Raw genomic sequence first — 144,179 nt, 5'->3', positions numbered from 1 at the left:
GGAAAAAGGAAAGAAAGGAAGAGAGAGAGAGAAAGAAAGAGGAAAGAAAGAAAGAAAGAGAGAAAAAGAGAAAAGGAGAGAAATAGAGAGAGAGAGAAAAGAAGAGAAAGAGAGAGAGGGAGAGAGAGAGAGAAAGAGAGAGAGAGAGCGCCCCAGCCTTGGAGCCTTGGAGCCTTGGAGCCAGACTCCCTCTGTTCAAATCCCCGCTCTGCCACTTACCGCTGCATGACCTTATGAAGCGCCTTCGTTGTCTGGGGTAAATGCCTGAGGTTTGTCGTCTCACGTCAAGGAAATCGAGGACATGGACACACAAGAAGTGAGTTTAAGAGAAGAGGTTTAATAGAGAGAAAGAGAAAAGCTCTCTCTCCTGCGAAGAGAAGGGGCACCCAAGTGGGTCTTTTGGTTTTGCGGTGACGTGCATGTGGGGGGAGGGGAGGGTTTATAGACTGCCTTGAGGAGGTGTTGTCTAATTTACATAGGGCCCAAAGATTGGTGGACCAGGTGTGATGTTTACATAGTGCGCAAAGAAGCTGGCCACCCCATCCTAATCTTCCATTATGAAAATGGCTTCCCTACCTGGCCGGTGTGATGCTGTCTGTTCCTTACTATGCACATGCTTAACAAAGAAAAGGGAAGATGGAGCCTCCATGTTGAACATGCCTGGCCACCAGGTAGCCTTTTCCTATTGGCACAGCTGCCAACATTCACCCGTGCAAGCTTCCAGCTTGCTTATCTATGTCTGCAGCTTGATTTTACAGGCTGCTCTTTGTTAGAAAATAAATGATTTGGGGGCTGCTTTTTGTTAAAAGGGAAACCTAGCTGAGGACTTCCTTACCCTCACTATCTGCCTTAATCATTTCTTTTTATAGCGCCTGTATCACTTAGACCAACAGGGAGTAACTTTCTCCAAGCTCCTCAAAAGAAACTTAGAGGGTGGTGGTTAAAGTTGAGTCTTCGCTTCACTCTTACCTGGGGTCTATGTCACATCATCTGAAAGACAATTCAGGGACCTTTGTTAGGGTGTTATCTTCAGTTTCTGTAGGGAAAGCAAGTATCTCCTGACTCTAACTTCCTTGGCTATTGTTTCAGGATGATTGTCTTTCTTGTTTAAGAAGTTAGTTATGGCCGGGCACAGTGGCTCAAGCCTGTAATCCCAGCATTTTGGGAGGCTGAGACGGGCGGATCACGAGGTCAGGATTTCGAGACCATCCTGGCTAACACGGTGAAACCCCATCTCTCCTAAAAAATACAAAAAGCTAGCCGGGCGAGGTGGCGGGCGCCTGTAGTCCCAGCCACTCGGGAGGCTGAGGCAGGAGAATGGCCTAAACCCGGGAGGCGGAGCTTGCAGTGAGCTGAGATCCGGCCACTGCACTCCAGCCCGGGCGACAGAGCGAGACTCCGTCTCAAAAAAAAAAAAAAAAGAAGTTAGTTATTTAGGGCCGGGCGCACTGGCTCATGCCTGTAATCCCAGCACTTTGGGAGGCCGAAGTGGGCCGATCAAGAGGTAGAGAGATGGAGACCATCCTGGCCAACATAGTGAAACCCTATCTCTACTAAAAATACAAAAATTAGCTGGATGTCATGGTACACACCTGTAGTCCCAGCTACTCATGAGGTTGAGGCAGGAGAATCGCTTGAACCCAGGAGGCAGAGGTTGCAGTGAGCTGAGAACACGCCACTGCACTCCAGCCTGGCCACAGAGTGAGACAGTCTCAAAAAAAAAAAAAAAAGTTATTTATTTAGTTCTCAGGGCTAGCTAGGTGCCTGGAATTGCCCTTAAAGGAACTCAGAATTTTTCTTTATTTCCATTCTTAGGATCCACAGGCCCCTACAAAAGGGGGCCCTCCCCCTGTCTCAGTTTCACATCATGCAGTACGTCAGATGGACCTCAAGCATTGATCGGGGCATACGCATGAGCATGGCTTCTCTGGGTTTTTTGTTTTCACTTTTTTATTTTTTGAGACAGAGTCTCACTCTGTCATCCAGGCTGGAGTGCAGTGATGTGACCTAAGCTCACTGCAGCCTGGAAGTCCTGCACTCAAGTGATCCTCCTGCCTCAGCCTCCCAAGTGATCTCCCTGCCTCAGCCTCAGCCATGCACCACCATGCCTGGATAATTTTTTCATTTTTTTGTAGAGATGGGGGAGAGTCTCACGATGTTGCCCAGGCTGCTCTTTAACTCAAGCAGTCTCCCACCTCGGCCTCCCAAAGCACTGGGATTACAGGAGTGAGCCACCACACCTGCCCCTGATTCGACTTTCCAGCCCTGCTAGAAAGTACCACACTTCCCTTAATAGAATAGCCTAGGCCTGGCTCCATGGTGGCAGCTGCACCACTCCAGGGATGCACCATGCAACTGTACTCAATTGCATGCTTCAGACTGTGCTCTGTGAGCACCATTGACCTGGACTGCAACCTGAATGATGCTCCGTAGAGTTATGCAGTGCGGCAGTCCTGTGTTCCCTGGGGACCCTCAAGCCTCCTGGATCAATGCTCACTGCCTTTCTCTGCCATCAGCATTTGTTGTTCAGTGACCCAAGTGGTATATGGCAGTGGTTCTCAAACGTTGGTATGCATTGGAATTACGACAGACTGTGAGGCACCATCCCCAGAGTTTCTGATTCAGTAAGGTCTGGAGGAAGGCCCAAGACTTTGCATTTCGTAGCACATTCCCAGGGGAAGCTGATGCTGCTGGCCCAGGGGTCACACTTTGAGAACCACTGGTGTAGTGAGTGCTGCTGGTGCCTCACAGGACCCTCCTCCCAGCTAGTGCATCCATCCCTAGATGCCCGGAGCACACTGGCTGCTAATGGCTCACAGCTGTTTCCTCTCTAGAGCACTGCCTGGTATAGGTTGAGTTAATTGTATGCCCCTAAAATTCCAGCGTTAAAGTACTAACCCTCAATATCTTAGAATGTGACCTTATTTGGAAAGAGGGCCTCTAAAGAGGTAATTAACTTAAATGACATCACTAGGTCTTTAGGGCCCTGATCCAACAAAACCACTGATAGAGTTTGGATATTTGTCTCCTCCAAATCTCATGTTGAAATGTGATCCCCAGTGTTGGAGGTGGGGCCTAGTGGGAGGTATTTGAGTCATGGGGGCGGATCCTTCACGAATGACTTGGTGCCATCCTCCCAGTAATAAACTGAGAAGTGATTGTTACAAAGAGCCCAGCACCTCCCTCCCTCTTTTGCTTCCTCTCTCACCATGTAGTCTCTGCACGCACCAGCTCCCCCTTGGTCTTCTGCCATGAATGGAAGCATCCTGAGCTCTCAGCAGAAGCAGATGCTAACGCCATGCTCCCTGTACAGCCTGCAGAACTGTGAGCCAAATTAATCTCTTTTCTTTTCTTTATAAATTACCCAACCTTGGGTATTCCTTTATAAAATACCCAACCTTGGGTATTCCTTTATCGTAATGCAAACAGTCTAGGGCCACCACTGTCCTTATAAAAAGGGGATATTTGGACACAGACAGATAGACAGACAGACAGACAGACACACACACACACAATGCTAAGTAAAAATGAAGGCATAGGGCCAGGTGCCGTGGCTCACATCTGTAATCCCAGTACTTTGGGAGGCCAAGATGGGGGGAATCACTTGAGCTCAGAAGTTCGAGACCAGCCTGGGCAACATAGTGAAACCCTGTCTCTACCAAAAATACAAAAAAACTAGCTGGGCATGGTGGCACATGCCTGTAGTCCCAGCTACTCGAGAGGCTGAGGCAGGAGGATCGCTTGAGCCTGGGAGGTGGAGGTTGCAGTGAGCCATGATTGCACCACTGCACTCCAACCTGGGTGACAGAACAAGACCCTGCCTCAAAAAAGGAGACAGAGATTGAAGTGGTGCTTCTACAAGCCAAGCAAAACCAAAGATTGCCAGCAGACCACCGGAGGCTGAGGGAAAGGCATGGAACAGATTCTCCCTCGTGGCCTTCAGAAAGGACCAACCCTGCTGGCACCTTGACCTTGGACTTCCAGCCTCCAGAACTATGAGAGAATAAATGTCTGGGTTTTAAGCCATCCAGGTGGTGGTACTTTGTTTCGGCAGCCTTCCAAACTAATACACAGCCCTTGGCCAGAAAGGAACCACTAGGAGATGATGGCCCCCACACCTGCTGGGATCAGATGTTGGATGACAACCCCGGGAATGGGGCCAGCCCCTTGGCCTTAAGTGGGGACCAGCTCTGTGTTGTTATTTTGCTTCCTACGGCATTAGTGAGCTTTCTGTAGTGTTTTATCCTGCTTCCTCACTCATCTCCTCCTGAGAATTCTTGGTTTCCATCTTAGGATCTGCTACTAGGGAACCCATCTCAAGTCAAGGGGTGAAAATTTGCATTCCCTATTACCCCATAGGCAAGAAATGATTCCCTTCTCTCCTCCCAATCTCCACCTCACCATCAAAGAAAGATGGGTGGCAGCCTAAACCTTGTGGGTATTTTTTGTTTTGTTTTTGTTTTCTGTTTGCTTGATTTTGGGGTGGTTTTGTTTTGTTTTGTTTTGTTTGAGATAGCCTGGCTTTTTTACCCAGGCTGGAGTGCAGTAGCATGATCTTGGCTCACTGAAACCTCTGCCTCCTGGGTTCAAATGATTCTTTTGCCTCAGCCTCCCCAGCAGCTGAGACTACAAGCGTACACCATCGTGCCCAGCTAATTTTTGTATTTTTAGTAGAGACAGGGTTTTACCATGTTCCCCAGGCTGGTGTTTTTTATTTTTTAAGAGATGGGGTCTCCCTGTGTTGCCCAGACTAGACTCGACCTCCTGGGCTCAAACAATCCTCCCACCTCAGCCTCCTGATGGCTGAGACTACAGGTGCCCACCACCATGCCTAGTCTGCGTTGGCTATGGTCTGTGTTGAAGGCTCCCTCACTTTGAGTGAAAAAGAACCGGCTCTTAGGTCTACCTTTGGGATAAGAAATTGTGCTTGGCTCACCAAGGCCAGGGTGGTGGAATTACGGAACGGAAGTGCCCTCAGCTGGCAAGCTGGAATTAGACACGCCCAGCTCAATTTCTCCTGTGGAGAAGGAACAGCAGGGGAGCACCAGCCCTCTACACCCTTCCTTCCTCCACACACGCACTGCTACCCATGCTTTCAAAAATACTAAGAATTAGCCGAGCATGATGGTGCACACCTGTCATCTCAGCTACTCCAGAGGCTGAGGCGGGAGGATCTCTGTGTCTGAGAGTTTGAGGCTGCAATGAGCTATGATCATGCCACTGCACTCCAGCCTGGGCAACACAGCAGGAGGTGGTGATGTGGTTTGGGTCTGTGTTCCCGCCCATATCTCATGTCGAATTGTAAACCCCAGTGTTGGAGGTTGGGCCTGGTGGGAGGTGATTGGATCATGGGAGGGGATTTCCCCTTGGGTTCTGTTCTCATGATAGTGAGTTACCACCAGGTCTGCTCATTTAAAATTGTGTAGCACCTCTTCCCCCACTTCCTCCTGCTCCAACCATGTAAGAGGAAACTGCTTCCCCTTCGCCTTCCACCATGATTGTAAGTTTCCTGAAGCCTCCCTAGCCATGCTTCCTGTAGAGCCTGCAGAACCATGAGCCAATTAAGCTGTTTTTCTTTATGAATTACCCAGTCTCAGTTATTTCTTTACAGCAGTGTGAGAACAGACTGATACACCTGATCTCTAAATCGAAAAAAAAAAATTAAATACTAGGAAGTGATTTGCAGAGCTTGTAGGGGTAAAGCTGGGTCTAGAGAGGGCTCAGAAGTACTGCTTCCTCACATTCACCAGTTCAAAGGGTGCCTGGCCTCGATCATAGACTAGGGCAGAGCTAGCCTCCAGCATCTGTCCAAGAAAGTGACCCAGACCTCCTGCACCAGAACCTCCTAAGGGCAAGAACAGGCCTTTGGGACTCTGCCTCCCTCACCCTCACCACCATGACCCTCTGTTTCTTGTTTTATTCCTTACTATCCAGATAGCCCAGGGTAGGAAGGCTTGCAGGGACAGAGTGTGGAATAGATATGCACATACTGCAGCTCTGTGTCTGTGTGTGCATGCAGGGCCACATATGTGGGAAAGATGCAAGAAATGTATCCCTAGGAGGGGAACACCTGCACAGTGGTTGAGAACATGTTATTGTGAAAAGGTACCTTGGAAAGCACAGTATCCATCAGCCTCATTGAGCAGATAAGGAAAATGAGGTCCAGAGAGAAGAACAGGCCTGCCCGAGGTTGGTCATGCTGGGACTTAACCCCAAGAAAAGAGAAGCACGCATGATGTGTATATTAGGTTGTGCACATGTGTGCTTGCCAAAAGAAAAAAAGATTTAAACACACACACACACCTCCTCCCCCACTTCTTCCTGCTCCAACCATATAAGAGGAAACTGGAGTTTTTGTTTTGCTTTGTTTTGTTTTGTTTCGTGTTGTTTTGAGTCAGGGTCTCCTCTGCCACCCAGGTTGGAGTGCAGTGGTACCACCTTGGCTCACTACAGCCTCAACCTCTTGGGCTCAAGCCATCCTCCCACCTCAGCCTCTCAGGTAGCTGGGACCACAGGTGCATGCCACCATGCCTGGATAATTTTTTATTTTTTTACTTTTTGTAGAGATAGTGTCCTACTATGTTGTCCAGGCTGGTCTCGAATTCCTGGACTCAAGTGATCCTTCCTCCTCAGCCTCCCAAAGTGATGGGATTACAGGCATGACCCACCATATTCAACCCCAGGAGTCTTGATTCATGCTCCTGACATGGTTTGGGTCCATGTCCCCACCCAAATCTCATGTCAGATCGTAATCCCCAATATTGGAGGTAGGGCCTGGTGGGAGGTGATTGGATCATGGGGCTGGATATCCCCCTTGGTGCTGCTCATGAGTGCTCATGAGATCTAGTTGCTTATTTTTGTTTGTTTTGTTTTGTTTTGTTGAGACGGAGTCTTGCTCTATCATCCAGGCTAGAGTGCAGTGGCATGATCTCAGCTCACTCCAACCTCTGCCTCCTGGGTTCAAGCGATTCTCTTGCCTCAGCCTCCTGAGTAGCAGGGATTATAGGCATCCACCACCACATCCAGCTAATCTTTTGTGTGTGTGTCTGTATTTTTATAGAGACAGCATTTCACTATGTTGGCCAGGCTGGTCTTGAACTCCTGACTTCAGGTGATCCACCTGCCTTGGCCTCCCAAAGTGCTGGGATTATAGGTGTGAGCCACCATGCTCAGCATGAGATCTGGTTGTTTAAAGTGTATCACCTCCCACATCTCTCTCCTCCTCCTACTCCAGCCATGTAAGATGTGCCTGCTTCCCCTTCTTCCACGACTGTAAGTTTCCTGAGGTCTCCCCAGACATGCTTCTTGTAGAGCCTGCAGAACCATGAAACAATTAAAACTCTTTTCTTTATAAATTACTCAATTTCAGGTAATTTTTTATGGCAGTGCGATAATGGACTAATACAGCACCTGATCTCAGTCTGGAGAATCAGAGAAGAGCATGGCATGGCCACAGCGAGTTCCATTTCTCTCTCTTTTTTTTTTCTTTTTTTTTTTTGAGATGGAGTCTCTGTCACCCAGGCTAGAGTACAGTGGCACAATCTCAGTTCACTGCAAGCTCCGCCTCCCAGGTTCATGCCATTCTCCTGCCTCAGCCTCCCAAGTAGCTGGGACTACAGGCGCCCGCCACCACTCCTGGCTAATTTTTTGTATTTTTAGTAGAGAGAGGGTTTCACCATGTTAGCCAGGATGGTCTCGATCTCTTGACCTCGTGTTCCACCCACCTTGGCCTCCCAAAGTGCTGGGATTACAGGCGTGAACTACCGCACCTGGCCCAGTGAGTTCCACTTCTAACTAGGCAAGGATCAAATACAGAGAAAACGCACATGGACGTTGGGGCCAGCCAAGGATGGGACTGTTGAGGCTGGAACTCCATAATGGCCAGCTTGTCTCGTGTTGGACTTGAAGCTCTTGAGAGCAGGCTCCTACCCTTTTATTTATTTATTTATTTTTTTAGACGGAGTTTAGCTCTGTCACCCAGGCTGGAGTACAGCGGTACCATCTTGGCTCACTGCAACCTCTACCTCCCAGGTTCAAGCTCTTCTCCTGCCTCAGCCTCCCAAATAGCTGAGATTACAGGTGTGCACCACCACGCCCAGCTAATTTTTGTATTTTTAGTAGAGACAGGGTTTTGCCATGTTGCCAGGCTGATCTGGAACTCCTGACCTCAAGTGATCCACCTGCTTCATCCTCCCAACGTGCTGGGATTACAGGTGTGAGCCACCACGCCCAGCCCCTAATGCACAAGTGTTCAGGAATAAATGCATGCCTCCATGAATGAATGGCTGCTTGACAGTCATTAGCAAATGATTGAAGTCCTGCACTTTCAATGGGAATATAGAAGGGGGAACACTTACACTTTAACAGACGTTCAGTGGGAAGCATCAGGCAGCCATCAGCATTTATTTCTTTAGCATCTAATATATGCCAGGCTATTCCGGACACTAGAAATTACTTTCCTTACCCAAAGGATTATAAATCACGCTGCTATAAAGACACATGCACACGTATGTTTATTGTGGCACTATTTACAATAGCAAAGACTAGGAACCAACCCAAATGTCCATCAATGATAGACTGGATTAAGAAAACATGGCACATATACACCATGGAATACTATGCAGCCATAAAAAAGGATGAATTCGTGTCCTTTGTAGGGACATGGATGCAGCTGGAAACCATCATTCTCTATCGCAAGAACAGAAAACCAAACACCGCATGTTCTCACTCATAGGTGGGAACCGAACAATGAGAACACTTGGACACAGGAAGGGGAGTATCACACACCGGGGACTATTGTGGGGTGCGGGGAGCAGGGAGGGATAGCATTAGGAGATATACCTAATGTAAATGACGAGTTAATGGGTGCAGCACACCAACATGGCACATGTATACATATGTAACAAACCTGCATGTACCCTAGAACATAAAGTGTAATAAAAATAAATTACTTTCCTTCCTTCTTTCCTTCCTTCCTCCCTCCCTCCCTCCCTCCCTCCCTTCCTTCCTTCCTTCCTTCCTTCTCTCCTTCCTTTCTTTCTAGACAGAGTCTCCCAGGCTGGAGTGCAGTGGCGCAATCATAACTTACTGTAGCCTCAAACTCCTGGGCTCAGTCAGCCTCCTGCCTCAGCCTCCTGAGTAGCTGGGACTACATGTGCATGCCACCACATATGGCTAATTTTTTAATTTTTGCAGATACAGGGCCTCACTATGTTGCCCAGGCTGGTCTCGAACTCCTGGGGTCAAGTGATCCTCCCACCTCAGCCTTCCAAAGTGCTAGGATGACAGGCGTGAGCCACTGTGCCTGGCCAAGAGGGAAACTTTCCTCCAGGAACTCACATTCCAGAGGAGACAGAAGAGGAGTCAGAGAGATTGGAGAGCGGCCTGTGAGAAAAATTTTACATTTTACAGTAGAGGAAACTGCTGCTCAGTAAAGTACATACTTACCCAGGCCTCATGGCTGGCAAACAGCAGTGCTAAGATTTGAACCCATGTTTGTGTGACCTCCAAAGAGCCACAGACAGAGATAAACGAAGGAGGGAGGAGGAGAGTTTTCTCCCTGGTTCAACGAACACAAAAGATGTGTCTCAAAGACCAAAAACATCCGCACCTGGGGGCTGGGCACGGTGGCTCACGTCTGTAATCCCAGCACTTTGGGAGGCCGAGGCGGGCAGATCACCTGAGGGCAGGACTTCAACACCAGCCTGTCCAACATGGCAAAATCTTGTCTCTACTAAAAACACAAAAATTAGCCGGACATGGTTGCACATACCTGTGATCCTAGCTACTCAGGAGGCTGAGGCAGGAGAATGACCTGAACCCGGGAAGTGGAGGTTACAGCGAGTCAAGAGCACTCCACTGCACTCCAGCCTGGGCAACGGAGTGAGACTCCATCTCAAAACAACAAACAACAACAACAACAACAAAAATATCTGCACCTGGGAAATGCTCAAAGCCTTTTGTATTTCATAGATCCTAGACCTGAAATAAATCAGCCAGTTCCTAATGGCAGTCAGGCTCTTGCTAATCTCAGCGTCACACCGTGATTAAGAGCCCAGTGCTACATCCTCATGCTGGCTTTTCATCTGTAACGTGAAACTAATTATACCTACCCCACAGTGTTACAATCATGAAATCAGTTAATAAGTGTAAAATTATTTAAGTTCCCAATACATCAATACTCAGAAATTGTTATTATTACCTCCAGTTTTCCCTTTCTTTTGTGTCCTTTGTTCCCTGATGATTTCTCAGAAGTAACTCAATAAATTTGCCCTCAATAGCAATCTCCATTCTCTTAGTCTAGTGATAAAATCCGAGGATTGGTTGAGAAGGGCAGAGAGCAGCCTTGGAAAATGTGTGTGTATGACCAGCGCGGTTTCACGGGTTAAGTCATCTTCCCCTCCCGACACTGTTTTCAGGCTGGGTCTCGCTCTGTTTCCCAGGCTGGAGTGAAGCAGCACAATCGCGGCTCACTGCAGCCAGCCTCAACCTCCAGGGCTCAAGCAATTCTCCCAGTTCAGCCTCGCAGCTCAGCCTCTCAAGTAGCTGGGACAATAGGCCCTCGCCACAACTGCTGGCTAATTTTTTCGTATTTTGGGGGTCTCACTTTGTTGCTCAGGCTGGTCTGGAACTCCTGGGCTCCAGTGATCTTCCCACTTCAGCCTCCCGAAGTGCTGAGATTACAGGCGTGAGCCCCCGCGCTCTGCTTGGACACTTTAGAAATGGTGTTTCGGACTGGGTTTAGGAGCTTTGAACTTTGGGGTTAGCCTGACCTCTAGTGGGCAAACAGAAAACAGTACAAAGCTGGCGGGAGATGCACAAGTGTGGCAAAGTGAAGTTCCCACCCTGGCAGAACGCTTTATTGGGTAGCTTTTATTGAGAACTTACTAGATGCTGAATTTAAGCACCTCATTGAAGTCCACACAGACTGTAAGTGGCAGGGTTGGGGTCTCAACCCAACCCTGTCTGGCCTCAGAGTCTTCTTGTTTATCCATAAGGCACAGTGCCTGGCTGGAGAAAACCATCATGTTGCATCCAGACAGGTAACCCAGTGGATAAAGCCCTTCCCTTACATCATTGAAACAACACACACATCATGCAACACAAGTTATTACACCCACTTCTCACACCTAGAAGCTGCGGTACTAAACAGCCTAACCCAAAATCATACTCCGTCCTTCATTCAGTGCTAATTTATCACTCAGTCGTCAGCACGGTGCTAGACACTGGAAATAAATGTAAAGCAAAACACACAAGATTCCTACCCTGCCCCCAAAAGGCTTGGCGATTAATCAGTTGCTGCCAGAACTGAGGTCCCTGTTGCCCAGGCAAATGCTCTTTTTACTGTGACACTAGGAATGCCAACTCATTTTCTGGGTGACTGGTTTTTGGTTTTTTGTTTGTTTGTTTGTTGTTGTTGTTTTTGAGACAGACTCTTGCTGTGCCACCCAGGCTTGAGTGCTGTGGCATGATCTCAGCTCATTGCAACCTCTGCCTCCTGGGTTCAAGCGATTCTCATGCCTCAAACTTCCAAGTAGCTGGGACTACAGGCATCCACCACCATGCCCGGCTAATTTTTGTATTTTTACTACAGACAGGATTTCACTATGTTGGAGGCTGGTCTCAATCTCCTGACCTCAAGTGATCCACCTGCCTCAGGTCTCCCAAAGTGCTGGGATTACAGTTGTGAATCTGGTCTTCTAACCTGGACTAGAAATTCAGCAAAGATGAGGATACTAAGGCTTAATTTTCTTTTACTCCATCCACAGATCCAGAGCCTAAGTCCAGTTCTGCCTAACACCTTTCACCATTTTTTTTTCCTTTTCTCATTTCTTTTCTTTTCTTTTTTTTTTTTAAATGAGACAAGGTCTTGCTCTGTCATCCAAGCTGGAGTGCAATGGCATGATTATGACTCACTGCAGTCTCAATCTTCCAGGCTCAAGCGATCCACCCACCTCAGTCTTCCAAGAAGTTGAGACTATAGGCGCACACCACCATGCCTGGCTAGTTTTTTTTATTTTTCATTTTTTTTCAATGTTTTGTAAAGATGGGGTTTCACTGTGTTGCCCAGGCTGGTCTTGAACTCCTGGGCTCAAACAACCCTCCCATCTTGGCCTTCCAAAGTGCTGGGATCACAGGCATGAGTCACTGAGCCCTGTTTTCTTTTTTTCTAATTTTTTTTTTTTTTAGATGAAGTCATTCTGTCACCCAGGCTGTAGTGCAGTGGCATGATCTCAGTTCCCTGCAACCTCTGCCTCCCAGGTTCAAGGGATTCTCCTGCCTCAGCCTCCTGAGTAGCTGGGGCTACACGCATGTGCCACCACATCAAGCTGCATTTTGTAATTTTAGTAGAGACGGGGTTTCACCATCTTGGTCAGGCTGCTCTTGAACTCCTGACCTCAGGTGATCTGCCCACCTTGGCCCCCCAAAGTGCTGGGATTACAGGTGTGAGCTCCCTTGTGCCTGGCCCCTGAGATAAGGATTTAAGTGCAAGTCATTTATCTGATAATTGAACCCAGGAAGCACTGTGGGGGAATGGGGAAGTATATTAGCCTGCTAAAGCTGCCAAAATAAAATGCATAGACTGGGTGGCTTAAACAACAGGAATATACTTTCTCACAATTCTGTAGGCTGGAAGTTCAAGATCAAAGTGCCAGCAGGGTTGGTTTCCTCAGAGGCCTCTCTCCTTGACTGCAGGTGGCTGACCTCCTGCTGCCTTTTCACATGGTTGTCCATCTGTGCACGCGCATGCCTGGTGTCTCTCTATGTCCTAATCTCCTCTGTTAAGTACCACAGCTGGGCTGGATTAGGGCCCACCCTTACAGCCTCATTTTAGTTTAATCACCTCTTGAAAAGCCCTATTTCCAAATGCAGTCACATTCTGAAGCACTGGGGGTTGGGACTTCAACATGTGAATTAGGAGGGGAGCACACAGTTCAGTCCCTAACCAGAAGTAAGACACGGGAGAGAAAGACACAAATAAAGGGCACTTGACTAAGTAGGTTACTGCTGTGGGGAACTGGGGCTGATCCCACTGGGTACATCTGAGACAGTTTAAAACACTCTCTCATGCCTGTAATCCCAGCACTTCGGGAGGCCGAGGCGGACGGATCACAAGGTCAGGAGTTTGAGACCAGCCTGGTCAACATAGTGAAACCCCGTCTCTACTAAAAATACAAAAATTTAGCCAGGCGTAGTGGCGAGCACCTGTAGTCCCAGCTACTTGGGAGGCTGAGGCAGGAGAATCACTTGAACCTGGGAGACAGAGGTTGCAGTGAGCAGAGATGGCACCACTACACTCTAGCCCAGGCAACAGTGCAAGACTCTCTCAAAAACAAACAAACAAACAAAAACAAAAAAAAAATTCTCAAGCTAAGCATGATGGCTCACGCCCGTAATTCCAGCACTTGGGGAGGCCTAAACGGGTGGATCCCTTGAGTCCAGAAGTTCAAGTCCAGCTTGGGCAACATAGAGAGCCCTCATCTCTACCAAAAAAAAAAAAGAAAAAAGAAGAAGAAGAAGAAATAAGGCTGGTGTATTGGCACACACCTGTAGTCCCATCTACTCTAGAGGCTGAGGTGGGAGGATCACTTGAGCCCAGGAGGTCAAGATTGCAGTGAGCTGTGATTGCACCACTATACTCCAGCCTGGGCCACAGAACAAGACCTTGTCTAAAAAATAAATAAAAATAAAATAAACCCTCTCAGGGTGATCCTTCCCTGCTGAGGAACAAGGAGTGGGGTGTTTATCTTTCAGTTTCCCTCCATGTTGTCAATGGCTGCTTCCAGGACATTAGCTCCCCAGCACTCATAGTCTAAGAGAAGATACTCAGACAGATGCAGCTGCTCACAGCAGGATGCAGTCAGCAGGAAAGGGGACAGTGAGTGCGTGAGGATTTGGGTGGGGTACTGACTACCTTGCTATGACACCCCATATACCCCCTATATACCCCTAAGTCCATCAGATTCTTTTCTTTTTTCTTTTCTTTTTTTTTTTTTTTTTTGAAACAGGATCTTGCCCTATCACCCAGGCTGGAGTGCAGTGGCACAATTATAGCTCACTGCAGCCTTGACCTCCTGGGCTCAAGTGATTCTCCCACCTCAGCCTCCCAAGTAGCTGAGCATTTGTGCATCACCATGCCTCACTAACTTATTTAAATTATTTTTTGTAGAGATAGGACCTCATGATGTTGCCCAGGCTGGTCTCGAACCCCTGGCCTCAAGTGATCCTCCGGTCTTGGCCTCTCAAAGTGCTGGGATTACAGGCATGTGCCACCATGCTCAGCCTACCTGATTCTTATGTTATGGTACCTGGCTCTGAGCCAAGTCTAGTTTGTTTCAACAGCAGATCTTTAAGTGATTTTTCTACCAATTGTATGTGCCAACAAATTGCCAAGTCAAGTCAGAGCATTTCCATTACAGCCTGCTTGGCTTCCTGTTTTTGCTACTCTTTCCATCCCAGAGCGGGAGCAATTTCACTGTCTCATATTCCACCTCAAGTTTATAAGAGTCAAGACTCTTTGGACCCAGTGCGGTGGCTCACGCCTATAATCCCAGCACTTTAGAAGGCTGAGGCGGGCAGGTCACCTGAGGTCAGGAGTTTGAGACCAGCCTGGCCAACATGGTGAAACTCCATCTCTACTAAAAATACAAAAATCAGCCAGGCGTGGTAGTGCGTTTCTGTGGTCCCAGCTCCTCAGGAGGCTGAGGCAGGAGAATCGCTTGAACCTGGGAGGCGGAGGTTGAAGCGAGCTGAGACTGTGCCATTGCACTCCAACCTGGGTGACAGAGCAAAACTCCATCTCAGAAAAGGAGAAAGAGAGAGAGAGAGAGGAGAGAGAGAGAGAGAGAGAGGGAGGGAGGGAGGGAGGGAGGGAGGGAGGAAGGAAGGAAGGAAGGAAGGAAGGAGAGAGGGAAGGGAGGGAGGAAGGAAGGAAGGAAGGAAGAAGGAAGGAAGGAAGGAAGGAAGGAAGAAGGAAGGAAGGAAGGAAGGCAGAAAAGGAAAGGAAAAAAAAGAAAAGAAAAGAAATCAGGAGTCCTTGATTCCAAGTTGCAGAACCTCAGTACAAATTAGCTTAAAAGTAGAGAGGGTAGGTTTACAGGCTCAAGCGACTGAATATGCCAGGCACTATTGGATCAGGTGTCCAAAAAAGTAGCTTTGGGGATGTGTCCTTGTAAATCCCTTAGTTCGATTTTTCTGTGCTGGCTTCTGTGGAAGGCAGGCTGTCCCTACTAAGTGGCACAGATGACCCCAAGCAGCCCCAGTTCTACATACTATGGGTACCTCTACCAGTTAAGATGCTTTTTGGAGACTCATAACCAAAAAGCTGACACAACAAGACAGACAGCACCCAGAGACAGAGTCCGGAGGTGGGCTGGGCTTTCAGCTCAGTTGATTCATCTGCACCAAGGTGAATCTTCATTCTGTCTCTTTCCTCTGCCCATTCACAGCACCAGCTTCATCCTCAGTCTGGCTTAAATGTATTAAAGCATCGTTTTCAGAAGCTCCTAGCAAGACTTTCTTTGTACCTCTTGGCCCAAATTGATTTTAACTTGTCCACCCTTGAACTAGCCACTGCCAAGAAACTGGATTATTATGATTAACTTAAGATAATTATCTGGGAGTAATGAATTTTAAAGAGTCAGCCACTATGTCCACCAAAAGATGTGTCTTGTGTCTTTCAAATCATTTCCATTGCAACTCAACCTATGATGTCATTTACATCATGACTCAGTATACATTCATATAAATATAAATTTCCGGAAACAATATTTATCCTTACTATATATGATGCACCCTGTTAGTTCTACTCTATACTGCATTGTTTGTTAAATGTTGATTTTTTAATTTTATTTATTCATTTATTTATTTATTTTTTTTTTGAGACAGGGTCTCACACTCTTTCACCCAGGCTGGAGTGCATGGGCACAATCTTGGCTCACTGCAACCTCTGCCTCCCAGGTTCAAGCGATAATCCCACCTCAGCCTCCCAAGTAGCTGGGATTTCAGGTGCTCACCACCACGTCCAGCTAAATTTTGTAGTTTTTAGTAGAGAGGGAGTTTCACCATGTTGGCCAGGCTGGTCTCGAATTCCTGACCTTAAGTGATCCATCCGCTTCAGCCTCCTAAAGTGCTGGGATTACAGGCATGAGCCGCCGCACTTGGCCAAATGTTGATTATAATTACTAAATTGTATAACAACCCATTAATGGGTCACAACTCACAATCTGAAATATGCTATACAGCCTATTCTGGGCACACTGCCTATGGGGTAGCCCTCCTCTGCAAGGAGCAGTACAAAAAAAATGAAATATGCTGTACATACTTCCTGCTGACAGGTCTAAAAAAAAGAAAAAGAAAAATGCTGTACTGAAATAACTGGCTTAGAAAGGGGACTTGTGTCCAATGATTCCAGCAAAAATTTCGCATCTGACTCTTCTTCTTCTGGTTCACATTCTCTCATGACACGCCTGACTCTTATGGGTTCCAGTGGAGTCGGGGTCTATCCATGAACCACGGCAGTGACTCTGACTGGCCAGGATTGGGTCCCACTCCTAACCCTGGCACCAGGGGACTGTGCTCAGCACCACTAAAGCTGCATGGACTGAGAGTCAATGAGGAGTAGCTCTTCAAAGAAAAAGAAAACTTCTTAAAGCAGAAAAAAAAAAATGAAAACAGGTGCTGCTCAAGGAAAAATAACAAGTTTCCACTATTATCCCACTCCGTTTGAGGGAACAATAACGACTTTAGATAGCTTTAGATAAGTGGAGATCAGGAGGTTGGAACCCAGCAGTGTGAGGCTCTGCATTGAGTAATTCAGGCTTCTAGTCAACTCCTAGCCTTGGACTTCAGGTTTATTAGATTGCTGCAAAAGTAGTTAAGGTTTTTGCCATTACTTTTAAAGTTGGACTTTTGCCTCCTCTGTCTGCCTAAATTCAAGGCTGGGCCACCTGCATACACCTAGAATCTTGTCTAGCTTAATATTCCCTCTCTGTATCTCAGGGATTAGAATCTCACGCTTGGACCCCAGCCTGGATGCCTGGGGCCATATCACCTCTGACAACCTATTTACCCATCTACCTACATGCTAGGGTCTCCAAATGTCACCTCCTGAATTCCCCAATGACCTGCTCCACCTGCCTGAGTGACCTGGCAGAGAGGGCCGTCTTTTGATGGGAAACAAGACATTAGTATGGTCTTGGTGGTAAAGACAAGATGTTGGTAAACAAGACATTTATAATAACGCAGACAATTCCTCCTTCCATTGGAAGATAGCCTGGCTCCATGGGGTTACTGGGACATGACAAGGTACGTTTAGCACTACTGTGTTTTGTTTCCTGGTTCTCAGGCTGTGGCAGAGATTCTTCAGGTTCTTACCCAACCCACTTCTTCTTCTTCCTGAGCACACAACTGGACTATATTTCCCAGACTCCTTTGCAGTTAGGAGTAGTCATGTGACTGAGTCTGGCCAATAAACTGAGCATAAGCGAGGCATCCCTTCCAGGACTGACCCAGTGAAACCTCCTACATGCTGTCTTCCATTCTTTTTCCCCATCTCCCAGTTGATTAGAAAAATTCAAGGTCTTAAATGGGATCTGTACTAGTCAACTCAGGTTGCCATAACAAAACACCATCAACTAGGTGGCTTCAACAACAGAGATTTATTTTCTCACAGTCCTGGAAGTTGAAAGTATGAGATCAGAATATGGTGGCTCACGCCTATAATTTCAGCACTTTGGGAGGTCAAAGCGGATGGATCACCTGAGGTCAGGATTTCGAGACCAGCCTGGCCAACATGGTGAGACCCCATCTCCAATTAAAAATACAAAAAGTAGACGGCATGGTGATGGGTGCTTGTAATCCCAGTTACTCAGGAGGCTGAAGCAGGAAAATTGCTTGAATCCAGGAGACAGAGGCTGCAGTGAGCCGAGATGGCACCACTGCACTCCAGCCTGGGTGACAGAGTGAGACTCTGTCTCAATTAAAAAAAAAAAAAAGAAAGTATGAGATCAGGGGGTCAGCGTGTCAGGTTCTGGGGAGGGCCCTCTTCCTGGCTGGCTGACAGCCACCTTCTCACTATGTCCTCACATTGGCAGAGAGAGAGAGAGCGAGCACTGGTGCCTGCTCTAGCGTCTTTTCTTATAAGAACACTACTCCCATCATGAAGATGCCACCATGGTGACTTCCTCTAAATCTAATTAGCTCCCAAAGGCCCCATCTCTAAATTCCATCACATTGTCAGGGCTTCAACATATGAATTGGGGCGAGAAGAGCACAATTCGGTTCATAGCAGTGGTCCCTGAATGACCTGCATTCTATTACATTGTAAGAAATACATTTTTGTTGTGTCGAACACCGAGCTTTGGGGAAACCACTCGTTACAACAGCTCATGTTATTCACCTTAACGGATGCATCAGATCAATCCTAGCTCCTATTCCCTCACCTTAGTGAACAGAGCTAAGCCCACCAGGCCAACGACTCCAAATGCACACGTGTGTGTGTGTGTGTGTGTGTATTTGTGTGTGTGTGTATGTGTCTGTGTGTGTGTTTTCAGAGCCTCACGCTCTGCCAGCCAAGCTAGCTGAGTGCAAATATGAGAAGAACATAAAATATGAGGTCTTACTGCATCTATTCTTGCCCTCTTCTCCAATCTCTTCCCTACACAGAATCCCAAGTGGCCCTTTACAATGCAAATGTAATTATATCACTCCCCTAATCAAAATCTTCAGCATCTGCCTCTTGCTCTTTGGAACTCTTCACCAGGGCAAATCAACACAGTCCCTGAACTGAGCAAGCAGCTGTTGATCTGGTGGACGAGTTCTATTCTTTTTTTAAAAATTCTTTTTTGAGACAAGGTCTGGTTTTGTCAGCAAGGCTGGAGTACAGTGGCATGATCACGACTCACTGCAGCCTCAGCCTCCCAGGCTCAAGTGATTCTCCCACCGTAGCATCCTGAGTAGCTGGGACTACAGGCACACACCACCACGTGTGGCTAATCTTTTTATTTCATTTTATTTTGTAGAGATGGGGTCTTGCCATGTTGCCCAGGCTGGTCTCACACTCTTGCCCTCAAGCAATATTCCCACCTCAGCCTCCAAAAGTTCTAGGATTACAGGCATAAGCCGGTATGCCCAGCCAGATGAGTTCTTTTCAATCTCCATCAGATAGGCAAATCTCGAGCAGTTCAATTCACTTGGGACTGACAGTTGTACACATCTGAGGTCTAGCACAGAGCTATAGTAACTCTCCTCCTGTCTGGCACAACGTAGTCCCAAGGGGCCTTGATCTTCTGGGCCTCCCACAGAACATCCCTCAGGTCCACTATATTGATGACACCATGTCAATCAGACCTGGTGAGCAGGAAGTGGAAGATATCTGAACATTCTGGTGTGCCACAGGATGGTAGATAAATCCTACAAAGATCCAGGAATCTGTCACGTTGGTGAAGTTTTCCTTGCAGCCTAGCGGTCTGGGGTATAGAAAGACATCCCCTCCAAGAGAGAGGAAAGAATATTGGACCGTGCACTTACTTTTTTTTTTTTTTTTTTTTTTTTTTACAGAGTCTCAGCTCACCACAACCTCTGCCTCCCTAGTTCAAGTGATTCTCCTGCCTCAGCAACCTGAGTAGCTGGAATCACAGGTGCACACCACTGCGCCCAGCTAATTTTGTATTTTTAGTAGAGACAGGGTTTCACCATGTTGGCCAAGCTGGTCTCACCTAACCTCAGGTGATCTGCCCACCTCGGCCTCCCGAAGTGCTGGGATTACAGGCGTGAGCCACTGCGCCTGGACTGCACCACGCACTTACTATCACTAAGAAAAACCTCGCGTGTGTTGGGCGCGGTGGCTCACACCTGTAATCCCAGCACTTCGGGAAGCCAAGGCAGGCGGATCACAAGGTCAAGAGATCGAGACCAGCCTGGCCAATACGGAGAAACCCTGTCTCTACCAAAAATACAAAAATTAGCTAGGCATGGTGGCACACGCCTGTAGTCTCAGCTTCGGGAGGCTGAGGCAGGAGAATTGCTTGAGCCAGGGAGGCGGAAGTTGCAGTCAGCCAAGATCCCACCACGGCACTCCAGTCTGGTGAGAGAACAAGACTGTCTCAGAAGAAAAACCTAGCATTAGCAAGGTCTTTGGTGTTTTAGAGACAGTTCATACCATCCTTTGGGCTCCTGCTTCTTGCTAACTCAGAAAAAAAATACATTGGTTTTTAAGTAGACATAGAGCCATATAGAGCTTTGTAGTAGGTTTCAGCTGCAATACAAATGGTTCTGCAACTTGGGCCATGCAGCACGGCAAGTCCCATGGCATAGAGGTATCTGTGGTGGAAAATGACACCACGTGGAATCTCTGGCAAGCCCCACTAGAGAGTTACAACACATAACCATAGGGTTCTGGAGCAAGGCCACACCATCTGTACCAGAGAACTCTTCAACGTCGGAAAAAGCAGTTCCTGGCATGCTACTGGGCCCTAGTAGAGATGGAGTACTTAACCATGGGGCACCTATTGTGAGCCAGTAATTGTCAGACCCACCAAGTCTTTAGCTTGAAAAGTACAGCAGAAATCCGTAGTACAGTGGAAACAGCACCTTCAGGGTCAGTCCTGTGCAGGTCCAAAGTTCAATTAAGTTATAGAAAGATGTGACCCAGACTACATGTTCCCTGCCTTGTTGTTCTGACGCTCTTCCTCAGCTCATATTTACATCCTGATGAAGGGTTTCTTATGTACAGTTGATGGAGGAGAGACCCCAAGCCAAGTTTATGCATGGGATGTCTCCTCTACTGGTGAGAGCTGAAAATGTCCTGTGCTACACTAGATTCCCAGGCAGGGGCAGCTTAGGAAGGCTGGACAAGCTTTGGATGGTATACCCGGCCATCGACTTTGTGAGAAGAGAGAAGCTGCCTGACATGACCATGTATGCAGACTTCTTGGCAGTGGTGAATAGCTTAAGTGGTTGGCAGGGAGCCTTGAAGGACTGAGATTGGGAGACAGGAGAACTTGAGGCAGAAGTATGTAGACTGATTTGTGCGAGAGGTGCCAAGCATGTGGATCTTCAAGTCTCATGTCAACGCCCACCAGAGGTTATCTGCCAAAAGAGAGCATTAAACAAGTGGGCAGACAGGCTGACTTGTCCAGTGGAGACCAGCCAGATTGTGTACCCAGCTGTAACCATGTTGGCACAGTGGGTACTTGAATAGACTAACCGTGGTGGCACAGACGGAGGCTTGCTAAGAGCTCAACAACATGGGTCCGTTTCACCAAGACTAATCTGCTGGCCGGGTGCAGTGGCTCATGCCTGTAATCCCAGCCCTTTGGGAGGCTGAGAAGGGCAGATTGCTTGAGCTCAGAAGCTCAAGACCAGCCTAGGCAACACAGCAAGATCCTGTCTCTAGTAAAAATAAAAATCAACTGGGCATGGTGACACATGACTGTAGTCCCAGCTACTCAGGAGGCTGAAGTAGGAGGATCGCTTGAGCCCAGGAAATCGAGGCTATAGTAAGCTGTGATTGCACCACTGCACTCCAGCCTGGATGACAGAGAGATACCCTGTCTCAGAAAAAAAAAAAAAAAAAGGCCATGCATGGTGGCTCACGCCTGTAATCCCAGCACTTTGGAAGGCCAAGGCGGGCAGATCTCCTGAGGTCAGGAGTTTGAGACCAGCCTGGCCAACATGGTGAAACCCAGTCTCTACCAAAAATACAAAAATAAGCTGGGTATGGTGGCGCATGCCTGTAAACCCAGCTATTCAGGAGGCTGAGGCAGGAGAATCAGTTGAACCTGGGAGGTGGAGGTTGCAGTGAGCCAAGATTGCACCACTGCACTCCAGCCTGGACTGGAGAAAGATGGAGCAAGCCTCCATTTAAAAAAAAAAAAAAGATACTGATTCAGCTACTGTTGCTGCTGCACACTTGGCTGGTCAGCATTAAGTATTGACACTAACTCCTCAACATGATGTCATTCCTGTAGCAAACAAACCAGCCCACTGGTGCCTAGTTGATTGCATTGAACCTGGAACGGGCAGTAATTTGTCCCTATAAGGACTGGTGTGGATTCCAGGTGTGGGCTAGTTTCCCTTTCCTGTCCACAGTCCCCTGGCCAGGATCACTCTCTGAAGACTCACAAAGTACCTGATTTCCATCATACAATCTTCCATTACAGTCTTCAGCCAAGGGACTCACTTTATGGTGGAAGGGAGGTAGCCATGGACATGGTATTCCACATCACTCAGAAGCCACTTGTCTGATAGAAGAAAACTGAAATGCTGTCTTAAAGGCATGGTTAAGACACCAGCTTGGTGATGACATATTGCATGTCTTTCTAGATGTATAGACTTTGAACTAACAGTCATTATATAATAGTGTATCACTGATCGATTTGGGGGCATTTTTTAATGTTCTGTTTTGTTTGAGACTGAGTCTCACTCTGTCACTCAGGCTGGAGTGCAGTGGCGTAATCTCAGCTCATTGTACCCTCCACCTCCTGGGTTCAATCAATTCTCCTGCCTCAGCCTCTCGAGTAACTGGGATTATAGGCACGTGCCACCATGCCCAGCTATTTTTTGTGTTTTTAGTAGAGACGGGGGTCTCACCATGCTGGTCAGGCTGGTCTCAAACTCCTGACCTCAAGTGTCCTGCCTGCCTTGGCCTCCCAAAGTGCTGGGATTACTGGCATGAGCCACTGCACCTGGTCTGTTTTGTTTTAGAGATGGAGCTTGCTCTGTCACCCAGGCTGGAATGCAGTGGCATGATCATAGCTCACTGGAGCCTCAAACTCCTGAGCAAAAGCAATCCTCGCACCTCAGCCTCCTGAGTATTTGGGACTATAGGCATGTGCCACCACACCCTGCTTGTGTCCCTAATAGTTAGAATACGTGGATCTGAGAACCAAGGGATAGCAGTGGCCTTTCCCCCATCACTCCCAGTGTCCCACTTTAGGAATCTGTTTCCTCTCCCTGAAACATTAAGCTCTGATGAACTTAAGGCCTTGGTTCCTAGAGGAGAGATGCTCCTACCAGGACCATTCCTGGTTACTTCTGCAGTAACCATTCCACCAGCCTAAAGCTAGGCTGCCCCCTGGTCATTTTGAACTCCTTGTGCCAGTAGCACAGCAGGCAAAAAAAAAAAAAAAAAAAAGGAGTTGCGTTACTGTTAGCAGAGTTAATGACTCTAATTATCATAAAGACATAGGACTGCCACTCCCTAACAAAGACACCCAGACGATGTCTGAAATGCAAGAGGGTTTACTGGGGATGCCTCTTGGTGCTTCCATGTCCAGTTTTAACTGTGAAGAGGCAATGACATCCACCCCAGCCAGCCTCAGGCATGAAAATCAGGGACTCAGAGGCCTCAGGGATGAAGATCTAGGTTAAAACACCAGACAAGCAAAATTACTCACCAAAATAAGCACATGAAAAGATGCTCAACATCATCAGTGATTAGTGAAACGCAAATCAACATCACAATGAGGCCAGGCACAATGGCTCACACCTGTAATCCCAGCACTTTGGGAGACCAAGGCGGGTGGACCACCTGACATCAGGAGTTCAAGACCAGCCTGACCAACATGGTGAAATCTCATCTCTATTAAAAATATAAAAATTAGCCAGGTATGGCCATGTGTGCCTGTAGTCCCAGCCACTGGGGAGGCTAAGGCAGGAGAATTGCTTGAACCTGGGAGGCAGAAGTTGCAGTGAGCCGAGATCACACCGCTGTACTCCAGCTTGGGTGACAGAGAGAGACTGTCTCAAAAAAAAAAAAAATCACAATGAGATACCACTTCACTTGTCATCTTTGGCATAGTCATCACCAAAAAGGACACGTGCCAGTAAGAATGTGAAGAATTGGAATAGGATGAGAGGAGGGTAAGAGATTAAAAAAAACTCATATTGGGTACAATGTACACTATTCAGGTAGCAGGTACATCAAAATCACAGATTTCACTATGCAATTCATCCATGCAACAAAAAACCACTTGCACCCCTAAAGCCTATTGAAATAAAAATTTAAAAAGAAACTGGGATAGAACCCCCATACATTGTTGGTGTGAATGTAAAATGGTGTACCTTTTTTTGGAAAACAGTTTGGCAGTTTCTCAAAAAGTTAAACATAGGCAGGGCCTGGTGGCTCACGCCTGTAATCTCAGCATTTTGGGAGGCCAAAGCAGGAGGATTGCTTGAGCCCAGGAGTTTGAGACCAGCCTGGGCAACATAGGGAAATTCCATCTCTACAAAAAAATTTAGAAAGTTAGCCGGGCATGGTGGCGCACAGCTATAGTCGCAGCTACCTGGGAGGCTGAATCGGGAGAACTAACTGCTTGAAGTCCAAAAGTAGAGGCTGCAGTGAGCTGAGACTGCACTCCAGCCTGGGTGACAGAGCAAGACCGTGCCTCAAAAAAAAGGGTTAAACATATGACCAGCAATTCCATTCCTAGGTATGTACCCAAGAGAAATGAAAATGTATGTCTCCACAAAAACTTGTACATGAATATTCATAGCAGTCAAGTGACTATTGTTGGCTGGGTGCAGTGGCTCACACCTGTAATTCCAGCACTTTGGGAGGCCGAGACAGGTGGATCACTTGAGGCTAAGAGTTTGAGACCAGCCTGTCAACATGGTGAAACCCTGTCTCTACCAAAAATACAAAAACTAGCTGGGCGTGGTGGCACATGCCTGTAGTCCCAGCTACTTGGGAGGCTGAGGCATGAGACTCACTTGAACCCGGGGGCAGAGGTTGCAGTGAGCCGAGATCACACCACCACACTTCAGCCTGGGCAACAAGAGTGAAATTCCGTCTCAAAAAAGTAAATTAAATTAAATTAAATTAATATAAATATAAATAAAACAAATAAAACAAAACTGAAAATGCAGCTTTTTTTTTTTTTTTTAACAGGGTCTACTCTGTCACTGAGGCTGGAGTGCAGTGGTCTAATTATGACTCACCGCAGACTCAAATTCCTGGGCTCAATGGATCCTCCCACCTCAGCCTCATGAGTAATTCAGACTACAGGCACTCCCCACCATTCCTGGCTAATTTCTTTTGTTTTCAGTAGAGATGAGGTCTCACTATGTTGTCCAAGCTGGTCTCTAACTCCTGAGCTCAAATCATCCTCCCACCACAGCCTCCCAAAGTGCTGGGATTACAAGCATGAGCCACAGCACCCAACCAACATGAAGTTATTTAAATTTCAACATAAGTTAATTAAAATTAAATGAAATTTAGGCTGGGCGCGGTGGCTCATGCCTGTAATCCCAGCACTTTGGGAGACCAAGGCGGGTGGATTGCTTGAGGTCAGGAGTTCAGGACCTGCCTGACGAACATGGTGAAACTCCGTCTCTATGAAAATACAAAAATTATCCAGGCATGGTGGTGGCACCTGTAATCCCAGCTGCTAGGGAGGATAAGGCAGGAGAATCACTTGAATCCAGGAGATGCAGGTTGCAGTGAGCTGAGATGTTGCCACTGCACTCCAGCCTAGGTGACAGAGTAAGACTCCATTTCAAAAAAAAAAAAATTAAAAAATTAAATGAAATTTAAAATGTTATGCCTCAACCACATTAGCTATATTTCAAATACTCAATAGCCACATGTGTCTAGTGGCTGCCATATTGGAGAGTGTAGATATAGACTGTCTCTATAATTACAGAAAGTTCTATTGGGCAATCCTGTTCTAGCTGCTAATATAGGCAAGGGAGTGCTCCTGGAATAGAGATAAAAGGAATGGTCTATGCAGACATCTTCCCTTGGGTGAAATGCCAAGTGACAGCACTCTTTGTATTAGTCCTTAGCTCACCCTCAGGGTCCTACTTGGCCTTCCTGAGCAATCTCATATTTATTTTCCTATCTGCTGGTGGATTGATGCTATTGACAGTTTGGAAAAGTAGTTATGATTAAAACAGAAGTTAATATGCTTTTATTCTGTACACTATGTATATCCAGTAGAACAGTGCCTCATGCCTAATAACCCCTCAATAATCATGTCAAATAAATGATTAATAATAATAGTGTCAATATATCAAAAAGATACCTACACTCATATGTTTATCGCAGCACTATTTGCAAAAGCAAAGATACGGACCAAAGTGTTCATCAGTGGATGAATGGATAAAGAAAATGTGATACTTATACTCAATGGAATACTATTCATTGTTTAAAGAATGAAATCATAAAATTATGAAATCTTGTCCTTTGGCAGCAACATGGACGGAACAGGGGGATCATTATTTTACGTGAAACAAGCCAGACACAGAAAGTCAAATATCATGTGTTCTCACTCATAATTGGGCTCTAAAAACATGTATTCGGGGCTGGGCACAGTGTCTCACGCCTATAATCCCAGCACTTTGGGAGGTCAAGGTCAGAAGTTTGAGACCAACCTGGACAGCATGGTGAAACCCTGTCTCTGCTAAAAATACAAAAAATTAGCCAGGTGTGGTGGCGCATGCCTGTAATCCCAGATACTCGGAAGTCTGAGGCAGGAGAATCACTTGAACCTGGGAGGCAGAGGTTTCAGTGAGCCGAGATCATGCCATTGCACTCCAGCCTGGGCAACAAAAGCGAAACTCCATCTCAAAAAAAAAAAAAAAAGTGTCCACATGGGCATAGAGAATGGAATGAAAGACAATGGAGACACGGAAGGGAGATGGGGTGGAAGGGGGTGGATGATAAGAAACTACTTAATGGACAACGTATATTATACAGGTGACTTGACCCTGACTTGACCTCTTAACCACTATGCAATCTATGCATGTAATAAAACTGCACTTGTACCCTATACAATTTATTTTATTTTATTTTGAGATGGAGTCTTGCTCTGTCGCCCAGGCTGGAGTGCAGTGGCACGATCTCAGCTCACTGCAAGCCTCACCTCCCGGGTTCACGCCATTCTCCTGCCTTAGCCTCCCGAGTAGCTAGGACTACAAGCGCCCGCCACCACACCCAGCAAATTTTCTGTACTTTTAGTAGAGACAGGGTTTCACCGTGTGAACCAGGATGGTCTCGATCTCCTGACCTCGTGATCCACCCGCCTTGGCCTCCCAAAGTGTTGGGATTACAGGCATGAGCCACCACACCCGGCCTTGTACCCTATACATTTATACAAATAATAATAACAGAGAACATTTATCAAGTACATACTGTGTGCCAGGTACTGTGCCAACGCCATGCAGCAACACTGTAAGGTGAAAATCACTTCAGCTTTCAGATGAAGAAACTGAGACAGAGAGGTTAAGAAACACCACAGTTGGCTGGGTGTGGTGGCTCATGCCTGTAATCTCAGCAGCGCTTTGGGAGGCCAGGGAGGGAGAATCACTTGAATCCAGGAGTTCAAGACCAGCCTGGGCAATATAGGAAGACCTCATCTCTACAAAAAAAAAATTAAAAATTAGCCAGGCCGTAGTGGCACGAGCCTGTAGTTCCAGCTACTCAGGCAATTAAGGTGGGAGGATTCCTTGACCTCAGGAGTTTGAGGCTGCAGTGAGGTATTTTCATGCCACTGCACTCCAGCCTGGGCAGCAGACCAAAGACTCTATCTCTATTTTTCTTTACCTTTCCTTTTTCTTTTTTTTTTTTTGAGACGGAGTTTCACTCTTGTTGCCCAGGCTGGATGGCAGTGGCACAATCTCGGCTCACTGCAACCTCCCCCTCTCAGAGACCCTATCTGTGTGTAAATATATATAGAAAAGAAAAAGTACTACAGTTTTTTTATTCGTTTGTTTGTTTTGAGATGGAGTCTTGCTCTGTCACCCAGGCTGGAGTGCAAGGACAATCTTGCAATCTTGGCTCACTGCAGCCTCCACCTACCAGGTTCAAGCCATCCTCCTGCCTCAGCCTCCTCCCAAGTAGCTGGGAATACAGGCATGTGCCACCACGCCCAGCTAATTTTTGTATTTTTAGAAGAGATATGGTTTCATCATGTTGGTCAGGCTGATCTCGAACTTCTGACCTCAGGTGATCCTCCTGCCTCAGCCTCCCAAAGTGCTGGGATTATAGACGTGAGCCACCGTGCCCGGCCAAGCACTACAGTTTTTAAGTAGAGGAGGCAGAATTGAAATTCAGAGTCTTATTCCAGATCTGTAGTTCTTAACTAGGACAATATGCACAATGTAAAGGGAAGTGTTTTAAGTGGAGAAACAAAATCAATCATTGCAAGCTCCCCCAGAAGTCTAGGTTTATGATGCCATCAACAGCATCCACTTGCTAAAGTCGCTTCAAACCATCTGGGATGTAGGGGTCAGGGGGAGCAGGAAGCTGTCTCAGATAGAGGCTGCTTTGAGGCTATGCAGGTCTCAGTAGACACAGGGGCCACAGTTTTTTCTTTCTTGAGAGGCTGGGGAATGGGGGCATGAACAACATCTCTGCAGGGAAGGGAGTACTTGATAAGCCAACCCTAATCTGTTGGGCAGGGTTTTGTGGCCCTGTAAGTCAAGGGTTAATTAGATTCAGGCCTGGGCTGTTGCAAGCCTACATGGGAATTACCCCAAGTCTCCGAATTCTCACAGTGCAGTTTTATTGGAAAACAAAGAGTTAGGATGCATGCAGAATGTTGTGACAGCTTCTTCCTCTGTGTGGGAATGCACCTGTACTGGAAGTTCCCTGAATCTGCACGTGGGCTTCAGGCCCCCATAACTAATATGGCAGAAATGATTGACGATAAATCAAGGCTGACTCTTCTCTGCATAACGGTGATTTACACATACCTTGACTCTTCTCAGGGTGGCTGTAACTGCCCTGCGTGGGTGACGGGCAGGAGAAAGTGTATACCTGGGCACCGCTGGTCCTCCTGATGACATGAAGAAGCTGTGCAAACCATATCTCTTGCTTGTATTCCTCTGTAACAACTGTGAGTGCAGTGGCTCACGCCTGTCATTCCAGCACTTTGGGAGGCCGAGGCAGGCAGACCACTTGAGGTCAGAAGTTTAAGACCAGCCTGACCAACATGGTGAAACCCCTTCTCTACTAAAAATACAAAATTAGCCGGGTATCGTAGCACATGCCTGTAATCCCAGTTACTTGGGAGGCTGAGGCAGGAGAATCGCTTGAATCCGGGAGGTGGAGGTTGCAGTGAGCCAAGATTCTGCCACTGCACTCCAGCCTAGGTGATAGAGTGAGACTCTGTCTCAAAAAAAAAAAAAAAAAATGGGGGCAACTTGGCCCCCCAAGGGACCATAGGCAATGTGTGGAGATACTTTTGGTTGTCAAAATGGGGGAAGGGATGCTACTGGTACCCAGTGTGTAAAGACCCAAGCATGTAGTTAAACATCCTACAATGCAAAGGACAGCCTCCTACAACAAAAGATTGTCCAGCCTCAGGGTTGAAGAACTATTAGATTAAAGCTTGTTGTGCCTTTTCTCTTTTTTGACAGAGTTTTGCTTTTGTCGCCCAGGCTGGAGTACAATGGTGAGATCTCAGCTACTGCAACTTCCACCTCCTGGGTTCAAGCGATTCTCCTGCCTCAGCCTCCTGAGTAGCTGGGATTACAGGCATCCACCACCACACCGGGCTAATTTTTTTGTATTTTTACTAGAGACAGGATTTCACCATGTTAGTCAGGCTGATCTTGCACTCCTGACCTCAGGTGATCCACCAGCCTCAGCCTCCCAAAATGCTGGGATTACAGGCATAAGCCACTGCTCCTGGTTTTTGTTTTTTTTATTTTATTTTATTTTATTTTATTTTATTTTAGCTCTCTCACCCAGGCTGGAGTGCAGTGGCCGGATCTCAGCTCACTGCAAGCTCCGCCTCCCGGGTTCCCGCCATTCTCCTGCGTCAGCCTCCGAGTAGCTGGGACTACAGGCGCCTGCCACCTCGCCCGGCTGGTTTTTTTTTTTTTTTTTTTTTTTTTTTTGTATTTTTTAGTAGAGACGGGGTTTCACCGTGTTAGCCAGGATGGTCTCGATCTCCTGACCTCGTGATCCGCCCGTCTCGGCCTCCCAAAGTGCTGGGATTACAGGCTTGAGCCACCGCGCCCGGCCCGGTTTTTGTTTTTGTTTTTAAGACAGAGACTCGCTCTGTCACCCAGGCTGGAGTGCAGTGGTGTGATCATAGCTCACTGCAACCTTGACCTGCTGGACTCAAGCAATCTTCCCACCTTAGCCTCCTGAGTAGCTGGGACTACAGGCACACGCCACTATCCCTGGCTAATTTTTTGTTTTTTGTAGAGATGAGTCTCGCTGTGTTGCTCAGGATAGTCTCGAACTTCTTGGCACAAGTGATCTTGCTGCTTCGGCCTCCCAGTGTGCTGGGATTACAGGCGTGAGCCACTCGACCTGGTCCTGTCGTGCTTCTCTGATGGCCCGTCCAGCCTTATAGTCATAGCTGTGATACTGAAGGCAGATCTTCATCTTGTTCCCCGAGTGTGCGTCCATGCTGCGGGGATAAGAATGTCACTTCTCTACACTCTTGCCACACCAGAGAAGAAATTCGTTTACCCTCTGCTGGAGGCCAGGTGCTGGTATCCAGCAGAGGTCCTCCCGCAAAAAAAAAGCAGACCATGAAAACACAATCTCATGGGAGTCCACTAGGGGGCAGCCATCAACAGCATCTACTTGCTACAGTCGCTTCAAATCGAATGAAAATAAAGCTGGAAATCCACAGGCAGAAGGAAAACAGACCGTTATCTCACCCCTTATGCAAGAATGAACTCAAACTGGATTAAACATTTAAACATAATATCTGAAACTGCAAAACCAGTATGAGAAAACATAAGAGATAGAAAGGAACAAAATAGGCCTGGTGCTGTAATCCCAGCACTTTGGGAGGCCGAGGAGGGTGGATCACTGAAGGTCAGCAGTTTGAGGCCAGCCTGGCCAACATGGTAAAACCCCTCTCTACTAAAAATGCAAAAATTAACTGAACATGCCAAGGCGCATGCCTATAGTCACAGCTACTCGAAAGGCTGAGGTGGAAGGATCACTTGAACCCAAGAGATCAAGGCTGCAGTAAGCCGAGATCACCCCACTGCACTCCAGCCTGGGCAACGAGCCAGACCCTGTCTCAAAAAAATAAACAAAACATAATTTATATACACTTGACCCTTGAACAACATGAAGGTTTGGGGCACCAACCCTCCATTCAGTTGAAAATGCAAATATTAAATTTGACTTCCCAAAAACTTAACTGTAAATACTAATAGCCCACTGTTGACTGGAAATCTTATCAATAGCATAGACAGTTGATGAATACATATTTTATATGGTAAATGTATCATATATTCTATTTTTACAATATAGTAAGCTAGGAAAAATATTAAGAAAATCAAAAGAAAGAGAAAAATTATTTACTATTCATTAAGTGTAAGTAGATTATCATAAAGATCTCCATCCTTCCAAAAGTCTTAAAAAAAGAAAAGAAAAAAAATTGTCTCAGGTCTAGGAGTCTTGAAAAAGAATAATTTATTTAAGAAAAAGATCTTCATGCTGAGTAGACTGAAGAGGACGAGGAAAAGGAGGAGTTGGTCTTACTGTTTCAAGGGTATTTTATGATAGTAAATGACAAAATAGCCTACCATCTACATAGATTTTATGCATTCATGACATACCTATTTTTTAATTTTTTTTGATATTTCTAGGCTATGCAGTTTGTCTGCAAATTTCTTTTTTTGTTTTTCTTTATCTTTTACTTTTTTTTTCTTTTCTTTTTTTTTTTTTTGGAGGCAGGATCTCACTCTGTCACCCAGCCTGGAGTGCAGTGGTGTGATCTCGGCTCATTACAACCTTCACCTCCTGGGCTCACTTGATCCTCCCACCTCAGCCTCCCAGGTAGCTGGGACTACAGGCACACGCCACCACGCCCAGCTAATTTTTTTAATTTTTTGTAGAGACAGGGTCTCAATTTGTTGCCCAGGCCGGTCTTGAACTCCCAGCCTCAAGCAATTCTCCCACCTTGGCCTCCCAACGTGTTGGGATTACAGACATGAGCCACTACACCTAGCCTAAGTTTTTTCAAATTATTGCAAATCTCCTAAACATGTTCCAATATATTTATTGAAAAAAATCCATGTAGAAAAAAATCCATGGACTCAAGCAGTTGAAACCCATGTTGTTCAAGAGCCAACTACAGATAGATAGATAGATAGATAGATAGATAGATAGATAGATAGATGATGGATAGATAGATAGATAGATAGATAGATAGAAAGAATTTTGGTAGCATATTACACATTGGTCTTTACTGTGCTTTTCACTTATCTATATATATTGGACACCTTTCCACAACAGTGAATAGTATGCCATCTAATTCCTTTTTCTTTTTTTTTTTTTTTTTTGAGACAGAGTTTCGCTCTTGTTGCCCAGGCTAGAGTGCAGTGGCGCAATCTCACCTCACTGCAACCTCCAATTTCTGAGTTCCTGCCATTCTCCCACCTCAGCCTCTCGAGTTACTGGGATTACAGGCGTGTGCCATCACGCTTGGCTGATTTTTGTATTTTTAATGGAGACAAGGTTTCACCATGTTGGCCAGGCTGGTCTTAAACTCCTGACCTCAAGTGATACACCTGCCTCAGCCTTCCCAAAGTGCTGGGATTACAGGCATGAGGCACCGTCCCTGGCCCATATATAGAACTGGGGTCTCCCCTTCCCCTGATCTCTCTTTTCCAGGATTCCCTCGCCTTGATCTCCAGAGACTGTGTTTGTGCATACCCTGCCCTCTGGTTTTTCCACATAAAACCAGGTTTTCTAGCAGGGTTTAAGCTACTCCCAGACCTTGGCACAGACTTACCCTGCCCTCAAAAACAAGGCACTTACCCAGGCTTGCCCCAAGTGGCAGCATCACTCTAGCACCTGCCTGCTTGTGCTCACTCCTCAGTGCCTTCAGGTTTTCACATTTTTTCCAGAGTTTACGGTTGTTATCTGCACAGGGTTGATTCAGGATGAGAGTGAATTTTTGCCTCACTCTTTTTTTTTTTTTTTTTTTTTTTTTTACGAATAGGGTCTTGCTATGTTGCCCAAGCTGGTCTCCAACTCCTGGGCTCAAACAATCCTCCCACCTTGGCCTCCCAAAGCACTGGGATTACAGATGTGAGCCACCGCACCCAGCTTGCCTCACTCTTTAACTGCCACATTTCACCTTCAGAAATATCACAACCCCGCTGGGCATGGTGGCTCACACCTGTAATCCCCTACTTGGGAGGCTGAAGCAGGAGAATCGTTTGAACCCAGAAGGTGGACGTTGCAATGAATTGAGACTGTGCCACTGCACTTCAGCCTAGGCGATAAGAACAAAACTCCATCAAAAAAAAAAAAACAAAGAAGGAAGGAAGGAAGGAAGGAAGGAAGGAAGGAGGAAGGAAGGAAGGAAGGGAGAAAGAAAGAGAGAAAGAGGAAGAAAGGAAGAAAAGAAAGAAAGAAAGAAAGGAAGGAAGGAAGGAAGGAAGAAGGAAGGAAGGAAAGAAAGAAAGAGGGAAGGAAGGGAGGGAGGGAGGGAAAGATCACAGCTCTGCGACCCTCCTGTCTTCAGAGCAACGGGTAGTATGGGCCATCAGATCCCAGACCATTTGAGCAATTTGGGATGGAGCGTGGTTTTGGTTTGTGTGTGTGGACAAAACACTGTCAGCAAATCACTGACCTTGGAAGTGTTGCTTCACCTCAGTTCTCATGTAGAAAGCTGAATGGCAATGAGTCTTCCCTTGCAGGCTTGTGCAGAAGTTCAATGAGGTAGCACAGTGATGGTCGATGTTTTTGTGGCACTTACAATGTACACGTACTGCTGCTCAGGTACTTTATTCCCTGCCACAGCCCATCAATGAGGTCCTGTGATTATCGGCTCCATTTGATGGTGAGGACATGAAGGCACAGTGAGTTTACATGATTTGCTCAGTATCCTTCATGGAGTACGTGGTGGAGCTGGGATTTGAACCAAGGGCATGTGGTGCCTGCATCTGTGCACCTAATCATGTGGAAGCTATAATGTGGGGTTTGTTTTTGTTTTGTTTTGTTTTGTTTTGAAGAGTCAGTGTCAGGCCAGATGCAGTGGTTCATGCCTGTAATCCCAACACTTTAGAAGGCCAAGGAGGGCCAATAGTTCGAGCTCAGGAGCTTGAGACCAGCCTGGGCAACATTAGTGGGACCACCTCTCTACTAAAAATACAAAAATACAGCTGGGCATGGTGGTGCACACCTGTGGTCTCAGCTACTTGGGAGGCTGAGGCAGGAGGATCACCTGAACCCAAGAGGTGGAGGTTGTGGTAAGCTGAGATCACACCTTTGCACTCCAGTCTGGGTGACAGAGCAAGACCCTGTCTCAAAAAAAAAAAAATTGCAACAAGCCAGTGTCTCACTCTGTTGACCAGACTAGAGTGCTGTGGTGCAATCATAGCTCACCGCAGCCTCAAACTCCTGGGCTGAAGCGATCCTCCCGCCTCAGCCTCCCAAGTAACTGGGACTACAGTCACGTGTGCTACCACGCCCAGCCGAATGTGGTGCTTCTTCATCCTGGGTCTGCATCAGAATCACCTGGGCTTCCCTCAAAGACCTGCTGAATCAGAATCTCCAACCTCTGTATTTGGAAAAATCTCCACGCCTTGGCATTGAGTCAGTGCTGAAATATGAACGTCCGTACCTCCTGGTCTCCCTTTTCCTGATTCACAGGGGAGGACTGCTGCTGCCAGCCTCTTCTTGGCTGTCAACCAAGCTGCAGGACTGGATTATTAGGGTAGCCTCTGACCCATTCCTGATGGATCTATGTCACCAGCCTGAGCAACAGGTGGAACAGGCTCCAGGAGCTTTGGCAAGAAACAGTTGCCCCTTGGATCATCCTTACCCACCTGGCTGAAGCTGTAACTCTGGTCATATGGCCTCTGGCAAAGATGCTATGAGCCACGGTGTATGTCACCCAATCTCTGTCTTCTAAATAAACCACACCTGGCAACCCCACGCTCTCCTGAGCCCCTGCAAGTTCCTGAAACCTCCCAGGATGCTCTTGATGATAATTACAGTTCAGTTGTAACTTGAAGGACTTAGGAACCCATGGTAACAACCATACTGAGAATCCTGAACATTAAAATGGGAATGTCTTCAGTTCTCATACCCTTCTAGAACATTCCCTTCTCAAATCTAAATTCATTCACACGGGTTTTATGATCCTACACTATCTGACCCCTGCTCATCTGTCAGGCCTAAACCCTACTGCTCCCCACAACCCCAACCCCAGTAACCACACTTCATTCAGCCACATTGGCCTTTTGACTCTCCCCTCCCCGTCCCCTTTTTTTAGAAGCAGAGTCTTAGTCTGTCACCCAGGCTGGAATGCAGTGGCATGATCAAAGCTCATCGCAGCCTCGACCCCCCACCTCAGCTTCCCAAGTAACTGGGACTATAGGCAAGCACTAATATGCTCAGCTAATTTTTTAGTTTTTTTTTTTTTTTTGAGATGAAGTCTCGCTCTGTCACCCAAGCTGGAGTGCAGTGGCACAATCTCAGCTCACTGCAAGCTCCACCTCCCAGGTTCATGCCATTCTCCTGCCTCAGCCTCCCAAGTAGCTGAGACTACAGGCGCCTGCCACCATGCCCCGCTAAATTTTTTTGTATTTTTAGTAGAGGCAGGTTTCACTGTGTTAGCCAGGATGGTCTCAATCTCCTGACCTCATGATCTGCCCGCCTCGGCCTCCCAAAGTGCTGGGATTACAAGCATGAGCCACCGTGCTCAGCCAGTTTTTATTTTATAGAGATGGGGTCTCACTGTGTTGCCCAGGCTGGCCTCAAACTCCTGAGCTCAAGTGATCCTTCCACCTCAGTCTCCCAAAGTGCTGGGATTACAGGTGTGAGCCACTGTGCCTGCCTAAGTTTCTTTTGATCAAACCTCAGGGCCTCAGCACTTGCTGTTCACCCAAGAAAGTTTTTTCCCTAGAACTTCCCACGGCTCTTTCTTTTCAATCAAATGTCAAGTCAAATGTCACCTCTTCACGGAGGCCTTTTCTGACCACCTAATGTTAAGTCACCCTCGCTCTCTGCCTCCCCATCACTCTCCATCTCACTACCCTGCTTTATTGTCTTCCCAGCACTTACTGCATCCTAAAGCTGCTGTTGACCAGGAACAGTGGCTCACGCCTATAATCCCAGCACTTCGGAGGCCGAGGTGGGCGGATCGCCTGAGGTCAGGAGTTCCAGACCAGCCTGGCCAACATGGTGAAACCCAGTCTCTACTAAAAATACAAAAATTAGCCGGGCGTGGTGGTGTGTGCCGTAATCCCAGCTATTCCGGAGGCTAAGGCAGGAGAATCGCTTGAACCTGGGAAGCGGAGGCTGCAGTGAGCTCAGATCACGCCACTGCACTCCAGCCTGGGCAACAGAGGGAGACTCCATCTCAAAAAGTAAAAAAAAAAAAAAAAAAAAAAAAGAGGGTCCTTGAATGATACATTGTTTTATTCAACATAGGTGGTTTCACCATAACTCAATTGCTAGCTAGGGCCACTAGCTGGAATTCGCACATTCTGCCTGTATCTGCATGGGTTACCTCACTAGGTTTCCTCTGACATTGCAAAGCTGTGCTTGTTCGGGGAATGGGGGCATCTACATCCCAGTGTGAGTGAGTGTGTCTGTGAGTGTGCCTCGTGATGGACTGTGTCTTGCCGGGATGGGGTCGCATCGCGCACCCTGGGCTGCCAGTACAGGCTCAGGCCACCCGAGACCCTGAACTGGAATAAACAGGAAAATAACAATCTTACATGTTTTTCTTAATCTTTCTTAAAAGTACGTATAGCTCACATTCATTTCAATGTTTAATATGAGACATGTGTTGGTCTTTATTTAGAAGTTTGGTGATGTTTTTGTGACCAGAAATATGCCATAGGAATGTAACTCTTGTTAATATCAGTAAACCTATGGTAAAATTGGTTTTGTTATATGTTGTTTTGCTTAAAGTCACAATTTCCAATAACCTGTTAATGACATTCAGTGAGGACTTACTGTGCCTGAGATGGGCGCTGGTGTGACAGACACCACTGGGAGCACCTAACAGGGAGGGCGAGCTGACTCCCTGAGTTTGAACCCTGACTCCATCACGATTAGTGGGGGCCCTGGACCCACCTTTGAGGTGTATAACCTGAGGCTTTCTTCTGTGAGCCCTGGGTTTCTTTCTCTGTAAAACAGGGAGAAGAATCAGGCCTCCTCCACCAGGTCATCATAAGGATAAGTGAGATCGTACCTGTTAAGCCTATAGTACAGCACCAGGCCTATAGGACCAGCAACCCCGGTTGCAGAGTCGGGAAGAGGAGGGCGGGGCAGATGTTTGCCGGCAGCATCACTCACAAAGTCTGAGAGATGACCCAGGTAAGCAAAGGCTTCCCCATGTGCGCTTCTTCCAGGGAGGCTCAGCAGCGCGAGGGGAGGTTCCAGGCCAGCACTCTGCTTTAATCTATCAAGCTCGTCACTGCTGCAGAAGCCAGACAGAACCACTTATCAAGAGTCATTCTGGGGCCTCGCAAATAATTCCCCAACCCCTGCCACGAGCTTAGGGAAGACACAGGTGAGGCAGGCAAGGTCTGCGCCCTCTGGGAATTTATGTCAGAGCAGAGACAAGATAGAAACAAAGATAATAGGAGACTCGCTGTCGCAAGGGGATATGTTGGTCTGTTTACAGAGGGCCAGCTCTGCTCCTGGTAGCTGGGGACAACGGGTCCCTTCTCCACGGGAAATGTTAGCCACATGGAGTAAAATGGAGTCAGTGGAGTGGGGGAGGCACTGCTCTCCCGGGCAAGACACATCCCGTTTGCTTGGAAGTTTTGATGTTGTTTTGTTTGTTTGTTTGTTTGTTTGTTTGTTTTAGACAGAGTCTCACTCTGTCACCCAGGCTAGAGTGCAGTGGCGAGATAGCTTATTGTAACCTCCACCTCCTGGGCTCAAGCGATCCTCCCACCTCAGCCTCCCAAGTAGCTGGGACTACAGACATGCACCAACCCATCCAGCTAAGTTTTATATTTTTTTGTAGGAACGGGGTCTCACTGTTGCCCAGGCTGGTCTCAAACTCCTGGGCTCAAGCACTTTGGCTTCCCAAAGTGCTAGGATTACAGGTGTGAGCCACTGTGCCTGGCCTCCAGTTTACTTTTTTACTTTTTTTTTTTTTTTTTGGAGAGACAGCATCCCACCTTATTGCCCAGACTGGTCTTGAACTGGTGTCAAAGAATCTCCCGACCTCAGCATCCCAAAGCACTGGTATTACAGGCATGAGCCACCATGTCCAGCTCACATCCCTTTTAAATGATGGCTCCTGTGTGACTTCAAGCACGTGACCTCAACTCTCTGAACTTCATTGTCTCATCTATAACATGGGGATACTATTGGGATGGATTCACAGTGTTGTTGGGAGGATTTAAGAATTCAATGCAGTAAAAAGTGTTTGGCTTGGGGTATGGTGAATAGAAAATGCATGGTAAATGCAAGCAGTTGTTGTTTTGTTGGTGTCAAGTTTACCAAGTTGGAAGCACTTCAGAGAAACATACCACGTGAATTTATTTCCCAAACAACACCTAAGTAGTGCTTGTATACCAGGCACGGTCATTAAATTGCCTTAACAACTCTATGAGGAACTGCGCATGGTGGCTCATGTCTGTAATCCCAGCACAGGTGGGAGGATAGCTTGAACTCAGGAGTTTGAAACCAGTGTGGGTAACATAGTGAGATCCCATCTCTACTAAAAAAAAAAAAAAAAATTACCTGGGTATGGTGGCATGAGCCTGTAGTCCCAGCTACTTGGGAGGCTGAGGTGGGAAGATCACTTGAGCCCAGGAGGTCAAGACTGCAGTGAGCTGTGGTTGTACCACAGTACTCCAGCCTGGGTGACAGAATGAGATCTTGTCTCAAAAGCAAAACAAAACCAAACAAAAACAGCTGTATGAAGAAGGTATTTTTGTTATCTTTCATACCATTTTTTTTACTCATAACATAAAACTTATTCTCGCAACCATTTTTAAGTGCACAGTTCGGTAGTATTAAGTATATTCACATTGTTGTGCAGCAGATCTCTAGGACTTTTTTGTCTTGTGAAACTGAAACTCTGTATTTTTTGAACACCATTTCCCCATTTCGTTCTTCCCCACCCCTCACTGCCAGTCTCTGGCAACCAACATTCTACTTTGTTTCTAGGAAGGGACTATTTCTAGAAACTAGGGACTATTCTACTTTACTTCTAGGAAGGAACTAATTTAGGCCTGTTTCACAAATCAAGAAACCAAGACCAACTACATAATTTGAGAGACTCAGAGTAAAATAGAAACGTGTTTAATTTTTTTTTTTTTTTTCTGAGACAGAGTCTCTCTCTGTCACCCAGACTGGAATGCAGTGGTGCACTCTCAGCTCACTGCAACCTCCACCTCCCAGGTTCACGTGATTCTCCTGTCTCAGCCTCCTGAGTAGTTGGGATTACAGGCATACGCCACCACGCCCGGCTAATTTTTATATTTTTAGTAGAGATGGGGGTTTCGCCATGTTGATCAGGCTGGTCTTGAACTCCAGACCTCAGGTGATCCGCCCGCTTTGGCCTCCCAAAGCGCTGAGATTACAGGCGTGAGCCACTGTACCCGGCCTCCAGTGTTTAAACTGCTCTAAAGAAGGTCAAGACAGTGACAGCAGAACTTTAACCGAAGCACAGAGTCCTTCTGAATAGTCACACAGGGCCAATGAAACCAACCCTGGAGAAAACCACGGGCCAGAGAAGGTATATAACTTTCCCAAGGTCACACAGCAAGTGTTGGAGCCAGGATTCAAGCCCAGTCTCTAAAATGACTCGACTCCCTTTACTTATTGAAAACCCCCTACAGGCAGGGGCTTCGATTTGATCACCACAAATTGCCTGGTTTCCTCTCAGGGCTTGTCACACAATGGCACTCGTGACATATTTCATATTTGGAGGAACGAATGAGTAGATCACATTCATCCAAGAGCCAAGCAGCTTCTCGGAGGTTCTTTTGCTTTGCCTTGGCTCTGGCACAAGTAACACTCCCATTTCTGCCCCTCCTTCATGTTTACTTAAAGCCTTGAATTCCTAGAAAAAGCAAGCCTGGCGTGCCTGTCTACATGTTATGGCCACACGCCGGACGCTTTTATTAGGCTCCACCTCTCCAGAGCATTCCTGGTCTCTGAGTCCCACTTTGATGGGGTGGAGTGAAGCTAGGAGACATGAGTTAATGGAAGGTCACCGATGGCATACCTCACTCCAGGCCCCCACGTCACGTGAAGTCTGATGACCAAGTCCCTGGTCTGATCCCAACCCAAGGAAACTAGAACCAACTTATTAAAGTAGAAGCAAAAAATTAGTTTTATTTATGGGTATGGCATTAAGTGAAAAAAACAGCTAATGCTGCCAGGCGCAGTGGCTCAGGCCTGGAATCCCAGCACGTTGGGAGGGAGAGGCAGGAGGATCGCTTGAGCCCAGGAGTTTGAGACCAGCCTGGGCAATATAGTGAGACCCCATCCCTACAAAAAATTTAAAAATTAGCCAGGAGTGGTGGCATGTGCCTGTGGTCCCAGCTATACAGGAAGCTGAAGCAGGAGGATTGCTTGAGCTGAGGAGGTTGAGGCCACAGAAAGCTGTGGTTGTGCCACTGTACTCCATCCTGGGCAACACAGCAAGACCCTGTCTCAAAACACACACACACACACACACACACACACACACACCACCAGCTAATGCCATAACCGTACATAACTAGATTAGTCAAGATTAATTAATCTAGATTAATCTAATTAGACTAATCTAATCTTAACTAGATTTAGGGAGCTAGCCTAATTCTTGTTTCTTTGAAAGGAACTACATTTCTCTGTCTGAATGTTTACAAGATGCTTCGCTGCCAGTTGGGACAGTGGGGAGAGAGAAGGAAACTCAGGAAAATATAAATAAATGAATCATAATCCTAATGTCATAACACCTCATCATCATTGCCCTAGGCATGACTCTCTGTTAGTTTAATTATTTTTTCTTTATTTACTTATGGTAAAATAAGGAACACTTGTGAACCCACTCACCCAAGAACAACATCATTAGCCAAGGCAAAGCAACATCATTACCGACAACTCACATCTCTGGGAGGGGACGTGGAGGGGGCGGGTGGCTTCCTATCTCATCTTTCCATCTCAGAGGTAATCGCTGTCCTGAATTTTGATTTTTTTTTTTTGGTGTTTTTTTTTTTTTTGTTTGTTTGTTTGTTTTTGAGATATAGTTTCACTCTCGTTGCCCAGGCTGGAGTGCAGTGGCACGATCTCAACTCACCACAACCTCCACCTCCCGGGCTCAAGTGATTCTCCATGTTGGTCAGGCTGGTCTTGAACTCCCGACCTCAGGTGATCTGCCCGCTTCGGCTTCCCAAAGTGCTAGGATTACAGGCATGAGCCACGGCGCCCAGCCTTTTGTTATTGTTGTTGTTGTTGATACAGAGTCTCACTCTGTCACCCAGGCTGGAGCACAGTAGTGCAATCTCAGCTCACTGTAACCTCCGCCTCCCAGGTTCAAGTGATTCTCCTCTGCCTCAGTCTCCGGAGTAGCTGGGATTACAGGCAAGTGCCACCACACCCCGATAATTTTTGTATTTTCATTAGAGACAGGGTTTCACTATATTGGCCAGGCTGGTCTCAAACTCCTGACCTCTAGAGATTCGCCTGCCTCAGCCTCCCAAAGTGCTGGGATTACAGGTGTGAGCCACCGTGCCCAGTCCCTGAATTTTGTGTTGTTTAGTCACCCTTTTAAAGAAGTATTAAGGTCTAAGTGCCATGGCTCTTGCTTGTAATCCCCGCACTTCCAGAAGCCAAGCCAGGAGGATCCCCTGAGACCAGGAGTTCAAGACCATTCTGGGCAACATAGTGAGCCCCCTGTCTTAAAAAAAAAAAAATTAATTAATTAACTGAGTGTGGTCCTAGCTACTCAGGAGGCTGAGTCAGGAAGATTGTTTGAATCCAGGGCAACAGAGCGAGACTCTGTCTCTAAAAAAATATAAAAATTGGCCGGGCGCGGTGGCTCAAGCCTGTAATCCCAGCACTTTGGGAGGCCGAGGCGGGTGGATCACAAGGTCAGGAGATCGAGACCATCCTGGCTAACATGGTGAAACCCTGTCTCTACTAAAAAAATACAAAAAAAAAACTAGCCAGGTGAGGTGGTGGGCACCTGTAGTCCCAGCTACTCAGGAGGCTGAGGCAGGAGAATGGCGTAAACCCGGGAGGCGGAGCTTGCAGTGAGCTGAGATCCGGCCACTGCACTCCAGCCCGGGTGACAGAGCGAGACTCCATCTCAAAAAAAAAAAAAAAAAAAAATATATATATATATATATATATATAAATTAAATTAAAAAGATTTATGCCTAGCTAAATAATGTATTGTTCAGTTTTATGTGTCTTTGAAATTCATTAGAAAGTTATGTCATCTTTGGATACTTGCTTTGTTGACCCAGAAGAGCTAAAAAGATTTCACCATCATGTTACTACATGCAGCTATATTTCATTTCTTTCACTGCTGTATGATACTCCATTATCTGGAGAGACCACAATCTTTTCTTGTTGATGGGTGTTTCGGTTGTTTCCAGCTGTTTTTTCGTTTTGTTTTTGTTTTTTTTGAGACAAGGTATCACTCTGGCACCAGACTAGAGTGCAGTGGCATTATCATAGTTCACTGCACCTTCAGTCTTCTGGGCTCAAGCAATCATCCCACTTCAGCCTCCCAAGTAGCTGGGACTACAGGCATACACCATCACGCCTGGCTAATTTTTGTCTTTTTTGTAGAGATGGGATTTCACCATATTGCCCAGACTAATGTCGAACTCCTGAGCTCAAGTAATCCTCCTCCTGCCTTGGCATCCCAAAATGCTGGGATTACAATTACACTTTGGGATGAGACAGGCACAAGCTGCTGTGTCTCGCCTTTTTTTGTTTGTTTTATTTTTTTGTTTTTTTGTTTTGTTTTGTTTTGTTTTGAGACAGGGTCACACTCTGGGCACCTAGGCTGGAGTGCAGTGGTGACCTCCTGGGCTCACGCAATCCTCCTACATCAGCCTTCTGAGTAGCTGGGATGATAAGTACGTGTCACCACGACCAGCTTTCCAGATTTTCCTCTTAAAAAGATAGTTTCCATGAATTCTTGTTCAAGTACAGTTAAATTTTACCTCCGGTATAGAACCAAGAATAGAATTACTGATTCATAGGGTAAAGGAATGCGTAAAGTTGCTAGAGTTAAATTTTACCATGGATGTATAAGCAAGAATGAAATTACATAGAGTATAGGAGTGTTCAAATTTGCTAGACAATGCCAAATTGTTTCCCAAAGTGATAGTTCCAATATACATCCCATCATTGGGATACATCTCCCACCAATGATGGGATGTATATTGGAATAATCACTTTGGGAAACAATTGGTCTGGTCTCCAACTCTCACACACAGTATTGTCAAACTTTTAAATTTTGCAAATTGAATGAGTTTTGAATTAAATGAACACTGGGAAAACAATGGATTTTTCACATCAATTTTCAGAAAATCTATTCATATGATGACTTAATTTATTACATTTCTACAAATTGATTTTTTTTTTTTCTTTTAGGAGACAGGGTCTCATTTAGGCCTGGCACAGTGACTCACGCCTGTAATCCCAGCACTTTGGGAGGCCAAGCAGGCAGATCACTTGAGGTCAGGAGTTCGAGACCAGCCTGGCTAACATGGTGAAACTGCATGTCTACTAAAAATACAAAAATTAGCTGGGCGTGGTGGCTCATGCATGTAATCCCAGCTACTCAGGAGGCTGAGGCAGGAGAATCGCTTGAACCTGGGAGGCAGAGGTTGCAGTGAGCGAACATCACGCCACTGCACTCCAGCCTGGGCAACAAAGGGAAACTCTGTCTGAAAACAAAACAAAACAAAACAAGGTCTTGCTCTGTCTCCCAGGCTGGAGTGGAGTGGCAAGATCATAGCTCATGGCAACCTCAACTTCCTGGGCTCAAGTGATCCTCTCACCTTGACCTCCCAAGTAGCTGTGACTGCAGGTGCACACCACCATGCCCTGCTGATTTTTAAATTTTTGGTAGAAATGGGGGTGTCCCTATGTTGCCGAGGCTGGTCTTGAACTCCTGAGCTCAAGCGATCCTCTCTCCTCATATTCCCAAAGTGCTAGGATGACAGGCTTGAGTCATCATACTTGCTGAACATTCTTTAAAAGACTGCTGAGAAGGCAAAGCAAAAAGCCATCAACTATAATATTGTAAAAATCTTCTAAAAACAAAATCATCCCATCTGATTAAACCATCATAAAATATAGTTTAAAAAATCACAAACTTTTGGTAAATGTTCAGCTAGTCATTTATCAAACTGGAATGGCTGAAAAAATAATTTAGAGAAAGGGTCAGTAAACTTTTTCTGTAAAGGGCTAAATAGGAAATATTTCACATTCCATGAACTATTCTTCTTTGCTTTTTTTTTTTTAACCCCTTTAAAATTTTAAGAAGTGCCAGGAGTGGTGGCTCAAGCTTGTAATCCCAGCACTTTGGGAGGCTGAAGTTGGGGGATTGCTTGAGCCTAGGAGTTCAAGATCAACCTAGGCAACATAGCAAGACCCCTGTTGCTAAAAATAAAAATAAAAAAAATAAAAATTAGCCAGGCATATTGGCACACGCCTGTAGTCCCAGCTACTAGGAAGGCTAAGGTAAGAGAATTGCCTGAGCCCAGTAGTTCGAATTTACAGTGAGCTATGGTCAAACCACTGCACTCTACCCTGGATGGCAGAGAGAAGCTCTCACAAAAAGCAAACAAAAAATAACAAACAAACAAACAAAAAAAACCCAGGAAATTGAAAAATCGATGCTATTGGCAGAATAGTACAGGTTACTTTTGGGGGAAATTATTTTCAGTGAATTATTATACTTTTTTATTATTATTATTTGGGACAGAGTCTTGCTCTGTGGCCTAGGCTGGAGTACAGTGGTGTGATCTCGGCTCAGTGCAAACTCTGCCTCCAGGGTTCAAGCAATTCTCATTCTTCAGCCTCCTAAGTAGCTGGAATTACAGGTGTGCACCACCATGCCTGGCTAATTTTTGTATTTTTAGTGGAAACAGGTTTTGCCATGCTGCCCAGGCTGGACTCAAACTCCTGGCCTCAAGTGATCCACCTGCCTCAGCCTCCCAAAGTGCTGGAATTACAGGCATGAGCCACCATACCCAGCTGAATTATTATACTTTTAATCCAAAAAAAAACAGTTGACTATTTGGAGAAAAAAAAAAAAAAGTTAATCCATGAGAAAAAAAGCAGACTTATCAAATGACAGGTGCTGAGACATTTGGATATCCATATGTGGAAAGTAAAATGAAACAGAACCCGCAGTTCATGCCATAAACAAAACTCAACTCAGCTAGACAAAAGAATTAAATATGAATGGCAAACTTAAAATCTTTTAGAATAGACTAAATGCATTGCCTATAAAGGAACATCTTTTAAATTTGACATTATACTTAAACATTTCTATTCATCAAAGTATATCTAAACTAACAACTAAAAAATTAAAAAGGAAAGAAGGACTTAGAAAAATCACCGTTCTGCAACTGCCATAATAATCATTGTTCAGGGAGGACTCTTCAATGAATGAATATTAGACTAATGGGTGAAAAGTTGATGAGGAACAAGGTCTTTAAATAGTCTCAAAATATCTCCCCACAGATTACTTATTAATTCCAAAGGGGTAATATCTGTATAGTGGATAAAACCAGCAAAACAACCTTATTTAAAAATCAAAAATAGGTTGGGTGTGGTGGCTTATGCTTCACGCAAACGTAATGATCCAATTGCAATGCGTCGTCCAGGATTAGATCAAAAGCCAGAAAAAAAAAGAGATAAATTATATTAGTGGGTGGCAAAATTCAAATCTGAACTGTGAATTGGATAATAGTTCTGTATCAATGTTACATCTCTGAATTTTGATAAATGTAATGTGTAAGAGAAAATGTCTTTGTTCTCAAAATCCCAAGTTTTGAGAGGCCTAGGCAGGAGAATTGCATGAGTCTATGAGTTTGAAGTTGCAGTGAGCTACGATTGTGCCAGCCTGGGCAACAAAAGGAGACTGTGTCTCTGAAAATAAAAAAACAAAAAGAAAAATAACATCATCAATAATGAGTAGCCATCATGGACACCCTGCTGCAATGATTCCCTAAGTAGGACACATCAATTCTGTGGTTTTTCTGCCAGATATTCAAACCCTAAATCCAACTATGAGGAAACATTAAACGAAATCAAGAGACATCAATGTAAATGAATTATCCCGTACTCTTAAAAAATATCAAGACTACCAGGTGCAGTGGCTCACACCTGTAATCCCAACACTGTGGGAGGCTGAAAATGGAGGACTGCTTGAGGCCAAGGGTCCAAGACCAGTCTTGGCAACACAGCGAGACTCTTTGTCTCTACAAAGAAATTAAAAATTAGCCAGGTGTGCTGGCACATGCCTTAGTCCCAGCTACTCAGGAGGCTAAGGAAGGAGAATCACTTGAGCCAGGGAGTTTGAGGCTGCAGTGATCAAGCCACTGCACTCCAGCCTGGGTGACAGAGCAAGCCTCTGTCTCGGAAAAAAAAAAAAAAATTCAAAAGACAAAGGCTAAGAAAATGTTTCAGAATAAAGGAGATTTGAGAGAGATGGCAACTAATTGCAATGTGTGATTGAGGAATGGCTCAAAGACCAGAAAAAAAAAAAAAAAGAGATAAATTACATTAGTGGGTGGCAAAATTCGAATCTGAACTGTGGATTGGATAATAGTTCTGTATCAATGTTACACCTCTGGATTTTGATAAATGTAATGTGTAAGATAAATGCCTTTGTTCTCAAGAAATATACATGGATGTTTTCAGGGATAAAGAGGCATGGTGTCTGCAAAATCCTTTCAGAGAGATCCAGATATACCTATATGAAGAAGGGCAGGGGACAAATGGTTAATTAAAAAAAAAAAAAATGGGGCCAGGCACGGTGGCTCATGCCTATAATCCCAACACTTTGGGAGGCCGAGGGGTGGGAGGTGGGGGCACAGATCACTTGAGGTTAGGAGTTCAAGACCAGCCTGGCCAACATGGCAAAATCCCGTTTCTACTAGAAATACAAAAAAAAAAAAAAAAAAAAAACTGGACATGGTGGCTCGTACCTGTAGTCCCAGCTACTTGGAAGGCTGAGACATGAAAATCGCTTGAACCTGGGAGGCGGAGGTTGCAGTGAGCCGAGATGGCGCCATTGCACTGCAGCCTAAGTGACAGAGTGAGAATCTGTCTCAAAAACAAACAAACAAAAGGAATAGGACAAGATGGGGCACGGTGGCTCATGCCTGTAATCCTAGCACTTTTGGAGGCTGATGGGGGAGGATCACTTGAGCCCAGGAGTTTGAAACCAGCCTGGGCTACATAGTGAGATCCCATCTCTACAAAAAAAAAAGTACCTGGGTGTGGTAGCTGGAGCCTGTAGTACCAGCTGCTTGAGAGGCTGAAGTGGGAGGATTGCTTGAGCCCAGAAGGTCAAGACTGCAGAGAGCTATGATTGCGCCATTGCACTCCAGCCTGGATGACAGAGCGAGATCCCGCCTCTAAAAAAAAAGAAAAACAAAAAGAAAAAAAAAAAATGAAATGAGACAAAATGCAAACAATTGCTGAATCTGAGTAAAGGCTAAACAGGGGTTTCTTATGTTCTTGCTACTTATCCATAAGTGTGAAATACTCCAATTCAAAAGGTTGTATGATTTCACCTATGATTCCAACTATATGACATTCTAGAAAAGGCAAAACTATGGAGACAGTAAAGAAATCAATGATTGCTTGGGGTTTGGGGTGGAAGGGAGGGTTGGGGAAACAGTAGCATAGGAGAGCCAGGGTTAACACCTTATTGATTGATTGATTGATTGATTGATTGAAACAGAGTTTCACCCTTGTCATATGGGCTGGAGTGCAATGGCACAATCCCAGTTCACTGCAACCTCTGCCTCCCAGATTCAAGTGATTCTCCTGCTTCAGCTTCCTGAGTAGCTGGGATTGCAGGTCCACGCCGCCATGCTTGGCTAAGCTTTGTATTTTTCATAGAGATGGAGTTTCACCATGTTGGCCAGGCTGGTCTCAAACTTCTGACCTCGGCTGATCCACTCGCCTCGGCCTCCCAACGTGCTGCAATTACAGGCATGAGCCACTGCACCCGGCTGGTGTCACCATTTTAAAACAGACTCCGTCTTAAAACTATCAAGACACATTCCTTGCAGGTCGTGGCTCATGGTCACATGATGTTTACAACTGAAGAAACAGCTTAGTAATGCCTGCAAGGACAAACTCCTCCAACAACAAAATGTCCAGATGTCCCAGTCTCACATAACAATATATGCTTTTACGATCATTATAGTCATGCTTTTTGATATACTTATGCACTAAAATGCCAAGGATGAATTTCTTTAAATCAACAAGGTAATAAATTTTGTTATGCTGTCAGCCCAGTAGCACGTAGACATAGCTTAGCTTTTACATAGATAAGACCCCCTATATTAGAAGAGGTTAAAATAAAGACAGTGCGTGCCTCCTCTTGCTTTCTGAGGATGCCCTACTCTGTAACGGAGTAGCTTTCAATACACTGTCTCTTCTCACTGTACTCTGAGACTCACCCTGAATTCTTTCCTGTGCCAGATCCAAGAACCCTCTCTTGAGGTCTGGATGAGGACCCCTTTGTCCAGCAACAGGACGGAGGGTTGACTAGGAAGGACACAGGGGAATTTTAGGGCTTTAACGGTGGACATATGTCACTGTACATTTGCCAAAATCCATAGAAATGTACAACACAAAGGGTGACTCCTAATATGAAATGTGGACTTTAGTTAATAATGTATCAATACTGACTCATCAATCATAACAAATATATGACATCAATGCAAAATGTTAATAATAGTGGAAGCTGTATGAGGGGAAAGGGGCATATGGGAACCCTATACTTTCCACTCAATTTTTCTGTGAACCTGAAACTGCTCTAAAAAAGAGTATATTGTGTACCAACAAAAATTAAACATTAAAAAAATTAAAATAAGGCTGGGCACGGTGGTTCACACCTGTAATTCCAGCACTTTGGGAGGCCAAGGTGGGCAGATCACTTGAGGTTTGGCGTTTAAGACCAGCCTAGTCAACATGGTGAAACCCCGTCTCTACTAAAAATACAAAAATTAGCCCAGTGTGGTGTTGGACTGTAATTCCAGCGACTCGGGAGGCTGAGGCAAGAGAATCGCTTGAACCCGGGAGGCGGAGGTTGCAGTGAGTCGAGATTGTGCCACTGCACTCCAGCGTGGACAAAGAGTGAGATATATTTTGTCCTTTATTTATTTTATTTATTTGTTTATTTATTTATTTTTGATACAGGGTCTCACTCTGTCACCCAGGCTGGAGTGCAGTGAGACAATCACAGCTCACTGTAGCTTCAACCTCTCAGGCTCAAGCAATCCTCCCACCTCCGTCTCCTGAGTAGCTGGGACTATAGGCATGTGACACTACGTGTGGTTATTACTTTTTTGTAGAGATGGGTTTTTACCATACTGCCCAGGCTAGTCTCAAACTCCTGGGCTCAAGTGATCCTCCCAACTTGGCCTCCCAAAGTGCTAAGATTACAGGTGTGAGGCACCACTCTTGGACTCTTCATTAACAATATATTTCACAGTGAGCCGGGCGCGGTGGCTCAAGCCTGTAATCCCAGCACTTTGGGAGGCCGAGGCGGGTGGATCACGAGGTCAGGAGATCAAGACCATCCTGGCTAACATGGTGAAACCCCATCTCTACTAAAAATACAAAAAACTAGCCAGGCGTGGTGGCGGGCGCCTGTAGTCCCAGCTACTCAGAGGCTGAGGCAGGAGAATGGCGTGAACCCAGGAGGCAGAGCTTGCAGTGAGCCGAGATCGTGCCACTGCACTCCAGCCTGTGCGACACAGCAAGACTCCGTCTCAAAAAAAAAAAATATATATATATATATATTTCACAGTGAAAAAGGGAATACAATGATCTTCGTTCTATATTATACCCTGTACACCAAAAAAAATCAAATAGATTACGGAGTTTAAAATCATGAAGCTATACATAAACTAGAAGGAAATATAGCAAAAAAAAAAAAAATCTAAGATGAGTGCTGAGTGGGCTACAAGCCATTTCTCCAAGCAAAAAAAAAAAAACATAAAGCGAGAAAGGTCAATGGACTTTGTTTGGAGACAGATTCTCCCTTTGTTGCTTAGGCTGGAGTGCAGTGGCACGATCATAGCTCATCGCTGCCTCAAACTCCCCAGCTCAAACTATCCTCCCACCTCAGCCTCCCAAAGTGCTGGTATTACAGACGTGAGTCACAGCACCCTGCGGATTGATAGACTGTATTACATAAACTGAAAAAAAAAAAAAAATACCCCAACAACTGGAGGCTGAAATATTAAATAAAATAGAGAGGCAACATGAAAGCAATCAACTCTCTGGAGAAAATACAGTGTGATGTAAGGGACGTATCTACCTTCTGTAAATTGGACTGAGAACACAGAGGCTTAGAACCTGATGATGGGCCGGGCGCGGTGGCTCAAGCCTGTAATCCCAGCACTTTGGGAGGCCGAGACGGGCGGATCACGAGGTCAGGATATCGAGACCATCCTGGCTAACACGGTGAAACCCCGTCTCTACTAAAAATACAAAAACTAGCCGGGCGAGGTGGCGGGCGCCTGTAGTCTCAGCTACTCGGGAGGCTGAGGCAGGAGAATGGCGTGAACCCGGGAGGCGGAGCTTGCAGTGAGCTGAGATCTGGCCACTGCACTCCAGTCCCTGCGACAGAGCCAGACTCCGCCTCAAAAGAAAAAAAAAAAACAAAAAACAAAAAGAACCTGATGATGGTTCTGCTGTTGGTGCTTTTTTTTTTTTTTTTTTTTGAGACAGAGTCTCACTCTGTCACCCAGGCTGGAGTGCAGTGGTGCGATCTCGGCTCACTGCAACCTCTGCCGCCTGTGTTCAAGTGATTCTCCTGCCTCAGCCTCCTGAGTAGCTGGGACTGCAGGCGCCTGCCAATGCGCCCAGCTAATTTTTGTATTTTGAATAGAGATGGTGTTTCACCGTGTTAACCAGGAAGGTCTCGATCTCCTGACCTCGTGATCCACACACCTCGGCCTCCCAAGGTGCTGAGATTACAGGTGTGAGCCACCGCGCCCGGCTTTTTTTTTTTTTTTTTGAGATGGAATCTCGCTCTATGGCCCAGGCTGGAGTGCAGTGGCAAGATCTTGGCTCACCACAACCTCCGCCTCCCGGGTTCGAGTGATTCTCCTGCCTCAGCCTCCCCAGTAGCTGGGATTACAGGTGAGTGCCAATGCACCGGGATGATTTTTGTATTTTCAGTAGAGACGGGGTTTCACCATGTTGGCCAGGCTGGTCTTGAATGCCTGACCTAAGGTGATCCGCCCGCCTCAGCCTCCCAAGGTAATGGGATTACAGGCATGAGCCACTGCACCTGGCCTTGTTGGTGCATTTTTAAGATTAAATTCAATATATAAGCATAGAACAGCTTCCCTGGGACCAGCCACAAGCTCAGGCCTGTAACCCCAGCACTTTGGGAGGCCAAGGCGGGAGGAGTGCTTGAGGTCATGAGTTTTAGATCAGCGTGGCAGCATAGTGAGGCTCTGACACCACCGAAAAAACTAAAAAATTAGCCGAGCATGTTGGCACAAGCCTGTAGTCCCAGCTACTCAGGAGCCTGAAGCAGGAGGATTGCTTGATCCCAGGAGTTTAAAGTCACAGTGAACTATGATTGCACTGCTGCCCTCCAGTCTGGGTGACAGAGCAAGACCCAGACTCCAAAATAATACTACTAATAATTAAACAAACAAAAAGAGAACAGCCTCCATGAAATAGACCTCATTCCAACTTCCTGAGCTTGAGTAGTTCACTAGAGACAGCAGGCAGGCAGAGCTCCTTGGATCTCCCAATTCCTCTTACTGGAACTGAACTTTTGACATAAGAAAATAAGTTAAAGGGTCTACTAACTGTCTATGGTCAGTGATATGAGGCTATATTTACTGGGTTTGAGAATGACAAAGGTTTGAAATCCTGGGACATGGGAGCTCCAGAATTGTAACATTATGGGAAGATTAGACAGGAATGCTTCATTCACTATAGGATAATACAAAAGGCCTTTTCAGGGCTTACAAAACTATTGGTAGGAGAGAGAAGTGGCAGGGAGAACAGCTCCATATTACCCAAGGAAAAGGGCAAAATTTACAGTTCAGCTCACTGAAGAAAAAAGAAAATAAATAAAAAGATTTTGTTTAAAAAAAAGAAAACTGCAAAATGAAGATTAGTAAAGGAATTTAGTGAAATGGACCAAATGTAGCATTGTGTCAATTAGTCAGGCAACTCAAGTTAATGCATTTAATTGCATTGGTTAATGCATTTTGACCTGTTTGATGTGGTATGAAGTGAGGCCTCTGTAAGTGAGAATATCAAAGTTGAACAAAGCTGTTGGCAGATTAGAACAGTTGAACCAATTGACAACATTCTTTCCAAGGACACTCCCCCTCTGATTAGGTTAGGATCCACTCTATCCTATCCTGAGGCTGTGGCCCCCTTTGAGATCCATGACGCACCAGGCTGATTAAATTAGGTATTCAGTATATAAAGCAGTCGGCCAAAGACAGGCGAAGGGAATAGATTCACCGTTTCAGAGTGAATGCCATGACGGTTTGCAATTTTCTGGTCGAGTTTTTCTTTCACTAGAGATAGCCCTCGCCCTTTCATTCACACAGAGGCTTTTAAGAAAAAGCAACCAACCTAAAGAGGACATGACAGCAATAAATTTTTGGTGAATTAACAAAGAGGTAAAAGTGGAAGAAACGTGTTATATATGAAAAGTACTGATGTGTGTGGTTGAGTTAAATTGTATTGGTGTCTCTAGAGCTGCCCCATGACTGTGGCCAAAATTTTATTGCCACGATATCTCTATGGATCACGTAAAAATGTATCCAGTAATTCAGCACGTATTTATTGAGCACCTACTATGTTCTAAGATCTGAGGATACAGCAAAAACAAAGATAAAGATAAGATCCCTATTGTCAGCTGAAGGTAGAGGTTGGGGGAGACAGATAATTAAAAAGTAAATATATAACTGTCAACTATCTGTAAGTGCCAGGAAGAAAAGACTAAAGGGATAGAGAAAGATCGCCATCTTATTCAAAAAAGATGGCCTTAGGAAGGCTTTTCTGACAGGATGATGATTAATTTTAAATCAAGTTCAGTAAGAATTTGGAGTGTGCTTTCAGGAAGTCCCTGGGAAACTCTGCTACTTCTTGGCTATAGGATCTTATTCTCAGTTGCCTAAATTAATTGAGCCTCGCCTGTAAAATTCAAACTGGATGAGGAACATGGATTGTAAACGATAGTTATTATCGTTTATGAATGTAATTTTATTATATTATGATTTTTTCTGAATGTAATAACGTCCCCATGCCTGAAGGAAAAAAATTCCAATCTACTGAGGGGGGTTCTTGTCACTGTTCCTGGCATTTGCGCTTAGGAATGGAATTGGGACCCCGCCACTGAGTAGGCATCCCCTTCTGCAAATTCAGAAAGTATATGATTGCTAGCTTCAGTTCCATCATCTGTAAATCGGAAATAATGGTCATGTTGACCACGTAGGGGTTTTGTTGTTAAATTGACATTTATTGAGCCACAGCTATTAATATTTCGGTGCACTAAGCCATGTCAATGCACCGGCATGGTCTTAGACTATGGATTTATTTAATCCATAACAAACAAGTAAACAAAGTACTATTTTTAATGGCATTTTACAGCCCAGGAGACCCAGGCACAGAGGGGTTAAATCTAGAGCCCCACAGGTAGGGATCCAACCCAGACAACGTGGCTGCTGAGCCTGGCAATGTTATTATGCGATCAGCCCTGTGCCTAGCACATAGTAAGAGCTCAATAAATCTGTATGGTGCTAGTGGCTGTTGTCAGTTCTTGGCAGCGGCTGCTCCACGATTTCCACTTGTGAAGAGTATAGGGTAGCCAGTTTATTAGGGAAGCAGCAGCTAGGGAGCGCTTGCATAGCAACCATAGTTTTCTGCTTAGCAACCATAATGCTCACTTAAATTGGGAGGCTTAGGGGAGCTGACAGGACCTGTGGGGAAGGGGGAGTTAGCTGGCCACCCCTAGGCAAGCCACTTTGCAGCGGAAACTGCACGCAGCCCCGGCAAGGCGAGCTCTCCCCACCGAGCCTCCCTGTGAGCCGCTCCTCGACGCGACAACCCCCCTCCCTTTTGAAGCAGTTGGTTCCTCCCGTTGTCTCGGCTCGTTCAGTTTCCGCGCTCTGGAGTCACAAAGCGCGGGGTCACGTGGGCGGACCGTGCGCTTTGTGACGTCACAGCCCCGCCCCTTGGCCCGCCTATCGGCGCACGCCAGCCCCGCCTCGCGCGCGCCGCCCGTGCAATCCCTGCTTAAGAGACCCCGGAGTGGGGCGCTCGTCCGAAGCCAGGCCGCGTCCGCCATAGTGCCTGGCTTGGAAGTGTCGCCGCCGCTCGGTGAGGGCCCCCGAGCGGCAGGGGGGCAACACAAAAAGGGAGCCGGAGAAGCCCTGGCCGCTGCCCGGCAGCTTGCGGGCGTGTTCTCCCGGTTCCAGGCCTCAAGGCGACGGAAACGAAAGGCGAGCGAAGCGCGGAGGATCCGGCGAGAGGAAGCGTCAGGGAGCCTCGGCGGTGTCCCCGGGGTCCGCCGAAGCCACCCGACCGCCGGCTGGGGCCCGGGGTGGTGAGGAAGTGCTCCGAGGCCTCGCGGAGGCCTTGTGCCGGCTTTGTGTCCGAGGCGGCGGCGGCGGCGGGGGGAGGCGGAGCCGGGGGCGGCCTGCGGGAAGGCCTCTCCTCCGCCGACCGCGCGTTTTCGGCCTAGGCCGCGGGGCCGCTCGTGGCCTCCGGGGAGCAGGCGCCAGGGGTTTGTGTGCGGTGGGGGCCTGGGCCTGGGGAAGCTGACGCCGGTCGTCCGGAAGCCAGGAGGAGGCGTGAGGCCGCTCGTGGACTCCGGGCCTAGGCCCTCTCCCCTCAACCTTCTCCCGGGGCCTGGGTCACCCCAATCCACGGAGAGAGAGACCCGCCGGGAGGTGCGGCCGCGCTATGGACCCCTGACCCCGTGGGGTCGCTCGGACTCTTAACGTGTGAACTGACCGCTACTGACTGCACCGTCTATTCCCCCGTCTCTGCCGGCCCCTTAGCATGAGCGAGGGGGACCCAGCCGGGTGACATTGTGCCCGTTGGCGGATTCTCGATTTCCCCTCTTACCCGTCCTCGTCCTCCTCCTCCCCCATGAAGTGATTCTGAGTATCGGGGGGGGCTCTGGATGATTGTTCTGACGAACCCCTGCTTGTGGTTGGGGGGTATTTAATCTGAGGCCTTAGGGTCCTTCGGTGTCTTTTAAGTGTTTTGTGTGTACATATTTTGCTCTTAAAGTTTATAAATATACATATATTGAGAGTGTCCACGTCTCCTCGCTGAACCTTAGGAATCCCTTGGCACCATGTCCTGTGTGCATTATAAATTTTCCTCTAAACTCAACTATGATACCGTCACCTTTGATGGGCTCCACATCTCCCTCTGCGACTTAAAGAAGCAGATTATGGGGAGAGAGAAGCTGAAAGCTGCCGACTGCGACCTGCAGATCACCAATGCGCAGACGAAAGAAGGTAAGGGCAGCATGGTCTTAAGATATTTGCTGGCTGGAGAGAGATACTAGTTAGAAGGTGCCTGGCAGGAAGCTAACCGCCATTATGTCTCTAGTGGGACTGTTCGTTCTAGTACTTTGGATACAGCTTTCATTGATAGCCAAGGGTTGCAGCAGCTGGCCTTGGAGTTTCTCTGGTTTATTTTATTTCTGCATACTTGGGTCATCTGTAACAGGCTAACCCAAAACATGGAAGCCTGAGTATTCTTTTCGCTGTTTTTTTAAAGTGAGGGAGGGAGGAGAGGGGGATAGCTATCTAGACTCTTTGGGTGCTTGTCTTAGGGCGTTTTCTAACTTACTTTCCATCAAGAGGGAAGGAGAGCCTGTGCAAGACTTGTTTGTTCAGTCAGCCAAAAAAAAAATAAAAAAGAATTCTCCAACCTAACAACATTGTGGAGTTTGATGGCAAATTTTACGTCTTGCCTTCCTCCCTCCCCACATTTATTTATTTGGAGTTGCTTGCCTGTGTTGTGGAGAAGGGATCTGAACTTTAGTATTTTTGAGGATTTAATCAGCGTTGGAATTGCTTTTGGATCTTGAAATGTTCTGATGTCATCGCTCTTGTGTGTCAGCTTCAGAATTAGTGACTACTCTTAAGATTTATCAATTAGATGAAGATCAAAAGTACTGATTTTTTTTTTTAAGTGGTAGTTGCTAGATTTTACGTGACTGTTGATACTAAGGTATGAAAAATAGGCGGCTACCATAGAGTACAAATAAGCCACTGATAAGAATCGTCAGTTTCTTTCTCCTTTTCAAAAGTATTTGATAATATTGGGAACTTAACAGTAGATGAATGTGACAGGCAGTCTTTCCTGACTCTGAACTTGTTTTGGTTTCTTTTTCTCAAATCAGTAATGCTGATGTGTGTTTTTTAGCAGTTCGGTGTTCTAAAAGTTACTGATGGGATGAGAAGTGAAGTTGACAATTAGGGTATTTTTTTAGTCACTGAATTTTTATCACACTTAAGGTGTGACATGGATTCTTTTAGTTGAAATGGGAGGTCCCCCACTTCCAGCCTGTAGTTTAGGTAGAGTAAATCTTGTCATGTAGACCAGTTTTCCATTTACAATGCAGACCTAAGTATAATTGTATTAGGTTAAGGAACAGCGGTGCTGGCGTATCATGACTCAAAAATATTAAGGAAGAATTTTATTTGCTCAAATGATATTATGTGAAAATACTGTCTGCCTCCCCACCTTTTAAAAACAAGTATCATACCATTTGATAATTGGAGCTATGTGTAATCATCTGACTAAGGAGAGGAAAAACTGATGGTGGTCATGAACAGTTGAGAAATAGCTTTATATTTAAGTGTCTCACAAGCATCCCTTAACTATAACAGTCACATTTCACAGAACAGATGGGTTTATAAGAAGTTTGGGCCATCTTGATATATTGAGTATTTATGAATGAGAGGAGAGACAATATGAATGGAATTAAAGGATATTAAGATATTAATTTTTATCGTCATATATTCAAGTTTCATATTTTACTGGAGTATTACACAATTGAATCATTAGGGCTAGGCGTTATCCGTCTTTTCGACTGAACAATTGAATGCAACTTTTTTTTTGTTTGTTTGTTTGCTGTAACAAGAGTCTCACTCTGTCACCCAGGCTGGAGTGCAGTGCCACCATTTCAGCTCACTGCAACCTCCACCTCCCTGGTTTGAGCTATTCTCATGCCTCAGCCTCCCAAGTAGCTGGGACTACAGGCGTGCGCCACTACACCCAGCTAATTTTTGTATTTTTAGTAGAGATGGGGTTTTGCCTTGCTGGCCAGGCTGGTCTCGAACTCTTGGCCTCAAGTGATCCACCCACCTCAGTCTCCCAAAGTTCTGGGATTACAGGCATGTGAATGCAACTTTAGACTAGGTAAGTTATAGTTGAAAGAATCCTGTCCAGAAATTTAAGAGTTTTGTGACTTTGTGTAACCAATTTTTTTTTCCTAGTCAAGGAAATAAATGCTACGTAATTCAAACCCAGAAAGCCAGGGAAGTGATTGCCCAGCACATTTTCTTTTTTATATTTATGTGAGCTGCCCTTTATTGGAGAAAGCTTTGATGTTAGGTTTGTTAAGAAAAGGGAGCTTTGAGGGAGAAAATTTGTTTTTTATGCAGTCCTCAAATTAAGAGAGAAAGAGATATTGATGGTAGCTACTTAACTAGTTTTATGGGAAATAGTATCCAATGTCACAAGGCAGTTGAGTAGAACGCCACTTGATTTTCGCACTGATACTCAACATATTTACTAAAGAAAACTATAGTAATCTTTTTACCATAGTTAAGGTCCAGTTTCTTGATTCCATTCTTATAATTTTAAAATCCCTAATCTACCATGTTTCTATAAAACATTTCCTTACAATTTTGGAATTCTGTCCATGTTTAGGTCCCTTACTTTTTTTTTTTTTTTTTTTTTTGAGGGAGACAGATCCTCACTCTGTTGCCCAGGCTAGAGTATAATGACACAATTTCGGCTCACTGCAGCCTCAACCTACCAGACTCAGGTGATCCTCCCACCTCAGCCTCCCAAGTAGCTGGGACTACAGTCACACACCACCATGTCCAGCTACTTTATTGTGTTTTTTTTTGGTAGAGATGGAGGTTTTGCCATGTTGCCCAGGCTGGTCTCCTGAGCCCAAGTGATCCTCCTGCCTTGGCCTCCCAAAGTGCTGGGATTATAGGCTTGAGCCACTGTGCCTGGCCTAGGACCCTGAAATCTTGATAAGACTAAAATGCTTGGGTCAGAATTCCATGTGTTTTAGACAAGAATCCTGCTTGTTTCTAGACTATATTTCAAAATGAATCTCAAGTAATCTTTGTTATATATGAGAAACGTTTCTACTTTTCTGCACACCGACCCCTAAAAAACAAAACATCCTTCATTCTGAAATTAAAGTGTGAGAGGTTTGGAAGCTGAATATGAAGAGTTTATAAACGACTCTTATTATATTTCTAACTCTCCGTTTCTCAGATTCATCTTGTTTTTCATTTCATCCATGCCTTTCATGTCTGGGGTCAAAAAAACTGGCAAGCACAAAGGGTCTTTTGAAGCCAACAGACTACTTGTTAAGGAGGTATTTTAAATGAAATAACCTCCTAAGTGTCTTTAATACCCCTAGAAAGATACCTTGAGGGGTAAGAAATCATCATTGTAATTCAGGTATTTAAAAAGTCAGTTAGAACATCTGTTTTGAAGGGCATTGAGGCACCTTTTAGTTTGACACAGTACTGTGCTAATCAAATTAATAATCTGTCTTGGAAAGCTCTTGTGAGTGCATTGAGTTGTTACCTATTCAGAAACTTCCTGTCAGGTGTTTGACACTGTTTTGTTTCTAGAATTAACTTTAAAAAAATGTAGTCAGGCCGGGCGCGGTGGCTCAAGCCTGTAATCCCAGCACTTTGGGAGGCCGAGATGGGCGGATCACGAGGTCAGGAGATCGAGACCATCCTGGCTAACACAGTGAAACCCCATTTCTACTAAAAAATACAAAAAACTAGCCGGGCGAGGTGGCGGGCGCCTGTAGTCCCAGCTACTCGGGAGGCTGAGGCAGGAGAATGGCGTGAACCCAGGAGGTGGAGCTTGCAGTGAGCTGAGATTCGGCCACTGCACTCCAGCCTGGGCGACAGAGCAAGACTCCGTCTCAGAAAAATAAAAAAAAAGTGTAGTCACCCCATACTCTCAGTTTTTCTGAATCAAAGCTTTCTTGGAATTTGGGACTATCATGAACTATCCAAGATAATGATTATAGTCCTACATTGGCATGCCTAAATCTAGGAAATTGCCTACCTCTTACTGAATACCTGTGAGATACCACCTTCTATTTGAAGTATATAGAAAATAACCCTTGCCTGAACAATTTCATTAATAACAAGGAGTACTATTAGCATTATGACTAAAAATAATTAATATACATTAAAAGTCGGATACGCCTACATATGTGGTAAGCATAGTAATCGGAAGAACAGAGATAGTCACTTTGTGCAGAGTAACTTTAAGTGAAGCAAGTAAACTTAATGACAATAAAAAGGCCTGGTTGGGTGATTAAAGGAGATGGATACATTTTTGCATCTTCAAGATAATTTTTCTTTTTGGTAATTTTACAGATTCACCACAGTTAAGGTCCAGTTTCTTAATTTCATTCTTATAAAAGTATTGCAAATAGCCCAAGGAGTATAAAAATAGGATCCATTCATCTCCCTCTTGGTTTTCCCAGAAGGTGACATCACTGTTTATCCAGTGGCTGTAGCCAGGAACCCAGGGATTCCTCTGGCCTGATTCCTCTTTCTCCTTCATCTCCCCAATATTCGGTCCATCAGCAAGCTTTGTCAATCCTACCCGAAAACATTCTGTCTTATTTTCTCTCTGTCACATCCTAACATAGGTCATCATTATCTCTACCTGGATTGTTTAACAGCCTCATTATTAGTTCCCTGGTTTCTACTCTTGTTCTCCTACAAGCAGTCTTTTTTTCTTTAACAAAAAGCAAATAATCACTTTGCTTAAAATCCTTCAGTGTCTTCCTGTTGCACTTTAAAACAAAATATAAATCAGTGTGTGGTCTATACCTTTCTGTCATTCTTCTCTTTTATTTTCTTAGGCTCTTCAAGCTGTTTCGTGTCATTTTCCCACATGCTTTTCTTATCCTCTGCCTGAAATAGTCCTCAACCAGTTTTTTCCCCGTATCTGGCTGGGTTCTCAGTCCTTAAGGATCCAGTAGAAGTTCCTCCAAGAGACTCTCTTGGAATCATCATGCTATCTGAAGTTGTATTCCATTATTCATTCCTTGTTAGAAAACCATTTTCTCTTTATTCATAATGTCATAATTTAATTTTTAGTCTTATCTTCCTCAGTAATAATTTCTGTGAGTGCAGGGATTGTAATACTCAACTAATGTTTAGGGACTAGGAGAGACAGAATATCTTCATTCTAAATAGCAGCTTTTTCTCCGCTCACATGTTCAGCATTTCTGACTAAACTAAAGAATGACAGTGTTACTGAGATTTGGAGTTCCACAAAAGTAGAGGTGCCAGAGCCAAGAACCTGCTGATGATATTTGTTGTCCTTTGAAAAGAAGCCCTCTTACAGCTTTGGATGTTTGTTCTGACAATATCAGTAATCTAGTTGCAAGGAACTTTTAGTTATTATATTTAAATTTCCCATGAAATTTGTATTTGAAGTTTTCTTATTCTTGGGTACTCACCCAAATCCCCAAATGGAAATTCGATTCTGTCTTTTTATTTACAGAATATACTGATGATAATGCTCTGATTCCTAAGAATTCGTCTGTAATTGTTAGAAGAATTCCTATTGGAGGTGTTAAATCTACAAGCAAGACATATGTTATGTAAGTATCAAATCTCGTATATTTCTCAAAATAGACTTTTTTTAGTTTGTTTTTTAATTTTGTGAGAGAAAACTGTATTTTAGAACTGAACTCATTACTTTAACCTTAATGAATACATTTTCTCAAGACTGTGAGGATAGTGGGTTTCTTTGTTCGTTTGTTTTTTACTTCCTCCCCCAGTTAAATTGTCTTAGCCTGTGGTGAGAATGGCCATTATTAGGAAAAATTTTTTCTCCATATGGGCAGTGCAAAGTAATGTAAATGTCTTGTCATTTACAAAGACAAGAAAGTGATATTCAGATTATTTCTGTGCCTTCCTTTGACTGCTTTTTTTTGAGCGTGTTCCTTCAGTTTTCTTCATCACAAAAATTTAGGGTGGTAGACATTGGTCCTCAATATTTTGACAGCATCAAGAGTATTCAGCAATGCTAACATGGCCGGGCGCGGTGGCTCAAGCCTGTAATCCCAGCACTTTGGGAGGCCGAGACGGGCGGATCACGAGGTCAGGAGATCGAGACCATCCTGGCTAATGCGGTGAAACCCCGTCTCTACTAAAAATATGAAGAAAAACTAGCCGGGCGAGGTGGCGGGCGCCTGTAGTCCCAGCTACACGGGAGGCTGAGGCAGGAGAATGGCGTGAACCCGGGAAGCGGAGCTTGCAGTGAGCTGAGATCCGGCCACTGCACTCCAGCCTGGGCGACAGAGCGAGACTCCGTCTCAAAAAAAAAAAAAAAAAAAAAAAAAAAAAAAGCTAACATTTACTCTTTATCAATAAGGGGCTTTGGCTGAGAGGCATAAAGTATATAGGATTTATAATCATAGGCACTGAAATCAGGCTTAGATCTGACTCCATTTACTGCTTCATACCAGTTGTGTGACTTTGGACCTTGGGTAAGTCTCTGTGCCTCAGATTCCTCAAAAATAAAATAGGGATGTGAGTACTTAACCCTAGAGGGTTGTAAGAATTAAATAGTGTCTGGCACATGGTAAATGCACATTATTGGAGTAGGAAGAGAGCAGTCTCACAGCTAGTCCAGAGCTGATGGTCACTAACCTGGGACAGGACTAAAACCTTATATCCTTAACTTTCTCTGTTTTCTTGTCGTTTCAGTAGTGATAGCAGAACTATAATATGTGAAAAGGGCAGCAACATAGGTTATTTAAAGAGTAGTGATTTTCACTTAGGATTAGGTAGTTTTGTTTGAAATGGAATAAATTGTTTTGAGTCAATGAAAAATTCTAGAATTTGCCAGTGCTAGGAAATGGAAAGTGTTCTTGAAATTAAGGTAAAAATAAAGTCATTTATTGGAGCTTTACCTCATGTGGGCAAGTATTCTAAGATTTTTCTCATTAATTTGTGGTAAAGTTACATTCCATATCTTAACACTTAGAAGTCCTTTTGTGCAGTATCTTCTGTATAGTAACAGCTTTAAAAAGCTGAATACTCTCCTTGTTATAATTGCCAAGTGAACTTTTAATGGTGTGTGTTCTTATCTTTAAATGATTCTAAGAACTATAGAAGAATTATATTACGTTTTTTTTGTTGTTGTTGTTGTTTTCCCTGAGAGGGAGTCTCACTCTGTTGCCCAGGCTGGAGTGCAGTGGCGCAATCTTGGCTCACCGTAGCCTCCAGGCTCAAGCAATTCTCCTGCCTCAGCCTCCCAAGTAGCCAGGATTACAGGTGTCCACCACCAAGCCCGGCTAATTTTTGTGTTTTTAGTAGAGACTAGGTTTCACCATGTTGGCCCGGCTGGTTTCAAACTCCTGACTTCAGATGATATACTGGCCTTGGCCTCCCAAAGTACTAGGATTACAGGTGTGAGCCACTGCACCCAGCCTAAGAATTACAAATTTATGGGGATAATTAATTCCTACAATCTAGTGTGAAGTTTTACATTAATTTACCAAGTGCTTTTTAAAAAATGGCAAACATCATTTCTGTAGATTTTTTGATAGAAACTCTTAAGAAAAGAATTACTTGAAGTACATGGCAAAATAAGTTGCCTCTTACACAGAATACTATGTTAATTTACAATATATAGGATTCTGTTTGTAATAAATTTGCCTCATAAAATGCATCTGGTTTTTTTTTTTTTTTTTGAGCAAATAACTAGAAAATCAAAGCTCAGCTTTTTTTTTTCTCAAATTCCAAATTATACACAAACCTATAAACTCCTGTTAGATGCTAAAATTTCTGTATAGTCAAGATACGTTAAACTTGAAGCATTAAAAGGTATATCTAGCAATTCAACTCCTTCCCCGTTCCTGTGTGGATTAAAGTAATTTCTTTTGGGGTTTACGTGTGTGTTTTTTAAACACCAAATTTTCCAGTTCTACACAGCCATTTAAGTCAGTTCTTTTAACTAAAATATGTGTTTTTCTGGGAGTGAGAATTTTTGTTCAGTTTTTTTTTTTTCTTTTTTTAAGAGATGGGGTTACTATGTTACAGCCCAGGCTAGTCTCAAACTCCTGGGCTCAAGTGATCCTGTTACCTTGACCTCTTGTTCAATTCTTGATCGTTGTTTCAAGGCATTTGAAAAATGAAAATAGGTATCAGCCTGGCCTTCCAGATTGGAAAATTAGTTTTGGGAGCACAGCAATTTCTCAGGGATCCAAATTACAAATGTTAACAACAGTGGTCTTCCTGATATGTGAAAATTTACGTATTCAGAAACTGGGAAATTATGTATTTTAATTTTTCAGTGTATTAAGAATAAACCACATTTCTTTTTTTTTATTTTTTATTTATTTTATTTATTTTATTTTATTTTATTTTTATACTTTAAGTTCTAGGGTACATGTGCATAATGTGCAGGTTTGTTACATATGTATACTTATGCCATGTTGGTGTGCTGCACCCATCAACTCGTCAGCACCCATCAATTCATCATTTATATCACGTATAACTCCCCAATGCAATCCCTCCCTCCTCCCCCCACCCCATGATAGGCCCCAGTGTGTGATGTTCCCCTTCCCGAGTCCAAGTGATCTCACTGTTCAGTTCCCACCTATGAGTGAGAACATGCGGTGTTTGGTTTTCTGTTCTTGTGATAGTTTGCTAAGAATGATGGTTTCCAGCTGCATCCATGTCCCTACAAAGGACGCAAACTCATCCTTTTTTATGGCTGCATAGTATTCCGTGGTGTATATGTGCCACATTTTCTTAATCCAGTCTGTCACAGATGGACATTTGGGTTGATTCCAAGTCTTTGCTATTGTGAATAGTGCCGCAATAAACATACGTGTGCATGTGTCTTTGTAGTAGAATAATTTATAATCCTTTGGGTATATACCCAGTAGTGGGATGGCTGGGTCATATGGTACATGTATTTCCACATCCTTGAGGAATTGCCATACTGTTTTCCATAATGGTTGAACTAGTTTACAATCCCACCAACAGTGTAAAAGTGTTCCTATTTCTCCACATCCTCTCCAACACCTGTTGTTTCCTGACTTCTTAATGATTGCCATTCTAACTGGTGTGAGATGGTATCTCATTGTGGTTTTGATTTGCATTTCTCTGATGGCGAGTGATGATGAGCATTTTTTCATGTGTCTGTTGGCTGTATGAATGTCTTCTTTTGAGAAATGTCTGTTCATATCCTTTGCCCACTTTTTGATGGGGTTGTTTGTTTTTTTCTTGTATATTTGTTTGAGTTTTTTGTAGATTCTGGATATTAGCCTTTTGTCAGATGAGTAGGTTGCAAAAATTTTCTCCCATTCTGTAGGTTGCCTGTTCACTCTGATGGTAGTTTCTTTTGCTGTGCAGAAGCTCTTTAGTTTAATTAGATCCCATTTGTCAATTTTTGCTTTTGCTGCCGTTGCTTTTGGTGTTTTAGACATGAAGTCCTTGCCCATGCCTATGTCCTGAATGGTACTACCTAGATTTTCTTCTAGGGAAGAATAAACCACATTTCTAAACCTAAAATCCCTATACTACCTTTCAGAAAACATTTGTTTTAAGTGGCACGGTACACCTATTTTCGTATTCCCTAGTATGTAATTGTTTTCCAAACCTCAAATCTATCTTAAAACTGTTCAAAGGTGGTAAAGATTAATCAGAGTAATTCATTCAGAAATTGTCTGTTGTTAAATATTTATACCAAAGGAAAATTATGTTCCTAAAAATGTATTATTGAAGATAATGTGTTAAAATTTATTAGCACAAAAATTCATAAATAGCTAATGTTAATTTTGGTTTTTATTTTGTTTTTTAGAAGTCGAACTGAACCAGCGATGGCAACTACAAAAGCAGTATGTAAAAACACAATCTCACACTTTTTCTACACATTGCTTTTACCTTTATAATGTAGCAGTGAAGTAAATCATTTTAGAACTTAATATCCAACTGATCATAGTACATATTGTAAATAAAATGTATTTTGATGACAGCTCAGTTGAATATGGATATATGTGGCATCATTTGCACACTTATTTTGTAGAAATGGGTGATTTGTGCCCGTAACACTGTTTCATATTAAATATGATAGCATTCTCCCTGTATGACACTGTGTTGTACAGTTAATGTATGATCCTTTTTAGATCGTTTAGGTTTTACACTAATGAACATGATGACATGTTCTACATTTGTCTGTCTATAGTTAGTATTTTGTATGTATGTACAGGCTGTTGTGTGCTTTTTGTTTCTTGCAATAAAAAATGTTTGGAGTGTATATTTTGCCATTTTCACGTTGTATCACTTAGTTTTTGTTAGTTTTTTTTTTTTCCTGCCTGATTTATGGCTTCCAAAAATGCATTAGCAACATGCAAAGCTTATATTGAAGTTTGATGCTTTCTCCAAGTTCAAACACATCATAGAAAAGAGCTTTCCAGAGACCATTGATGCAGCTTTATTATTTAGTCGTGCTTTATTTGGCATTTTGAGCTCCTTCTTTTGTTTACATCTGTACTATAAAGTGATACCTGAAACTGGGGCCCCCTATGAATATATAAATGTCTTAGTGATTTTCAGTTTATATAAATTTATTATATTGTTTTCAAAGTTTAATGAGATCTTCTACTTCTATCTAGTTAGTGCAGATGTCCAAATTAAAATATTTCCCTCTTTTTCATGAGATACTAAAATGCTGCGTTAATCGTAGGCTATTGAAAGCTGTAGCTTATCAGAGGTAACTCCCCTTAACCAGGATAACTGGTTTGAAGAAAGTTAAGCTTAATTTTTGTAATCACAGATTAACTTAATTTGTGATATCATTTTAACTTTGAGCTCTTAAGTAAAAAGTAGCAGCATTCCTAAGTTGTGGGGTGAAACATCTGTTTCATAACACAGGTCTATCATAATTGGGTTCTGTAAATGTAATGGTTCTCTAAACATTTTAATGCCCAGGCTTGATATTGTACACAATGCAAGATGTCTAAAATCTTCATTTAGAATTCAAGGGTATTGCTTGCTATTTCACATTATATACTTTTTAAATACTATTGCTCTTTGTGTATGAGGCATTTCACTAATCTTGGATCATTGGATCTTAAACATGATAAAATAGAATATCTGAACATTGGACTTGTTCTTTAGAGTTATATGGCCTTTAGTTCTTGTGGAACTAAATACAGTGATTCTAAGGTCAAAAGTCTTAGTGTTTGGGGTTTTTTTCCTCTTTTTGGATATGGGTTTTTTTTGTTTTTTTTGTTTTTGTTTTTTTGTTTTTGTTTTTGTTTTTGTTTTTAAGCATAATGCTGTAAAAACTGTCCAAGCTTATGTTTTGCTGGTGATTGGTTTAAAACTGATTTTTATGTATCCAAATGCTAGCATAAATTAGATTGACTATCCTGGTGACTGTAGTAGTTAATGTAACACATTTTGTATAAAGTACAGTTTATATAGTATTTAAACTAATTCAGATGAAGTTTTATTTCTTGAAAACAGTTATTTCCTTTTTGTTTATTAGCATGTGTATAAACACAAATCACATGTTCATAAATAAAGTTAACATTCTTTTAGCCTTGTGTGTTCCGGCATGTCTGTATTACATTTATAAGAAGCAGTTTATTTAAGCTTATTTAGGTTTCTCTTTTCTTTTCTTTCCTTTTTTTTTAATACTTTAAAAGTGGCTTTAATTTTTAGGTAGAATTATTGAAATAGAGATATTAGATACCCTGTTGTCCCCATCATTTATTTGCTTGGGGTGCATTTGCTGGCATTTAGGATGAGAATATATTCATCAAGCATAATTAGTGCCCATCTTAGGAGATTTAGAATCACGTGGATTGTACACATTCACAAAAGCAAAGTAAATAGAGGCGCTAAGCCAAATTTTTCTTATCCTGATTAGTAAAGTGAATATATAGTTTTGGTAATGGAAGCGAACACTAATCACGGATGGATGACTGTTTCCATATTCCCCAGTCTTGTTTTTAGTCATCCGTCCATGTTGATACCCCAAAGCTGGATGTTCTTCTTGCTAACTAAATATCAGAGTTGCATTTCATAGGATCCTTTAACTTCAAAAAGCAAGTATAATTAGCATAAAAGATTTTAGATCCTTGCTCCCCAAAACAAGACCCCTAATTAGGTACAGGGAGGTGGGTTAATTTTAATGTCAACAATCTGCATCAGTCAGTTTTGTGAGGACTTTAAAGTCCTCACAGATTTTTTTTTTTTTACCATTAGTATCTTACCAAGAGTCACTATTTTTATTGATGTTTAGTAATACAGATTCCTAATCATTTTTAAACCATTCTTTGTCAACATTTTTTGCTCGTTTCTTAATACCTTGCTATATATAGAAAACATTTGTTTGCTTTTCTAAATTTGAGGTAAACTTGACTTTTTTGTGGACTATAAGGTATTTAGGGGCAATAGTGATTATTTGGTAAAAAGATGATTTAAGTGCAGTTGCATATCTAAAACCACTTCAAAGTCAATTAATATATAATACTAAGTTGGCAGAAAGCTTAAAAGCACACAAAAGCCCAGCATAAAAACAAAAAGGATACTGTATCTTAAGTGTTAGGAGTGGGAAGACTTTTTTTTTGTTAAGTTTTTTAGTTCCAGTGGTAAGAAAGTTAATATAATTGTTTTCTTTCCAAGGAAATCATCAGTATTTGTATTCTATTCTAGATAGTAATGGGCTATTTTCAAAGGCTGTTTATTTTATTGGTGAGAAATGTAGTATAGATGATGGTTGACAGCAATTTGTCTAGTCCTTGTTACTTAAAATCAAGTAATTCCTGGTTGGTATAAAATCTTTAAAATAGATTGAGTAGGTCAGAACTTGCTTTAGATAAAAAGAAAGTATGTATTATTTAGAGTTTTTTTTTCTACTTACCACTTGAGATTAGTTATTAAAGGAAAAAAATACTTTAAAGCTGGACAAAAATGATAACCCATTGGCAAATTATGTTAAAATGCATTAGGATGTGGGATTAATGCATCATGAACTCTTTTATAGTCAGTTCCTTAATGTGGAGCAAAGAAGCTTTTGTCTGAATAAACATCCCAGTAATAGCCATCAAACTAACTTTTAAAACCCTAAGATATTTGTGAGATATATCTTATGTTTAGCCAACATTATTTTTTATTTACATTTATTTGCTGTGTGGGCATTGGCTAAGAACTTCATATTGAGACTGGTTACATTTCTCTTTGGGGCTCTTCAGTCATGTTGCTTTTATTTTAAAACTTTTAGTTCTCTGGAACATAGAATACCTGATGAAGACTTTTTTCTTTGATCCAGACATCTTGTTACATTCTCCATTTTAAATGAAGAGTTCTGACCTTACAACATGTTAAATAAGCAACCCACTTACTACATAGGAAGCTGTAGGGAAAGCATATCTTCAGGATTGTTTACTAAGGATTCTTTTAAAAACTAATATTAAAATCATTTCAGAGGATCAAATGAACAAAAATTAGTGTTTAATTTAAAATACACTTTAATTTTTATTTTATTTTGAAAGATAAATGTTTTATTCCTCTTTGCACACAACAGTTTATGAAGGTGGCTCTCTCCTGACTCCATACATCTTTTACACAAAGATGCTTCTTCAAATATGCCCAGTTATCTCCCCCACTTCAGTGTTGGAGAATTGGCAGTTAGTGAGTGGAGCAGAATGCTTAAGACTCATTAAAATACATTTTTTAAAGCCTTCTTATATCCTTTATATGTACACTTGCTCTGTGTGATTAAATTAACTTTCTTCAAATAATAGAGTCCACCATAATAAGTGATAGCTTTGTTGGCCTTCTCCACAGGGTGCTTTTGTTTTCCCTTTTTTTGACTTAACATCTTTGCCCTTATAAAGTTGTGGTTTCTTTGACAAGAAGCTATTCTTACTCTCTGTATGAGAGAATAAACAAGCTTCACTCAGACTGAAGTGTATGTTTTCAAAAATTAAAGAAGTAGCAATTATATGGGAGCTGTTATTTATTAAAGCAATTACCTAAGCCCTTAAAGAGCTGTTTGTTTTTACAATGTTGTATAATGGCCTTGCAGGAAAATTAGATTTCTTATTCTCTCTTCCAGTGTACATTGTCTTGAGTATTGTCAAATTTAGAGACCATAGAGAGACACGGGGCTTAACACTCTGAACAGATTTTCTGTGTGATATATTTTTTTCCCCATTTTTTCATTTTAATTGAGCCCCTTTTTCCTCCCTTCCAACTGCTAGCCTTTTATAACTGTGTGAAATATCTAGAGAAGAATGAAGCAGGCTGAGCTACATTTTCAAGCTTAACATTCTTTAGAAAACTAAGAAAATGCCCAATATTTCAACATTAAGTGTCAATAGGGGCTAAATGATCACTTTAAGATGTTTTCAGTTTGGAACTTGAATGTGTGTTTAATTTTTTGTGAACAGATTGATGACTCTTCCGCGTCTATTTCTCTGGCCCAGCTTACAAAGGTATATATATATTCTTGAAAATATAAGTTTTTTTCTAACATCATATTTTTTTATGTGGAACGGTTTTTTAAGAGGGGTTGGGGGAGGATATATTTTGCAAAAGCATTGTACATATTATTACTATCCTGTAAAGAGTAGTTGCTGTTTTGAGAAGATAGGGGAATACTTTGTCAGCCTCAGCGTATTGGAGTATTGTTCATCTTCAAGACAGAAGAAACACTTGAAGCTACACTTAATTTTTTTTTCCCTCATACGTTTTGTTTAATTATACATTGGAAACTAACAAGGTTCTGGAGGAATTTCCTGCTTTTGGCTATAAATTATGTGGACCTTTTTTAAGCAGCCAAAACAGAAGATTTCCTTTACACGGACGATTGCATGGTTATTTCTTGAATATTTGACTTGATCCCATGAAGGTCAATATTTTAAATGTGATACAGTTGTTTCTTTATGCTATAGACTTGTAGTCTGTCTGCATTAGAAAAAGTTTTGAACAACCTAATTTGTTTGAACACAGACTACATGAATTGTGTAAGTGTGTAAAGCTGTTTGCAGGAATATACCAATGTGTATGTTTGGCAGAGGGGCAAATTGTTACCTCCTGAATCACTGTATATGCAATGTTTTGCGATAAGATTGCTTGCATTTTCTGCTCAACAATGTGTATCTTCTGTTTGGGAAAGCACTAGTGATGGATTACTTTTTAAAGCAATACATTTAGCTTGCAAATTGTGCCTTTAAAAAAAAAAATAGGCAGACTTTTGAGGGCCAAGAAGGAAGCTGTCCAGTTTTCCAAAAATCCTTTTTCCCTGCTATCAGAAATGTGAAACCAAATTTAGCAACCAAGATTAATGAAAAGATGGGTTTTCCATTAGTGCTGTCCCTATCTTGTCCTTGGCTTTGTTATGTCCTTTCCCCTAGACTGTATCCCGACAAAATGTCCTAGTAACAAATTGCTTTTTAAGCTCCTGTCTGGGAAAAGTAAGCGTTAAAATTGATTATTCTAAAACATAAAGTGGACTAAAGCCATCCTATTTTATAATTTTCTAATGCAAAGTGGTTTAGTATAGAGTTAACACTTAGAAGTTTATAGTTTACTGTTTTTATTCTTATGTACTGTAAGGACCATATTTGAGTTTTTGGTCTATTCCTACCATTGTTTCTTTGCGGGGAGGAGTTGGGGAGGTTTGGGGGATTGGGTTTTTTTTTGTTTTGTTTTGTTTTTTTAAACTACAGGTATTTGTAAAACAGTGTTTGGGTTCAAACAAATTAGTTGTTAAACATCTGTAATCCAGTTTTCTGTAAATGTTGCTGCTGTTCTAAGCTCTGTTAATGTTAAGCATTCTTTGTATATAAAATTACAATAAAATGTTAAAACTGGTTGCTTGTTTTGTGGATGAATGTAAAGACAACCCCCAATGAATGGCTGATATGAGTGCTAAATGCCTGAAGATTCAACTTACTAGAAATCACTCCCTTAGACCCTGCTTATATCTAGACCTTGTATATCATACCTCAAAGATGAAATTCATAAAACTTACCTGAAGAGTTTAATTTAAAATTATAATGCTCAATGCACATCTTTTGCACTTGATTTGAAACTAACATCACTACCTAAAGAGCCTTCTTCTAATACCTGCTGCATAATATGTTCAGTCATTCTACCCCCATCCCTACCTCCACATTGTAAGTATAAATTATAGTCTTAATGCTCTGACACTTGAATTATTTTTAAAACATCAAGTGTTTCTATTCTAACAATATCAGTCTTTAACTTGTAGAAAATTAGTATGCAAGTCTTAATGTAAGGTACAAACAGGGTCTAAGGTTTGAGTGCCCCCAGAATGACTTTCTTCAGCCTTGCGGACACCCAAACATCATGTAATTACCTAAGGAATTCCCAAGTGCCTCTTCCAGGTTATACGTGTAAATAGCTGTTTTTATGCAAGGTTAGTTAGATACTGCTCTTTACAGGATGAGTGGTGTTGTCTTTGGCTGTGTGGTCTTAAATGTGTTTCTAATGTGTGTGTCAAATAATTACCTGTTAAACAGACTGCCAATCTGGCTGAAGCCAATGCTTCTGAAGAAGATAAAATTAAAGCAATGATGTCGCAATCTGGCCATGAATACGACCCAATCAAGTAAGTTTCCTAAATATTTTATACTAATAGGAACTTTTGGGGTGGGTTTTCCCCCCCAATCAAAAGCACTATTTTGCAAAGTCCTCGTATACATGTAATTTTTTCCCCCTTTTAGTTACATGAAGAAACCTCTAGGCCCACCACCTCCATCTTACACGTGTTTCCGCTGTGGTAAACCTGGACATTATATTAAGAATTGCCCAACAAATGGGGTAAGTTCAAAGCAGAAACTATGGTATATCTTACCTTTTTTCCTTTGGAATTGTTTCTTAGCTATCTTATTTTTCTTGGTTAATACTGCCTTCTGTAGACAATGGCAAATGAGCATGGTCTCTGGAGCCAAATTTGCCAGGCTTCACATCTTGGTTCTGCCACTTAGCTGAGTGAGTTTGGGCAAGTTACTTGATCTCTATAAGCCTGTTTTTTCTTCTCTAAAATGAAGATAAAATAGTACTTACCTCACATAGCAGTTACGAGGATTAAATGAGATCACATATGTAAAGCACTACAAGTAATAGAGTAATAAGCACTGTATAACATTAGCTAATTTATTAAATAAAGGTAACTGCTTTTTCTCTACCTCCTCTTCCTTTTTCCTCTGAATAGGATAAAAACTTTGAATCTGGTCCTAGGATTAAAAAGAGCACTGGAATTCCCAGAAGTTTCATGATGGAAGTGAAAGATCCTAACATGAAAGGTGCAATGCTAACCAACACTGGAAAATATGCAATACCAACTATAGATGCGTAAGTATGCAAATTAGGTATGACCTTTGGAGACTCCAGTCCCAGGGTATAGTGTTTTAATCTTGGGCTTGTAACTTGGCTACTTGGATTCCTTGAGAACTTTGTATACCAAGGTCATTAGTCTCTACACCTTGCATTTCTGTGAGGCTGCAGTCTGCTCCATTTAAAGCAAATTTAAAATGGATTTGGGGATTTTTGTTATCAGTGAGTGCCACTTCCCTTGTAGTCTTCTAATTTTTTCTTTTTCTGTCATTCCCTGCTTTCTTCCTCATTCACATACATACTCCCACATACTCTTATTATATATGCTACTTGCATTTTTAAGTGAACAAAACAGATTGTAATCATTTTGAGAAACAGGAGGCTTAAGAATAAAAGCTCTGCATGATGTTGAGGCAAATTTAAGTGTCAGGCGTAAATGAAATACTGAAGTAGCTTGAATAAGTTTGGATATGCCATGTGAGTCTTAAGATTCTCAAGTAAGGTTTATTTTATAAACCATTAGTTCTGATAAACTATAGCTCTATAAAACACCTTAATGCCTTTTTTTTTTTTTTGAGACTAAATCTCACTGTGTCCCCCAGGCTGAAGTGCAGTGGCGCTATCTTGACTCACTGCAAGCTCCTCCAGGTTCACACCATTCTCCTGCCCCAGCCTCCCGAGTAGCTGGGACTACAGGCGCCCGCCTCCACACCCAGCTAATTTTTTGTATTTTTTTAGTAGCGGCAGAGTTTCACCGTGTTAGCCAGGATGTGTTAGGAGTTTCACCATGTTAGCCTGACCTCGTGATCCGCCCGCCTCAGCCTCCCAAAGTGCTGGGATTACAGGTGTGAGCCACCGTGCCTGGCCCTTAATGCGCATTTTTAATGTCTATTCAGATTTATATTATGAACCAGTTTTTAATGAAATGGACAGACATGAAAATTTAGTGTCAGGGTTCAACTAGATAACTTCCCATTTTATCTGCTTTTATTAATGTAGTCAGTTACTTTTTGGATTACCTTCAACAGTTGTTAATTCACATGCTATACAACACAATAGTGAGTGTTCTTTGGACTGTCGTTTTCTAACTTTGTTGAGCATAAGAATCTCCTGAAAAAATATGTTAAAAGACTGGCCAGGTAGAGTGACCTTGGGCAAAAAAAAAAAAAAAAAAAATCCTGGTTGCCCTGCCCCCGATTTTGATTTAGAAGTTATGTAATAAGACCCTGATTCTACATTTTTAACAGGTTGTCCAGGAGATTGTGAAGTTAGGGAATCCTCAGGGCATCAATTTACAGAATAGGTGTTCTTGTTCTCAGTGACAAAAAATATATATATATGTGTGTGTGTGTATATATATATATATAAGAATAGTTTTCCTCGGCTTCATGCTATAAATATTGTTGAAGTGTAGTGTAGTGAGCAGGTGGGGATGATGATGAAAATAGCTATGCCGTAGAATGGTATTGAAAAGATCTTGTGTTTTTGAATATGTACTTTAGTAAATAGTGTTTTCGTTCACAGATAAGAATGTTTTCCTTAACTCCCAACCCTGCTCACTTCCTCAACTTCACCCCCATCTATTTTTTATCAGTCACCATCCTGTGTTTTTGTGGTTCATCATTGAACAGTCTGTTGTTATGCTGTTTCTAATTCAGAGACATTTCATAGGTGTTTCCAAACAACTTTAGCTTGAAATTGATGATTTTTACAGACACAAGAGCAGACCGCTTCATCTTTATTATGTAAACTTTTTAAATAAAAATTTGTGTCGGAAAAATGAATATCACCTGTAAACCCTAACTAATAATTAACTTCATTGCTTTTGAATGCTGAGATACAAATGCCCAATTGTGCCAGACACACAGCAAATACTGGGGAAAGATGGGAATCCAAATATTTTAAATGAAACTTTCACCCTCTTCACTAACACCACTGATAAGCAACTCAGACTCTTCTTCTGTTTCTTTTTCTATCCTCTGTTCTCCTCTTTTTTTTCTTTTTTTTTTTTTCTTTTTTTCTCTCTTTTGGGCAGTGGGAGACTCCTCTTTCACAAATTGGGAACAATGGGGCATAAGCAAATTGATACTTATTTCTGGAATCGTGGTGATGTCTATGGAGCAACTGCAACACAAATAACACACCTAAGGTACCCTACTCTGTACAGCCGAGATTCTTTCATTTTCAGCATTGAGATAAACACACTCTGTTCCTGAATGAAATAGAAAGGGTTTCTCTAGGGATACCTGTGTTTTGCAAATTTGCCTGATTACAGAGAAGATGGGGGCGTAGAAGCAATGGTGACAAGTCTGAGAATAGCTATTTTTATTTTTTTAATACTATATTTAATGCCCAACATTTCTGCAAAATGCATTTCTACAAAAAACTGGACCTAGAATGTCTAATGAGGTGTTACTTTACAATTTTGTAACACATATTTTGATCATTTAAGTCACTAATGCTTCTTAATTGACTATAAATTGATTAACCTCTTTTAAAATACTTAAAATACTAATAAGTAGATCATGGGTTTTGGTATCTCATTTTATTAATTATTTGTTTGGCAATGACATAATATTTCCCTTGAACTATCGTTCCTTAATTGTATAATGTCAGTACTAATTTTAATTTCCCATCTTGTGGCATTTACTCCAATACCTTCACAGGTTTGAGGGACTTGGGATGTGGAGAAGGGGAGATTTTTTGGGATTTTTAATTTTAATTTTAATTTTTTTCAAGAAACTTGATAGAGTAGGAAAAATTGTGATTATGGTGTTGTCTAAATTCAAGTCTTGTCTTTGTCACTTAAATAGAAGTTTATGGCACAGAACATGTTGCCTTATTTCTGGCCCTCAGTTCTTAGAGTTATGGGTTCTAAGATCCTTTTATTGTTTTTATAGCATTTCCTTGCTTCTTTTTGTTATACTTGTTTAGACTTTTGTGTCTTTGTTTAGGGTGAGGTTGTACATAATTACTCCCTTATTTTAGAAGATACGGTGCTTGTCTAAACTAATTTAGCATTGTGCTAAATTATGTGTTCCGATCATGTAATAGTAGAACATGTAGGATGAATACTCTGCCTTCTTAACAATGGTAAAACACTAAAACCTTCTTTTACAGAGAAGCATATGCAATTGGGAAAAAAGAGAAACCTCCCTTCTTGCCAGAGGAGCCATCTTCTTCCTCCGAAGAAGATGATCCTATCCCAGATGAATTGTTGTGTCTCATCTGCAAGGATATTATGACTGATGCTGTTGTGATTCCCTGCTGTGGAAACAGTTACTGTGATGAATGTAAGAAATGCTGTATCTTGGAAGATGTGTATTTTAGAATATTTGTATTTACTTGGAATGGCTCTTCCCAACCTCATATATTTTAATAATAAAATTAATAATGTTGATGACAAGTGTTGATCAATGAGCATTTAGTAGTGAGAAGTCTGTTTTTGTTGCTGTATCTTTGTTAAACAATAACCTCTTTGTCCTTTTAAATACTAGAATTGAACACTTTCTCTACCTTCATCAGGGTGACTATACTGAGGTGTTTTTCTTAATACAGACTTTGTTTTCTATATGTTTTAAGTGGTATCCAGAATTTTAAAACCTTTTTGGGCCTTAGATAATTCTGGAAATGTTTTTAAGTGGTATCTAAATCCTCTTCCTGGATTGTGAATAGCTTATCCTAATATTTCTAAGTGTATTAAGACCTGCTTCTCACTGTCTCCCAGGTTGGAGTGCAGTGGCGTGATCTCAGCTCACTGCAAGGTCTGCCTCCCAGGTTCATGCCATTCTCCTGCCTCAGCCTCCCAAGTAGCTGGGACTACAGGCTCCCGCCACCACACCTAGCTAATTTTTTGTATTTTTAGTAGAGATGGGGTTTCATCATGTTAGCCAGGATGGTCTCGATCTCCTGACCTCGTGAGCCACCCGCCTTGGCCTCCCAAAAGTGCTGGGATTACAGGTGTGAGCCACCGCCTGGCGTCTGTAGACGTATTTATTACCCAGCATTTACCATGCAGTTGTGACTTTTTAAATCACTTATATTAGCACTTAGTTTTTTCCTGCCTCTTATCCTAAGTTTGTGCCTTCTTACACAGAAGAAATCAGTGTTAACCTGAGAATTTGCTCAAGCCTGCTCTGACCTTTTTCATTTTTGAAGGTAGTTTTGAAATATATAGTCCTCATACACATGGTTCTGCATCTGCAGATTCAGCCAACCACGGATCATAAATATTTGGGGGGAAGGAAACAGTAAAAAATAATACAATAGTAAAGACTAATACAGATTTTAAAATAAGAGTATTAACAATTATTTACATAGTATTTATATTGCAGCAGGTATTACAAGCAATCTAGAATATTTAAGTATACTAGAGGATGTACATAGTAGTTACATGCAAATACTATGCCTTTGGGGCAGTTGAGGGACTTGAGCATCTACAGATTTTATCTTCAGAGGGCCATGGTTTGGATACCTGTAAATCTTTATTTTTTGACCTCTTCAGTGAAGACCAAAATCAAGAAGAGGTTGCTAAAGACTTGTTTCAGAGTATATCTTAAGATTTAACAAACCACTTGATATTACTGGAGTTTTACTACATTGAAGCATAATCTTCATATCTGTAATTTAGTGTTGCTGCCGTGTACTGTGCTGTAGGTATCTCATTTCCTGGCTAGAATAAAAACCCCAAGTTAGCCATGTAAAATTTTTGTCTTTCTAGACTATCTCATACGTCTCTTTTGTTTTCTGCAATATTCCAATTACTAGCTAAACAAAGAATAGTCTTCAAGAAAGAGTGCTTTTGCTCTCAATTCAGACATTTGTTTAAATGTGTCCTTAAAAAAAAAAAAAAAGATGAGGTGGGGGATCCTTCCTATTTTGCCCCAGGCTGACCTTGAATTTTTGGGCTCAAGTGATTCTCCTGTCTCAGCCTCTCCAGGAGCTGGGATTACAGGCACATGCCAGTACACCCAGCTATGACTTCTCTTTTTAGAGTAGCATAGGTCATATAGAAAAAAGCAGAGGGGTACTTAAGATGGGAGATTTTACTTAAGTTTCTAATCTAAGAAATGATTAGCACAACATGCTTGGAAAACAGTAATGTAACTGAACAAATGTTCAGTTTTAATTCATTTCGTAAACACTGAGGTCCTACTATGCTTTTATTAATATTTGAAATCTTATACATAGGTATAAGAACAGCACTCCTGGAATCAGATGAGCATACATGTCCAACGTGTCATCAAAATGATGTTTCTCCTGATGCTTTAATTGCCAATAAATTTTTACGACAGGTAAATCTTTGTATCCATTTTATGAAAAAATTCTTTTTACTCTTTAACTGATTTAACTGTACTTCAGTGAATACTGCATAACATTTTTCTGCATTATTATGCTTGGTATCTGTAGGCTGTTAATAACTTCAAAAATGAAACTGGTTATACAAAAAGACTACGAAAACAGTTACCTCCTCCACCGCCCCCAATACCACCTCCAAGACCACTGATTCAGAGGAACCTACAGCCTCTGATGAGATCTCCAATATCAAGACAACAAGATCCTCTTATGATTCCAGTGACATCTTCATCAACTCACCCAACTCCCTCTATATCTTCATTAACTTCTAATCAGTCTTCCTTGGCCCCTCCTGTGTCTGGAAATCCATCTTCTGCTCCAGCTCCTGTACCTGATATAACTGCAACAGTATCAATATCAGTTCATTCAGAAAAATCAGATGGACCTTTTCGGTAAGCCTATGTATTTTTCACTGTTAGAAACCAAATGAGGTCAATGATGTAGTGTTTTGTTGTTGAGTATCACTTTAACAGCTTTCTTAGTGGACCACTGTGCTTAGTAATGTGGGATGACTTGTAAGAAATGACTTAGTCTTATTGGGGGAAGAGGAAAACAAAGGAGATTCATTTGGCAAATGAGGATTAAGCATCCCGAGGTCAAATACTACACAGGTTGCAACCAGCTCCTGTTAAACGTTGAATGTGCCATATACCATAACAGCTCTGAACTTAACAGAGGTGGGAGAATTCACTCGTGGTCATAATGATAGTTTTGGATAGGAGTAGTTTTGAGTAAGAACAATTTGGATAGGTAGAGAAGTCAGAAATAGTGATTGTTGTGGAGCATCGTTATGATGTAGGATAATAGTGAAGACTCATAGCCTGCCACTTCAGAAATGAGACTTTTGTCCATGTAATGTCTCATAAATTCTTAAAAAAAAAAAAAAAAGTAGGTGTCAGAGGCCGATTTCAGACATATTGAAGCAAAATCTTTAGGATGAAACCTTTACATTTACATTTAAGAAATTCCACTGATCTGGTGAAATGTATCTGGTTGATAGTGGGAATAGGCCCAGAGAGTTCTATGGCTGGCCCAAGATTATCCTTTTAGTTTAGTGGTAGAGCTAGAGCTAAAACTTAACTCCTAATCCTAGGGGGATTTTTGTCTTCATAGGCCACACTTTGATTTTCTTTAAGTTTTACTTTTCTTGCAACTGATTTCTGTCATAAGTATCATATCTTCTTGAGAGTCCTTCATTTTACTTTTCCACTTAGATATAGAGAACTCTTCAAAGTTTCAGCCTTCTGTCCTGTTTCTCAAAAGTATTCATCATCTTTCACGTAACTGATCTTACTGCAGGTGATGGGTAAACAGCAGCAAATTTTTTACTCGTAATTGTCCATTTCTGATGATTTTTAATGTATTATAATTTATATTTTTTTAAGGGATTCTGATAATAAAATATTGCCAGCTGCAGCTCTTGCATCAGAGCACTCAAAGGGAACCTCCTCAATTGCAATTACTGCTCTTATGGAAGAGAAGGTAAATATTACTGATGCTTTAATTTGGGATTTTTTTTACAGTAGGGTTTTGTTGTTCTGATTTTGTTTTTACCTCCTTTTTTTTTTTTTTTTTTTAAACTATTTCTGTTTATTTGTGGTTGTTTCCAAAGGGTTACCAGGTGCCTGTTCTTGGAACCCCATCTTTGCTTGGACAGTCCTTATTGCACGGACAGTTGATCCCCACAACTGGTGAGTAAAATGACTTTGGTTTAGACTTTTTTCCCTTTAAAAAATAATTTTAGCTTGATTTAATGTGCAATTTTATATTTACCTACTGTTTTTATTTTTTTGCTTCTAGGTCCAGTAAGAATAAATACTGCTCGTCCAGGTGGTGGTCGACCAGGCTGGGAACAGTGAGTAGATGTTTACAATAATCTTCTGATGATTGCCTGCAAACTAGATGATGGAAGGTCCAAACTAGGCAGTCGGTCGCTGCTCTTTATTGTAAACTTTCATGTGCCAGATTAACTTTTTTTTTGTAAAATGTCAAAAATCAAGCTTATATGAGGGTTTTTTAAAAAAATGAGTAAATCTTTTCTAAAATACAGAATTTTAAAAGTTTTTTTCTACTTTCATGTCCAACAAATGGGGATCTTGACAGGACTTCAGTTAATGAGTAGATAAGATTACTTGAAAAGTTATTTTAAATATGGTGTCAGTTATTTTCTAGTAGGTTTAACTTTTTCTATCCTTAGATTGGATGATCAAAGTTTGATTTGAGTACATACATAATAAGATTAACATCTACCAAACAAAATTTTTTTGTCTGAAATGAAGTCTTTTATTCTACAGGATATGTTTTTTCCACCCTAAAATACAAAGAACTTTGATTTTCTCTGTGGGATGTTTTATGGCATTGAAAATCAGCAGACTTACTTAATGTATTTTTATTTATATAATTATTTCTGTTTATATAATCCAATTGAAAACTGATATATTCTTAAAAGTATGAGTTACTAGTAGGATAAATCAGTAGAAGGAGCATAGGATTTAGAAACAGGTAGACTTGGATTTGAATCCCATCTCCTTCATTTCCTAGCTGTATGACAGTGGTCCTGTGGTTTTACTCCCTAACATCCATTTCCTCGTTTGGGTTTGAAATGACACTACCTACCTTAACATGTAAAATGACTTCATTGTGCCCAGCAGACAAAAGGGCTCTTTTCCTTCTATATAACAATAAATTCACAGAGTAATTTATAGAATGCTAATTAAAATATAATATTACATAAAGTGATCTCTTTTGAAGTCTAGTTATTCTTATGATACAGTTAATTGGTGGCGGAAAGTTAGTTTTAAGTAAATATAATATTTATTCAACTCTATCCGAAACAAGTTTAAGAATTGGGGAGTAGGAAAAAGTTTTCAGAGCAGTTAAAATTGGTGTCTTAACATCTATGCATGGAAAGGTCATGTATTATACCCATGGAGAAATACTTGAGCCTTTTTTTTTTTTTCTCCCACACAGTTCCAACAAACTCGGCTATCTGGTTTCTCCACCACAACAAATTAGAAGAGGGGAGAGGAGCTGCTACAGGTAGGCATACTAAAAATCTTGGAAAATAATCATCTTATTTTATATATATGTGTGTGTGTGTGTGTGTGGTGTGTGTGTGTGTGTGTGTATGTATCACCAAAGGAAAATATAATACCAAAGAAATAAAAGCACAGCAGTGGCAGGAGGGAAGGGGGTCATTTGTTTGTATTGTGCTTATCCCTCTTAAGTCTTGGGTAGTTGTCTTTAAAGAGGGCTAGAAAATAATAAATTATATATAGTACCTTAAATGATGGTTTTTAAGACATTTTTAATATTCCTTCCCAGTGATTACTTTCTCCCAGAATATTGGCTTGCATTTACCCTCTTGGAAGTAGAAGAAAGTCATTAAGGCTCAGACAATATTTAAGATACCAATTTAAGATGAAAGCTAACAAGCTCAGCTCCCAACTGTGAATAAGAATTGCATTTATTTCTTTTCTATACTCCACTGTCCCAATCATCTCCCACCCTCTCTTTTCCAAAAGAAGAGACAGGAGATTGTTAGAGGCTTCTGCCCTGGTGGGCAGGTACAAGCAATATTAATCTGAGAAGTAAGAATCTTACTGTCTAGGTCAGGGGTCCCCAACCGTGGGCCACAGACCACTACCCATCCTTGGCCTGTTAGGAACTGGGCAACACAGCAGGAGGTGAACAGCAGGTGAGCAAGCATTACCACCTGAGCTCCACTCCTGTCAGTTCAGTGGTGGCATTAAGATTCTCATAGAAGCATGGAACCCTGTTGTGAACTGCGCATGTGAAGGATCTGGGTTGCACGCTCCTTATGAGAATGTAATGCCTGGCCCTGTAAGGTGGAACAGTTTCATCCCGAAACCCCCCTCTCCCCCGTCCATGGAAAAATTGTCTTCCACAAAACAGCTCCCTGGTGCCAAAAAGTTGAGAACTGCTAGTCTAGTTCATAATCACCACCAGGATAAAGGGGTCTCCAAAACTTTATAAAAAGAGTTTTGGCCAGGCATAATGGCTCATGCTGGTAATTTTAGAGCTGTGGGAGGCTGATGGGGAAGGATTGCTTGAGGCCTGAAGTTCAAAATTAGCCTGGTTAACATAGCAAGACTCTGTCTCTACCAAGAAAAAAAAATTAAAAATTAGCCAGACATGGTGGCATGCACCTGTGGTCCCAGCTACCTGGGAGGCTAAGGCAGGAGGATCACTTGAGCTTAGGAGGTCAAGGCTGCAGTGAGCTATAACCACATCAGTGTACTTTAGCCTGGGGGACAGAGCGAGACCCTGTCTGTCTCCAAAAAAAGGAGAATGCTTTCTCTTTGAGAGAAAGCCTTGATATTTTCATTGTTAATTATAGAAGTTAAAACTAGAGTTTATTCTGCTTTGTATGATCTTCACCTGCTTCCTCCCTCAAAAAAGAAGTTACAGTAGGCGGTTTTCCTTCATTTAAACTTTTGGGGCCAGGTGCGGTGGCTCTCACCTGTAATCCCAGCACTTTGGGCATATCACCTGAGGTCAGGAGTTTGAGACCAGCCTGCCCAATACAGTGAAACCCTGTCTCTACTAAAAATACAAAAATTAGCTGGACATGGTGGCAGGCATCTGTAGTCCCAGCTACTTGTGAGGCTGAGGCAGGAGAATTCGCTTGAACCCAGGAGGTGGAGGTTGCAGTGTGCCAAGACTGCACCACTGTAGTCCAGCCTGGACCACAGAGTGAGACTCTGTCTCAAAAATAAATAAGTAAACTTTTGGGGAGAACTAGGTCACAGCAGCATTAATCTGTCAGTTCCTTCAAAAGACAGTTTAGGAAGTAACAGGTAGTAATTAGTGGAGTGATAATCAATCTGAACTTCATAAAAGAGAACTTTTGAATACAATATTTCCATGTAGAGAAGGTCCTATAAACTTGCATCATCTCAGTCAATACATGGCCTTAAAAATTACGTTATGTTGTAGAGTTATTTTTACAAATAAATTGTACTGTTTCTATACTAGTTGAATAGTTGGTTCTATTCCAGTGTTTTTAAGTTTGAAAATAATTATGGATAGCAAAGATAAGCTTACTTGTCTCAGATGACTTTAGTTTGAAGAAGTAATATCTTGGAATTTATTTCTCCAGAAGTATAAACCGTGGGCGACACCACAGCGAAAGATCACAGAGGACTCAAGGCCCGTCACTACCAGCAACTCCAGTCTTTGTACCTGTTCCACCACCTCCTTTGTATCCGCCTCCTCCCCATACACTTCCTCTCCCTACGGGTGTTCCTCCTCCACAGTTTTCTCCTCAGTTTCCTCCTGGCCAGCCACCACCCGCTGGGTATAGTGTCCCTCCTCCAGGGTTTCCTCCAGCTCCTACCAATTTATCAACACCTTGGGTATCATCAGGAGTGCAGACAGCTCATTCAAATACCATCCCAACAACACAAGCACCACCTTTGTCCAGGGAAGAATTCTATAGAGAGCAGCGACGACTAAAAGAAGAGTATGTATTCTAATTTGAAATTATTATACACTTTTTTCATTTTCTGATAATAACATTAAATAGGTGTCTGGAAACGTTTTCCAGTGTTTCCAGTTAGTATGAGAAATTCACCTAAAATTTAAACCAAAGCCATACAAGCAACTTCCTCAGGGATTCCTAGTTTATAGTTTTAAAGTGGAAAACTAATGGCAATTTCATTCATTTCATTCATGATCTAATTACATTTGTCTTGTTAGTTTTCTTAAATGGTTTTTGTTAACTTTCACTCTTTAACTTTATTTTACTAGGGAAAAGAAAAAGTCCAAGCTAGATGAGTTTACAAATGATTTTGCTAAGGAATTGATGGAATACAAAAAGATTCAAAAGGAGCGTAGGCGCTCATTTTCCAGGTTAGTGTTTTGCAAGCCTTCACAACAGAATTACAAATGGGACTTTGAATATCCAGGGATTAGCTATGGATATAAAGAACATTGCACTTACGAATTTTTCTGATTCGGTCTAGGTGTGTAGAAGTGAAGATGTAGCTTATTTCCCAATATCTGTTCATTGAAATAATGTCTCAGTGTAAATTCTATTGTGTAGAACTAACAGTTGTGGGGATTAAATTGCCCTTGTCCCTTGAAGTTATAGTATCAAATAATTGGGAAATGTTTTTGGAAGGAAAGAAATAGGGGAATAGCCAAAGAACAGTTCTCAGGACCCTTTTACCATAAGGCTACAGCTTCTTGCTGGAACATTAACCTGTGTAATTATGAAGTAGTAATAGAACACGAATTGCTTTATTGATAGAAAAAGTGAATTATAAAAATTCCCTGGAAGTTTGTTTAAAAGACTTTATTTTTTATCCTTACACTTGAAATGTTTCTTTTAAACTAGGCTGTTGGCCAGTATAGGACAAAAAACAGACTCCTACTTCAATATTCAGATAGGAAGTGAAATTTAAAATTAATTGACATTTTGTTTAATGTTAGTTAGCTCATATAACTCACGGTACATTAATGCACTTCACTCTTAATTGTTAAGACTTCACTTTTGTTTTGTAACAAGTGATTGCTCTGATTTGTGTACTTTATTCCATTCCAGTAGAGGTCACTATACCTCTTTAATCATCTAAGATGAAATTTGATATAAAGACAGATGAAGCCGTGAGGAAAGAATGCTAGAATCTGAGAGTCTGTGTTTTATTTTGTATGTATTTCTCAACTATCAACTATTGTTTTGTTTTGTTTTTAGGTCTAAATCTCCCTATAGTGGTTCTTCGTATTCAAGAAGTTCATATACTTATTCTAAATCAAGATCTGGTTCAACACGTTCACGCTCTTATTCTCGATCATTCAGCCGCTCACATTCTCGTTCCTATTCACGGTCACCTCCATACCCCAGAAGAGGCAGAGGCAAGAGCCGCAATTACCGCTCACGGTCTAGATCTCATGGATATCATCGATCTAGGTCAAGGTCACCCCCTTATAGACGCTATCATTCACGATCAAGATCTCCTCAAGCGTTTAGGGGACAGTCTCCTAATAAACGTAACGTGCCTCAAGGGGAAACGGAACGTGAATATTTTAATAGATACAGAGAAGTTCCACCACCATATGACATGAAAGCCTATTATGGGAGGAGTGTTGACTTTAGAGACCCATTTGAAAAAGAACGCTATCGAGAATGGGAGAGAAAATACAGAGAGTGGTATGAAAAATATTATAAAGGTTTTGCTGCTGGAGCACAGCCTAGACCCTCAGCAAATAGAGAGAACTTTTCTCCAGAGAGATTTTTACCACTTAACATCAGGAATTCTCCCTTCACAAGAGGCCGCAGAGAAGATTATGTTGGTGGGCAAAGTCATAGAAGTCGAAACATAGGTAGCAACTATCCAGAAAAGCTTTCAGCAAGAGATGGACACAATCAGAAGGATAATACAAAGTCAAAAGAGAAGGAGAGTGAAAACGCTCCAGGAGATGGTAAAGGAAATAAGCATAAGAAACACAGAAAAAGAAGAAAAGGGGAAGAAGGTGAGGGTTTTCTAAACCCAGAGTTATTAGAGACTTCTAGGAAATCAAGAGAACCCACAGGTGTTGAAGAAAATAAAACAGACTCATTGTTTGTTCTCCCAAGTAGAGATGATGCCACACCTGTTAGAGATGAACCAATGGATGCAGAATCCATCACTTTTAAATCAGTGTCTGAAAAAGACAAGAGAGAAAGGGATAAACCAAAAACAAAGGGTGATAAAACCAAACGGAAGAATGATGGATCTGCTGTGTCCAAAAAAGAAAATATTGTAAAACCTGCTAAAGGACCCCAAGAAAAAGTAGATGGAGAACGTGAGAAATCTCCTCGATCTGAACCTCCACTTAAAAAAGCCAAAGAGGAGACCCCAAAGACTGACAATGCTAAATCATCATCTTCCTCTCAGAAGGATGAAAAAATCACTGGAACGCCCAGGAAAGCTCACTCTAAATCAGCAAAAGAACACCAAGAAACAAAACCAGTCAAAGAGGAAAAAGTGAAGAAGGACTATTCCAAAGATGTCAAATCAGAAAAGCTAACAACTAAGGAAGAAAAGACCAAGAAGCCTAATGAGAAAAACAAACCACTTGATAATAAGGGAGAAAAAAGAAAAAGAAAAACTGAGGAAAAAGGTGTAGATAAGGATTTTGAGTCTTCTTCAATGAAAATCTCGAAACTGGAAGTGACTGAAATAGTGAAACCATCACCAAAGCGCAAAATGGAACCTGATATTGAAAAAATGGATAGGACCCCTGAAAAGGACAAAATTTCTTCAACTGCTCCAGCCAAAAAAATCAAACTCAACAGAGAAACTGGGAAGAAAATTGGAAGTGCAGAAAATATATCTAACACAAAAGAACCCTGTGAAAAGTTGGAGTCAACATCTAGCAAAGTTAAACAAGAAAAAGTCAAAGCAAAGGTCAGACGAAAAGTGACTGGAACTGAAGGATCCAGCTCAACTCTAGTGGATTATACCAGGTATCAGAATGTAGGGGGTGGGTGTGGAAGTTTTTTGGGGGAAGGATTTTCTTCAGTTTTACCCATGCTTGTGCTTTCTATATTAATTATGAATGTGCTGATCTAGGGAAGTAGGCTGGTTTTATTTAGTCTTTTGTTGTCTGAAGAAAGGAATTGCTAAAGACAAGGTTATAAGTAGATTTTGAGGGTGAGCCACATTTGTGTTTATACAATCATAATCTTAAATTGTGTGTCTTCCTTAGGGCAGAATAAGTTTTTTTTTTTTTTTTAAGTTAAAAGGACATTTGTGTTTAAGTTAGGATTTTTATATTTATCAATGTTTTATAATTAATAAATCATTAATTTAAAATATTGTTATTCTTTTTAGTACGAGCTCAACTGGAGGCAGTCCTGTGCGGAAATCTGAAGAAAAAACAGATACAAAGCGAACTGTGATTAAAACGATGGAAGAATATAATAATGACAATACAGCACCAGCTGAAGATGTTATCATTATGATTCAGGTTCCTCAATCCAAATGGGATAAAGATGACTTTGAATCTGAAGAAGAAGATGTTAAATCCACACAGCCTATATCAAGTGTAGGAAAACCCGCTAGTGTTATAAAAAATGTTAGTACCAAGCCATCAAATATAGTCAAGTATCCTGAGAAAGAAAGTGAGCCGTCAGAGAAAATTCAGAAATTCACCAAGGACGTGAGCCATGAAATCATACAACACGAGGTTAAAAGTTCAAAAAACTCTGCATCTAGTGAAAAAGGGAAAACCAAAGATCGAGATTATTCAGTGTTGGAAAAGGAAAACGCTGAAAAGAGGAAGAACAACACTCAGCCAGAGAAAGAGAGTAATTTGGACCGTCTGAATGAACAAGGAAATTTTAAAAGTCTGTCTCAATCTTCCAAAGAGGCTAGAACTTCAGATAAACATGATTCCACTCGTGCTTCCTCAAATAAAGACTTCACTCCCAATAGAGACAAAAAAACTGACTATGACACCAGAGAGTATTCAAGTTCCAAACGTAGAGATGAAAAGAATGAATTAACAAGAAGAAAAGACTCTCCTTCTCGGAATAAAGATTCTGCATCTGGACAGAAAAATAAGCCAAGGGAAGAGAGAGATTTGCCTAAAAAAGGAATAGGAGATTCCAAAAAAAGTAATTCTAGTCCCTCAAGAGACAGAAAACCTCATGATCACAAAGCCACTTATGATACTAAACGCCCAAATGAAGAGACAAAATCTGTAGATAAAAATCCTTGTAAGGATCGTGAGAAGCATGTATTAGAAGCAAGGAACAATAAAGAGTCAAGTGGCAATAAACTACTTTATATACTTAACCCACCAGAGACACAGGTTGAAAAAGAGCAAATTACTGGGCAAACTGACAAGAATACTGTCAAGCCTAAACCCCAGTTAAGTCATTCCTCCAGACTTTCCTCTGACTTAACTAGAGAAACTGATGAAGCTGCTTTTGAACCAGACTATAATGAAAGTGACAGTGAAAGTAATATTTCTGTAAAAGAAGAGGAAACTTCAGGAAACATTTCTAAGGACCTGAAAGATAAAATAGTGGAGAAAGCGAAAGAGAACCTGGACACAGCAGCAGTCGTCCAGGTGGGCATAAGCAGGAACCAGAGCCACAGCAGCCCCAGCGTCAGCCCCAGCAGAAGCCACAGTCCTTCTGGAAGCCAGACCCGAAGCCACAGTAGCAGTGCCAGCTCAGCGGAAAGTCAGGACAGCAAGAAGAAGAAGAAAAAGAAGGAAAAGAAAAAACACAAGAAACATAAAAAGCATAAGAAGCATAAGAAACATGCAGGCACTGAAGTGGAATTGGAAAAAAGCCAAAAACACAAACACAAGAAAAAGAAGTCAAAGAAGAACAAAGATAAAGAAAAGGAGAAGGAGAAAGATGACCAAAAAGTGAAATCTGTCACTGTGTAAAAGGACAGATCTTAAAAATTGACTTAATTACTAAGTCATCTGTATTAAATTTTGTTATAATGTAAAGAGATTCAAGCCTTGTAAATAATGACATGGAAGACCCTGTGCTGCACTTAAAATATTGCTGCTTGATTATTTGATTTTTACATCAGAGCTTTATAACACGAACTTTTGTACAGAATTGTGAGTTGTGACCATGTAACATGAGAGGTTTTGCTAGGGCCTATTATTTTTAACCACCATTAATTAGTTGGGGTGGAGTTTACTGTAATGTGAAATTTTCACATTTGAATTTTTTTAATTGCCTGGCAAAAGCTGATATAAGTTCTAAAATATCAGCAGAATGATTTGCTGAATTCATTACAACCCCGTTATGTCACTTTTTGATTACAATAAAAGTTTTCAGTAAACTTTTCAAATGTTGAGTATTTGCATTATTTACAGAAAGTAGTGCCATATTTATATAGTTAACCCACAGACGGAGATTGTATGTGTGTCTCCATTTCCCTGTTTTAAAATTCTTAGTTTTTAATATAAGTTAAACTGAATATACAAAATTCTAAATTAAACACTGAAGATAACACTTCATAGGTGGGCAGGTGGTAGAGGCCAGAAATGAATCAGGATTAATTGGAGATGTAGTTAAATAAATTTAGGAGCGTCTTGAATTACATAGAAATTAGAAGTTTGAACTTTCAAAATGGTTTGGATTTGAATATTAGAGATGCAGAATTGTGACTCGTTTATGGCCACGTATTTTTCTGGAAACCCTAGTAAGTGAGTATTAAATTCCTTGATAAAGTAGAATGTAGCTAAACCCGTGAGTGCTTGTGGCCTACCAGTCTGCCCAGTTGATAAGCAAGTGGTAATTATGATGAGTTTCCTTTATTGCTGTGGTTTGGGAAGTGTACCTGGGGACAGTGAAAATGTACTGAAAGGATTTGGGGAATGAGGGAGAGTGGGAATGGTACTTTAGAAACAGTGGTATAAGTAGGGATTGAGATAATTTTTTTTTTTTTTTTTCTTTCTTGAGACAGAATCTCACACTGTTAGCCGGGCTGGAGTGCAGTGGCATGATCTCAGCTCATTGCAACCTCCGTCTCCTGGGTTCAAGCGGATTTTCCTGCCTCAGCCTCCCGAGTAGCTGGGATTACAGGTGCCCGCCACCACACCCGGCTGGTTTTTATATTTTTAGTAGAGACAGCCTCACCATGTTGGCCAGGCTTGTCTTGAACTCCTGACCTTGGGTGATCTGCCTGCCTCGGCCTCCCAAAGTGCTGGCATTACAGGTGTGAGCCACCGTGCCCAGCCGGTCATTGATTTTAAGCGGTATACAGACATACTTTTTTTTGAATGTTTTTTAAGTGCAATGCTTTAAAAATATTAAGTAACTTTAAAATTTTAGAACGTTGGCCAGGCACGGTGGCTCATGCCTGTAATCCCAGCACTTTGGGAGGCCGAGGCGGGCAGATCACGAGGTCAGGAGATTGAGACCATCCTGGCTAACACAGTGAAACTCCGTCTCTACAGCCGGGCCTGGTGGCAGGAACCTGTAGTCTGAGCTACTCGGGAGGCTGAGGCAGGAGAATGGTGTGAGCCTGGGAGGCGGAGCTTGCAGTGAACCAAGATCGTGCCACTGCACTGCAGCCCAGGTGACAAGAGAGACTCCATCTCAAAATTTTAGAATGTTGTATAGATGACAGGCAAGTACTGTAAAGATCATGAAAGCTGTTCAGAACTGAATTAGGGAAATGCTGCCTCTGAACCAAGTTAAATTTCTTCTAATGGGCCCTGCTTTTGTTGTGATGCTTAGATTACATTTATTTACTCCCAGACACCCCTATTGCTCGGGATGGGATATCTGGCCTAACCATTCCAACTCTACCCCACCCCACACACAACACACACTGCCATTTCTACTTTAAAATAACCCAACTAGATTTACTGTCAGTTCTTGAGATTCTGGACCAAAAATCTGGATTAGATGTCTCACGTTCATAGGATCTGGCACCTAGAACTGTCATACATTGTATCATCTGAGGTCAGTTTCATTATCTAAGCTCATTGTTCTTTAAACTGACCTTTTCTTTAACTGCAGTCACTTCTATGACAGTTTTCTAGTTACTCAGCACCCGTGGCAATTCCTGTCTTGGAGAAACACTGTAGTTAAGCTCCAATGTTTCCTCCATGACTTGGTCTTCCAGCTCCATCCTTTGTTGATCTTATTTGGGGCTGAAGTTTCAAGTCATCCCCCAGTCTCTCTTCTTTCTACTCTTTCCCTTCCCTAGTATCCTGTGCCCTGTTGTTTCAGCCACACACTACCATCCCCATAACCTGCTGCTCCTTGCCCATCTTGCTGCACCCAAACAGCTAACCTTCAAACCTGGATTAAGATGCTGAACACTGCTTAACAAAACGAAAGTTTTGTTAATAACTTACTTTAAGAAGTAACTTATTTGCAAGGCACTGTGCCAGGTGCTTGGAGTTCATTTAATCCTTAATTCCAGTGGCTCTTGATGTCTTGTGTTACGTTAAGCAGGAAAGTCCACTGCCAGTGAAGGCTCAGTCCAGCCTTAGATATTCAAGCCAGCTCCTAACTAATCCAACTCGCCTCTACCATGTGGAAGAGTAAACCAGCAAGTAAGACTCCACCTCTTGCCAATCCCCAGAACCATATCATGTCTCCCTATCTTTTGCACTCAGCTGTTTGATCCAGCTGGAATTTCCTTCCTCTTTTGCCTGTTTCATAATTTCCTACTCATTGTTCAAGAGTTAGGTTGCTGTTTGGGAATTATTCCCTCACAGTGCCCACCAGCCCCCATACATGCCTAAGGTGCGGTAGCATCCCTGCATATGCTGTAGTAACACCTTCCAAATTGTTTTCTGTGGGCCGTGTTTGGTTATCTCCCTCACCGGACTGAGCATGACTTCCACAAAAAGAAAGTCTAGTTTAGATTCCGGAAGCCAAACCATGCCTTGTACATAGTAATAAATGTTTGAAATAATAAAATGAAATTACCTTGTTTTAAACTTTGAGATTATGTTTTACCAAGCAAATTAATTCTTACCCACACACTGGCCTAAAGACATATGACATATGTGTAGAAGTTAGTAATAAGAGCAGACTTCACAGACAGCCGGTGATGTGTCTGTTTCTCAAGGGAGGGATTAATTTTTGGCCGCCTACAGGTTTGAAAAGTAGTATCCTTCAAGGACCGAGGCGTTTCTGTGTGCCAAGAATACTCCAGAGTGTTAAAATCAGAAGCTTAAAAATCACTCGTTTGCCTGGGTCAGCATGGCAAATGAAGGGAGCGAAACCCGCTCCAAACTATTTAAGGCAGGATTTCAGAGGGGCAAAAAGCTACTTAATAAACTTAATAGTTTATTCATCCCCGTCTGCGCAAGTGTTTCTGTGTACTTGTCCACTTTCCCTGTCTTTCAGCGCCTTTAATGAATGCTGTTCTTACTGTATAAAGCTAGACATAGAACCAAAACCTCTGTCCTTTCTGAGACTTTTTATACCACTGCTCATTTACTTTAGCTTCAGCAGTTGTCTTACTTTTAACTAGAAAAAAGCTTCCTATATATAGTATGTATGTATATATATATGTATATATATGCGTGTATATATAAAATATAGAGAGCAAGTGTATACCCTGCATTTTCTTTATATCATAAACACATCCTTTGACATTACATTTTTCCACAAACCTTTTTAATTTTGAGAATTGGAATGGTCAAGAAAGAACAGACTTAAGGTCACCTACTTAAATCCTTGAGAAAGTGTACTATGGAGCTGCTGTATGTGAATAACTTCAGCATACGGATCTGAAAGAAATAGAGTTAATAGGAATATTCAAAGATTTCAGGCAAATTCTTTCAGTAATGGATCTAAAGTATAAACAGCTTATCAAGGCTCCTCTTTGATAAAAGCCTTTGAGATTATTTTTAGGATCATGTTAAAAGGACTTTGTAGAAATAACTATTGCTAATTCCTTTATGCACTTTACCTTTTATTAAACTTAATGAAGAGTGAACAGTGATCTCATATTAAAGCCAATACCAGCATGAATCTTGCTTTTCCACTTTGCTTGAAATGTGGCTGTTTTGTAATTTACTATGAAGTTGGTTTGGCCAGTGTGAATGTTTTCAATTTAGGTTTTTATTTTTAAAGTCTTTTGTGTTAAGATTTTAATATGAGAATGGACATACATTTAGAATTTAAAATACCATTTTTTGGTAGAAACAACTGGAAGCTTAATAAATTTTGGGGGGTTTGGGGGGTTTGTTTTTGTTTTTGTTTAGAGACAGTCTCTCTCTCTCTTGCCCAGGCTGGAGTGCCGTGGCACAATCATAGCTCACTGCTTCCCCAACCTCCTGGACTCAAGCAATCTTCACGCCTCAGCCTTATGAGTAGCTGAGAGTACAGGTGTGTGCCACCATGCCTGGCTAATTAAAAAAAAAAAAAATTATACAGATAGGTCTTGCTGTGTTGCCCAGGCTGGTCTCAAACTCTTGGCCTCAAGAAATCGTCCTGCCTGGGCCTCCCAAAGTGCTGGGGTTACAGGGATAAGCCACCACACCTGGCCCATTAACAAAATTTTGATAATTGTTAATATATGTTTTTACCTAGCTTAATGATATAGAAAGCTGGTAGATTGATTCTTTTTGTATCCTGAAAACTAAAACCAATAAAAACAAATAGGAAAAATGAAGCCAGGGAAAACCGTATTAGTGCTAGAAACTCAGGAAAAGACAGAAGGGGCAGACATAGCTAAAAATACGACATTTCTGCCATAGCACCACATCTTAAAAGTTTTTTGTTGTTAATGGAGAGAAGGTGAAATAAAGACAACTGACCGTTCTCTCCTTGAGAAGGCAGATGGCCTCTTGGGAAGCTTGAATAGAAGATCTTGGGTATTAGGAATACACCATCATCTCAAGAAACAGGGATGGGCCATGGAGCAAATGAAGATGATTTCCTTTGAAGTCACTTTAAATACGATGAAAATTGCACAAAGGACACCTGAAGCGTAGGCTACCATGTTGATGGGGATGGAGAAAGATTCTGTCCAGAGACAGATTTGTTATAGCTGGTCTTGTTGCCAGGAAGGAGGCCGGACCACACAGCCCTCATTCCCCTGGCTATTATGGGGGCTGAAGGGGGAAAAATACACCATTTTCAAAGCATTATGGCACAGGTGCTAGAAGAGGCAGACAAGTCAGTGGAATTGAATAAAACACAATAAACTGGCCCAAATATAATAACAGTTTCAGCATAAGTAAATGTGAAAAAGGATAGGTTTTTCAATAAGCTTTGAGTGAACTGGTTAACCACTTGGAGAAAAAAAAATCACATCTTAAAATTCCAGATTAAATATTGCTTATCCAAAATTTTATATATTTTGGATTTAAAATATTCTTTTATATAAATTTTGGTACCTAAATAAAATGTTGATAATTGTGTGTTTTGACCTATCATATTAAATTCCTGGATGACCATTTTTTGATAGGTTAGGAGTTTATTATTTCAACTGGCCAGTTCAACTGGAAGCCCAGGAGCTTCCCCGATATTTTTGATTATGGTTATATGAGATCTGGTTTATCCTGGTTTGCTTCTTTTTAATTTTCTGATGTCTCTTCCTGGTGCTGATTTTTCCCTTCAGCACTTCTCATTATGGTAGAGTCTCGATCTTTATACATTTTGTGACATTTCTGCCTATTTTCTGAGAATACATCACATCCTCTCATCTTCCTGTGCACACCATCGTCCCTTCTTTTCTGTTCTGCATCGTAGGTTCTTCATCTCTGAAACTCAAGTTAGGCATGATTTTTCTGAACCAAGGATGAATTATGCCATTAGAGGGCAGAAGAAGCTGCTTGTTCTTTAAACTAGCAACTCTTTCCCCCTCTGCAATTTTTTAAAATTACAATCTCAACTATTACACAAATGATCAGTAAACATCTGAAAAATTTAAATGCCACTAGCAGCCAGGCGCGGTGGCTCACGCTTGTAATCGCAGCACTTTGGGAGGCTGAGGCAGGTGGATCACTTGAGGCCAGGAGTTCAAGACCAGCCTGGCCAATATGGTGAAACCCCATCTCTACTAAAAATACAAAAAAAATTAGCTGGGTGTGGTGGTGTGCACCTGTTATCTCAGCTACTAGGGAGGCTGAGAATCGCTCCAACCTGGGAGGTGGAGATTGCGGTAAGCCACTGTACTCCAGCTTGGGTGACAGAGTGAGACCCTGTTAAAAAAAAAAAAAAAAACCAGTAACAATAAAACAGAAATGCCAACAAAACAAAGTTCTGGTGCCTTCAGGCGTTTAGAGTTAACTGTAAGTCCAAAACCAGTGTGATTCTCGTGATTCTCCATCTTCCCACCCCGCCATATTGATGTTTCTACCAGGATATGTCTGTGGTAGTTAGCATTTTCATTAAATTTGCCCAGATCATAACGCATTCTCAATTTTGCAGGCTTTAAGAATTTTTTAATTTTTCTAACGAAGTTGTACATTGTTTAAAAAGTCATAAGGTTCTTCAAGACTTACAACAAAAACTTCATTCTCCTGCTCTAATTAATTATACCCTGACTAATTCTTTAGAGGCAATTTCAACTCTGCTAGTTCTTTCTTTAAAAAAAGAAAAGAGGCCAGGCGCAGTGGCTCATGCCTGTAATCCCAGCACTTTGGGAGGCCGAGGCAGGCGGATCACAAGGTTAGGAGATCGAGACCATCCTCGCTAACATGGTGAAACCCCGTCGCTATTAAAAAATAAGCCAGGCGTGGTGGCGGGCACCTGTAGTCCCAGCTACTCCGGAGGCTGAGGCAGGAGAATGGCGTGAACCCGGGAGGCGGAGCTTGCAATGAGCCGAGATCGCACCACTGCACTCCAGCCTGGGTGACAGAGCGAGACTCCGTCTCACAAAAAAAAAAGAAGAATGTTATATGTAAATAACATACTCCTCCTATTTCTTGATTTGTCAGTCTCAAGTATGAGCTACAATTGACTTTAGCAACACCCACACACATATACACCTCTACCCTCTCCCATCCTCTCAAAGTTTTGCCATTTGGATTAAATAAAAATGGCGGCGTACATTATTATATATCTATATAAACAGTTCCACATTAAGTCACTTGGTATAGTAGGATTGCTTTCATGTAAAATGTTGTTTTTCCTGAAATTAATAACAACTCCTGTTTTAAAAGTGTTTGATTTTCTATGGATCACTGGAAACAAACCTCCTCCCAGGATATTCAAATAAGTGTTCATCAGTTTTACCTTTTTTCTGGGGATATCCCTCCCAGAACCTTCTTTCTACCTGTCTAATAAAAATTGGGGCCAGGCCCGGTGGCTCATGCCTATAATCCCAGCACTTTGGGAGGCCGAGGTGGGCGGATCAGTTGAGGTCAGCAGTTTAAGACCAGCCTGGCCAACATGGTGGAACCCCGTCTCTACAAAAAAAAAAAAAAAAAATAGCCAGACGTGGTGGCGTACGCCATGTAATCCCGGCTACTCTGGAGACAGGCTGGAGAATCGCTTGGGCCTGCGAGGTGGAGGCTGCAGTGATCAAAGATCGCAATGCTGCACTCCAGCCTGGGAGACAAGAATGAGAGAATCCGTCCCCCCCGCAAAAAAAAAAAAGGCCGAGCGCGGTGGCTCATGCCTGTAATCCCAGCACTTTGAGAGGCCAACACGGGCAAATCAGTTGAAGTCAGATCAAGACCATCCTGGCCAACATGGTGAAACCCCGTCTCTACTGAAAATGCAAAAATGCGCCGGGAGTGGCGGCGCACGCCTGTAGTCCTAGTTACTCGGAAGGCTGAGGCAGGAGAATTGCTTGAACCCAGGAGGCAGGTGTTGCAGTGAGCCGAGATCACGCCACCGCACTCCAGCCTGGCAACAGAGCGAGACTTCGTCTCAACAACAACAACAAATATTGATTGCCCTCTAGATGTGTCCCAAAACTGCCTGCTCCTGGGACTTGCCCTCACCCACTCTTCTGCATTGGATCTTTGCTTTCCATCTTGTGTGTTTCTCTTTCTAGGTTTGCTTCCTCTTTTGAGGTGGAGGACACGCGCTCTAGTAAATTACTGCGGAAGAGTACCTGAGAGGTAAAATTTTTCAGAGCCTAAAATGTCACAAATGGTCTTACTCTACCCCCACACTTGATTTATGGTTTGGTTGGGCATAGAATTCTACACTGGAAATCATTTGCATTCATACCTGGAGGCATTTCTCTATCATAATCCTGCTTCTGGCGTTGCTGACCAGGGGTTCAAGCTATTCTCACTCCTAATCCATTTATAAGCAATTTTTGCAATATTTTCCCCTCCCAGGATGCTTTGGTAACTTCCTTTTAACCTAGGTACATTTAGAAAATCCAATGTTGTGATGATGATGTTGTGACTAAAATTTACTTTGCCGGCCGGGCGCAGTGGCTCACGCCTGTAATCCACTCTGGGAGACCGAGGCGGGCGAATCACGAGGTCAGGAGATCGAGACCATCCTGGCTAACACAGTGAAATCCCGTCTCTACCAAAAAATACAAAAAATTAGCCGGGTGAGGTGGCGGGCGTCTGTAGTCCCAGCTACTCGGGAGGCTGAGGCAGGAGAATGGCGTGAACCCAGGAGGCGGAGGTTGCAGTGAACCGAGATCACGCCACTGCACTCCAGTCTGGGCGACAGAGCGAGACTCGGCCTCAAAAAAATTTACTTTGCCGAGTGCTCTATAAGCCCTTTCTTTCATGTCTTTCATGAAATGATGTTTTTTATTATTTTCTTGGAAACATTCTTTTATTACTTGTGGGATAATACTCTCCCTTCCAATTTTTTTCTGCTTTCTTTTTCTGGGACTCATTATTTTGATATTAGATTTTCTGGACTGATCCTCTACTATTTTCCATTCTTGTTTTTTGTTTTGTTTTGTTTTGTCTGACCAGGTTGGAGTGCAGTCATAGCTCACTGCAGCCTCCACCTCTTGGGCTCAAGCGACCTTCCCGCTTCAGCCTCCTGAATAGCTAGGACCACAGGCACATGCCACCACACCCAGCTAATTTTTTATTTTTTGTAGAAGTAGGGTCTCTCCATGTTATCCAGGCTGGTCTTGAACTCCTAGGCTCAAGTGATCCACCTGCCTCGGCCTTCCAAAGTGCTGGGATTACAGGCGCGAACCACTGCACCCAGCCTCCATTCATAGTTTTCATTGTGAAGTTTCCTCAACACTTCAATTCTTTACTTCTGCTGGCATATTTACTTTTTTTTTTTGAAATGGAATTTTGCTCTGTCTTCCCAGGCTGGAGTGCAATGGTACAATCTTGTTCACTGCAACCTCCGCCTCCCGGGTTCAAGCGATTCTCCTGCCTCAGGCTCCCAAGTAGCTGGGATTACAGATGCCTGCCACTGCACCAAGCTAATTTTTGTATTTTTAAATAAAGACAGGGTTTCACCATGTTGGCCAGGCTGGTCTCAAGCTCCTGACCTCAAGTGATCCACTTGCCTCAGCCTCCCAAAGTGCTGGGATTACAGGCGTGAGCCACCACGCCCGGCCCATAGTTATAATTTCTTAGGGTTCTATTTTTTCATTTTTTGATTGTTCCCCTTTTCATAACATTCTATGCTTTTTCATGGCTATAATAAGACTTGTAAAGATGTTCGTTTTCTTGAGGTTTCCTTCCACCCTTCGCGTTAGAAATGTGTGAGAGATGTCAAGAGAGTTCTATTGTAGAGTGATCTGAGTGTACCACTTCACTGAGGATCTTCCCGACATTTTTTCTTGGGTTTAGTTTCTCCCAGAGGGGAATCCTCCACTCTTTAGAATGGGGTTGAAAAGCTATAGTATAATTACAAATCTAGCTACCAGGAATGTTTTGGAGCCAAGTAGGCTTCCATTCAGTATATATAGACAGACTCCAACCTGCTCTTTCCAGGACGACACCCCTGTGCACTTGATGTCCTCAAGTCCAGAGTCCTTCTGTTCTTTGGTACCCAAAAGGGCTGCCTATTTGGGACTACCTGGAGAGCTTTAAGACATACTGAAGGCTATATACCTCACCCAGAGTTTTACTTTAATACATCTGCTGGGGTAGTCTGAACATCAGTCTTTTAAAATCTCTCCAAGTGACTCAAATGTGCAGCCAAGGTCGAGAACCACTGCTCTAGTTGAACCTCCCCAGAGATTAAGCCTCTAATCTTCTGCCAAGGTGAGCTGCTTTGTGTCATCCCTTTGGCCCTATCTACATTCTTGCTTTCAGAGTTCTTTTTTTTATTACTTTTTATTTTTTGAGATGGAGCTTTGCTCTTGTCCCCCAGGCTGGAGTGCAATGGCCCGATCTCAGCTCACTGCAACCTCCGCCTCCCAGGTTCAAGCGATTCTCCTGCCTCAGCCTCCCGAGTAGCTGGGATTACAAGTGTGTGCCACCACACCCCACTAGTTTTTGTTTTTTGTTTTTTGTTTTTTTTTTTAAGATGGAATCTATCTGTGTCGCCCAGGCTGGAATGCAATGGCACAATCTCAGCTCACTGCAACCTCCACCTCCCAGGTTCAAGCAATTCTTGTGCCTCAGCCTCCCAAGTGGCTGGAATTACAGGCGTACAGCACCACACCTGGCTAATTTTTGAATTTTGAGTAGAGACGGGGTTTCACCATCTTGGCCAGGTTGGTATTGAACTCCTAACCTCATGATCCGCCTGCCTCGGCCTCACAAAGTGCTGGGATTACAGGTGTGAGCCACCACGCCCGACCTAACTTTTGTATTTTTAGTAGAGACAGGGTTTTGCCATATTGGTCGGACTGGTCTCAAACTCCTAATCTCAGGTGATCCACCCACCTCAGCCTCCCAAAATGCTGGGATTACAGGCGTGAGCCACCACGCCCAGCCTAGAGTTCTCTCTTGCCTGCATATTCCGATTCACTTTAGGCTTCTAGGTTATGAGTCATCTGGTTTTTAGGCTTCTGATTCAGACTTCTGGTTTTCTGGTCAGCTTACCCCTTGTTCACATGAATTTCACCTTTCAAAAATGTGTTGCAATTATTTCCTCTTCTGCTCTCCCTGTCTGTGCCTTGTTTGACCCTTTATTATCATTACAGTGCACTCTGGAGAGGGAAGGAAGAATATTCGGTCCACCATGCTTAGCTGGAATTTCTCAGTCCTACTTCCTGTCATTAACAGTAGTGTTAAAATGTCAGCAGGGGGCTTGCCAAGCCAGATTTAGCAAAAATTGAACCTGTAGAATGTCAGAGATTTCCCCAAGATTCTGTAAATTTCTAGGCTGCTTATGTTTTCAAGGCCATTCTAGATTTGTTATTTCTGGCTCCTTGATCAACTATATCAACTTAAATTCTTTCTATAGATTAAGAAAGTTGTCTTTCATTATTTCCTCCTCTTCTTTACCACCACCATTTTTTTCTTTCTTTTAGTGACTCTGATTGTTTGTAGGGTGTAGCTAAGGGATTTGTCTTCCATATGCCTTTTCCTGCCTCTCTTTTTTTATTTTGTTTTTGGTTTCGTTTTGAGATTGAGTCTTGCTGTGCCACCCAGGCTGGAGTGCAGTGGCAGGATCATACCTCACTGCAGCCTCGACCTCCTGGGCTCAAGCGATCCCTGCAACCCTGCCTCAGCCTCCTGAGTTACTGGGACCACAGGAACATACCAACACACCCAGCTAATTTTTTAATTGTTTTGTAGAAATGGTGATCTCCCTTATATTGCTCAGGCTGATCTCAAACTCCCGGCTCAATCGATCCTCCCACCTCAACCTCCCAAAGTGCTGGGATTACAGGCTTGAGGCACTGCACCCAGCCCTCTGCAAACTTTTAAATCATTTTTTAAGGTTTCTTTCTGTTGGATAAATCATAGTTTATTTTCCCTAATTCAATGATCTTCATATACAGTCTGCCATTCAGTTTCTCCTTTGTGACTTTTCATTTCAAAACCACCTCTCTCATCTCCATTCCATCTTTCTTTGTTGCTCCTTTTCTAGGACAACTTGATCAAGTTACATAGATGTAGAATCCACTGCAGTCTTGCTGAGAACATAAAATAGATGTTGGCTCTAATTTTTTGTTATTGTTTCTAAGGAATAGATTTCTGAAGGAGAAAGCAACTCTGAGGCCCCACATACTTGTCATCTAGGTTTTTGGTTTGTGTGTGTGTTTGCGTGTGTGTGTGTTTCTAAAGACAAGGTCCTGTAATCACAGCACTTTGGGAGGCTGAGGCAGGCAGATCAGTTGAGGTCAGGAGTTTGAGACCAGCCTGGCCAATGTGGCGAAACCCCATCTCTACTAAAAATTTAAAAAATTACAGGCGGTGGCTCACGCCTGTAATCCCAGCGCTATGGGAGGCCGAGACAGGCAGATCACTTGAGGTCAGGAGTTTGAGACCAGCCTGACATAGTGAAACCCTGTCTCTACTGAAAAAAAAAAAAAAAATACAAAAATTAGCCAGGTGTGGTAGTGCACGCTTGTAATCCCAGCTACTCAGTAGGCTGAGGTAGGAGAATTGTGTGAACCTAGGAGGCGGAGGCTGCAGTGAGCCGAGATCATGCCACTGCATTCCACCCTAGGGCAGGGCACAGAGCAAGACTCTGTCTCCAAAAAAAAAAAAGAAAAAGAAAAAACAAAAAATAGTGATAATAAAATAAAAAATAAAAAAGAACAAAAATTAGCTGGGTGAAGTGGCACACACCTGTAATCCCAGCTACCAGGAGGCTGAGGCAGGAGAATTGCTTGAACCTGGGAGGCAGAGGTTGCAGTGAGCTGAGATCATGCCATTGCACTCCAGCCTGGGTGACACAGCAAGACTCTCTCAAAAAATCAAAATAAAGATGAGGTCTTGTTATGTTGCCCAGGCTGGTCTTTAACTCCTGGCCTCAAGCAATCCTCCCGTCTTGGCCTCCCAAAGTGCTGGGATTACAGGCATGAGCCATTTCACCCAGCCTAGTTTTTAAATTACAGCCCTTTTCTCATAGACCCATTTATTATCCATACAGAGGGAGAGCTATTTGACTTTTTATTCTTTTTTATTTTATTTTATTATTGTTATTTTTTTGAGACAGGATCTCACTCTGTCATCCAGGCTGGAGTGCAGTGGTGGGATCTTAGCTCACAGAAACCTCTACCTCCCGGGTCAAGCGATCCTGCTACCTCAGCCTCCCGGGTAGCTGGGACCAGAGGCACACGCCACCACGCCCAGATAATTTTTGTATTTTTTGTAGAGATGGGATTTTGCCATGTGGCCCAGGCTGGTCTCAAACTCCTCAAGTAATCCGCCCACCTCAGCCTTCCAAAGTGCTAGGATTACAGGCGTGAGCCGCAGCAGCCATCTGACTCTTCTTTTTAATGAAAAAATTTCTGATCACTTCATGGTATCTTCATGGCATCTTATTCTTTTCCTTTTTGTTTTTCTTCTTTATTTAAAGCAACATCTATTTTTGTTCTTCTGATTTTGAAAGTAACACACATTTGTTTTGGACAATTTGGGAATCACAGAAAAGCACAAAGAAGAAAATTAAAATTACTTTAATTTCACAACCCAGTGATATTTTACTTCCAGTTTTTCTAGGTATTTATATGTAATTATCCTGATTCTTTTAACAATTTTAATCACTACTATTTTTATTTTTATTTTACAAATGTATAATACGTTCACATGGTTCAAAAATTGCGTATGTGACAAGAGAAAAGGAACAGGAAAAATATGTATGTATATATAAAGAAGCCTTTCCACACCTGTTTGTACAGCTTCCATCAATAACCACACCTAGGCTGGGAGCAGCGGCTTATACCTGTAATCCCAGCACTTTGGGAGGCCAAGATGGGAGGATTGCTTGGGCCCAGGGTTTGAGACCAGCCTGGGCAACATAGCAAGGTCCCATCTCTACCAAAAATTTAAAAATTATTTGAGCGTGGCAGCACATGCCTCTAGTCCCAGCTACTTGGGACGCGAAGGCAGTAGAATCACTTGAACACAAGAGATCAAGGTTGCACTTGAGCTGTGATCACACCACTGCACTCCAGCCTGGGTGACCTGCTGAGACCCCGTCTCAAAATAAACGAACAACCACGCCTATGTTGTAGCCCCACCCCAGATGACCTCTCTGTTATTAGGTTCTTGTATATTGTTCCAAAGTTTCTTTATACCTATACTAACACACACACACACACGCGCGCGCACACACACACACACAAGGATATAAGCATGCACACTCATACAAACACTTAATACCGTTTGTTTTTTTTTTTGAGATGGAGTCTTGATCTGTCGCCCAGGCTGGAGTGCAATGGTGCAATCTCAGCTCACTGCAACCTCTGCCTCCTGGGTTCAAGCAATTCTCATGCCTCAGCCTCCCAAGTAGCTGGGATTCAGGCATATGCCACCACGCCCAGCTAATTTTTTATTTTTAGTGGAGACCAGATTTTACCATGTTGGCCAGCCTGGTCTTGAAATCCTGACCTCTGGTGATCTGCCCACCTCGGCCTCCCAAAGTGTTGGGATTACAGGTGTGAGCCAACATGCCCGGCTAATTTTTTGTCTGTTTTTAAATTTAACTTTATTTATTTATTTACTTATTTATTGCGACCAAATCTTGCTCTGTCACCCAGGATGGAGTATAGTGGCACAATCTCAGCTCACTGCAACCTCTGCCTCCCAGGTTCAAGTGATTCTTGTGTCTCAGCCTCCCGAGTAGCTGGGACTACAGGCATGTGCCACCACACCTGGCTAATTATTGTATTTTTCATAGAAACGGGGTTTCATCACATTGACCAGGCTGGTCTCGAACTCCTGACCTCAGGTGATCTACCTGCCTCAGCCTCCCAAAGTGCTGGGAATACAGGTGTGAGCCACCACACCCAGGTTCACACACACTTAATACCTTTCCGTTTTATACGAATCATATAGTACTAAGCACATTGTTTTCCTCCTTGCCGTTTTCACTTAACAATATACCTGAACATCTTTCTTCATGAATACATAGACAAATTTTCTATTTTTTATGGCTGCACAATATCCCATTGTGTGTTATAACATTATTTAAGTAGTCACTTACTGATAATTTAGATTGTCAACTTTTGCTATTACACATAGGGTTAAGTACATTCTCACCAAATTTGACAGTGTTTCTCTCTCGGTTTAATGATTGTTTCAAATGTTCAAACAGATATCATAGGCAATATTTTAAAATTTTTAACATGAATCATGATATTATGCAATAAACTGCACATATTTAAACAGTGCAATTTTATATCTCACCATGTATATACCTGGGAAACCATCAACAATCACCACAATCAGAATCATGAACACACCTCCTGGGAACAAACGATTCTCCTGCCTCAGCCTCTGAGTAGCTGGGATTGCAGGTAGCCACCACCATGCCTGGCTAATTTTTGTATTTTTAGTACAGACAAGGTTTCGCCATGTTGGCCAGGCTGGTCTCAAACTCCTAACCTCAAGCGATCTGCCTAACCTCAAGTGAAGCCTCCCGAAGTGCTGGGATTTCAGGCGTGAGCCACCATGCCTGGCGGCTGCTAAATATTTTCTTGTACCCTTTCATAAGCCCTTTTCCCCGTCCTCCCATCCCCAACCAACCACTGACATGCTTTCTGACACGATAAATTAATTTGCATTTTCTTGACATTACTGTGCATGGACTCATATCATCTGTACACGTTTTTTGTGTGACATCTTTCAGTATAATTATTTTGAAATTCATGCTGTGGCATGTACCATTCCTGTTCCCTGTTATTGCTGACTAGAATGTTTTGCTTGTGTTGTTCATCCATTCACTTGACAATGAACATTTGAGTTGTTTCCATTTGGGGGTATTACAAATAAAACTGTAAATATTTATATTAAAAACATTTTGTGGCCAGGCACGGTGGCTCACGCTTGTAATCCCAGCACTTTGGGAGGCCGAGGTGGGCAGATCACGAGATCAGGAGATCGAGACCATCCTGGCTAACACAGTGAAATCCCATCTCTACTAAAAATACAAAAAATTAGCCGGGCATGGTGGCAGGCGCCTGTAGTCCCAGCTACTTGGGAGGCCGAGGCAGGAGAATGGCGTGAACCCGGGAGGCGGAGCTTGCAGTGAGCCGAGCTTGTGCCACTGCACTCCAGCCCGGGCAACAGAGCGAGACTCTGCCTCAAAAAAAAAAAAAAAAAAATTGTGAATATGTGCTTTCATTTCTAATGGGTAAATACCTAGGAATGGAATTAATGCATCATATTTTAGGTGTCTGTTTAACATTTTAAGAAACTGCCCAACTGTTTTCTAAAGTGGCTATGTTACATTTCCATCAGCAGTTTATGAGAGATTAAGTTGTTCCACATCTTGCCAATACATGATATGGTCGGTTTTTAAAATTTTAGCCATAACCACAGTAGTATCTGATGGTGGTTTTAATTTGCATTTCCTGTTGAGCACTTTTTCTTGTGCCATTTGCCATTCATATATTTACTTCAGTGAAATATCTGTTCCAATCTTTTTGCCCAATTTTAAGTTGTATTTTGTGTGTGTATATATAAAATAAATATGTGTATATATAATATATACATGTATAATATATATGTATATAATACAATATATACATATATTATATAATATCTTATATATATAGTTGGTTTGTTTTGGCTTTGTTGTTGTTGTTGTTGTTGTTTGATACAGAGTCTCACTCTGTCACCCAGACTGGAGTGCAGTGGCATGATCTCAGCTCACTGCAACCTGGCCTCCTGGGCTCAAGCAATTCTCCTGCCTCAGCCTCCCAAGTAGTTGGGATTATGGGCATGCACCACCATGCCCAGCTTTTTTTTTTTTTTTTTTTTGTATTTTCAGTAGAGACCGGATTTCACCATGTTGGCCAGGCTGGTTTCCAACTCCTGACCTCAAGCAGTCCGCCCACCTCGAGCTAGGATTACAGATGTGAGCCACCACGCCTGGCCCCCAGATTGTTAATGTATTTTGCAACTTCTTTATATGTTCTGGATACGAGTCCTTTATCAAGCACGTGATATGTAAATATTTTCTTCTAGTCTGTGGCTTGTTTTCATTCATCCAACGTGTCTTTTGAAGACCAGAAGCTTTTTATTTCAATGAAGTCCAATTTATATGTTGACTCTTCTAAATATTGTGCTTTTGGTGTTGTTTCTAAAAAAATTAGTCTAATCCAAGATCACGAAGACTATTCGTATGTTTTCTTCTAAAACCTTTTGTAACTTTAGGTTCTACACTTAGATCTATAGCCCACTTTTAAATACAGCTTTATTGAGATATATTTCACATACCATAATATTCACATATTTAAAGTGTACCATTCCGTGATTTTAAGTATATTCACAGAGTTGTACACTCATCACCACTATCTAACCTTGGAAGACTTGTCATCCCAAAAAGGCACCTCATATACATTAGCAGTCATCCCTCATTACTTCCCTACTTCAGTTTAGGCAACCACTAATTTTCTCTCTCTATGGATTTGCTTACTCTGTACATTTCGTACAGTTTGAATCATAGTCCTGGTCTTCTGTGTCTGGATTCTTTCACTTAGCATAATGTTTCCAAGGTTCATTGTGTTATGCATGCATCAGTGCTTAAATCTTTTTTTTTGTTTGAGACAGAATCTTGCTGTCACCCACGCTGGAGTGCAGTGGCATGTTCATAGCTTACTACAACCTTGAACTCCTAGGATCAAGCCATCCTCCCACCTCAGGCTCCCAAAGTGCTGGGATTACAGATGTGAGCCACCATGCCTGGCAAGCCATGCCATTTTATATTCTCACCAGCATTGTATGAGAGTTCCGATTTCTTTATACCGCCTCCAACACTTGTTATGACACATCTTTTTTATTACAGCCATCCTAGTGCATATAAAGTGATATCTCATAGTGGTTTTAATTTGCATTTCCCTAATGAATGATAATATTGAGCGTCTTTTGTTGTTATTGTTGTTACTGTTGAGATAGGGTCTCGCTTTGTTACCTAGGCTGGAGTGCTGTGGCACAAACACGGCTCACTGCCGCCTCCGTGTCCTGGGCTCAAGCAATCTTATTGCATCAGTACTCCAAGTAGCTGGAACTACAGGCATGTGCCACCACATCTGACTAATTTTTTTTGTTTTTTGTTTTTGTTTTTGAGATGGAGATTTGCTCTTGTCACCCAGGCTGGAGTGCAGAGGCGCGATCTCGGCTCACTGCAAATTCTACCTCCCAGGTTCACTGCAACTTCCACCTCCCAGGTTCAAGAGATTCTTCGTGCCTCAGCCTCCCAAGTAGCTGGGATTACAGGTGTGTACCACCATGCCTGGCTAATTTTTGTGTATGTGTATATACATATATTTATTTATTTTTATTTTTTGAGACGGAGTTTCGCTCTTGTTGCCCAGTCTGGAGTGCAATGGTCAGGTCTCGGCTCACTGCAACCTCCACCTCCTGGGTTCAAGCGATTCTCCTTCCTCAGCCTCCCAAGTAGCTGGGACTATAGGTGTGCGCCACCATGCCTGGCAAATTTTGTATTTTTACTAGAGACAAGGTTTCACCATGTTGGCCAGACTGGTCTTGAACTCCTGACCTCAAATGATCCGCCTGCTTTGGCCTCCGAAAGTGCTGGGATTATAGGCGTGAGCCATCACACCCAGCCTTAAATAAGTTTTTATTTGGCAGAAATGTCTATTCAAATCCTCTACCCATTTTTAAATTGGATTGTCTACTTCATATTGAATTATAAGTGGTCTTTTTATGTAGTCCGGATAAGAGTCCCTTATCAGATATATGATTTGTAAATATTTTCTCCCCTTTTGTGGGTTGTCTTTTTACCTCTATGGTGTCCTTTGAAACACAAGCGTATTTAATTTTGATGATGTCCAATTTGTTTTTTTTTTCCTTTGTCACTTGTGCTTTTGGTTTCACGTCTAAAATTCCATTGCCTAGTCCAAGGCCATGAAGATCTACTCCTACATATTCTTCCAATAATTTTATAGTTTTAGCCCTTGTATTTAGGTCTATGAGGAATTTTGGGGTTTTTTGTTTTGTTTTACTTGTTTGTTTGTTTTGTTTTTTGACACAGAGTCTCACTCTATCGCCCAGACTGGAGTACAGGGGTGTGATCTCAGCTCATTGCCACCTCCACCTCCCAGGTTCAAGCGATTCTCATGCCTCAGCCTCCCAAGTAGCTGGGATTACAGGCACACACTACCTCACTTGGCTAATTTTTTTTTTTTTAGTAGAGACAGGGTTTTACCATGTTGACCAGACTGGTCTCGAATTCCTGAGCTCAAAGTGATCTGCCCACCTCAGCTTCCCAAAGTGCTGGGATTACAGGCGTGAGCCACCATGCCTGGCCTATGATGCATTTTGGGTTGACTTTTGATGATGCTGTGAAATTAGGGATTCAGCTTCCCTCTTTTGCTTGCAGATGTTCACTTGTCCCCGGACCATTTGATGAAAGACTACTATTTTCCCATTGAATCTTGGCACCTTCTCCAAAATCAATTGACCATACATAGATGTAAGTGTTTATGTCTGGATTCTTCATTCTATTATTTATGTGTATATATATAAAATAAGGCCAGGCACAGTGGCTCACACCTGTAATCCCAGCACTTTGGGAGGCCGAGGAGAGGATCACTGAGTCTGAAGAGTTCAAGACCAGCTTGTGCAACATAGCAAGACCCTGTCTCTAAAACAACCATAACATATGTATCCTTATATATTTTTACTCTTATATCCTGAGGATATGTGTGTGTGTGCGTGTGTGCATGCATGTGCGTGTGTGTATATATACACACACGTATATATGTATATACACACACATACACATATATATATCTTTATCCTTACGCTAGCACCACACTATATTTTTATAGTAAGTTTTGAAATCAGGAAGTGTGAGTCCTCCAACGTTGTTCTTTTTAAAGATTGTTTTGACTATTCTGGGTTCCTTGCATATCCATATGATTTTTCAGATCAGCTTGTCCGTTTCTGAAATTCTAAAAAAAAAAGCAACTGTAATTATTATTATTATTGTTTCTAGAGACAGAGTCCTTCTCTGTCCCCTAGGCTGGAGTGCAGTGGCCTGATCTCGACTCATTGCAACTTCCACTTCCAAGGTTCAAGCGATTCTCTTGCCTCAGCCTCCCAAGTAGCTGGGATTTCGGGCGCCCGCCACCACACCCGGCTAATATTTTTGTATTTTTTGAAGAGACAGGGTTTTGCCATGTTGGCCAGGCTGGTCTCAAACTCCTGGCCTTAAATGATCCTCCCGCTGTGGTCTCCCAAAATGCCAGGATTGCAGGCGTGAGCCACTGTGCCTGGCTTCTGCTAATGCCTTTGCCTGGTTTTAGTATCAGAGTGATACGGGTCTCATAATATGAGTTTGGAAGTGTCCCTATAATCCATTTTGAGTCAATTTTTGCATAATGGGTTTAAGTTTGGGGTTTTTTTTTTTGGCATATGTATATGAATTGTTTAGTACCATTTCTTGAAAAGACTATACTTTCTCCACTGATTGCCTTCACAATTTTGTTAGGAATCAATTGATGATATTTGTGTGGGTCTATTTCTGTGCTTTCTATTCTATTCCTTTATTTTTGTATCTATCTGTCAACCAATACCACACTACCTTGATTATTGTAGCTTTTTCCTTCAATGTCAGTCTTATTCAAACTTTTGAACACAAAAATTAGCTGGGTGTGGTGGCACATGCCTGTACTCCCAGTTGCTTGAGAAGCTGAGGTGGGAGGATCGATTGAGCCCAAGAGGTCAAGCCTGCAGTGACCTGTGATCACGCCACTGCACTCCAGCCTGGGTGACAGAGGAACACCCTGTCTCAGAAAAACAAAAACAAAAACAAAAACAAAAACAAAAACAAAAACAAAAAAAACCCTTTTTCCCCCCCGCTATTCTACATCCTCTACATTTTCATGAATTTTAGAATCAACTTCTCAAATTCTATGTTGTAGTGAAATATGTATAACATAAGATCTAGTATTTTAGCCATTTTTAGATGACCATTCAGTGGCATTAACTATATTCAAACTCATGTGCAACCATCACCAGAACTTTTTAATCATCCCAAATTAAACCCTATGCCCATTAAATAACAGCTTCATCCCCTCCCCTCTTCCCAGTGCCCATCAATCACCATTCTATTTTCTGTCTCTATGTACTTGACTACTCTCATGCCTCCTAAAAGTGGAATCATACAATATTTGTCATTTTGTGGCTGACTTAATTCACTTAGTGTAATGCCTTCAAGGTTTATCCATGTTGTAGGATTTGCCAGAATTTTTCTTCACTTTAATATTGAATAATAATATGTGAGTATACCACTTTTTTGTTGTTGTTTGGTTGTTTTTATTTGTTTGTTTTGGTTTTTTATTTTGAGATGGCCTCTCGCTCTGTCACCCAGGCTGGAGTGCAGTGGTGCAATCTGGGCTCACTGCAACCTCCGCCTCCCAGGTACAAGTGATCCTCCAGACTCAGCCTCCCAAGTAGCTTGGATTACAAGCACCTGCCACCACACCTGGCTAATTTATGTATTTTTAGTAGAGACAGGGTTTCACCATGTTGGCCAGGCTAGTCTCGAATTCCTGACCTCAGGTGATTTGCCCGTCGTGGACTCTCAAAGTACTGGGATTATAGGTATGAGCCACTGAGCCCAGCCGATACCACATTTTGCTTATCAAATCATCTGTGGATTGATATTTGGGTTATTTTCACCTTTGGGCTATTATGAATAATGCTGCTATGAACATTGGTATACCCAACTTCTTTTTTTTTCTCTCTCTCTCTCTGAGACGGAGTCTCGCTCTGTCACCCAGGCTGGAGTGCGGTGGCGTGATCTCGGCTCACTGCAACCTCCGCCTCCCAGGTTCAAGCAATTCTCCTGCCTCAGCCGCCTGAGTAGCTGGGATTACAGGTATGCACTACCATACCCGGTTAATTTTTGTATTTTTAGTACACACAGGGTTTCACCATGTTAGCCGGTCTGGTCTCGAACTCCTGACCTCAGGTGATCCCCCCACTTTGCCCTCCCAAAGTGCTGTGAATACAGGCATGAGCCACCGTGCCCGGCCCAACTTCTCCATTTTTATAGAAAAAAAAAAAATGCCAGCTGAGATTTTGACTGAGATTGTATTGAGTTGATAGATCAATTTGGGAGAGAATTGACATCTTAATACCGAGCCTTCCAACACGTAAACCCTTATATCTTTCCATTTACTTAGATATTCTTTCATTCCTCTCAATGATGTTTTGTAGTTTTCAGTGTACATATCTGACACATTTTTTTGGTCAGATTTATCCTCAAGTTTTTCATGCTATTGTGAATGTTTATTTCTTAAGATTTTTATTTCTGACTGTTGCTAGCATAGAGAAATACAGAAGAATTTGGAAATTGGGATTATATCCTGAAACCTCACTAAACTCACATATTAACTCTTTCATAGGATTTTCTACATAAATGATCATGCCACCTGCAAATACAATCTTGCTTCTTTCTTTCTAACCTGAATGGCTTTTTCTTCTTCCTCCTCCTCCTCCTCCTCTTCTTCTTCTTCCTCTTCTTCCTCTTCTTCCTCTTCTTTTCCTTCTTCTCCTTCTTCTCCTTCTTCTTCTTCTTTTTCTTCTTCCTTTTTTCCCCTTACCTAATGGCCCTACCTACAACCTACAGTCCAATGTTGAATACTATTGCTGACAGCAGACATCCTTGTCTTGTTCCTGATCTTAGGGGGAGAGCTTTTGGTCTTTTACTATTAAATATGATGTTAGCTGTATATATTTTTTATAGATGCCCTTTATCAGGTTGAGGAAGTTCCCTTCTATTCCCAGTTTGTTAACAGTTATTATCAGAAATGAATGTTTGATTTTGCCATTTTTTTTCAGCATCTATTGAGATATTTATGTGGTTTTTCTTTCCTAGTTTATTATTATGTGTATTACATTAATTGAACATTAAACCAACCCTATTTGCTGGGCAAATTCTGCTTGGCCATTGCACATCAGCCTCCTCATGTGCTGTTAAATTTGATTTGCTATAATTTTGTTAAGAATTTATTCATCTAAGTTCAAGAGGATGTTACTCTGTGGTTACGTTCTTTGTACTGTCTTTGTGTGGACTTGGTATCAGAGTAATGCTGGCCTCACAGAATGAGTTAGGAAAAATTCCTTCCTCTTCAATTTTCTGGAAGAGCTTGTGTTGAATTATAATTATTTTTTCCTTAAGGATTTGATAGAATTCCTGAGTGAAGTCATCTGGCTCTCCAGTTTTCTTTGTTGAAAATATCTCAGCTATGATTTCAATTTCTTTTTTTTTTTTTTGAGACGGAGTCTGGCTCTGTGGCCCAGGCTGGAGTGCAGTGGCTGGATCTCAGCTCACTGCAAGCTCCGCCTCCCGGGTTCACGCCATTCTCCTGCCTCAGCCTCCCGAGTAGCTGGGACTACAGGCGCCGCCACTTCGCCTGGCTAGTTTTTTCTATTTTTTAGTAGAGACGGGGTTTCACCGGGTTAGCCAGGATGGTCTCGATCTCCTGACCTCGTGATCCGCCCATCTCGGCCTCCCAAAGTGCTGGGATTACAGGCTTGAGCCACTGCGCCCTGCCAGTGTTTTCAATTTCTTTAAGAGAAATATGTACTTTCCAGGTTATCTTTTCTTGAGTGTTGTTTAGTATTTGCGTCTTTCCAGGAGTGTATCTATTTCATCTAAGTTGTCAAATTTATTGGCATAAACTTGTTCATAATATTCTTTGGTTATCCTTTTTAATGTCTATAGGATCTGGAATAATGTTATCTCTCTCTTTCTGATATTGGTAATTTGTTTGTTTGAGACGGAGTCTCGCTGTGTTGCCCCGTGATCTCAGCTCACTGCAACCTCCAACTCCCAGGTTCAAGCAATTCTCTTGCCTCAGCCTCCTGAGTAACTGGGATTACAGGTGCCTGCCACCTTGCCTGGCTAATTTTTCTATTTTTAGTAGAGACGGGGTTTCACCATGTTGCCCAGGCTGATCTCGAACTACTGACCTCAGGTGTTTCACCCGCCTCGGCCTCCCGAAGTGCTGGGATTACAGGCATAAGCCACTGCACCCGGCCTCTGATATTGGTAATTTGTGTTTTCCCTTTTCTTCCTGATCGATATGGCTAGAGGTTTGTGAATTTTATTGATCTGAAAGTTTCTAATATTAGCTTCTGATATTTCTACATTTTTCAGTTTTCCGTTTCATTCATTTCTATTCCGGTTTTTATAATTTCTTTTATTCTCTTTGTTTTCTTTGTGATTTTACTCTTTTTTTAGTTTCTTAAGATCGTAACTGATGTTATTGTGATTTTTCTTTCTAAGAAGGCATTTAAAATTATAAACTTCCATTTAAATACTGTTTTAGTTTCATCCAACAAATTTTTATATGTTTGTGTTTTTATTTTCATTCAGTTAAAAATTCTAATGTCCCTTTTGATTTCTCCTTTGTCCCGTGGGTTCTTTAGAAGTGTATTATTTAGTTTCCAAATATCTGTGGATTTTTCAGATATCTGTCTGTTACTGATGTCTAATTTAACACCATTTTGGTCAGAAAAGATACTCTGTATGATTTGAATCCATTTAAGTTTATTTAGATTTATTCTCATTCTCCCTGATTTAAGCTAGGAGGGTTGTGTCTTTCCAGGAATTTATCCATCTCCTCTAGGCTTTCTAGTTTATGTGCGTAAAGGTGTTCATAGTAGCCTTGAATGATCTTTTGTATTTCTGTGGTGTTGGTTGTAATATCTCCCATTTCATTTCTAATTGAACTTACTTGGATTTTCTCCCTTCTTTTCTTGGTTAATCTTGCTAATGGTCTATCTATTTTATTTATCTTTCCAAAGAATCAGCTTTTTGTTTCCTTTATCTTTTGTATTTGTTGGTTTCAATTTCATTTAGTTCTGCTCTGATCTGGGTTATGTCCTTTCTTCTGCTGAGTTTGGGTTTGATTTGTTCTTGTTTCCCTAGTTCCTTGAGGTGTGACCTTAGATTGTCTATTTGTGCTCTTTCAGACTTTTTTGATGTAGGCGTTTAGGGCTATGAACTTTCCTCTTAGCACTGCCTTTGCTGTATCCCGCAGGTTTTGATAGGTTGTGTCACTATTATCATTCAGTTTGAAGAATTTTTAAATTTCCATCTTGATTTCATTGTGACCCAATGATCGTTGAGCAGCAGGTTATTTAATTTCCATGTAATTGCATGGTGTTGAAGGTTCCTTTTCAAGTTGATTTCCAGTTTTATTTCACTGTGGTCTGAGTGCTTGGTATAATTTTAATTTTCTTAAATTTATTGAGTTTTATTTATGACCAAGACTATGGTTTACTCTGGTAAATGTTCTATGTGCACTTGAAAAGAATATATATTCTACAGTTGTATGAAGCGTTCTGTAAATGTCAATTAGGTCAAATTTGCTCAAGTGTTGTTCAAGTCGTCTATATCCTGGCTTATTTTCTGTCTAGTTGTTCTATTACTTATCAAAAGAGGGATGTTGAAATATCTGCCTATAATAGTCGATTTGTCTGTTTCTCCTTGCTGTTCAATCAATTCTGTTTCCTGTATTTCAAAGCTTTCTTATTTGATGAATATGTTTTGTACTGAAAGTGGGTTTCTTGTAGCACATAGTTGATTGTTACATTTTCATTCTATCTGACAAACTCCGTTTTTGAGTGGGGTGTTTAGGCCATCTACATTTGATGTGATTATTGATATGGAAGGGTTTAAATGATCTGTTATTCCACTTTTTTCTTTTTTTTCTGCTTTCTTTTGGATAAAGTGAATATTTTTATTATGCAGTTTAAGTTTTTAATTGGCTTACCAGCTATTGCTCTTGATTGTGTTATTTTAATAGTTGCTTTAGGGTTTATAGTATACACCTTTAACCTATCACAGTCTACATTCAAGCAATAGTATTCCACTACATGTGTACTTAGTATAAGAACCTTCCAACAGTATACTTCCATTTCTTTTCTCCTGCTCTTGGTCTTTGTGCTGTTTTTGCCAAGAAGGTCACTTTATATTATAAACCCCACAAAACATTATTATTTTTGCTTTAAAAAAAATTTTTTTTTTTTCCCAGACGGAGTCTAGCTCTGTCGCCAGGCTGGAGTGCAGTGGCACCATCTCCGCTCACTGCAACATCTGCCTCCCCATTTCAAGCAATCCTCCTGCCTCAGCTTCCTGAGTAGCTGGGATTACAGGCACGTGCTGCCACACCCAGCTGTGTTTTTTTTTTTTTAATAGAGATGGGGTTTCACCAAGTTGGCCAGGATGGTCTCGATCTCCTGACCTTGTGATCCACCCACCTCGGCCTCCCAAGGTGCTGGGATTAGAGGCGTGAGCCACCACGCCCAGCCTAAATGATTTTTTAAAGAGAGTTAAAGAATAAGAAACAAAGTCTGTATATTTACCCATGTGGTTGCCGTTTCTTGTGCTCATTTTTTTTTTTTTTTTACATAGATCTAGATCTCTACTTAGTATCATTTTTCTCTGCCTGAATATTTTTTATGGTGTGGATTTGTTGGTGATAAATTCTTTCAACTTTTTTGTATGGCTAAAAAAGTTTTCATTTTTCCTTCATTTTTGAAAAATGTTTTGCTAGTTGCAGAATTCTAAGTTGACGATTTTCTTTCTTAAAAAAAAAAAAAAATTCTTAAGAAACAGGGTCTTCTCTGTTGCCCAGGCTGGAGTGCAGTGGCACAGTCATGGCTCACTATAGCCTCAACCTCCTGGGCTCCAGCAATCCTCCCGCTTCAGCCTCTCCAATAGCGGGGATTATAGGTGCATGCCACCATGTCCAGCTAAATTGTTTTCTTTTGATACTTTAAAGATGTTCCATTGTCCTCTCTCGTATTGGTTCCAATAAAAATTTTCTGCCATCTTCATCTTTCTTCCTCTGTATGTAAAACGTTTCTCCCCATTGTTTTCTGTTTTTTTTTTTGCTTTTTAATACAATCTTTTTTGAGATATAATTCACATACCATATAATTCGAACATTAAAGTTGTACAATTGAATGATTTTTAGTATATTCAGAGTTGTGCAACCATTTCCACAACCAACTTTTAGAATATTTTCATCACCCGTAAAAGAAACTTACATCCTTTGGCTAAAACTTCTCCCCCAATTTTTCTCATTCCTCAAGCCCTAGGCAACCACTAATGTATTTTCTGTCTCTATAGATTTGCCTGTTTTGCACATTTCATATAAAGGAATTTATATAAACATGTAGGAGTTTTTGTGACTGGCTTATTTTACTTAATGTAATGATTTCAAGGTTCATCAGGTTGTAGCATGTATCAGGATTTATTTTCTTTTTATGACTGAATAATATTCCATTGTATGGATATACCACATTTCGCTTATCCACTCATCAGTTGATGAGCATTTGGGTTGTTACACCTTTTGGTCATTGGGAATAACACTGCTATGAACTCTTGTGTAAAGTTTTTGTGTGAACATATGTTTTTATTTCTCTTGGGTATATACCTAAGATAAAATTGCTGGGTTAATAGCACTTTGGGAGGCTGAAGCCAGTGGATCACTTGAGGTCAGTTTGAGACCAGCCTGGCCAACATGGTGAAGCCATGTCTCTGCTACAAATACAAAAATTAACCAGGCATCGTGGTGGGCGCCTGTAATCCCAGCTACTCGGGAGGCTGAGGCAGAAGAATTGCTTGAACACGGGTGGTGGAGGTTGCAGTGAGCCAAAATCGAGCCACTGCACTCCACCCTGGGCAACGGAATGAGACTCTGTCTCAAAAAAAAAAAAAAAGAGAGAAAAAAAAGAAAAATATTGCTGGGTCAAATGGTAACTATTTGTTTGACTTTGAGAAACTGCTAGACTGTTTTCCACAGTAATTTTGCATTCTCACCAGCCATGTATGAGCAAAGTATGAGGGTTCCAGTTTCTCCACATCTTTGCCAACACTTGGTATTATCTGTATTTTCATGGCCATCCTAGTGGGTATTAAGTGACCCCCTGACTCCTCTTAATATTTCTTCTTTGTCATTAGCTTTAAGCAATTTGATTTTGGCATTCTTTGGTGTAATTTCCTTTGTGTTTATTTTGCTTGGTGCTTGTTTAACTTCTTGGATCTGTGTCTATAGTTTTCATCTACTTGAAGAAATTTCAGCCACCAATTATTAAAATATTTTCCATCCACTTTTTTTCAGGGTATCTAATTACATGCATATTGGACCACTTGAAGTTGTCTCATAGTTCACTAATGCTCTGTTCATTTCTTTTCAGCCTTTTTTTCTCTATGCATCTTATTTTTTATTATTTCTTTGGTTGTATCTTCAAATTCACTAATACTCTCTTTTGTAGGTTTATTTTCTTCTTTTAACCCTATGCAGTACAATCTTCATCTCAGTCACAATATAGTTTTTATTTCTAGAAGTTTGATTTGGGTTTTTGTTATGTCTTCCATATTTCTACTTAACATATTTCATCTTTCCTCTAGCCTCTGGTACATACAGAATATACGTATCATAACTGCTTTACTTTCCTTATCTGCTAATTCTATCACATCTCATTTCTAGGTCAGTTCTGATAAATTTTTGCCTTCCTATGAGCTGTATTTTTTTCTTCTTTTTATGTATGGTAATATTTGAGATTGAGTAGTAGATATTGTGGATTTCACTTTGAGGTGTGCTAGGTATTTCTATATTTCTTTAAATATTATTGATCTCTTTAATAAGGGATTTAATTAAGTTACTTGGAAATACTTTGATCCTTTCAAGGTCTTCCTTTTATTCTTTCTTTCTTTTCTTTCTTTCTTTCTTTCTTTCTTTCTTTTTTTCTTTTTCTTTTTTTTTTTGAGTCAGGATCTGGCTGTGTTGCCCAGGCTGAGGGCAGTGGCACAATCGTAGCTCATTGCAGCCTCAACCTCCTGGACTCAAGTGATCCTCCTACTTTAGCCTCCCAAGTAGCTGGGACTACGTTCACACACCATCGCACCAGGCTAATTTTTTTTTTTTTTTAATTTCTTTTGTAGAAATGGGTTTTCACCATGCTGCCCAAGCTAGTCTCAAACTTTTGAGCTCAAGTGATCCTCCTGCCTCAGCCTCCCAAAGTGCTGGGATTACAGGCATGAGCCACTGCACCCGGCCTTTATTATTAGTGTTTTTTCTTTTGATACAGGATCTCACTCTGTCACCCAGACTGGAGTGCAGTGGCGTGATCACAGTTCACTTTCAGTCTCAAACTCCTGGGCTCAAGCAGTCCTCCCACCTTAGTCTCCCAAGTAGCTGGGACTATTGGTACTTGCTGCCACACCCAGCTAATTTTTAGGGTTTTTTTTAGAGAGAGGGGTTTTACCATGTTGCCTAGGTTGGCCTCAAACTTCTGAGTTCAAGCAGTCCTCCTACCTCAGCCTCCCAAAGAGCTGAGATCATAGGCGGGAGCCACTGCGCCTGGTCAAAGTGTTTTTGATTTGTTTTGTTTTGTTTTGTTTTGGTTTTGGTTTCAGACGGAGTTTCACTCTTGTCGCCCAAGCTGGAGTGCAGTGGCGTGATCTCGGCTCACTGCAACCTCTGCCTACCAGGTTCAAGAGATTCTCCTGCCTCAGCCTCCCGAGTAGCTGGGGTTACAAGTGCATGCCACCATGCCCAGCTAATTTTTTGTATTTTTAGTAGAATCAGAGTTTCACCATGTTAGCCAGGCTGGTCTTGAACTCCTAACCTCAGGTGATCCACCTGCCTTGGCCTCCCAAAGTGCGGGGATGATAGGCATGAGCCACCACACCTGGCCCAAAGTTCGTTTTTGAAGTTTGTTTGGCTGGACCAGATTTGGGTTTAGTCTAGGACTATTTTGGTCCCACCACTGAGGCAAAACACTTCTGAGTATCCTACCTGATAGATACTGTGTGAATTATGAAGCTTGCCATTCTAGGGTAATGGGCAAAAATTGCTCCTGGCCGTATGTTGCCTTCTAATCCTTTTGGGCAGGTCTTTTTCTAACATGCATGTGATGATCTGTACTCCACTGAAGACTTGAGGGACACCCTCTGCAGATCTTGATCTCTATGCAGCTCTCTACTCTCCAGTACCTGCCCTACAAACTCTGTCTTCCTTGGCCTCCCTGGACTCCCAGCTCTGTCTCCTCAACTCAGGGGGAACACCAGCCTCAGTTTGAAGTCCACCTCTCTGCACTGCAACTTGGAAATTTTCTCTAGGCAGTAATATGGGGCAATCATAGAGCTCACCTGGTTTGTTTCCCTTCTCTCACAGATCCCTGCCCTTTGTTACCTGATGTCCAATGTCTTAAAAACTGTTGTTGTTGTGTTGTTGTTGTTGTTGTTGTTGTTGTTTTGGGACAAAGTCTCTCTCTGTTACCCAGGCTGGAGTGCAGTGGCACAATCTCAGCTCACTGCGGCCTCCGTCTCCCGGGTTTAAGCGATTCTCCTGTCTCAGCCTCCCAAGTAGCTGGGAATGCAGGCAAAACCACCATGCCTGGCTAATTTTTTTGTAATTTTAATAGAGATGAGGTTTCACCACATTGGCCAGGCTGGTCTCAAACTCCTGACCTCAAGTGATCTGCCTGCATCAGCCTCCCAAAGTGCTGGGATTACAGGCATGAGCCATCTTGCCCGGCCAAAACTGTTGTTTTATATATTTTATCTTGTTTGTTGTTGTTTCAGGGAAAAGAGTATACCCAGTTTCTGTTATGTCAACTTAATTGGAAGCAAAAGGCACTGCTTCTTTCTAAAAAGTTAAGCATAAAGTTTTATTAATAATCTTCATCTAGTTATTTTATTATATGAAATTTATAGGGGCATAATCCCCCTCTTTATTCTGCCTCCTAGTGCTTTGTAATTTATAACATGCTTTATGGTTTTGGATTATAAACTCATCTGCAATAGGAACATAATCTGTGGGAACTCTGTGAGGTCTGGGCTTAGTGAACTTACCTCTAGATCGCTTGTATATTTGTCTCTCTGAGGCTCCTCTCTTTCTATGTTATTTCTTATTTTTGGTATTCCTGGGCCATAAAAGTAATGTATGTTCAGACGTCAAAGTCACTTGAGAACAGGCCTTGGTTATTAATTATGATGGGAGTATTTTTTTTTCCTTGACCCAGAATTCAGTTCAAATCACACAAGCTTCCATGTTTCTCTGGGCTTAAAGGTGATCTTAATTTTTGTTTGTTTGTTTCACCATGTATTAGTCCGGGTTCTCCAAAGAAACAATCAGTATGAGAGAGAGATTGATTTGTCATGAGGAATTGGCTCACGCAATTATAGAGGCTCTGAAGTCTCACAGTCTGCTCTCTGCAAGCTGGAGATCCAGGGAAACTGTGGGTGTAATCTGGTCCAAGTCTGAAAGCTTAAGAATGAGGGTAGCCAATGGTGTAAATCCCAGTCCAGGGGCTGGACAAGATGAGGTGAAGTGTTCCAGCTCAAGGAGGCAGGCAAGAAGCAAAAGGGGAACATTCCTCCTTCTACCACCTCCTTCCTCCACCACAGATGACCCTTTTGTTCTATTCACATTGAATGATTTCCACCCACATTGAGGTGGGTGAGGGCAATGTACTCTCCTGAGTCCATCAACTAAGAAATGTTAATCTCGTCCATAAACATTCTCACAGACACATCTAGAAATAATGTTTAATCTGGGCACCCCGTGGCTAGTCAGTGTGACACATGAAATTTACCACCACACACATTTTCACTGAGGATATAGCACTTTAAGAGTCCCAAGCTAATGTGGAAGTTTCTACTCCCAGGCATAGGACTTTGTCTTCTGTACCTGCTTGGAGTTGCAACCCAACCTCCCAAGGCTGCCATGTCCCTGCCAAGCACTAAATCCCCAGGGTGGATACAGCGTTAACTGGTGTGCCTCGCTCTCTAGTTTTCTGGGGTTTTTTCTTCCCTTTTTAAAAATTAGTATTATTAATTTTTTTAGATGGTCTCGCTGTGTCTCCCAGGCTGGAGTGCAGTGGCATGATCTCTGCTCACTGCAACCTCTGCCTCCCCCAGGTTCAAGCAATTCTCCTGCCTCAGCCTCCTGAGTAGCTGAGATTACAGGCGCATGCCATCACACCTGGCTAATTTTTGTAATTTTAGTAGAGATGGGGTTTTGCCATGTTGGCCAGGCTGGTCTCGAACTTCTGGTCTCAAGTGATCTCCCCACCTTGGCCTCCCAAAGTGTTGGGATTACAGGTGTGAGCCACTGTACCTGGCCGTTTTTTTAAATTAATAACCTGTTTTTATTATACCAGTAACACCAACTCCTTGTAGGAGAACAGATGAGCCAAAAGAAGAGATAATTGTTAATTTCTGTTTATATACTACCAGGGCAAGACTTTCTAAATAGTCAAAAACCAACAGATGTTGGCGAGGATGCGGAGAAAAGGGAACACTCACACATTATTGGTGGGAATGCAAATCAGTACAACCTCTATGACAGACAGCATGGAGATTTCTCAAAGAACGAAAAATAGAACTATCATTCCACCCAGGAATTCCACCACTGGGTATCCACCCAAAGGAAAAGAAATCATTGTATCCAAAAGATACCTTCACCTGTATGCCTATCACAGCACAGTTCACAACAGCAAAGACCTGGAATCAATCCAATGTCCATCCATGGGTGATTGGATAAAAAAAAAATACGGTACATGTACATGATGGGATACTACTCAGACATAAAAAAAAGAATAAAATCATGTTTTATTGCAGCTACATGGGTGGAACTGGAGGCCATTATTTTAAGTGAAATAACTCAGAAACAGAAAGTCCAACACCACCCATTCCCACGTACAAGTGGGAGTTAAACAATGTGTACACAGGATCATGGAGTGTGGAATAAGAGACACTGTAGACTTGAAAATGTGGGAGGGTGGGAGGGCCTGAGGGATGAGAAATTACCTTTTGGGTACAATGTACAGTATTTGGGTGATGGGCACACTAAAAGCCTAGACCACCACTATACAATATATCCATGTGACAAAACTGCACTTGTACTTCCTAAATCCACAAAAATAAAAACTCAAATACTTTTCTAAAAGAACATTTAAGGACACTTGGTTTAGGCAAGTACAATTTAGTTAACTATGTAGTTTCAGCATACTCCTATTATTACAATTCATGTAATAGCAAAGATATACATGATACATAGAGTGAACAGTGCCTCTCTCCCTCTAAGTGTTAGGTCATGAGAGCATTATCAAGGCTTCAAAAGGAAAACTTTCTCATACACTGTATTCTTTTTTGAGACAGAGTCTTGCTTTGTTTGTTGCCCAGGCTGGAGTGCAGTGGCACCATCTCGGCTCACTGCAACCTCCGCCTCCCGGGTTCAAGTGATTTTCGTGCCTCAGTCTCACAAGTGACTGGGATTACAGGAACTCACCACGGCTGGCTAATTTTTGTGTTTTTGGTAGAGACGGGGTTTCACTGTGTTGCCCAGGCTGGTCTCAAACTCGACCTCAAGTGATCCGCCCACTTCAGCCTACCAAAGTGTTGGGATTACAGGTGTGAGCCACTGCAACTGGCTGGAAAATTTTCTCATACACTGTATTCTTGGTGCCCTGTTTTTCTTTTTCTTTCTTTTTTTTTTTTTTTGAGGCGGAGTCTTGCTGTCGCCCGGGCTGGAGTGCAGTGGCCGGATCTCAGCTCACTGCAAGCTCCGCCTCCCGGGTTTACGCCATTCTCCTGCCTCAGCCTCCCGAGTAGCTGGGACTACAGGCGCCACCACCTCGCCCGGCTAGTTTTTTGTAGTTTTTAGTAGAGACGGGGTTTCACCGTGTGAGCCGGAATGGTCTCGATCTCCTGACCTCGTGATCCGCCCGTCTTGGCCTCCCAAAGTGCTGGGATTACAGGCTTGAGCCACCGTGCCCGGCCTGTGCCCTGTTTTTCTATAAGCTCCTTTGCCTTAGAAATAGAGACATTCATTGCATCTTCCTTTGACAACCCTTTTTGGAGGTTCCATGCTTCCCATTTGGCCTTGCTCTTTAAATCCAGCATTCCGGGATACTCAATATTAATGTCTCCAATTATAGCTTGTTTGTTAAGTCCACAGAGTTTTCTCAGTTCTTTATTATCTGTTTTTTGTTTGTTTGTTTGTTTGAGACGGAGTCTCACTCTGTCGCCCAGGCTGGAGTGCAGTGGCACATCTTGGCTCACTACAACTTCCACCTCCCGGGTTCAAGCAATTTTGCTGCCTCAGTCTCCCATGTAGCTGGGATTACAGATGCCCACCACCACGCGCAGCTAATTTTTGCATTTTCAGTAGAGATGAAGTTTCACCATGTTGGCCGGGCTGGTTCGAACTCCTGACCCCAGATGATCCACCCACCTTGGCCTCCCAAAGTGCTGGGATTCCAGGCGTGAGCCACCGTGCCCGACCCATCATCTGGTCTTGTTTGCAGCTTCCTCACATCTTCTGCAGCCTTGTTGATCAGCTTGCAGTGCCATGGTGGCGGTGGCCGCACTACTGCTTCTGTCCCGGCACTCCCTTCTTCCCTTTCTGAGAGCTCAGCTACACACTTAAAAGAATGGTGGTCACTTTTTATCGAGAATTTCTTTATGATTATTTGGTCTTTCATATTTGGTCCCCCATATTGTCAGAAATGGAATTTTTCCAGTTACTTCTTTTTTGTTTCTTTGTTTTTGAGAGAGGGTCTCACTGTGCTGCCCAGGCTGATCTGGAACTCCTGGGTTCAAGTGCTCCTGCCTCAGTCTTCTGGAGTAGCTGGGACGATGGGCTTGCACCACCGTGCACAGTTAAGATTACTTCTTGGCTGGGTGCAGTGGCTCATTCCTGTAATCCTAGCACTTTGGAAGGACATGGCAGGTGGATCATGAGGTCAGGAGACCGAGACCATCCTGGCTAACGCGGTGAAACCCTGTCTCTACTAAAACTACAAAAAAATTAGCCGGGCATGATGGCGTGCACCTGTAATACCAGCTGCTGGGGAGGCTGAGGCAGGAGAATGGCATGAACCCGGGAGGCGGAGCTTGAGCCGAGATCACACCACTGCACTCCAGCCTGGGCGACAGAGCAAGACTCCGTCTCAAAAAAAAAAAAAAAAAAAAGAAAAACATTGCTTCTTAACCTATTATCATCAGACTTGAGCCTCCACAACTTTACAAATGCTGCTCTTCAAATACAATTGGCAACTGGAGCAACTGCCAAATTCCATGGGTGCTATTTCAGTTAGGATGAGCTCCAACCACAAGCGAAGAAATACGAAAAATCAACCATAAAAAAATGCTTGATTTTTCTAACATAGGTGGTCGCAGGGTCAGTTTGGCAACTCACTTCTGTTGATAACTTATGTTTATCTGTCCTTCCACTCTGCCATCCCCAGAATGTCAGTGATAATTTTCACCTCGTCACATGCCTTCCATGACTACATCAGAGTAGCAAAAGGTGGCCCAGGCAGGTGGCTGAGAGAGGTCTGTGAGGAAGAAGTCCTTTTCTTGCTTGCCACCTTTTGCTACTTTTTGCTGCTTTGCTACTTTTTTTTTCATCTCATCATTTTCAAATAAACTCAGTCATCCTGGGTGATTTTCTGTGCTTCAGATTTACAATAAGTCAAGTTAAAGATTTTTTTTTCTTGTTGCCTTTCTTCTCCCTACCATTGATACTAAACTCTGATGCTCACTCGAATAATCAAACAAACAAATCGTGCAGACTGCTTTCCTTTGGAGACAGATAGTGTGATTTGCTGACACTCTGCAGCTGGGGGCCTTTTTGAGCAAAGGAGGATTGTGGTGTTTTTTGTTTTGTGTGTTTGTTTTTAGACAGAGTCTTGCCCTATTGCCCAGGTTGGAGTGCAGTGGTGCGATCTCAGCTCACTGCAACCTCTGCCTCCCGGGTTCAAGAGATTCTTCTGCCTCAGCCTCCTGAGTAGCTGGGATTACAGTTAGCCGAGATTGTACCACTGCACTCCAGCCTGCGCAACAGAGTGAGACTCTGTCAAAAAACAAAACAAAACAAAAACACCACAGTCTTCCTTTGCTCAAAAAGGCCCCCACCTGCAGAGTGCCGGCAAATCACACTATCTGTCTCCAAAGGAAAGCAGTCTGCACGATTTGTTTACTTGTTTGATTATTCGAGTGAGCATCAGAGATTAGTATCAATAGTAGAGAGAAGAAAGCCAACAAGAAAAACAAATCTTTAACTTGACTTATTGCAAATCTGAAGCAGAGAAAAGTCACCCAGGTGACTGGGTTTATTTGAAAGTGATGAGATAAGTTTCCTACATTGGGCAGAATAGGGAAGTGGGGCAGGAGGTAGAAGTGAAGTTCAGGTTTGGACTAACAGAGAATTCACATCTTTGCGCACTTGAGTTTGTGTGACTCGGGAATTTTGCATCTGCCAGATCTGTTTGTGAATCTGTTGCCTCTAACAGAGGACAGGCACCTCAAGGACAGAGATGTGGCTTTATGCATTCTTTAACATGTCTTCCCTCCCTTCCATCTTTCTCAGTGCCTAGTACAAGACCTGCAGCATGCTAGGTGCTCTACAAAAATACTTGCTTAATAAAAGATTGAGTGAATGAAAACATGAGCAAAGGAGGCTACTACAATGGGAAGAAACAAAGTCAACCAATTTTTTTGTTTTTTGTTTTTTTTGAGACAGAGTCTCGCTCTGCAACTTCCACCTCTGGGTTCAAACAATTCTCCTGCCTCAGCCTCTCAGGTAGCTGGGATTACAGGTGTGTGCCACCACACCCAGCTAATTTTTTATACTTTTAGTAAAGATGGGATTTCACCATGTTGGCCAGGCTGGTCTTGAACTCCTGACCTCAGGTGATCCACTTGCCTCAGCCTCCCAAAATGCTGGGATTACAGGCGTGAGCCACTGCACCCGGCCAAACCCAACTGATTTTTCAGTCGATTTAAATGTATCCTGATTAAGGGAAGAAATGAGAAATGTACATATGAGAGAGAGAGAGAGAGAAAGAGAAAGAGAAAGAGAGAGAGAGAAAGAGAGAGAGAAAGAGAGAGAGAAGGGAAACCTCTGCAGAGAGAACAGAGCTATGATCACTAAGTCAAACAGAGGCAGCCTAATCAGATACCCAGACGGGGCCCCACCTGACTCCTACTGCAGCTGGGGCGTAGAGGGACTAGAAGGTTCAGCTGGAGTGGTCTCCTCTTCTGCAGCTCCAGTCTCCCCACCACCAACCCCTACTCCCACTGCCCTGTGAGGAGGCTTGGAAGCTGTGGGGAGGGGAGGCAGCCAAGTTGGTCTTCTAGAACGAGGCAAGATGGTATGAGCTTAAACGCCCTGCAATTGCTGGAGCAACAGTGGCGACACTTGAGTTATTCACAAAGGCTGGAATTCAAATGAGGCTGGCACCGCTCCAAGTCGCAGTAGCTTAGGAGGAGAGAGAAAGGCACATTAACTATTCATCAAGATCTTTGCGTTGCATGGGCTCTGAGGGTTCTCCATCTGCGTCCCTCCCTCTGTCACTGACTAGGGGTGGGGGGCGGGGGGGTCCTCCAGAAGCACTTCATCTGTCAGTCTGTGAGCGGGGGCTGGGGGTGGGGGCCTGAAGTTAGGCAGATTTGTCTCATCACATGATGGGGGACCTGTATCATGTGATGGCTCCGGTGATGTTGGAGGCGGCATGTGACTCCCAGGGCTACGTGGGTTCAAAAACAATTTAAATACAAAAACACAAGCAGGTTCCCCTCCTCTCCTTTGCCTTTGGTCTGACTCTCCCCGTCGCTGGGTTCGGTGCCTGACTGAATGGAAAACCCGTCGTCTTGCAGCCACTAACCTGTGAGCACCGGGTACCTGGAGACCAGGCCCCTCTGCTGGGGGCCCCCAGGAGCGGTGTCCCATCATTTTGCAGCCCACTGACTCCCAGCCTGGTAAGTTACTGCACACTTTCAGCAATTATCTGCGAAGCTGTCCTCAACTGCCTCATTAGCATGCGCAGGGCACCCTCACTGGGCACGTTGGAAGGGAAGTGCCTGCCGGGTCTGGAGAGCTGCGGCTCTCGGGCCCTGCCAAACAGACGCAGCCTTCCTAGGGAGCAGCGCTGCGCTGGCTTTGCTGGGGTAGAAGGAGCTTCTCCTTCGCTGTCCTCCCTCTCCCTTCCCAGCCCATCTTATTCCCAGCCTCTCCTCTCTCTATCTTACTCCTCCTAACCTCCCTCACCTCTCACCTTCCCCCCTCCCCACCCCCCTCAGATTTATTTATTTAATTTTTTTTTTTTTTTGAGACAGAATCTTGCTCTGTCGCCCAGGCTGGAGTGCAGTGGCGCAATCTCGGCTCACTGCAACCTCTGCCTCCCAGGTGCAAGCTGTTCTCCTGCCTCAGCCTCCCCAGTAGCTGGGGTTACAAGCGCCCACCACCACGCCTGTCTAATGTTTTTGTATTTTTAGTAGAGATGGGGTTTCACCATGTTGGCCAGGTTGGTCTCGAACTCTTGACCACCAGTGATCTCCCCACCTTGGCCTCCCAAAAAGCTGGGATTACAGGTGTCAACCCCAAGCCCGGCTGGATTTTCTTTTTTATTCACGCACCTTTCTGTCTCCCACTGATTTTATTAGGAGTTCCTCTCATCCTCTCACTTCACTTTTTAAAATTATTTTTTTTGATAGCTAGATTTTTGTCCTTTCTGTCCAGAACCTGAAAGAACAGCGTCTGAGGACTTGGTGATTGGAAATGTACCTTCTTAAAAAATTCTTTTTTCACTAAGTGTAGAGTGCCCAGTTCCTGTTGTGTGTACACGCGTGACAGTATGTGTTAAGGGAGATGGATACATTGCTTGGGGCGATCAGAACTGTTTCCTGGGAGATGGTTTCTTGGCTCCATACCCCCGCTCAGCGAGGGAATGATCAAGTGATAGGAGACATAGTTACAGCAGTCAGGAGACAAGGCACTCAGACCCCAAACGTCTGACTCTCTTTGGGAGAAACCAGGGCTCAAAGCAGGAGCAAAAAAATCTAGCGCTGGATGCTCAGGGATGCGTTCGGGCGTCGAGAGGCATCTGGTAGAGCCGGCTCCGAGTTTGAGGCCACACCTTTGCAGAATGAGGCAGCGGGTGAGCGATTTAGTTTAATGTAATTGCAGTGGAGATGGGCAGGGAGAGGACAGATTAGAATAATGTTTAAGGGACAGAAATAACAAGTCTTGCTGATGTATTACATATATTAGTTGAACCACGGGGAAGCCAAATGTGAATTTTAAAATCATGGCAGTGGCTGGACACAGTGCCTCACACCTGTAATCCCAGCACTTTGGGAGGCTGAAGCAGGCAGATCACCTGAGGTCAGGAGTTCGAGACCAGCCTGGCCAACATAGCACAACCCCCGTCTCTACTAAAAATACAAAAATTAGCCAAGCACCGTGGTGCACATCTGTAATCCCAGCTACTCGGGAGGCTGAAGCACGAGAATCGCTTGAGCCCAGGAGGCAGAGGTTGCAGTGAGCCGAGATCAGGCCACTTCACTCCAGCCTGGGCAACAGAGCGCGATTCCATCTCAATAAAATAAAATAAAGTAAATTAAATTCAATCATGGCAGTATCTGTAGCCCCAGAGAAAGGAGATGGTGGCTGTGTCAAAAGCTTTTGATTCACTGTCATCTGAGCTGTATCAACATCTGTTCAGCAAGAAACTTTTAACAACAACAGAGCAGAATCTGCCCAGTGACTCAGTGAGAGGGTGCTATTTCTATCCCCATTTCCATTAAGGTCTTCTCTTCTCACAGGGTTTTTTGGGAATGACTTGGAGTCTTTTGAGATTGTTCCCTGTAAGGAAATTTGGGCCATATGGAAGTCAATGCCTTCAGTGTTCTAGGCAAGGCAAGAGCACCTGTAAAGGCCCCCAGGCAGGAAGTCTGGGGCTTATTTGGGAAACAGAAGGGAGATGATTTAATTTAAAGTAATTGCAGTGGGCCTGGCATGGTGGCTCACACCTATAATCCCAGCACTTTGGGAGAACGAGGCGGGTGGATCACCTGAGGTCAGAAGTTCAAGACTAGCCTGGCCAACATGGTGAAACCCTGTCTCTACTAAAAATACAAAAATTAGCCAGGGGTGGTGGCAGGTACCTGTAATTCCAGCTATTCTGGAGGCTGAGGCAAGAGAATTGCTTGAACCCAGGAAGCGGGGGTTGCAGTGAGCCAAGATCGCCCCACTACACTCCAGCCTGGGTGACAGAGTGAGACTCTGTCTCAAATAAATAAATAAATAAATAAGTAATTTTAAAAATAAAGTAATTGCAGGGGAGATGGAAAGAGAGTAGACAGATGAGAATAATGTGTAAGAGGTAGAAATAACAAGTCTTGCTGCTGGATCACATAGAGTAGTTGAAGTAAAGGGACATATTAGAGAAGGCTCACAGGTTGGTAATGCCACGTACTAAGATGGAAAGAAAGACTAGGAGAGGAGAAGAATATTTTGTCGGGGGAGAGGGCAGGAAGATGTCAAACTTTCCATGCTGAGCCCAGTAGACTTCAGATCCCGTGAGACATCCAGAAAGCTATACCCTAGACAGTCGTATATGCTCAAAGAGGCTTAGACTTGATATGTAAGTTTGGAGACCAGCTGAGATCACTTAGAGAGTGTAAAGAGAGAAATCAAAGAGGAGTGAGACTGGAACTCCAGGCTGCCCACTGTTTAGAAATCAGAGAATGGAGGCATCCAGGCAGGAGGTGGAAAGAGGAGGAAAATCAGAGTGTGGGCTCATGAAGCCAAGAGGGCAGAATATTTCAGGAAGGGGAAAGTGACCAACTGGGTTGAATGTTGCTGAGATGCTGAATAAAATATTCATCTTGGGGAGGGGAAATGAACATTCTTTTTTTTTTTTTTTTTTGGAGACAGAGTCTTGCTCTGTCACCCAGGCTGGAGTGCAGTGGTGCTATCTCAGCTCACTGCAACCCCCGCCTCCCGGGTTCAAGCAATTCTCCTGCCTCAGCCTCCCGAGTAGCTGGGACTACAGACACCTGCCACCATGCCCGGCTAATTTTTTGTATTTTTAGTGGAGACGGGGTTTCACCGTGTTAGCCAGGATGGTCTCGATCTCCTGACCTCGTGAGCCACCTGCCTCGGCCTCCCAAAGTGCTGGGATTACAGGTGTGAGCCACCGCATGCCCGGCCCGGAAATGAACATTCTAAAGTGAGCAGCGGGTTGCCAGGCAGAGCAGAGTGCTTATTGAGAACACAGAGCATGTGTTTCAAGTTGTAGCTGGGTGTACTGGCTCATGCCTGTAATCCCAGCTACTCAGGAGGCTGAGGTAAAAGGATCCCTTGAGGCCAGGAGTATGAGACAAGCATGGGCAACATAAAAAGTAACCCATCCACCCGCCCCCCACATGCATACCCCTACATGTGCTAAACTTTTTTATTTAATTAGCCAGGTATGGTAGCACAAATGTAATCCCAGCACTTTAGGAGGCTGAGACAGGAAGATTACTTAAGGCCAGAAATTAGAAACAAGCCTGGGCAACAGAGCAAGACCTCATCTCTAAATTTACTTTTTAATTAGCCAGGCATAGTAGCACATGCCTGTAGTCCCAGCTACTCAGGAGACTGAAGTGGGAGGATCACCTGAGCTCAGGAGTTCTAGATGAGCCTGGCCAATATGGTGAAACCTGTCTCTACTAAAAATACAAAAATTAGCCAGGCGTGGTGGCAGACACCTATAATCCCAGCTACTCAGGAGGCTGAGGCACAAGAATCGCTTGATCCCAGGAGGCAGAGGTTGCAGTGAGCTGATATCGCACCTCTGCACTCCAGCCTGGGAGACACAGTGAGACTCTCTCAAAAAAAAAAAAAAAAAAAGAAAAGAAAAAGATTGTTTAAAAGGTATTGCTTAACTCCTAAATACATAAGGGAAGGTAGTTCTCTTTTGCTTATTAATTTTTTTAGGAGAAAAAGGCATACAAATTTATAAATGTTCATAAACACAGAAGCCATGCAAAATATGAGATTCTGTTATTTCTATCTTGACGACAGTCAGAAAATGTACCCTATATGGTTTTATTCTTTGATATTTGTTAAGATACTCTTTTTGACCCAGCATATGGTCAGTGTGGGTAAAGTTTCCATATGCACTTGAAAATAATGTGTATGGCCGGACGTGGTGGTTCACGCCTGTAATCCCAGTACTTTGGGAGGCTGAGGCGGGTGGCTCACCTGAGGTCAGGAGTTCAAGACCAGCCTGGCCAACATGGTGAAACCTCATCTCTACTGAAAATACAAAAAATTAGCTGGACATGGTAGCACATGCCTATAATCCCAGCTACTCAGGAGCCTGAGGCAGGAGAATCGCTTGAACCCTAGTGGCAGAGGCTGCAGTGAGCCAAGATCACGCCATTGCACTCCAGCCTGGGCAACAGAGTGAGACTCCACCTCAAAAAAAAAAAAAAAAGTGTGTTCTGCAATTGTTGGGTATAAAGTTTTACATATGTTAGGCCAAACTTATTAGTCATATTATGCAAGTCTTCTATAACCTTCTTGATCTTTTGTGTGTGTGCTTATTTTCTCAGTAAGAGAGAGAAATGTGCCAAAATCTTAACTGTAATTATAGATTTATCTATTAGTTTTTTTTGAACTTTTTTTTTTTTTTGGCAGGTGGTGGGGATGGAGTCCTACTCTGTCGCCCAGGCTGGAGTGCAGTGGTGCAATCATAGCTCATGGCAGCCTCCCACTTCTGGGCTCAGGTGATCCTCCTACACCAGCCTCCCAAGTAGCTGAGACTACAGGTGTGTGTCACCACACTCGGCTAATTTTTTAAACATTTTTTTGTAAAGACTGGGTCTCACTTACGTTGCCCAGGCTGATCTTAAACTCCTGGGCAATCCTCCCACCTCAGCCTCCCAAAGTGCTGGGGTTACAGGCATGAGCCACCACACCTGGCCAAGATAATTTAATAATCCTAATGCCTAGTGTGATTGTGTGATTAAGAATTATGCTTCTTTTATTGCTTCTTGGCCTTTTGGCTAAGATCAAATATGAAGAAATATGCTTATTTTATTAATTGTATTATTTATACAACAAACTTATACAGCACTTACCATGTGTCAAGTAGGTTATTACTAAAAGCTCATGTATGTGCCTTGTAAGTGGTCGAGCCAGGCTATGTTACCTCTTCTCTGTTCTTCAGCATCCATGGATGAGAAGAGCATCCATTCTATCCCCTGCACAGTTCTGGAGATGTGTTGAAGACATTTGATTTTATCTATGCCTTTTAATTTCAATAAATTTTTAATTTTATTTATTTATTTATTTTGAGACAGAGTCTCACTCTGTCGCCCAGGCTGGAGTGCACGATCTCAGCTCATAACCTCTGCCTCTCAGGTCCAAGTGATTCTCGTGCCTCAGCCATCTTAGTAGCTGGAATTACAGGCATGCGGCACCACACTTAGCTAATTTTTGTGTTTTTTTATTTGTTTATTTGTTTGTTTTGGTAGAGATGGGGTTTTGCCATGTTTCCCAGACTGGTCTTGAACTCCCAGCCTCAAGTGATCTGCCCGCATCAGCTTCCCAAAGTGCTGGGGTTACTGGCGTGAGCCACTGAGCCCAGCCTATGCTTTTTTCAAGGCTGTGACAGAGCTGTCCTCTGTGAGGAGTAATTACAGAAAACATCAATTGAACACTTTGCATGTGCCAGCCACTGAGCTAGGTATTTTGCCTAGTGGTATAACCTATTTTCTAAATAGTACCCTAGTCATAGTAGGCCCTTGGTAACTATTTGTCAGTAAATGTGGAATGATTTTAATCCCCATCGCTTTATGGTGTAAATATAATTATGATTCCTGTTTTATTGGTGATACAACTGAGGCTCCAAGTAGTTGACTTGCCTAGTGAACTATCTGTAGACAATAGTAGTGTGACATATCACCCAGCAAGTACACAAGATGATCTATTAGGGTGAAGAAGGAAAACAATGGGACCTCTATTTATATGTATTCCTTATGTCATTCTTTTTGGTTTCCATTTCGTAAATTTTTTTTTTTTTTTTTTTTTTTAAGACGAGGTCTCACTCTGGCACCCAGGCTGGAGTGCACTGGCACAATCATGGCTCACTGCAGCCTTGAATTCCTGGGCTCAAGCAAGCCTCCCACCTTGAGTAGCTGGAACCACAGGCACATGCCACCACACTTGGCTATTTTTTTTTTTTCTCAGTAGAGATGGGGTTTCACCATATTAGCCAGGCTAGTCTCAAACTCCTGGCCTCAAGCGATCCACCCACCTCAGCCTCCCAAAGTGCCAGGATTATAGGTGTGAGCTACGGTTCCTGGCCAATGTTTTGGTAATATACTGAATAGTACAGTAGTTCATATATAAAAGCTATAAATAAATAAATACACATATCTGCAGAGGTACGGGCTTAAAATGTATACCACTGAAGTGAATTTTCAAAAGAATTTTAAAACCATTGCTCTAAGCCACTACTCTACTTTTTCTTCAAAGAGAATGTAACAGATTCATTTATAGCTTTCTTAATTGCCATGAGAACTAAAGATACATTCTTGCTGCCTTGATTGAGCCGTTTTCTGAGTATCCATAGACAATATCCCCACCATTGCTTGGAGTTAGTGAATTTAGAAACTTCACCTATTATTGCAGGTCTCACTCTCAGAGATTAAATTGGAGAAGGGAAAATAGAGAATGTATTTTCTTTGTGTCATGAATTTAAGTGGCTGCTATTATAGACGCAATAAGAATTAATTCTGTTCCCCCACTGCCTGAGAATAACATTTGAAGGTAAGAAATTGCCTGTTCATTGAGGCATAAGTCAATAAGTAGAGTCAACTAATGATAGAGCAGGGAACAATCAGATACAATGTAGTAAATTATGTTCTGTCATAGTGTAATTCTTAATAACTCAGCTGTCACTCTAGACATGTTCACAGTTTTGTCTGGAGAATGGAAAGAAATAAAATTTTAGCTGTATGACAGACAAGGTAAAAATCCTGGGATGTGGGTGGAAGGAAAGACTTCACAGAAAATACTTTTGCACTGGAAGATGAAGGGTGAGTGAAAGTTCATCAGGATGACAAGGAGAGGAACGTCAGAGAATGCCCCTGACATGGGGAACAAGACAGCCACGGGTACAGAGAGGAAAGGTCAGTTGTACAGTGGGTGTGTGTGAGAGAGTGCAGGAGTGGATGTCAGAGAGGCTGGACAGGAATCATGGTATGAACATTGAGAACTAGACAATTGGCCAGGTGCGGTGGCTCACGCCTGTAATCTCAGCACATTAAAAGGCCAAGGTGAACAGATCACTTGAACCCAGGAGCTCGAGATCAGCCTCGGCAACATAGCAAGACCCTCTCTGTACAAAAAATTAAAAATTGGCCGGGTGCAGTGGCTCACGCCTGTAATCCCAGCACTTTGGGAGGCCGAGGCAGGTGGATCATGAGGTCAGGAGATCGAGACCATCCTGGCTAACACGGTGAAACCCCGTCTCTACTAAAAACACAAAAAAATTAGCCGGGCTTGGCGGCAGGCGCCTGTAGTCCCAGCTACTCGGGAGGCTGAGGCAGGAGAATGGCGTGAATCCGGGAGGCGGAGCTTGCAGTGAGCTGAGATGGCGCCACTGCACTCCAGCCTGGGCAACAGAGCGAAACTCTGTCTCAAAAAAAAAGAAAAAAAAAAAAAACTTAGCCAGGAGTGATGGTGCATATCTGTAGTGCCAGCTCCTTGGGAGGCTGAGGCAGGAGGATCACTTGAGCCTGGGAATTTGAGGCTGCAGTGAGCTAGGATTGCACCACTCCACTTCAGCCTGGGAGACAGAGCAAGATCCAGTTTCAAAAAAAAAAAAAGGAAAGAAAGAAAGAAAAAAAAAGAACTATATGAGCTTAGGATCATTATCATACTAGCTTCGTGGCCTTAAGCAAGTACTTCTGCAAACCTCAGTTTCCCTATCTATAAATTCATAATAACAATCCTTGTGCCCACCTGTTAGGTTTCTTGTGAGTTTGAAATAAGAGTATCCGTTTGTAATGCTGCCTGATCACATGGGAAGGTCTCAGTAAAGGGAGGTGGTTTTATTGGTAGTGTTGTTACAATGTTAGTCAAGGAACTAGATTATGGAATGCCTTATATACCAGGTCAAAGAGTTCTCTCTTGGGTACTGTTTCTAAAATGCGACGTTTGTTCATAAGTGGCTCAGGCTTGGTGTGGTGGCTCAGGCCAGGTGCGGTGGCTCATGCCTGAAATCCCAGCACTTTGGGAGGCCGAGGCGGGTGGATCACTTGAGATCAGGAGTTCGAGACCAGCTTGACCAATATAATGAAACCCTGTCTCTACTGAAAAGACAAAAAGTAGCCAGGCGTGGTGGCATGCACCTATAATCCCATCTACTCGGGAGGCTGAGACAGGAGAATCCCTTGAACCAGGGAGGTGGAGGTTGCAGTGAGCCGAGATCGTGCTGTTGCATTCCAGCCTGGGCAAAAAGAGTGAAACTCCATCAGAAAGAAAGAAAGAAGAAAGAAAGAAAGAAAGAAAGAAAGAGAGAGAGAGAGAGAGAGAGAGAGAGAGGGAGGGAGGAGGGAGGGAGGGAGGGAGGGGGAGGGAGGGAGGGAGGGAGGAGAAAGAAAGAAAGTCTTCAAGTAGTTTAGCAGTTTCTGTTTCTATATAATTTTAAAAAATACGTGCTTAAGCATTTCACAAATTTGAAATAGAAGAAAAATTACCAAATACTGTTATGATCTCAATAATGGTTCAAGGGTGCAGATGGTTCAAATCGGTCACATTCTTAACAAGGTATAGTTAAAATTCAGTTACTAGGATATGGTCATTCTTTTTTTTTTGAGACAGAGTCTCTCTCTGTCGCCCAGACTGGAGGGCAATGGCGCGATCTCGGCTCACTGCAACTTCTGCCTCCCAGGTTCAAGAGGTTCTTGTGCCTCACCCTCCCGAGTGGCTGGAATTACAGACATGCGGCACCACACCTGCCTAATTTTTGTATTTTGAGTATAGGCGGGGTTTCATCATGTTGTCCAGGCTGGTCTCGAACTCCTGACCTCAGGTGATCCACCCACCTTGGCCTCCCAAAGTGCTGGGATTACAGATGTGAGCCACCGTGCCTGGCCAACCTTTCTTAGCTAGATCATTGGTATATTATTGTTTAGATGTGTAAAGTGTGCATTTTTTCCTGTTACTATTATGTTGTTATGGCTCTGATTAACAAAAATAGCTTAATGACTAAAAAGTGTTTCATTAGAGTATAAAAGCAATGATAAAAATAGTAGTACAAACACTGCAACTTGGAAGCATAATTAATGAACAGGACTTCAGGATCCACCGGGACAGAGCATCTGTGAATATGATGATTTCTCCCCAGCAGCTGAAAGAGAAAGTGTGAATGGAAAGCAAGGCTATGAGTATCTGAAAACTGGATTTTTATTGAACAAGGGATTTATCTTCCTAGTGTCTCCAATGTATATTGTATTAGAAAACTTTATCAGATAGCTTCCTGATGCTGTAGGACATTTCACATCATTTCCTAAAATAGAATAACCCCTCTGGCCAACCAGTGTTTTTACCTGAACCAAGTACAAAAGAACATTTTTTAGTGGCCAGGCATGATGGCTCATGCCTATAATCCCAACACTTTGAGACGCCAAGGTGGGACGATCTCTAGAGCCTAGGAACTCAAGACCAACACAGCAAGACTCTGTCTCTAAGAAAAAATTTAAAAAGATAGAATATCTTCTAGTATGCAATTGATTAATGTTATTTCTAATTGCAAAGAAGACCAGGCAATGTGGCTCACGCCTGAAATCCTGGCACTTTGGGAGGCCAAGGCAGGTGGATCACCTGAGGTCAGGAGTTTGAGATCAGCCTGGCCAACATGGTGAAACCCTGTCTCTGGTAAAAATACAAAAATTAGCAGGGTGTGGTGGTGCATGCCTGTAAGGCCAGCTACCTGGGAGGCTGAGGCAGAAGAATTGCTGGAACCCAGGAGGTGGAGGTTTCAGTGAGCTGAGATCGCACCACTGCACTCCAGCCTGGGTGACAGAGTGAGACTGCGTCTCAAACAAGAAAAAATAGTAATAATAATTGCAAAGAAGACAAAACAGCAAAAGCAGATGCAAATCATGCTGTTTTCAACATTCCTTCAAAACCAGCCCCAAATTTCGGACAAACAGAATGCTAGGAGAGAAAGCAAAACTAGCCAGAAGCAAACCTGGTGACAGGGTTGTATGTGACGTAGCACAAATGGCAATAATGGTTCTATTATATGGTGGAACTACCATTATTATCACGATACCAGCCAATATTATATTTTGCAGTTGAGTGAAACTACTGGTGGAAAAGGTAAGAACCAGATCTTTTTATCTGTGTGGTACGTAGATGAATGAGAAAGACACGCTTGATCATTTCGAGTTCCAGTTATCACTGAAAACCAAAATACAAAAGCAATTTTGTGTTTCATCTAACGTTTTGTAAGATGATGCAGTTTGGAAGCGTATTTGACATCATGCTAACAGAGGAACCACTGTGTGTATAGCAAAGAAAGTTTGGTGCATCGGTATCTACTGCTACAATAATGCAAGGCAACCATCCAACCCAGTCAGTTAAGTGATAAGAATTTATTTATCTCATGAGTCTGCAGACCAGCTGGATCCTTCTTCATTAGCAGCTAGGCTCACTCAGGTATCAGTGCTCAGATGTGGGCAGGGCCCACTACGTAATTTGTGGAGCCCAGTACAAAATGAAAACACAGGGCCCCTTATTTAAAAATTATGAAGAATTTCAAGGCTGGACACGATGGCGCACACCTGTAATCCTAGCACTTTGGGAGGCTGAGGTGGGCGCTCGAGCTCAGGAGTTCGAGATCAGCCCAGGCAATATAGTGAGACCTCGTCTCTAAAAAAATTAAAATAAAATAAAATCAGCAGAGCATGGTGGCGTGTACCTGTAGTCCCAGCTATCAGGAGGGTAAGGCGGGAGGATTGGTTGAGCCCAGGAGTTGGAGGCTGCAGTGAGCTATGACCGTACCACTGCACTCCAGCATGGGTAAAAGAGCAAGACCCTGTCTCCAAAAAAAAAAAAAAAAAAAAAAAAAAAAAAAAAAAAATTTCAAGAGGATGGCAACAGCATTAAAGTGAATGGATCTTTTCTTAGCACTGGGCTCTATGCAATTGCAAAGGTCATGCAGTGATGAAGCCAGCGCTGGCTGTAGGTCACAGTTCTACTGCTCTTGGCTGGGTTCTTGCACCTGTCCAGGCATCACCTGGCTGTTGGCTAGCTGGGAGAGATTTAGCTGGGACAACTCGGGGTAAGTCCACTCCATTCCATGGGTCACATCCGTCAGCAGGCTCGCCCACACGTTTCTTACCACACAGGCAGAGGAACAAGAGCACACAAGCCCAAATGCGCACATGCTTTCCAAATCTCTGCTCACGTCACATTTGCTGACATCCCGTTGGGTCACGGCAGGACACGTGGCCATCTCAGAGCAAAAGTGGGAGGTGCTACAGCATTATACAGCAGAGGGCCTGAATACAAGGAGGGCTGAAGAAGGAGGCCCATTTTTGTCATCTACCTTCCTTGACTACTCAAAAACAGTTGCATCTGAGTGCTAAATCGCCCACTGCTTTACTTGCTAAGGACTGTTTGTTTGGAGACAAGATCCCACTCTGTTGCCCAGGCTGGAATGCAGTGGTGCCATCATGGCTCACTGCAACCTTGAACTCCCAGACCCAAGTGATCTTCCCACCTCAGGCTTCCAAGTAGCTGGAACCATAGGCACGCATCACCACATCTGGCTAATTTCTTATTATATTTTTTCTGGAGATAGGAGCTTCCCTATGTTGCCCAGACTGGCCTCAGACTTTGGGAGTCCAAGGCTCAAGTGATTCTCCTGCCTTGGACTCCCAAAGTGCTGGGATTACGGGCATGAGCCACCACACCCAGCAAAGGACAGTTGTTCGACAGCATACATCCTGACCTTAAGTGCTGACGAAGTAATAAAAATTGTTATCACAATCAAACATCAGTCACCGAACAGAGGTCTTTTCTAAGTGTTTTGGGAAGAAATGGTTGGTGTGTGCTAAAGCTGCTTTTCCGCACCAAAGCATACTAGCTCTCCCAGGGGAAGGTGCTCATGTGAATAACTGAAGGAGGTGATGAGATTTCTTTATATAATACTAATAAGGCCATAAAAAGCCAGAAATCATAGACCTGCTCCCTGTTGTCCTTGTCATTATCTCTTTGGTGGAGAAATTTTATCTCTATGATTTCAAGTGGCATGTCAACACATTATGGCCAGTAGCTTGAAAAACTTGAACCCCTCATTTTAGGTCCAACACAATAAGAGATTCAGAGCTGAGGATAAGGTATCAGGAAGTTGAACTGTGATGCACGAGGCTTTGTTGGCAGGCATTGACTCTTCCCTCACAGTTGATTTTCTTCATTCCATGGAGAAATAAATCAATTATTGAGCATATTTTAAAGCCCCATGCCAGGCCGGGTGTGGCAGCTCATGTCTGTAGGCCAAGGCAGGCAGATCACAAGGTCAGGAGTTCGAGACCAGCCTGACCAACATGGTGAAACCCCCGTCTCTACTAAAAATATAAAAATTAGTCGGGCGTGGTGGCACGCGCCTGTAATCCCAGCTACTCGGGAGGCGGAGGCAGGAGAATTGCTTGAACCCGGGAGGCAGAGGTTACAGTGAGCTGAGATCGCACCATTGCACTCCAGCCTGAGCTAGAGTGTTAAGTTTATTTTTATTCTTCCAGTACAGTGGCTCTCGGATACATATCTCTGACCCCACCCAAGAGACTCTAATTTATTTGGTCTGCACTGTACACTGGACACCGATAGTTTTTTTCAACTTTTATTATAGATTCAGGGGTTACATGTGCAGGTTTGTTGCAAAGGTATATTGCCTGATGCTGAGGTTTGGAGTACGAATGTCCTGCTAGTGAGCATAGCACACATTTGGTAGTTTTTTTGCTCTTGCCCCACTTCCTCCCTCTCCCATCTTGTCTTCCCCAGTGGACACCAATATTTTTTAAACCCTCTTCAGATGGCTCCAGTGTGCCACCAGGTTTCAGAATCACAAATCTAGTGGTCACTCTTGGTTTTTGTTTTTAAAATGTTTTATTATAAAATACCATATGTACAGAAATATAACACACACAGGAAAAAAAACATACAGCAAACAAAGTTAAACATTTTTACATTGCAAAATGAAATATTACCAGCACCCCAGAAGCTGCCCACATGACTCATTGCAATGTATCTGCAATTTCATAACAGATATCTTTCTATGAGAATCTAGACTTACTCTGCCTCTGTAGCCTTCCTTGGAGCAATTCAAGCCATAGCATACTTTCAAGCCTTTTCCTGCTTGAACATCACTGAAATCTGATGAAATCATAGCTCCAGATTTTAAAAAATGTTCTGACATATACACATTCAAATTTATGTAAAGCATATGTTTTACCAGGATTTTTTTAGATACTATGTTTTTTTATTATTATTATTTTTAATCTACAAATTCCTTTCTCTAGAATTTGCAGTGGTGTTAAAGGCTAACGCATCAGTCCAAATGAGAATTCTATAAAGTTTAGGAGTAAAGAGATGGCCCAACCAGGTGGTTTATATTCTAGAGATGGGACCCTGTATCCTTCTTGGTGGCTAAATATTACCTGGGGTGCTGCTCACCTGCTGCAGCTTCTGTGGCTACCCCGAAGTGTCCTACCTTGGAGGGCCACACATGTGGCTGTGACCTGGAGCAGTCATTGGTAACAGCCTTTCCTTCCCCCCTACCCTACATCAGCCTCGATTGCTTCGGAGGCCCTATTAAGAAAGGCTCTGCTTCACAATCCAGGTCAGCTTTCAAGTTCAGTGCCTTCCCCAGGCAAATTATTTATGCCCTTGTTCAAAAAGTAGCTCTGGGGTCTTCATCCCTGTGTGCTTGATCATCCTGAAGCTACCAGGCAGGCGGGCAGCATCTGACCCAGCTGGGGCCCTGTAAAATTAATTAATGATCTTAATGACTGCCCTGGGAGACCTCTCTCGCTCTTAATATTTGTTTACTCTGATCTTGGATTTCCTGCAGGCTTCCTTGGGAAGAACTGCCTTCCCTCAGGAGTGTTTAGCATCGAGTTTCTCTACCCTGGTTCTGCCATTGATTTGACCCCTGGCGTGTTCTTACAGGATTTCCTCACAATCTCTGATCTGCTAAGAGGTCTCTTTCATGTTTTGTTTTCTTTCTTTCTTTTTTTTTTTTTTTTTGACAGAGTCTTGCTCTGTCGCCAGGCTGAAGGGCAGTGGCGTGATCTCGGTTTACTGCAACCACTGCCTCCTGGGTTCAAGTGATTCTCCTACCTCAGCCTCCCGAGTAGCTGGGATTACAGGCACCGCCACCATGCCTGGCTAATTATTTGTATTTTAGTAGAGACGGGGTTTCACCATGTTGGCCAGGCTGGTCTTGAACTCCTGACCTTGTGATCTGCTCACCACGGCCTCCCAAAGTGCTGGAATTACAGGTGTGAGCCATGGGGCCCAGCCGTCTTTCTTGTTTTCTAGCAATTTGGGATTTATATGTAAAATTTGTATGCATGTATAAATATAAAATATACAGTTGGCACTTGAACAGCATGGGTTTGAACTGCACAGTTTACTTATACATGGATTTTTTTTCAATAAAAGTCACACCAAGGGTCAGGCGCAATGACTCACGCCTGTAATCCCAGCACTTTGGGAGGCCGAGGCAGGCGGATCACCTGAGGTCAGGAGTTCGAGACTAGCCTGGCCAACATAGTGAAACCCCATCTCTACTAAAAATACAAAGAAATTAGCTGGGTGTGGTGGCAGGCACCTGTAATCCCAGCTACTTGGGAGGCTGAGGCAGAAGAATCGCTTGAACCTGGGAGGCGGAGGTTGCAGTAAGCTGAGATCGCGCCATCGCACTCCAGCCTGGGTGAGAGAGTGCGACTCCATCTCACACACAAAAAAACGTTATACCAAGTGTACCTGCCTCTTCTGTCTCCCTTTCTACCTTCTCTACCTCTGCCACCTCTGAGACACCAAGAGTAACCCCTCTTCTTCCTCCTCCCCGTGAAACTACTCAAAGTGAAGATGACGAAGATGAAGACCTTTGTGATGAACCACTCCTACTTAATGAATAGTAAATCTATTTTTATTTCCTTGTGATTTTCTTAATATTGAAGACAGTGTATAATACATATAACATACAAAGTATGTGTTAACCGACCGTGTTATCCATAAGGCTTGCAGTCAATTAGCAATTGTCTATTAGCAATTCAGTTTTTGGAGAGTCAAAAGTTACATGTAGATTTTCAATGTCGATGCCCCTAACTCCCACATTGTTCAAAGGTCCACTGTATTTTTTTTCTGTTATGTTAGTGGGATTTGGAGGGATCATGGGAGACAGACATCCATGCTCAGAAAATAAAATGGTAAGACTGGCATATAATGGCATTTCACAGGGAACAGCTATAATTTCAGCACCTGAATTTGAGCTTTAGTGCATAGACAAGTATATTTACAGTTACTTGTATTTTAACTAACATGCAATTTATTAAAGTTACAAATCTAAAAACCTAGTTTTCCCCAGGCCTTTAACATAACTCATGAATCACATTATTATACTTATAAATCTAGTATATCTTATCTGAAGTTACATATATTTTTATTTGTTCTTCTATCAATGCTAAATTGTAAATGTGACATAATAAATTTCCCTAAATATTTAACATCACTTAAAAGCCTACTTAATAACTTTTCCTTCAGCTTTTCATTTTTAACCACAATTACAAATTTGAATCTCCTAAGTGCTTCAAACATCTGACAAGGTTGACTAATAAATCTGACAAACAGAATTGCTAAGTGCTTAAACACTATTTACAAACCTAATAAGTCTGAAATTATTTATTAATCCAGAAATTTTTTAAACATTCAGTTCCAGCCTAAATAAATCAAATTCTCTTAAATATTTTTAATTAAAGTCACAAATCTTATATCAATCAAACTGTTAACTCACCATTCTGCTTAGAGTAGCAATTGTGCTTCTTGGTTTTGCTTTAAATTTATGTCCATAAATCTCCAGTTGACTGCCCAGTACTGCCCCTAATATATTCACTTTTCTGTTTTCCCAGATAACTATCATTTTTGGAGGAGGAGAAAGATAGTCATTTATTAGCCTTTTTAAAAAATTTATTTTTAATTGTAGTAAAATACACATCGACTGGGCACAGTGGTTCACGCCTGTAATCTCACCGCTGTGGGAGGCCGAGGCAGGTGGATTGTTTGAATCCAGGAGTTTGAGACCAGGCTGCAAAATCCCGACTCTACAAAAAAGTACAAAAAGTTAGCTAGGTGTGGTGGTGCATGCCTGTTATTCCCAGCTACTCAGGAGGAAGAGCCAGGAGGATCACCTGAGCCCAGCGAGATCAAGGCTGCAGTAAGCTATGATCACACCACTACACTCCAGCCTGGGTGACAGAGTGAGACCCTGTCTAAAAAAAAAAAAAAAATGCACATAACATAATATTTACCATCTTAACCATTTTTAAATGTCCTACATAACTTTTCATAACTTATTCCTCCCTAATTCTCACTCACTATTTAATTATGAATATTAGGAGCAATTAGAAAAGAATGTTACATTTTTTCCTCCCACTACCAGATCTACCAACCTAACTATACCTGGGCCAATCTAATCTGCTTTCTCTCCTTTTATAGTGGAGGAATTGTCCATGGACCTCCTTAGGCCAATTCCTGCATTCAAGCCTTGGATCTGATCCTATCTCTCACCTGCTGAGGGACTCTATCCTAACACCACTCCCATTCACTTCTCATCATCAACATTTCCCTCTACTGGATCATTTCCATCAGCATCTGGAAGTGCTATATTTAAAAACACAAAGCAAGGGCCAGGCACAGTGGCTCACATCTGTAATCTCAGCACTTTGGGAGGCTGAGGCATGAGGATTATTTGAAGCCAGGAGTTAGAGACCAGCCTGGGCAACGTAGTGAGAACTTGTTTCTACAAATGCAAACAACAACAACAACAAAAATAAAACAAAGCTTTCTTTGGCTCTCCTTCTCCCTCTAGCTACTACCTCTTTATAGGAAAAATATTTTCAAAGAGCTGTCTACCTGTGCTTGCCTCTCACCTCACCTCCTATTCTCCTATTCTCTCTTTAACCCACTCTAATACAGCCCTAAGGCCTCATGCTGTAGGGAGCCCCACACGGGTCATCCTGCAGCTGTGCTCTCCCCTTTAGGCAAGGGATTCACAGGGCCAAACAAACATGGCTAGTCAGAAGTTGTCCCTTCACATACTCTTCTCAGAGTACCTAAAACCCTGGGATTCCCTGTCTAAATGGCCCGAAGCCAGTTCCCAGTGCCTGGGAGAGGCTGCTCCCCAGATCCAAAGGATGTGGTATGTGTATCTCTATACCTAAGAGATAGCTGTTTGCTGGGGTGGAGGTGGGAAGGAGTGTGTTGGTGGAGCTTAGACATTCAGCCTAGAGGGTCCATGCTTGTACATACAGATGAAAGGAAGAAAGAAAAAAAAAAAAAAGGGACCAGCTCTCCCTGTGCCAATTCATTCTGGAGAAGAACTCTTGGAATCAGAGAATTCTAAATTTGAAACTTGCCTTCCAAACACATATGGTGAATATGCATTTGTCAAGGTAGGAGGATAACATCTATTTTATTTAGCAGTTTGCTTGGCTGATAGCATTTAGTATTTAA

The 144,179-nt window shown here is 42.6% G+C and overlaps 1 protein-coding gene and 1 pseudogene across 2 annotated transcripts; one reads left to right on the top strand and one right to left on the bottom strand.

Moving 5' to 3' along the window:
• Positions 1-54,382: 54,382 nt before the first annotated feature.
• RBBP6 (RB binding protein 6, ubiquitin ligase) lies at positions 54,383-88,937 on the top strand. 2 transcript variants are annotated; one of them, XM_033217729.1, is made up of 18 exons: positions 54,383-55,632; positions 60,920-61,019; positions 65,237-65,273; positions 69,840-69,884; positions 71,937-72,025; positions 72,141-72,237; positions 72,632-72,771; positions 75,874-76,046; positions 77,944-78,047; positions 78,163-78,500; positions 79,494-79,590; positions 79,721-79,799; positions 79,909-79,963; positions 81,079-81,147; positions 83,231-83,593; positions 83,881-83,982; positions 84,827-86,581; positions 86,949-88,937. In XM_033217729.1, exons 1-18 carry the CDS (start codon positions 55,467-55,469, stop codon positions 88,516-88,518), a joined length of 5,379 nt encoding a protein of 1,792 aa, XP_033073620.1. In that variant the 5' UTR covers positions 54,383-55,466; the 3' UTR covers positions 88,519-88,937. The 2 variants fall into 2 exon arrangements, with proteins under 2 accessions (XP_033073620.1, XP_033073621.1); XM_033217730.1 differs by lacking the exon at positions 83,881-83,982 and having other exon boundaries at positions 54,412-55,632.
• Positions 88,938-92,281: 3,344 nt separating this feature from the next.
• LOC117088563 lies at positions 92,282-122,941 on the bottom strand (annotated as a pseudogene).
• Positions 122,942-144,179: the final 21,238 nt, after the last annotated feature.

This window comes from Trachypithecus francoisi, unplaced genomic scaffold (assembly GCF_009764315.1).
Source record: "Trachypithecus francoisi isolate TF-2019V2 unplaced genomic scaffold, Tfra_2.0 Lachesis_group10, whole genome shotgun sequence".
Taxonomy (NCBI): domain Eukaryota; kingdom Metazoa; phylum Chordata; class Mammalia; order Primates; family Cercopithecidae; genus Trachypithecus; species Trachypithecus francoisi.
This window is presented reverse-complemented; position numbering and strand designations above follow the sequence as displayed.

What these genes read in the sequence shown, in the direction of transcription:
- RBBP6 (XM_033217729.1), top strand. Translation starts at nt 55,467, where the DNA reads ATGTCCTGTGTGCATTATAAATTTTCCTCTAAACTCAACTATGATACC. An exon ending in ACAAGCAAGACATATGTTAT is followed by an intron (nt 61,020 to 65,236) that starts GTAAGTATCAAA and finishes TTTGTTTTTTAG; the next exon opens with AAGTCGAACTGAACCAGCGA. An exon ending in CTGCTCTTATGGAAGAGAAG is followed by an intron (nt 79,591 to 79,720) that starts GTAAATATTACT and finishes TTGTTTCCAAAG; the next exon opens with GGTTACCAGGTGCCTGTTCT.